Here is a 144,179-nt window from a genome sequence, read left to right as displayed (position 1 = left end):
TTTAAGATTCTGAGATAAATAAAACTAAAGCATTTCGTTCGGGGCCAAAATCGAATTTGGTGAAAACATTCGGGCTGTTGGGAAAAGTTAGTGATTTGTAGAATAAAACCTCCTAATAACCAGTAAGGAAAAAATATATCGGAGCTGAGTTCCACAAAATGAAAACATACGTCCAGAAATGCAATCCAATCGGGCTGATATTAGCCATTATTTGCATAATAAACCTGATTAAGAATATATATGGGAGCTATATCAAAATCTTAACAGATCTTCATGAAATTTGACAGAAGTATTTCTGGGTTGTATCTTATATCTGGTACCTAATATTATTTTTGTGGAGTGCCTATTACGCATTTGAGGGACTTTAACACCAAATGGGATCGAAATGGAAGCTATAGCTATATCTGAACCGATTTTCTCCGAATTCGATATACTTGCTTCTAGAATGGATTCAAATAACCCAAAATCCGTTTATAGATGTATATGGGAGCTATATTCAAATCTGAACCGATCTTGATACAATTTTGCAGAGGTATGTCTGGGCTATATCTGATACCAAGCATCATTCTTGTGAGGTGCATATTACGAATGTGGGGGATTTAAACACCAATTCGGATAACATCTATATATGGGAACTATAACTATAGCTGAACCGATTTTCTCCGAATTCGATGTACTAGCTTCCGCACTGAATTCGGTTGGATAGACTTAATTCAGGACTTTTGGACTGATATTGGCCATATAGTGCACAACTAACCCAAAATCGGTTGAATATATATATGGGAGCTATTCCAAACTTTATAAGATATCTTGTACCAAATATCATTGTTGTGTGGTGAATATTACGAACACCAAATCGGATAAAACTAGCTGGACCGGTCCGCGTTGCCGCCCCGTAATTTTAGTCTTTAATGCTTATTATATCCTCCACCTTGGAAAGGAGGGTATATTAACTTTTTCATTACGTTTGTAACATCCCTAAATGTTCGTCATAGACCCCCTAAAATATATATATTCATAATCAGCATAAAATTCTAAGTCGATTTGTCCGTCTGTATGTCTGTTTGTTTAAATTACGATACAGCCCACATTATTTGACGTATAGCATCAAAATTTAGCAGAACAATTTGTATTGTGTATAGGATGGTTGGTATTGAAAATGAGATCTATCGGTCCACGTTTTGGTATAGTGCCCATATAACGGGGAAATTCGAAATTCGGTATTTTGATGATTTTTGCCACATTTCTTCTCGGATTTGTCTAACACATATAACGATACCTACCAATTTTGGGTATATTGATAATCCTAGTCACATTTACGCACATAATTGTTTTAAATTTTGTATTTTAGAAGGTTTGATAGATTACAATCCTTGAAGTATAAAATTGTCCACAGAGGTTCCCGTTTTCGTATGGCCCATACAACGGCCTCATTCACTTTATGGTTTTTTGATAAGTTAACTGCATTATCCAAACAGTCTTACTGGTATATGAAGTTTAAAGTGAAACACGCTTGAATTCAGATACTTTTATATAAAAATATTTTCTTTGCCTTACCTGAACTTATTTTGTTTTCTTGTTTTTAAAGTAATATGTATTATTTGTCATTGAAATTGCGCATCGTTTATCATAGTATAATTCAAAGACGATTAAACAAATGTCCGGTTCCTTAAATAATATAAAGGTTATACAAAACGTGATCAGTTTTTGCAACGGTGGTTTCTTCCCAAATTACCAACATTTGCCGAAATTAGTAAGAAAATATGGTTAAAATGTAAGATTTACTTGAAATCGGGTTGAATCCTTATCCGGGGGTTACGACCCATATTTTGAACTGCAAAAGCGATTTAAGGTATCGAGAAAGTTTAGGAAGAATTTCTGAAAGAGTAGAAATCCTTTTCCCTCTCCTTTTTTGCGCTTTTATATTCGGCATTTCACCGATTGCAGTCCCAATGAATTTTGCATATTGAGTTCTCATTGGACGGATTATTGTCATGTGAAAGAAATAGGTATGTGCACGTTTTGAAATGAGCCCTATAACGTTTTGTCGTTTATTTTTGTATGTTTAAATGTGTTCGCATTATCCAGCTGAAGCACGATGTAGATCCTGGAGTTGAAAGCTAAATGCCAATTTCAGACATGAAAGATCGCCATTTAAAATCGTATTGCGTACTATTTCTTTTTCATCCTATTTATTCAGAATTCAAAACAATAAAAAATTTACACTTCTATGTAGTTTTTAAATTGAATAAATTTCACGCCAAAAGATTTTTTCTTTTTTATTTTTATTGGCATATTTTACACATTTTTTTTTTTGCCAAGATTCCATTCCAAAATTGTATGAATTGTAAAAATCCTTCAAAACATTCTTGAGTTATAAGCATAGTAACTAATAAACAAATTGGAAAAAAAAATCTTCAACTTGTTCGCTGGTTTTTTACAGCGAATGTTTAAAGGTCCTTACGAAGTTTGGTCTTTACTATTATTTTGAAAGGTTATTCCACTGAAAAAAATGTTCTCTATTTTTCCCCGATTTTAGAAATTTTGAAATGCTTGGAAAAATTAATTATCTTTTAACTTTAGTTTGACCACGTTAAATTATTTTGACATCATCTATTCATGTCCGCCACTCCATAATTGTCGTCGCTTTATACTACCCAAAAAGACTATACATCATATTAGAATTAAAAAAACACTACAAATGTACATTCCAAAATAGTAAGTCAAAATGGAAAAAATCATGCAGAATAAAACATTACTAATGTACACTTCAAAAGTCAAAATGAAAATTTTCAAAATTCACAATTTTACGCGATTTTTTTTATTTTGTCCTTTTCTGCCAAGAGACAAATTCGAATTTGTGTGAATCGTTAAAATCAGATCAGCGGTTCTTGAGTTATAAGCGTAGCAACTAACACAATCTTATTTTATATATATAGATAGATGAGAAGTATGCGTTGACAGTTCTTCAGACCCCAAATAAATCCCTAGGGTTGGAGGGAAAGTCAACAGTATCCCGTGTAATAAATTTCAAGCTATATCCTAATCTGAACCGATCTCGATAAAGTTTGAGAGAGGTATTTTCGAGCAGTATCTGATGTTCGGTACTAAATATCATTCTTGTGGAGTGCGTATTGCGCATGTGAGGGACTTAAAGCCCCAAATCGGATGAAACATGTATATGGAAACTATAGCTATATCTGAACCGATTTTCTCCAAATTTCAATAGGGTTCGTCCTTGGGCCAAAGAAATATTGTTTGCAAAATTTCATCTCAATCGGATAATAAATGCCACCTGCACTTTGTTCACAAGAATACATGGACAGATGGGCGGACTGACATGCATAAATCAACTCAGAAAGTGATTCAGTGGAGATCCTCAAAACTAACTATGGGCCTACCGCGCTTCCTTCTCCATGTTACAAACAAATGCACAAAGACATAATACCACTATGTGGTGTAGGGTATAAAATAAAGAATAAATAAAAATAAACGAAAAATTCACCCGCCGAATATGACGACAAATTGGCGTACTGTAAAGTGACTGCAAAATCAGGAGAAATTATGTTTTTGGTCCATTTCAGCCTCTAATTATCAGAAAAGGTGTCCGTTCCCGTTGGACCTCGACCATGAGCGCTGGACGGACGGACGGGCGGGCATAGCTAGATCGACTCAGCACATCAAAATATTGTAATCCGTAAACAAAATTCATAGGCTATATAATTTTGGGAAATTTCACTTGGAACTGGGGATATAGCATCAGAGTCGCAGGTATCTCCCAAAATTTAGTTTTTATATGCACATATATATTGATCGATTATAGATATAGTCTCCAAATTCGAAAGTTGTAAAGGAATTTGAACCAAAAATAAATTTGCCAAATTATATAGAAATCGGTTCAGATTAGGATACATCTCCAAAATATATTTTGGCCGAATTCACATATTTGATGCCCAAGTCACAATACGTATGTCCGATTCCAATGAAATTCGGCTTGAGTGACTAAATTTGGAACAAAAATACATTTTTTCAAATTTATTGAAATCGGTTGAGGTTTGGATAAAGCTCCTACATACATTTTCGGCCGATATAATCCAATTATATTTAAATCGATTCCGTATTTCATATTTATCTGAACCGATTTAAATAAAATTTGACAAAATCTACTTTTACAATTTCATATGTATATATATATATATATATATATATATATATACATTTTCGGCCGATATAATCCAATTATATTTAAATCGATTCCGTATTCCATATTTATCTGAACCGATTTAAATAAAATTTGACAATATCTACTTTTACAATTTCATATATATATATATATATATATATATATATATATACATCGCGCGTTGGTAGACCGAGCTATTTGTTTGTTTACATATTAAAGCATTACAATAATTACTTTTTCTTATGCCCTACAACACTATGTGTTGGGGGTACTATTAGTTTGATTGGGCCAAAAATTATGTAACACCTTGAAATATTGGTTTCCCACATAGAGTTACGTTTTATGCTTGTAAAACATTTATGTTATTTTTTTTAATTGAAAATTAAAACAAATGTTTTTCTAATTTTTACAAACAAATTTTTATTTAATTTATTATTCAAATGTATGGTTAGCGAAAAAAACAAAATGATTTGATCATATTAAGATCTCGGTGTCAACTCAACTCTTATTCTAAATTCATCTTCTTTTAAAAGTAATTAATATTTTGAATTTACAACAATAAATATAAAATAAACAAAAAACAAAATTGTAGTTAAAGTGGGAGTGAGTGGGAGAATATTGGAGAGCAACAGTTCTATTGATAGATGAGAGAGAGGAAGAGAAGGAGAGAGAATGAAAGTGAGAGAGTTTAATTTGATGAGAGATATTAAAATAAGAGAGTGATATTTATGAGTTAAAGAATTTGTGATTTTATGTTGGGTGAAATATGTGAAGAGAGAAAGGCATTAGGTAAAGTGTATTAGGGTGGGTAGACGAATGTGACTATAGGAAGCATGGATATATGGATCTTCCTATCTCGCCGAGCTGAGTCGATATAGCTATGTATGTCCGTCCGCCCGTCTCTCCGTCTGTCCATGCTAATTTGTAATCATTCTACAGGTCGCAATTATGGCCCGATCTTCACGAAATTTAGAATAAAGGTGGGGCTTGGGCCAGAATAGAACCCTATTGCTTTTGGAGATGATCGCATATTATGTAGGGGTTGAAATGGACCAAAAAACTGAATTTTCTAATTTTGCAGTTGCTCTAAAGGTCGCAATTATACAGCAATCGACGCGGAAGTTAGCATGGGGCTAGAGCTTAGGGATGGGCAGAATCTTCCAAGTTTTATGGTCTTCGGGTAATATTTAGTGGGTGAAATAGACCATAACATTTGTGTTAAATAAAAGTCAAAATTTTCCATCAAACAGCGAATATTTTTAATCCCGACGAAATCACAAATCGACGAACAGGACAATTCTGACCGTTAGGTAGATGCCAATAGTAAATATATCGGGTATATAAAAAAAATTACTTACAGGCGATATCTGAAATACACAAAAGGCAAAATTCTGGTTTTTTATGCTGATTTCGTTGGCGAATAAAACTAAATATCGTAGACAAGCATATCATACAGATGAGTCCAAATTTGGAGATAAAGGGGGAGTCTTGCTTTTGGAGATGATAGCAAAATATTTAGGGGTTCAAATAAACCAAATCAGAAAAAAAATCCTCATCACACAATTGAAGCCAATCGACACGTCAAGAGAGATAAGGACAGGGAAGAATTGTAGCATTCTGGGTGACCATTGGATTATATTTAGCTGTAAAAAGGAGCACACAACTAAAAGCACGACAGAGTGGGTAAATATTAGGCACTGGTGACATAATTTCAAAAGCGAAATCTTCCAAAAAGGATTTGGACATATGGGGGCTTCTAAAATATTGTAGTGTTGTAGGGAATCACATGATCGGCCACGGGCGACTATAGCCTTTGCTTACTTGTTTAATTTTTGAATTTGTTTTATTTTTTTTTTTTTTAACCAACATATATACTTTTTTAAAATTTTGAATGCATATAAAATCAAAGGGGCTCAACTACTAATATCATAAACAAGTCAATGGAAAGCAGCAAGAAAACAGCAAATAGTTTAGATAAATCTTTAATAGGAATGACGATAGAACACTCCATTCATTTAATGTAAGTTAAAGTAATAAAATGAATGAAATAGTTGTTTCTCCGGGTTCGCTCACCTGAAAAATAATTCCAATGCCTTTGTCGATTTAAATTTGACTTAAAAATCACTCGGGTGTGTTGGCTGTTGAGATTGGTGTGGGTTGACATTGAAGTTGTTGAAATAAGTTCTGGAATTCATTCGGTTCTGTAAATTCTGGACATAATGAAATGCATTGCGCTCATGTAGTTTATCTACAAGGGAGTGATGAGGGGGAAAATGTTTAATAAAAGAGAATGAAACATTAAAAAAATGTTGAACTAAGAATTGTTCTCATATATAAGGTGTGTGGTTGGGATGAAATTCCCATAGTTATTTGTAACGTCAAAGCATCTAAGGCAATATAGAATAAATACAATAAATTAACAAACATGAAGGTAAATCGAGGATAAAAGTAATAAAGTATTTCAAATGTTTTACTAAATATATAAAAATTAAATTTAACAATTTGCAGAAAAAAAAAAACAAATTGTGTGAATATAAATAAAATTTATATTAAAAATTTTATAGTAATGGAATCGAATAAATCCGTAAAAATATATCCTGGAATACCACACAAAATCAGTGGGTGCTTAAGAAAAATTATTTGTCTACTTAAAAAATTAAATACAACAAATAGAGAGAAATTTTCGCAACGTTCATCATGTATGAATAAACAATTTGTATCGAAATCGAAACGAAAAATTCTACCTATAAGAGTATAGAACAAAACCAAAGTCCGGAATGCTTAGCTAATATATAACAATAATATTCTAATTTTTAGTTATTTTATTCGAACTTTATTTTAAATTATTTCAAATGTTAGTTTACTAAAAAAAGACCTCGAGCTCAATTTTAGTAAAGTTACATTCGAAATAATATAACAATAATATATAATACTAGCTGAACCCGGTGCGCTTCGCTACCCCTTTTGATTTTATATGCATTCAAAATTTTATTTACGAATATATGTTGGATAAAGAAAAACAAATTTAAAAATTAAAAAAAATATTGCACTAATTTAATGCGTTAATAAACAAAATCATTACAAAAGCAGTAACATGACATGCATACACGAAGGGTTTGTCCTTTGGATTTATTTATTTCATTGCAAATACCAAGCGTGCAGGAAACTGCAATTTTTTAAGTAGAGTGGCATTTCTATTGCAAGTAGTGAATTCGAGATAGCAACATACTTCGCCGTAATAAGCGTATTTCAAATAAATTGTTGTGTTGTTTTTTAGTGTTAGCCTAAGGCGTTGTGGGTCAATGGTTCTTATTAAAATCATATCCCAATCTGATCCGATTTAAATATAATTTAAAAAAAAAATACTTTTACACCAAACTCCGCTACACCTTTCATATTTAATTGAAATTGGTGCGTCAAATATGTGAAATCGACCGAGAATATATATATGGGAGCTATATCCAAATCTTAACTAATTTCCAATTAATTTATCACATTTATTATTATAACAAAATTCCGCCACACATTCTGAATTTCATTGGAATCGGTCATATATATCGTGTTTGGTGCATAATATGTATGAAATCGGCCGAAATATATATGTTAGCTATATCCAAACCTCAACTTATTTCAATATAATTGTGCAATTTTTGCTGGTGCCAGATTTTGTCTCTCTCGCTTTGGGTGCTAAGTATATATATGGAGCTATAATCACATCTGAGCGTATTTGAATATAATTTGTCAAATGTGCATCAAATATGTGAAATCGGCGGATAATATATATGGGAGCTATATCCAAATCTGAACCGATTTTAATATAATTTGACTAATTTATTTTCTAATCAAAATCCCGTTACATATTCCAAAATTCTTGGAAATCGAACATACATATCGTGTATGGTGCATAAAATACTTGAAATCGGTCGAAAATATATATGGGAGCTATATCCAAATCTGAACCGATTTTAATATAATTTGACAAATGTATATTTGTTTTAATTTCCGCTACACATTTCAAATTTCATTGAAATTAGAGATACATAGCGTGTTTGGTGCATCAAATACATGAAATCGGTCGAAAATATATATGGGAGCTATATCCAAATCTGAACCGATTTCAATATAATTTGAAAAATTCATTTTTGCTCCCGATTCCGTTACTTATTTTAAATTTCATTAAATTTGGACATACATATCTTGTTTGGTCCACCAATCACATGAAATCGGCCGAAAATGTATATGGTAGCTATATCCAAATCTGAACCGATTTCAATATAATTTGGGAAATAAATTTTTTTAGATAAAATCTATCACACGTTTCAAATTTCATTGAAATTGGGGATACATAGCGTGTTTGGTGCATCAAATGCTTGAAATCGGCCGAAAATATATATGGGAGCTATATCCAAATCTGAACCGATTTCAATATAATTTGACAAATTTATTTTCGGATCAAATCCCGTCACATATTCCAAATTTCATTGGAATCGAACATTCATATTGTGTTTGAGGCATCAAATGAACGAAATCGGTCGAAAATATATATGGGAGCTATATCCAAATCTGAACCGATTACAATATAATTTAGCAAACTTATTTTTGTTCCAAATTCCGTTACACATTCCAAATTTGGAGACTGTATCTTTAACCGATCAATAGATATGTGCATATAAAATCTAAATTTTTGGGAGGTACCTCCGATTCTGATGCTATATCTCCAGTTCCAAGTGGAAATTCAAAAATTTATATAGCCTATGTTACTTTCAGGCGATGTTGCAGTATATATGGAAATTTTCAGAAAAATCTATTCAGCAGTTTTCGAGTCCATAAATTACAAACAAACAAACAAACAAACAAACAAACGTACAAACATTTTCCTCTTTTATAGATATATAGATACACTACTTGTGGGCATATTGTATAGATCTGGCAGATTAAAATGAGCTCCTGATTGGAGGGAAGGGGAGGTGAACATAATCCACTGCAACGGTATATTTTCATAAATCAAACAAAAGACTATTCAAATTGCAACTACATTATCTATTATCTTCCAGTTCGTCATTGCCGTAGTCCTGTTCGCTTTAGCTTTGGGTGCCAACTCCTCAGTTTTGCCCTGGGGACCAGTTGTTGTGGGTGGACCCCTACCCTGCACAGTAGTACTTGGTGCTCATCCCCATGCTGCTGTTACAGTTGCGGCCCATCCTCCCCATGTGGTTCCTGGACCTGGACCAGTTCAAGTGGTCTCTGGTCCCGTTCCTGCTGTTGTTGCTGCCCCACATGTCGTTGTCGTTCCTTCTGTAGTTCCAGCTCATAGCGGCACTCTTGTTGCCAAGACTCGCGGTGCTGTACATGTTGCTCCCTTGGCTGGCCACGCCCAATCAGTTGCCTCAGTTAATCTGCAACCCGCTCCAGGAACTGTTTAAATTCCATCCGAGAAGAATTTTCTCAACTGAAACTGGCTCAATTGAGCATTGAAGTATTTTAGATATCTTCGCGATCACTCATTCATCAGGACATCCTTTGCCATATTACTTGTATAATGTTAAACCGTTGTATCAAAATATGTACTTTTTATCTCATCACATTATTTCTTATCTTATTTTTTGCTTATCATTCGTTCGCCTTTCATTCTGCTACTTATTTCTATCAACATTTTAGTCTTTTACCACTTCCCTATCTATCATTCTTCAATACCACTTTCTTACGAAAACACTGTCGTATTTTTTCTGTTCTAAAATATCATATTAAGTGAAACAGTTTGTTATTGTGTAAATAAATTAAGAATTATGTGAATTTTTGTAATTTTGTTATTTGCTTTTTGAAGGGGGTAAAATTGTAAGCAGAAGTGTTTTTTCGAATTTAAACACATCATGTTTAGGAAAAGCTCGAATCAAAAGCCTCGAGTTAGTTTATACCATATCTGATTTTGAAAAACATAACTTTATTCATAATTAGTTAGGACACGACGAAAGACGGACGTGCATTATTTGCCATTATATATGTTTGTGTAAAGTAATCGTTCTAGATTTCTTTTTTGACATAGTACATTATATATACATTATAGTCAAACGCAACTCCACACAAATCAACAATTTGAACAGCCATACTTACGTGAGCAGTGTCGTCTTGTATTTTTTGTAAATGAAGTCATACAAAAACTAATCTGTTAACGTGTTATTTTTTAGAAGTTACGCGAAAACTGGATAACATTTTTAAAGATGATAAGGGAAAATAGGCAGTAGTACCCATTACCAACTTCAAATACGAAATTTTGAAACAATTCCGATGAATAATACCGCTAAAATCATAGAAATACCGAATTTAGGTAGGTACAGCTATATGAGGGCTATACTAACACCTGGATCTTCATAGGCAATTTTCCGTCACGAGCTGTAGTGTCCGTCATGAACTGCAAATACAAAATTTGAAAAAATGTTGGTGAATAATGCCGCTTAAATCATCAAAATACCGAATATCGGGAGGTACTATTATATGGGGGCTATACCCAAACGTGTCCTGCAGAACAAACACTCATATTAGTTAAATTTTATCAACCCAGTTCAATTTGCTGGGAAGATAGAGTGATTTCTACAGACCGACAGACGGACGGACATCGTTATCCTGCATATACGGCCTTAAAAAAATGTAACACGTATAATCACCACCCGGTCTGTCAGACCGATATTTTCAGAGCCTCTTAATTTATGCTAGTTTAAAAACAATTAAAAACGTTTGAATACCCTCCACCATTTGGAACGAATTTGGCAATTTAAAAAAATAAATAAATAAATAAATAAATAAATAAAATAAAATCCGTTAAAAATTCTTTTAAAATCTTAAAAATATCAAATGTAGCCCTCATATTATGGTATAAACGACGACATGGACCTGCAGAAGCAACTTCTGTCATAAGTCATTACAATATTCAAATGGGAAATTAAAAAAAAAAAAAATCGGTGAATGATGTAGCTAAAATCATCAATATAGGGAGGTACTATTATATGGGGGGTATACCAAAATGTGGAGATGCACAGACAAATTTCTGCCTTAGGCTGCCATATCCATTAAGAACTTCAAATACTAAATTTGAAACATTTCCGATGCTAAAATCATCAAAATACCGAATATCAGGAGGTACCGTAATATGGGGGCTATACGAAGACGTAGACCTGTACTGACAATTTTGTGTCTAAGACTGTAGTATTAATTACGAACTTCAAATACGAAATTTGAAACAATTCCGGTGAATAATATCGCTAAAATTATCAAAATACCGAATATCGGGAGGTACCGTTATATGGGGCTATACCAAAACATGGAACTACTTGGCCATTTTCAATACCAAAGGACCTGCAGCCATAACATTTGAGTAAAATTTTACTACTTCATTTTGAGAAGTATATATATATATACATTTGTTCCTTTGGACTTTGAATTATATTTATAATCGTAATTGGTATGATTTAATTCTCACAAATTCCCCATAATTTTTTTTATTTGTTATGTGAAGCTACACTAAATGTGCAAAGTGGTGTAGGGTATCATAAAGTCGGCCCCGCCCGACTTTAAGACTTTCTTTACTGATTATACCCTATAACACTATGTGTTGGGATATTATAAGTTTGATTGGGCCAAAAATTATGTAACACCTCGAAATATTGGTTTCCCACATAGGAATGTATATATGGATCTTCCTAGCTCGCCGAGCTGAGTCGATCTATCTATGTATGTCCGTCCGTCCGTCTGTCCATGTTAATTTGTAATCAACCTACCGGTCGCAATTTTGGCCCGATTCCCACAAAATTGAAAATGGAGGTGGGGTTAGTGTCAGAATAGAACCCTATTGTTTTTGGTTATGATCGCAAAATAATGAAATGGAACCAAAAAAAAGAAAAAAAAAAATACTTGACCATAACTTTTTTATACCCTCCACCGTGGAAAGGAGGGTATATTAACTTTGTCATTCCGTTTGTAACATCCTTAAATATTCGTCGTAGACCCCATAAAGTATATATATTCATAATCAGCATAAAATTCTAAGTCGATTTAACGATGTCCGTCTGTCTGTCTGTCCGTCTGTCTGTCTGTCTGTCTGTCTGTCTGTTGAAATCACGATACAGCCCACATTATTTGACGTAGAGCGCCAAAATTTAGCAGAGCAATTGGTATTGTGTCTAGGATGGTTGGTATTGAAAATGAGATATATCGGTCCACGTTCTGGCATAGTCCCCATATAACGGTACCTCCCGATATTCGGCATTTTAATGGTTTTTGCCACATTTCTTCTAATGTTTCCTTTACCCTAAGGTGGAGGGTATTAAAAGTTTGGCCCGGCCGAACTTAATGTTTTTTTACTTGTTTTGTAAAAATACGAAACTTTCCACTAAACCGCTAATATTTTTAATCCCGGCGAAATCACAAATACACGAAAATGTCATTTCTGACCGTTACATTGATGCTCATATCCAAAATCTCTCTATAGCAAAATATATATAATCTCATATATCAAAGAAGGGAATGTTAGTTAGATCGCTGATAAGTCTAGAACCGCTGGACTGATTTTCACAATTCTCGTCAATTCGGAGTGGTCTCTTGCCAGAAAAGGATAACATGAAGGAAAATCGCGTAAAAATATGCCAATAAAAAAGTGAATATTTTTTGTTAAATTCTTTTAAATTTTTGTCATATTTTTTATCGCATGCGATTTTTTTCAATTTGACTTACAATTTTGAATTGTAAATTATTATTTATTATATAATTATTTCTACACCCCCAGCACTATGTGTTGAAAGTATTATATACAGGTCGCAATTATCGTCCGTTCCTCACGAAATTTTCCATGGGGTAGCGTTAGGGTGAGAATTAAAGCCTACTGTTATGGAGATTTAAATACAGACGTCAAAATGGACCAAAAAAAAGGAAAGAAGTCGAGCATATTGGATGACCATTGGATTATACTTAGCTGTAAAATGGACCATGGCTTTTGTTAATTTTTTTCGAATACATAACAACACGGCGGAATGCGTAAATAAGGGTAACATCTGGGCAGGCCTCTATGACATTAGTTCAATATAAATGAATTTAGACATAAGAGGGGTTTCCAACATATTGTAGTGTTGTAGGGTATCATAAAGTCGGTCCCACCCGACTTTAAGACTTTCTTTACTGGTTTTTAATATAAACATGCACTACTTCAGATAAATTCCCAGTACAAACTATTTTTGTTACGGGAGCTCTACCAAATACACATAGTGGTGTGGGGTATTATATAGTTGGCGCCGCCCGACTTTTGACCTTTCATACTGGTTTAAAATAAGGGATTTTCAAAACAGAGTCATATTTTATTGTGATCATCATAAAAAAAAGAAAATAGAAAATCTATTTCGTTTCCTTATAAGTAAAGATATATGACAAATGAATTGAACTCCCTAACATCACATAAGGGGCGAAATGGACGTCCTCATTAATGACTTTTTGTAACATTCCGTATCCACGATTTTTGGCGGGGTAGACATGGCTAGCAATTTGCTCTACATTCACTTGTATAAATGTGTTAATTCTTTTTCTTAGAGATTGTTGGCTTTTCCTTTGAGACCGTTGGTTTTGTTTAATAGCCATTAACTTGTAACCATGTAAAAATAGCTCAGGTGTTAATGGAGATTAGTGTAGGTTGACATTGAAATTGTTGAAATAAATTCTGGAATTGTTTATTTAAATGAATGCTGGACATAATGAAATGCATTGCCGGTATTCTATATATGTGTGGGGAGTGTGAGGGAGGTAAAAGTTAGATAATTGAAAATAGAACAAAAGACGTTTATAGATAGATAAAAATACATATATGCTGGACACGGTATGGTTTTGCTATAAAAGGTCAGTTCCATGTTGAGATGTCAGTAGAGTTATTTCTAGCATTAAACCAATAACAATACAACAAAACGTAGCAATCATGAAGGTGAGGATTGGAGAAATAACAAAAACAGATTTTTTTATTAATATTTGTGAAAATGTCAAATTAAAAAAAAATAAAATAGATTTTCGAATGGAAATATGTCAAGGATATTAAGTTTCATAATGAAATTACCAAGTGACAATCATGACACTTTTACGATGAAAAGAACTTAAAACGGAATAGAGAAATGTGTCCGCCTTAAGAAACAAATCATATCAATGAATACAAACTGATTTAAAATCTAAGACTAAAATGTGAAAAATTTCAAATATTGATTGATACAAATTTCCCAAATTAAAACAAAATTTGTTAGAACATTTGAAAATAAATTAAAAACACGAATGAGTCCCTAAATGTATAATAGTTTTTTAAACACAAAAACCTTTATATCATAGGAAGATTGTTTCATAAATAAGCTGTATATTCATTCATCGAGTTTGAAATGAAAATTCTGTTTCGAAATAAATTACTGGCATCTGCAAATACTTATGTACTTAACTTGCAAATAACATTTAACTATCGATTTCCGTTTTGTTTTCCAGTTCGTTATTGTCGTAGTCCTGCTTGCTTTGGCTTTGGGTGCTAACTCCTCAGTTTTGCCCTGGGGACCAGTTGTTGTGGGTGGTCCTCTTCCTGGTACTGTGGTACTTGGAGCTCATCCCCCCGCCGCTGTTACAGTAGCTGCCCACCCTCCTCATGTTGTTGCTGGTCCTGGACCTGTTCAAGTGGTGTCCGGTCCCGTCCCCGCTGTAGTTGCTGCCCCTCATGTAGTTGCCGCTCCACATGTTGTTGCCGCTCCTGCTGTAGTTCCAGCTCATAGTGGCACTTTCGTTGCCAAGACTCGTGGTGCTGTACATGTTGCCCCATTGGCTGGTCATGCCCAATCGGTGGCCTCAGTTAATCTGCAACCTGCCCCAGGAACAGTTTAAACTTCCACTTTAGATAAATTATAAGAAATAGCTGATTTAGATTAATGTTGTTACAGCGAAGTTTGGAAATCTATACATACCACCAAGGACATCGTACACCATTATTAGTTTTATTAAAGCAACGAAGTTACGACAAAATTCTTTGTATTACTACTCCATTACTCTTCCATTTCACCTTCCTTACGTATTTCCAATAATATATATCATTTGAACATGTTCCCTGAATACAGTCTGCTAATTCTTTCTAAGTCACTACTCACTTTTCTATATTACACATTGATGCGCTATTCAGGATCTTAGAAATATGTCTGTAAATAAATATAAAAAAAAAACAGAAATGTGTATTTTCAATGAAAATATTCTTTTCGGTAGGTTATAACACAAAAATTACATGGGAATTTAAATTGAACAACTAAAAAAGCTAAAAGTTCGGCCGGGCTGAACTTTGAATACCCTCCACCATTTGGAACGAATTGGGCAATCTTCAAAAAAATAAGTAAAAATAATAAAAGAAATAAAATCCCTTAAAGATTCTCTTAAAATCATAAAATGCCGGAGGTAGCCGTTATATTAGGGTCTATAGGACGACATGGACCTGCATGGGGAACTTTTGTCATAAGCCATTACAAAATTTAAATGCAAAACTTGAAAAATAAAAAAAATCGATAAATAATGTAGCTAAAATCATACAAATACCGAATATAGGTAGGTACCATTATACGGGGGCTAAACGAAGACGTGGACCAGCACAGACAATGTCCTGCCATAGGCTGTACTTTTCTGTTTTAGGCTGTGATAACCATTACGAATTTCAAAAACCAAATTTGAAACAATTTCGGTAAAATGTCGTCTAAATCATCAAAATACCGAATATCAGGAGGTACTATTATATGGGGACTATACGAAGACATGGACGTGCACATACCATTTCCCTGGTAGGCTGTAATATCAACTACGAACTTCAAATACCAAATTTGATACTATACCAAAACGTGGACCTACATGACCCATTTTCAATACCAAAAGTCCTGCAGACATAATGTTCATTTGAGTAAAATTTTTATCAACCTACTTCATTTCGTTCGAAAGCTAGAATGATTTTCACAGACGGACCGATATCGCTAAATCGGCATAAAAATTTTACTGATCACGAATATGTATACTTTGTGGGGTGTAAAATGTACCATTTTGAAGGAACTTGACAAATTTCCCAACGATTGCGAACTTCAAATACGAAATTTGAAACAAAGAGAATAATGTGCCTAAAATAAAAAAAATACCGAATATAATTAGGTATCGTTATACGAGGGAAATATGAAGACGTGGACCTGCCTACGCAATTTTTTGTCATATGCTGTAGTACCCGTTATGAACTTTCAATGCAAAATTTGAAACAATTCCGGTGAAATGTCGTTTAAATCGTCAAAATACCGAATATCTGGGGTACCGTTGTATGGAGGCTAAATGAAGACGTGGATCTGTATAGATAATTCTCTTCCAAAGGGTAAGGTACTCAGAAGGAACTCCCTGTTTGGATTTTCGGACATTTCCATTAAAAAATCTGGCTACTATCGTCAAAATTCCGAATATCAGGAGGTACCGTTATATGGGCGATATACGATATCGTGGACCGATGTAGCCCATCTTCGAGTTTGACTTGCCTGCAGACAAAAGACTGATCTATGCCAGATTTTAGCTTCCTATTATAATTTGTATAATTTGATCAAGAATATATACACGTTGTTAGGTCTAACAAGTAAAAAAGCAGTAAGTTCGGCCGGGCCGAACTTTGAATACCCTCCGCCATTTGCAACGAATTAGAAAATTTTTAAAAAAATAAAATCCATTAAATTTTATTTTAAATCTTTACAATATGATATTGTGGACCTTTAAGACAAATCTATGTCTGGGTGTTAAGTATTCACAAGGAACTCCTTGTGTGGATTTTCAGATAATTCCATTGGAAAAAGTGGCTAAAATCATCAAACTACTGAATATCGGGGGTTTTCGTTATATGGGGGATATACGATATTACGGAACTATATAGAAAATTCCATTCAGAGGGTAAAGTGCTCACAAAGAACTCCTTGTGTGGATTTTCAGACAATACGATTTGAAAATGTGGCCAAAATCATCAAAATACCGAATATCGGGGGTACCGTTATATGGATGCAATACGATATCATTAGCCTATGTAAAGAATTCTCTGTCCGGGGGTAAAGTGCTCACAAAAAACCCCTTGTGTACAATTTCCGTTGGAAAATGTGGCTAAAATCATCAAAATACCGAATATCGAGGGTACTGGAACTCCTTGTGTAGATTTTCTGACAATTCCGTTGAAAAATGTGGGTAAAGTTATCAAAATACCGAATATTGGGGGTACCGTTATATGGGGGATATACGATATCGTGGACCTATATAGACAATTCTATTTCAGAGGGTAAAATACTCACAAGGGACTCCTTTTGTGGAATTTCAGACACTTCCATTGAAAAATCTGGCTACTATCGTCAAAATTCCGAATATCAGGAGATACCGTTATATGGGCGATATACGATATCGTGAACCGATATAGCCCATCTTCCAACTTGTCCTGCCTGCAGACAAAAGAGAGATCTGTGCAAACTTTTAGCTTCCTATCTTAATTCGTTTGGACTGTAGCGTGATTACAACAGACGGACAGACGGACGGACATTGATAAATCGACATAGAATTTTATACTGATCAAGAATATATATACTTTGTTGGGTCTAAAATGATTATTTCGATGAGTTACAAACCGAATGACGAACTTAATATACCCTCCATACTATGTATGGTATAAAAGAATGCCACAGATATGTTATTTTAGATGATAATTTAAGTACATTACAATGCGGAGTCTTTAGAAGGGTGTAAAATTAGGATTATTGAATTTTACTTTCGTAAGACCCCATGACATGAAAATAGCTGGAAGCCAATATTTAAGCTTAACTTAGAGTAATAAGTACAACAATTAAAATATAATAACAACTGAGAAAGCAATCACTTTTGATATCCTCTCTGCCGGGATTCTGAATACGGACATTATATCATCTTAATCTTTCACGCACACACACAATGGATTTAGTATCGTTTTTGGTCTCATAAGAAGTAATTAGAACCAAACACATGCCTAAAATTTTCTACCGGAGGCATTGGTTTCCGTAACATACTTCAAAAAAAAAAAAGTTCGGATAATTTGATAACAGTGATTAGAAACGTCAAATAACGAATATTTATATACGAAAACGTGGTCATATGCGGTCAATTTTCTGCCAGATAAATTGGTATCTGTTACTAAATCCACATACCGAGTACCAGACAATTCCATGCAGCCTTAGCGAGCTTACCATATGTCAAACACACCTGTTCAAAAAACGGGAAGTATTTGACATTCTGCATCGTTATTTTGTTTGGCCCAAGGACGAACCCTATTGAAAGTAGTGGTAATCGAACCATATTTGGATATAGCTCGATTTCACGCCTATTATGCACCAAATCCCTAATATATACCCAAATTATATTAGTTTTAGCATATGCAGGGTGAGATAAAGGGCGCAACAAAGTCAAACGCCAGAATATTTAAATTTTTCTTTTAAATTTTATTGAATGAAAGCAAAAAATGTCGGAAATAGCGTCAAATTTTAGAATAAGTTTAGATTTGTTCGAATTGGTCAGCTTTGGCACGAATTATGGACTTCAAATGGCCAATAAAACCGCCATACGTTGCCCGAATGTTTCTCTGCGGTGTTTTGGCCCATTCCCGGCGAAGCGCTTCCTTGAGGTGATCGACACTTTGGTATTTTTTAGTGCCAACCTTGCTTTCCAAAATACTCCAGATTGGTATCCGGAGGTTTTGGTGGCCATTGCGCGCTCGAAATGAAGTGAGGAACCTCATTTTGAAACCATTCTTGGGTGACGCGTGCTGAGTGCGATGGTGCTGAGTCCTGTTGGAATGTCCAAGTTCTGCGGCCAAAATGTTTGCGTGCCCAAGGCTTTAATACACCCTCCAGAATATTTTTGCGATAATATTCGGCATTTATTCTGATGCCACGGTCGATGAATACGAGCGGAGAGCGAACATCGGCTGTTATGGCGGCCCATACCATCACCATGGCCGGCGCTTGAGGTCTGGTAGCCAACCGAAAGCGCAGCTGACATCTTTGGCAAATAAACACAATCATTTTGTTTGAGAAAACCAACTTCGGCAGTTCACAACTTTCGGCCAAGCGAAGCAACTCTTTACCTCTTTTGAGTCTATTTTCTTTCTCTTGCGGTGTAAGTTCTTGCACTGTTTGGAATTTCAATGGCTTTACCCCGAGCTCATTTTTCAATATTTGCCGAATGGAATATTGTGGTATGTTCAGCTCACGAGCAATTTGTCGGCCACTGCGACGCGGGTTTCGGCCATGTCGCTTCTTTACTTTTCGAACTATTTCTGCTGATGTTGCTGTTTTCTTCCCTCCACTTTTCCTCCATTGACGTTACCAGTATCACGGTAACGAGCGATGGTACGATACACAAAATATTTATTCACATTTAAATGCTGGAGTGCTCTAACGATAGCCACTTGTGGTTTTCCAGCCAAATATATAGGAATCACGCCATCACACTTGAATTCCATCACGAATAACTTCTTTTCTGGAAAATTTTCACCAAACTGCTTTTGTACGCTTGTAATAAATATGATGAGCTGTCACTGGAATAATTTTAACAGATGTCGGACGAGTGGCTTAGAAATGACAGCAGTCTGAAGTTGGTAGCAGTTTTTTTATCTCACCCTGTTTATTCTTGATCAGCATAAAATGCTATGTCCATTTAACGATGTCCGTCCATATGTCTGTCCGTGGAAATCACTCTAGCTTCCGAACGAATTGAAGTAGGTTTATGTTATTTGGATGTGTGTTTGGTCTGCAAGACTTTTGGTATTGAAAATGAGCTATATAGATCTACGTTATTGCATAGCTGCCCATATAACAGTACCTCCATATTTCGTATTTGCACTTGGCAATAGGTGCTATAACCTGTGACAAAAAATTTTCTATGCAGGTCCTGGTCTTCGTATATCCCCCATATAACGGTACCTCCCTATATTCGGTATTTTGATAATTTTAGCCATATTATTCACCAGAATTGTTCAATATTTCGCATTTGAAGTTCATAATGGATACTACAGCCTGTGACAGAATATTGTCCATATACGTCCAGGTCTTCGTATAGACCTTAATATTACGGAAACTTCTTGTATTCGGTATTTTTACAATATTTTTCAACGTATTTCAATGACAGAAAATTGCAGGACTTCGTATTTGTTATACCCTACACCACAAGGTGGTCAGGGTATTATGTCTTTGTGCATTTGTTTGTAACATGGAGAAGAAAACGAGAAAGACCCATAGTTCCTTTTGATGATCTGCATAGAATCACATTCTGAGTCGATTTATGCATGTCCGTCCGTCCGTCTGTCCATGTATTTTTGTAAACAAGTTCGCAGTTATTGCCCTATCCAAATGAAATGTTGCACAAATCATTTGTTTAGCCCAAGGACGAACCCTATTGAAATTGGACATGATCTGTCAAAATTTAGATATAGCTCCCATATATATCTTCGCCTGATTTGCTTTTTATTGTGCACCAAACGTGTAATAACAGTCCGAATAGTATGGAATTTTGCACATACAACCAGATTAGGTTGTATAAGAGTAAGTAAAGAAAGTCTTCAAGTCGGACGGGGCCGACTTTATGATACCCTACACCACTTTGCTAATTAAGTAGAGCTTCACATAAGAATTAAAAGTTTTTATGGGAGAATTCAATCATACACGCTATGATTATAATTATAATTTAAAGTTTAAAGGACTTAATATGGCGAAGCATTTGTATCTTTTAAATTCGGAATTGTATTGCACATTTGGTGCACAATTAATTTGAAATCGGATAAAGATATATATGGGAGCTATATCCAAATCGGAACCGATCTCGATAAAATTTGGCAAAGAAATTTCTGAGCTGTATTTGATATATTTCCCCAAATATTGTTCTTACAGAGTGCATATTACGGCGGCGGTGGACAAAAATAACAAATCGGATGAAAAATATATATGGGAGCTATAGCTATATCTGAACCGATTTCGATCAAATTTGTCACACATATTTTCAAGCCTAATTTGGGTGTATATGCAAAATTCCATACAATTCGGGCTGATATTACAAGTTTAGTGCACAATAAAAGGCGAATCGGACGAAGATATATATGGGAGCTATATCTAAATTTTGACCGATTATCTCCAATTTCAATATGGTTCGTCCTTGGGCCAAACAAAAGATCTTTGCAAAATTTCATCTGGATCGGGCAATAAATGCGACCTGTACTTTGTTTACAAAAATACATGGACAGACGGACGGACGGACATGCATAAATCGACTCAGAATGTGATTCTATGCAGATCATCAAAAGTAACTATGGGTCTATCTCGTTTCCTTCTGCCTGTTACAAACAAACGCACAAAGACATAATACCCTGACCACCTTGTGGTGTAGGGTATAAATATTTATATAGCCCCAACTTTGCGTCCTTGGCAACATTTTTTAATTGATTTGGTCCATTTGCAGATAATGTTTAATGTATGCCTATGTTTCGGAGTAGGGTCCATATAAACTTTCTGTCTGATTGTACTATTTCGAGGGTCTTGACAAAAATGAATCGATTTGGCTAAAAAATTGTACTTATATTATTTTAGGGGTAGAGAACCATTTTATAGAAAAATTTCAACCTGGGTATATATTTTGGCATAGTCGCCACATAACTGGGCTATACCGAAAATCAATCAATATCAACAAATTTAGTTTCGTATCCAAAACTCTGTTATTTTAGAGTTGAAGTATTGACATTTAAGACTGTTTGTAGAAAATATGAGATGTGGAGGAATTTTTACAACTTCGTAATAAACGGCACTTAATATTGTTTTGTTAAAGCGTGAGAATTTTCCTATCTACACTGAGAGAAATTTCTGCATCAATATAATGAATTTCTGCATTGGCCCAATGAAATGTTTCATTAAAAAAAGACCAAAGAAACATTTCATTGGATGAATGATTCGAAAACATTTATTTAATGAAACGTTTCCATCATTGGATGGATGAAATATTGCATTAGATTAATGACAGCCATTCATAGATGTATTGAAACAAGTTCATAGAATATATGAAATATCTTCATATATTTAATGTATAGTTGCATTCGTCGAATGAATCATATTCACACATATATTGAAAAAGTTTCATTGGACTAACGACAAAGTCATTAACCCAATGAAACATGTTCATTGATGTAATGAAATAAATTCATTGATTTAATGAAGCTTTCATTTATTCTATGAAACATAATCGTTAATTCAATGCAACATCTTCATAGATATAATGAAATTTATTCATGAATAGAATAAAATGTCTTCATAAATCCAATGAAATGTGTTCATAGATTAAATGAAACATATTCATACAACAAATGAAACATTAATACAACAAATGAAACCCCTTCATATGCTAAATGAATGATGTACATTTAAATAATGAAAGGGTTTCTTTGATTTTATGAAATTGTTAATTTTTTATGAACGGGTTTCATTTGTTGTGTGAATATGTTCAGGCATTTTTTACCATTTAGACAAGAATATATTCACATACTTATTTTTTTATTTTTCTTTATTTTGTAAAAACGTATCTTTGTTAATTCATTTACAAACAAAAGAGGTCTTAGATATCTATGTTAAACTCAAAAATAATAAATTCATATTGTGACTTGTTTTGCAAGCGGTTTTTAAAAATTAATTTTCTAAATATTATTTAATCAGTGTTACAAAAGTTCATGTTTCTTCTTACATATCATATTTTGTAAACAATTCTACTTAGTTATAATTCATTTTTCAGTCCATTTTGATTTGTTTTTAACAGTAATATATTTAATATATTTTTAGCATACAAGTTCTTATAAAATACTATAACTTTTTTTACTTATATAGTCTATAAGCCTTTATTTGTAATTACTTGAGGTAATTCAAATACACAGTCAGTTTTTAATCTGCGGAATTTAGGAACGTTTGTTATTTGCATAAATCTAATTTTCGAACTTATTTTTAATTTATATGAAGATATCAATATAAAAATAGCTTAATTATTATTTAATTTAGTGTTTTAAATATCTGAGAATTTATAACTTATTAAATTGAAACCAATTACTCAGATTGTTTCTCTAAATCATCCAAGAGGATGCTTACCTTTGACTTTTTCTTTGAGCATGAACTTATTTCAAAAAAGTAGTTTTCCAAAAAGATCCAAAATGTTTCAGATGCTGTGGGATATTGTAAATTAAATAAATGGAACATTTTAAAACAAATATCCAAAGAGCGAAGAAAATTAGGAAACCGTATGAGGTCACCATCAAAATAAACAAAAATTTCATGTATATCGTCCAGACTTCCGATTCCCAATATAAAAGGCTGAATATGTTCTTTCATCTTTAACAAAAAATCAATATGGTCGTGTAATTCTTGCAAAGTCTTTCCCAAAAACAAAAACGTCTTCTGGGAGTCCTTTATTGTATAGCGAGATATTTCTTTCTTTCCGAGAATTGTTTTTCGAACTTGCCGCCCAGTCGGGAAAAGAACATAATGTAAAATCCACAGGGTTTTCACTGCAAATGTGCCTCGATCTGCAAATAATAACGTTAAATTAGGTTTGATCGATTTGTTGAGCTTGACTTGAAGACTCTTACCGTTTTCCAAATCTTCGTCCTGGAGAGTTTCTAACATTTTTGACTCACCATGACATTTAAGTTGCTTAGATTTTTTCAAAAAGTTAAACAACTTTAGGATTTTTTGGTCCCAGTTGAGCATTTTGTTGTGCGATTTATGCATTATTGAGAAGTCAATATCAATCTGAATTTAAAACAGTTTTTGTAGAATTACGCTAAAATTATCAAATGTTTACTATTTGATATATATACTCACCAACTTATAATGTGATTTATATTCAGGCCACTTTTTAAGAATCTCTCGTAGGCTACTGCATTCGTTAAGTACTTGATTAAGTCTATAGTTGGCGCAAGAAATCCACTTTGTTTCAAACTCTTCAGCTGAAAGCTTGTCATATTTAAGAACTTGCACCAAATCCTCTCCATTCTCCTCAGGCACTGAAAATACAAATTAATTAAAAACCATTACTAAACCACAAATTCCACATTTCCTACCAAAAGTAATTTTAGCCTTTTTTGACGCCGTAGGTGATTCGTTTTCCAGCATAAAAATCTGCTTGCTTTGTTTTTTAAGATTTTGGGATTTTACATAAATTTTTCCTCTACGTTCTGTTCGATAGAATTCAAGTTTTTCAGTCGGAAATAGAGACAATATTTGCGTTTCGAGTTTGTAGCTTGCTTGAAGAGTCATTGGTGCGTCTTTTCTTGCAAAATGCTGGGCAGCAATGTTTATAATGAAAACTCTTAATTCATCTGTGAGAAACTTGTTTTTTTCGTAAAACTGAAGCACACGTTCCCCATTTTATTACTTTGCAATATCTCCAACATATTGACGTTATCGACTTCTTCCGTATCAGATGAATTACACGAATCGGCTTTTTTGGGAAAAACTAGAGGACTTGAACATTCTGCCCAAAATGGATGGTTAATATCATGTCTCCACTTTGTGAAATGGTGAATGAACTGGGCCTTGTCTCCAATTCTCCAATTCTGTGTCAGCTCTTTAACATGTTCCTCAGTTAGTATTTTCAAAATATCAATAGAAATATGTTCACCTATAAGAAGTTAACGTTATTATAGCACAAAAAACTAATTATATAGGTTCAGCATATAAGTTAAATCTTACGTATGAGTATGTCCAATTTGTCTTCTATACCCCATGATATAAGTAAGTTTTTCAAGGCATCTTCTTCCCCACAGCTCAAAGTCTCCGAGTTTGTTTCAGACATTTTGAAACTAAAAATAAATTGTTTAGCATGGAAAAAGGTATTTTTAAATTGTTTCTTTGAAACGAAGCATAAATTTTCCCTTAGCGGTATTAATCAATGTGGCCGGTGGTCCAATTAATTCCTCAAGCTTCAAAACGGAATATTCTCCTTTATCATTTGGAATTATTTCAAATGCAGTGTAGTGTTTCAAATACGTACTGTTTAGAACTTGTTGACAAACCAAATAAACTGTGAGTTGTGAAACAACGATGTTGACAATTTTGTATACATCATCTTTTTTTGTTGCTACAAAATACGAACTTTTGTATGTGATATTTTTATAAACAACTTTTTCAAAAGTCTTTATAGTATTTTTTGCAACTTTTAATTTGAGGCTTATAACGTCCAGCAAATAATCTTGACACTCGCTGATATTCGAGCAAATAATGTCCGGAATCTCAGTTTTTTCTAACAAAAAATCTGCAAACACAAATTGATATTTTTTTGCCATGGAAACAGAAATATTTTTTCTAGACGTGATTGCGTGAGCATACAATTTAAAGCTCCTATGTTTTGCCTCATACGGAAAACACCAAAAATTTCGTACTGGGCCGCAAGCCCTTATAACTTCAGGATAATGCGTCAGTATATGAAACTTAGGTTTAAGTTTATCATTAAATAGCTTGAGATACATTTTATTATGCCTTTTTATATTACTTTCCAAAGAATTTATCATGAAGGCGTCCACCCGAAAAGACAATATAGTATCTACTATTTCAATTAATGTTAGTACGAGCTGCCAAACTTCATCGTCACGTGGCACGAAATCGCCTACCATAATGGGAAAATATATAACAAAAGTTAGCATTTCACGAGCAGACATTTTTAAATGCTTTTTTTCCAAATGTAGCTTAGTAATATCTGGTGAAAAATTACCAATTTCAAGCTCTCCATACTCAAAGCATCGTTTACGTTTATTTAATTCTTCAAGTGAAAAGTATTTTTTGGTTGTAACCAAATACAATATGACATTTGTCATGTCATAGTGGCATACGCCCTCCAAGACATCATGCATTGCGTCTACGCTTACATTGTCAATTACATGAAAGCTTGGAATTTTGTTGAATTCACATTTTTCAATGATTCCGGTTTTCTTTGAATCAGTAATTTCTAATGCGCTGTTATATTTACCGTAGTCCCGCCTGAGCTCCGGATTGGCCGAACATGATTTCTGACTAGATTGATAATCAATCTCACAAAAACGGCAAAACTTTCCGTTGAAATTTTTTATGAACCCAAGAATACTATTCAAACCCAAATTGTCGCCCAGAATTAAAAGAGGTATAAAATAAACATGAAATGTAGCACCGTCTGACATCTCTATATCCAAACCTTCGGTTTCTAAAAATGCCATTTGTTCAACTACTGATGCAAGACACTTTTTATTCCCGAATTTTTGTATGTCTTTGTTTTTAATGCTTCCTAGGAAAAAAATATTGTTCAATTTTGTGGCGTTAGGCAGTGTAGGAAAAGAAAAGTATAAATTGCAGATTGAATGGGTAGTGGCGTGGGAACCTAATGGGTTATTAATCTCGATATCGTCGGAGTAAAAGTTATAAGGAATTAATAGTTTACCGGGATACCGGCTAACCTTTTTTTGCCACAGTGGTCCCTGAATAATATTTTGAAATTCATTGGAGTTCTCAAGTTCATGACAAATCGACCGCATTTGGTAAAATTTTTATTTTTTTCTAGAATTTTTTTGAACATAAATGCCATAGGCATTGTTGTAATTTTTGTTGTCAAATTTGAGTGGACCAACTTACCTTTAGTATGAGCTAGTGTTTCTCTTTGATCAATCACCGTTTCTTTTAGATCTTGAAGAAGATTAATCTCTTTTAGTTTTCCGGAAAGCAAATACTCCGTTTTAAGCTTTTCTAAAATTGCAGAATATTTTGATAGTAATATTGATAATTTTGTGGACAAATTATTATCTAAGTCTTTTGCAAAGGCATTTATTACTTCCAAAAACGGGTTAACGACTGCATCAATGACATTACCATAAATAAAAGTAACATCTTTTCTTGAAAAATTATAGTTTGAATGCATACTTGTTAGGAATTTAATAACGTTCTCGCTAACCCTTTCAAATTTCTTTTCTTCCGATTCAGGCTGCAAATAGTTTGAAGGAGTTGGAGAAACGTCAATATTTTGTTCGCATTGATTGTCAAGAATAACCGGAATGTCTGCTTCTATTTCCTCAATTTGTTTCACACTTGCTAAAACCCGCGTCTCTTTTATTTGATTTTTTTGTTCTTGGGGAGAAAAACTGCTGTTATGCCGTTTTGCTATATGTCTTTGAAAAGACCTATATTCATAATTTTGACCACAACACTTGTATAAATCAGTAGTTTTCAGAAAATGATCACCCCGAAGGTGTTTGAAGAAATGTTTTTTGTCACAAAACTTTTTTTTACACATAAAGCAAATCATTTTATTTTGTGTTATTTACCACTGTTTTTTATTTTGTTTGAAGTATGTATTTCTTTTATTTTTATTTAATTCACAAACTCACTTTTAAATGTTCTCCGATTGAAAACCACAATGAAATGAATAAGCAATTTTCTATTTCACTTCGCTGAACCAAAAATATGTGACAAACCAAAATATACCGTTATAATTGATCGTTACTCTATTTTGTTAGTGGAGTTGTTCAGACGAAAGAGATATGTGTGTGTGTAGTTGTTGCTTCCATAGTTTGCCAACAAGTTCATGAGTACACATTAAATGTGATGCAAACTTTTCAGAATAAAAAACGCGTCAAAATATAAACTTTTTTTATATAGAACGAGTACTAATCCGCTTTTTCGAAACAAATATAGACGACATTTGTTATTATTAAAGTTTCGAGGTACGATTCCACAAATATAGTCTCAAACGGCTCAAACGGAAAATGTCAAATGATTTCAATTTATTGATAATTATTTGACATAAAATTGAAAGATTAATTGTTTGGTGAGAAAACCCTGTACGATTTGGCTTCAAAACGATAAAACATACGATAAACGATATATCGTTTCCCGTGAAAAAGCCTTAACGCAATATAAAATTCTTAAAATTTCTTTAAATTCTTTACATCAATGTCTCAGAAGTTTGATAAATACAGAGCAATACATAAATATTAAAAAAACATAAAAAATGGTTAAAGATGCAAACATGTTTATTACTTCGTCTGTAGCTGTCACAAGTTCCGGATCACTTTTCGATTTTATTGCGATTATATTTTTTCTTTTTCAAGTGTACACAAAATATATCAGAGCAACAATAAATATAATTGTATAAATCTTTCGTCTACTTAAATTAAATAAACGCGAAATATAGTTAGAATAAGGCTAAGTTATCAACACTGAATCAAACTCTATGTTGGTACGCTCCCATACACACACACACGCTTTACTGAATAACCAAACTACAGTTGACACTCGAGTATGCGATATTTACAAAATTATATTAAATATAAACGTCGCTTGTTTGTCTAATACATAAAACATACCCGCCAATATTATTTTGTAACTCAGAAATTAAATAAAATATATTTTTATAAATTGAACAATTTCATCCATGAAAGGCTTTCCATTATTCATTATAAATCAAACAGGAACTATTTCAGATAATCGAGGTTCAACTGTATTTTCTTCTTAGTGCAGCTTCAGTCACGTTCAGTCTTGTGTATTTTGTTTCTCGTAACAAGAGTGTTTTTGTATATTTAGGCTTCTAACGAACATTATTAAGGAAAAAGCTAGAACTAATGTTTAGAGAGATTTGACCAACCGTAAAAAGCAAAGCACAGCATGTCCATTTATTTATGAAGCCATCTCATTAACAATGTGAAACGGTTCATTCAGCCTATGAACATTATCTATAAACATTGTGGACGAAAAATTTCAATGCAGTTTCATAAGAAATAATGCAATTTAATGAAGCTATTTCAAAACAAGTATGCAACTTTTCATTCGACCAATGAACAGCTTTTATGAAAATGGGTTATGAAAACCTTCATTAAAGTTTCATAAAAATGAAAGCAATTTTATGAAGCAATTTCATTTAACCTATGAAATATTTCATTCAACCAATGAAATTATTTTTATGATTTTTTTTTATGAAGCCTTCATAACACCTTCATTGGATCAATGCAACTTTTGCATTGGATCTATGAAGTTTCATTCTATTAATGAAAATTTTCATTGGATGAATGAAAAAATTCTTATGAAAATGTTTCATTGATCCAATGAAGCATTTTTCTCTCAGTGTACAATCTTGAAATTTCGCATGCATATTGCTGTTCTAAAAGAGCTAAAATTATGAGTGAAATATGGGTGAAAGTGGAGTCCAAAATTTGGTAGTTTGAGAGTATTTGAATTTAGAATCAAATAATATCCGCTATTCTTTTCATATGGACTTTTTGTTCAAGAAGTGGTGGACATTTGCTAGTTATTTATGTATGTACACTTTGTCTCTTTAAATTTACATATGATTTGATCTGATCGACAACAATTATAAAATAGCTCAGGTGTTTGCTGGGGTTGGTGCAGGTTGACATTGAAGTTGTTGAAATAATTTCTGGAATTTATTATTCACAGAAATGCTGGACATAATGAAATGCATTGGCAGCATGTTAACCATGTGGAGGAGTGGTCGAGGGGTAAAAGTAAGATAATTAATAAAAGTATAGATAATACAACAACAGAGGTTTATAGATAAATTTACGATATTTTTCATATGCAGGGAATGGAAAGGTTTTGCTATAAAAGGTCGATTCGACGTTAAGATGTCAGTAGAGTTATTTGTAACATCAAACAAATAGCAATAGAACAAATTTTAACAAACATGAAGGTGAGGATTAAAGAAATAACAATAAAAGATTTTTTTATGGATATTGGTGAAAAAAAAAAAAAAAAAAAACAAATAACAGTGAATATTATATTTTCAAATTAAAATAAGAAAATCGATTTACGAATAGAAATATGTCAATGATAAATTATTACCAGGTGACATTTATGTCACGTTAAAGACGAAAAGGACCTTAAACGGAATTAAGAATTGTGTTCGCTTTAAAAAAAAATCATATGAATGAATACAAATTGAATTGAAAACTATGGAAAATGTGTAAATCTGTTGGGACACATCTAAAAAACGAATACGTCCCTAAATATGTAATGGTTTATGCAAAAAAAAAAACCGTAAGATCCAGGAGGCAGTGTTTCATAAAGAAGATGTAAATTAATCTTATTTTAAATATAAAATTATTGTTTCGAAATTGAAATAAATTACAGATATCTTGAAAATATTTATTTATTTAACATCCAAATATTATTTAACATCATTTATCCGTTATATTTCCAGTTCGTCATTGCCGTAGTCTTGCTTGCCTTGGCTTTGGGTGCCAACTCCTCAGTTTTGCCCTGGGGACCAGTCGTCGTGGGTGGTCCTCTTCCTGGTACTGTAGTACTTGGAGCTCATCCCCATGCTGCAGTCACAGTAGCTGCTCACCCACCTCATGTGGTTGCTGGCCCTGGACCTGTTCAAGTGGTCTCCGGACCCGTTCCTGCTGTAATTGCTGCACCCCATGTAGTTGCCGCTCCTGCTGTAGTTCCAGCCCATAGTGGTACTTTTGTTGCCAAGACCCGTGGTGCTGTACATGTTGCCCCATTGGCTGGCCATGCCCAATCTGTGGCCTCAGTTAACTTGCAACCTGCTCCAGGAACTGTTTAAAGACTCATTTTAGATAAATTTAAAGAAATTCCAGATAAATAGTTTTATTAAAGCTACAAACAAAAAAATTTAAATTAAATTATACATGCATTACTATCACCTTTTAAGCTGCTATTTCACCTTCATTGCAGTCTGTTAATCGTATCTAAGTCACAATTTCCTTTCCTTTTCTATTTTCATTATATTTCAGAAACTTTGAAAGAAGAATGTAAATAAAAAAGAAAAAATAAAATGAATCTTTTTAATGGAAATTTAATCTTTTGTAAATGGAAAAGTCCGAATTTAAGCAAAAGCTAAGTTCAGCCAACTTTACGTAAAGAATATATTTTTATTGTTGCAAAATATTATTGCAGACAAAACCAACTTATATGGTTATGCTATTTCGTTCATGTAAAACGAAAGCAAAACAAGTGGAGAGAGATGAAAATGTTTATAAGTGCGGTAGTAAGATTTAGAAGATTTTCCAGAAGAAGTTTAGTTTAATTTAATTCTTTATTTCTTTCTTTTTTATAGAGCTTACCATCTCGTCATTTGGGTAAAAAAATCTTTTTGTTGTAGTAGTCATTTTTAAAATAACTCCTGGGGAGAATATTCCAGACCAAAAAAAAAAAAAACAAGGGAACTGATGAGGATTGGTGGCTCTTTCCGAAAACTAGGTATTCCCTACCTACCCCCTGGTAAACATTACCATCATTCTTCACTATTACACAAACCTTGTTTTTATAAAAACAACAATAATGTGATTACGCTTAACTATTTTGCAACAACAAAATACTACGGTATCCTGAAAAAAAAAACATGCCAACACTGTTATGAAAATATTTTTATGCAAAAGTATCTGGATTCAAACGTTTCACTTTAAACTCCAATCTCCAGTCAGATCGGTGGGAGAATGCATTAAGAGTTTTCAAAAAAAAAAAAAAAACATTCATATCGTGTTTGAGGCATCAAATGAACGAAATCGGTCGAAAATATATATGAGAGCTATAACTAAATCTGAACCGATTTCAATATAATTTGTCAAAATTATTTTTTTTCTAAATTCCGTTCTGCATTCCAAATTTGGAGACAGTATCTGTAATCGATCAATAATATGTGCATACAAAATCTAAATTTTTGGGAGGGTTGCCGTTATATGGGGGATGCACGATATTGTTGACCTATATAGACAATTCTCTTTCAGGGGGTATAGTACTCACAATGAACTACATGTGTGGAATTACAGACAATTCCATTGGAAAGTGTGGCTAAAATCAAAATACCGAATAGTATGGGTGGGGGTGTACCGTTATATGGGGGATATACGACATTGTGGACCTATATGGTTAAATCTCTTTCAGGGAGTAAACTACTCATAATGAACTCCATGTGTGGAATTACAGAAAATTCCATTGAAAAATGTGGCTAAAATCATCAAAATACCGAATATCGGGGGTACCGTTATATGGGAGCTATACGATGTCGTGGACCGATATAGCCCATCTTCGAACTTGACCTGCTTGCAGACAAAAGACAGATCTGTACAAAATTTTAGCTTCCTATCTTAATTCGTTTTGATTGTAGCGTGATTACAACAGACAGACAAACTGGCCTAAATCGTTGGGTCTAAAATGATTATTTCGAGGAGTTACAAATGACGAACTTACTATGTATGGTGCAGGGTATAAAAAAATATATATAGTGGTTGGAAACGTTGTATGGGGCCATAACAAAACGTGAGTAATCCATTGCGAGTCTTATATACCAAATTTGACATAATTTCGTGGGTAAATGAAAAAAATTCCGTTAACCAATATGACAAATGTTTGAACTACAAATACACAATTTCACAAAAATCTATTAGAAAATTGGGGTTCAATCGTCAAAATATGTAATATCCGAAGGTACTGTTATATGTGCGCCATAGTATATTCAATGTTCTGCCACCGGAGCTAGAACTCATTACGAACTACAAATATCAATTTTAGACAAATCTGTGGAAAAATGTGGCTAAAATCATCAAAATACCCAATATCCGAAGGTACCGTTTTATGGGGGCAATCGAAAACCTGCACCTATATAACCAATGTTCTGTAACCAAAGCTGGAACCCATTACAAACAAAAATTGTCATTTTTAGACAAATTCGTGGAAAAATGTGGCTAAATTCATCAAAATACAGCATATCTTGAGGAACCGTTATATGGGGGATCACATTCCATATTCCAATAATATACTCCGCCACTAATATTAATTGCAATTTCAGGATTACAGCTCCATCCGTCCCACCAAATTCAAATTGTACTAAATTTAGTACCGTTTAGTACTTTTCCAAACTACCTCCTTACATCGACTCTATTACTAATTCCACATTTCAGGTTTTTAACTCTAACCACTCGCATAATACGAAATGGTACCAAATGTAGTACTTTTCGTACCGTTTTAGTACGAATTTCCAAAAACCCAGCAATATCTGACCCCTTCTGACCAAGAGTGACTCTCACTCATAATTTCAACATTCTGGCTTCAGCCGTTTCGTCTGGGCGTTGATGAATCGTTGAGTCAGTCAGCCAATTACATTACTCTTCTTCGTTCTACTATATCTATAATAGATGTTTTTACGTTTAATTGTTTGTTTGTAATTTAAACAGAAATTTAAGCTAAACAGATTTTCCTGAAAATTTCCATATATACTACAGCATCGTCTGAAAGTAACATATTCCATATTAATGTTTAAAATTCCAATTGGAACTGGAGATATGGCATCAGAATAGGATACCTCCAGAAGATTAATTTTTGAATGCACATATCTTTTGATCAGTCATAGATACAGTCTGCAGATTTGTGTAATGGAAATAAATGGAAATATTATATTGAAATCGGTTCAGATTTGGATATAGCTCCCACATATATTTTCGACCGATTTCGTTTATTTGATGCACCAAACATGATATGTAAGCTTTATTCCAATTAAATTTGGAATGATTGACGGGATTTGATCACAATATAGATTTCCCAATTTATATTGAAATCGGTTCAGATTTGCATGTAGCTCATATCTTTATTTTCGACCGATTTGGTTTATTTGATGCACCAAACACGATTTATATGTCCGATTCCAATGAAGCTTAGAATGAGTGACGGGATTTGATCAGAAAATATATTTACCAAATTATATTCAAATCAGTTCAAATTTAGATGAAGCTCCCATATGCATTTTCGGCTGATTTCAAATATTTGATGCACCAACTACGACATGTATGAAATTCGGAATAAGCGACGAAATTTGGTACAAAAATAAATTCGCCATATTATATTGAAATCGGTTCAGATTTGGATATAGCTCTCATATATATTTTTCGGCCGATTTCAAATATCTGATGCACCAAACAGCATATGTTCGTCCGATGCCAATGAAATACGAAACGAATAACGGAATTTGGTACAAAAGTAAATTTGGCAATATTGAAATCGGGAGAGGTTTGGATGTAGCTCTAAACATACATATTTTCTGTCGATTTTATATATTTGATGCACCAATATATATCTCAAATTTCGATTAAATGTGGAATTCGTAAAATTATATTGAAATCGGTTCAGATTTTGATATAGAACCTATACACATGTTTCGTGTATTTGATGTACCAAATTTCAGTGAAGTTTAGAATGTGTGGCAGAATTTGGCCCAAAATTATATGTTGTCTATTTATATGTTACTAGGCTAAAAGTAAACAAGTAAAAAAGCTTTAATTTCGGCCGGGTCGAACTTTGAATACCCTTCACCATTTGGAACAAATTTGGTAATACTCAAAACCAATAAAATCCGTTAAAAATTCTTTTAAAATCTTAAAAATGCCGAATGTAGCTGTTATATTAGGGTCTATACGATGACGTGGACCTGCATAGGTAACATTTGTCATAAGCCATAAAAATATTCAAATGCGAAACTTAAAAAAAATCGGTAACAATGTTGCTAAAATCATCAAATAATCGGGAGGTACCGTTATATGGGGCTATGCGAAGACGTGGACCTGCACAGACAATTTTCTGTCACCGACTGTAGTATCTATTATGAACTTCAAATACCAAACAACAACAATTCCGGTAAAAAATGTAGCTAGAATCATCAAAATACCGCATATTGGGAGGTACCGTTATATGGGGGCTATACGAAGACGTGGACCTATATGGCCCATTTTCAAATACCAAAAGTCCTGCAGACATAGTACACATTTGAGTAAAATTTTATATACCTACTTCATTTCGTTCGGAAGCTAGAGTGATTTCCACAGACGGACGGACATTGATAAATCGACATAGAATTGTATACTGATCTAGAATATATATACTTTGTGTGGTCTAAAATGTATATTTCGAGGTGTTACAAACGGAATGACAAACTTAATATACCCTCCATACTATGGTGGAGGGTATAACAACAATAAAGGGATAAAGCCTGACCATTTTGTAACAACAATATACTACGGTATCCCGAACAAACAAGCCAATACTGTTCTATGTTTCCACATATATTTTCGTCCGATTTCGTATATTTGATGCACCAAACACGCTATATATTTCAAATTTCAATGAAAATTGGAAACAAATTCGTAAAATCATATTGAAATCGGTTTAGATTTTGATATAGATCTTATACATATTTTTCGTCCGATTTCGTGTATTTGATGTACCAAACACGCTATGCACATAAAATTTCAATGAAGTTTGAAATGTGTGACAGAATTTGACCAAAAATTAAATGTTGTCTATTTATATGTTACTAGGCTAAAAGTAAAAAAGAAAATACACAAAAGTGTTATTGAGACTACTATCATTACCGTAAAATCTATAGGTTCATATGTATTGGTATCTAGAATCCCTACAATAGGTAGAAAAATGTCGTTTAACTTGAAAAGATTGCAGTTTTCTTTAAGGTTGGTATTTGACCGGGACTTCAATGTTATGTCTAACTCGTACTTAACAAGGATGTTTGCTACAAGTTAAAAATATAAACGTATATGCAAATGTAAATGTTGTTTCTTTGAGTGGACTGGCTTTGCTCACAAGTGCGAATTGGTTTGATCATTAAACTGCAGCTTGTAATGATGTAAAAATGTCTCAGGTGTTGTCATTGAGGTTGGTGTAGGTTGACATTGAAGTTGTTTAAATAGAATAAATTCTGGAATGGTTTATTTAAGTAAATGCTGGACATAATGAAATGCATTACCGGCATGTTATCTATGTGAAGGAGTGTCCGAGGGGTAAAAGTTAGATAATTGCAATAATTGAAAATAGAACAAAAAAAGTGTGAAGATACATATAAGATAATTTTTTTATATGCTGGGACAGAAATTGTTTTGCTATAAAAGGTTAGTGTTACACTGCGATGTCAGTAGTTATTTCTAACGTTTTACATAGAACAATAGAACAAAATCTAGCAAACATGAAGGTGAGCACTTCAGTGAGAAATTAAAAAAAGGATAAAAGGATTTTTTATGGATAAATTTATGTGAAAGGACATATATTAAAAAAATTAGAAATAGTGTTACATTGAATATGTGTAGAAAGTTCTTGTAAGATTTCAAAAAATTTACTTATTTGGTTAATAGCTTGGCTTAAGGTCATTAAAAAACTATGTTTTTATTTTTGAATTTTTCCTTTTTTATTCATCCAATATTTCGATTTCCTCCGGAAATCATCTTCAGGGATATTTTTAAAGTAAAAAGCTCGTCTATTGAGTTTAAATGTCACTATTTTGAAATTAATCGCTGACTTCTAACAAAGCAAAAAATCATATTCCCAAGAAATAATTATAAACTTTTTAATATAAAAAAGTGTTAAAAACAAAATTCAGCCATAAAAAACGTGAATTGAGGCAAATATACAAATCTATACGAAAAAGCGGGACACAAACTATGCTTTTTTTAAAAAATGATGATCGGTGGATTTGAAATCAGTAATTCAAATTAAAACAAAAAAGTTTAAAAAATCAATGCCAGATATTGCCTTCAAAGCTAGTTATGTATAAATATCATTTAATCATCGTTTTCCGTTTTGTTTTCCAGTTCGTCATTGCCGTAGTCCTGCTTGCCTTGGCTTTGGGTGCCAACTCCTCAGTTTTGCCCTGGGGACCAGTTGTTGTGGGTGGACCCCTACCCGGTACAGTAGTACTTGGAGCTCATCCCCATGCTGCCGTTACAGTAGCTGCCCATCCACATCATGTTGTTGCTGGCCCTGGACCTGTTCAAGTGGTCTCCGGTCCCGTTCCTGCTGTAGTTGCTGCCCCTCATGTAGTTGCCGCTCCACATGTTGTTGCCGCTCCTGCTGTAGTTCCAGCTCATAGTGGTACTTTCGTTGCCAAGACCCGTGGTGCTGTACATGTTGCCCCATTGGCTGGTCATGCTCAATCTGTGGCCTCAGTTAATCTGCAACCTGCTCCAGGAACGGTTTAAAGTGTCACTTTAGATAAATTTAAAGAAATGTCTGATTTAAATAAATTTTGTTAGATCGAAATTGAAAATCTCTACATACTTCTAAGGACATCCTACACCATTATTAGTTTTATCAACGCAACAAAGCTGCCACACACAAATTAGGAAAATTAGAATTCTTTATATAAATATTGTATCTATATATGCGTTTCTTACTCATCTAAGAGACGCGTCTCTTACTCTTACTTCACAAACTTAGGAACACATCTGTAAATAAAAAAAGAAAAAAATTAATACGAATTTTTTAAATGGAAATTTCATCTCTAGTTTAAATGATAAGTTAAACTTTAAGCTGGTTAATTTCCATGAAGATAGAAGTAATTAGTCGGTTTTGTCGGCAGCTGTATATCGCTTACTTAAAATTTCTTCAGGTTTTAAAATTCATCAAATGAGTCCGAAATGTTCAGTTATTTCTAAGGTGATCGAAAATGAAAAAGAAACGAGCGTCGAGTTAAATAGGATTCCCATAAATTTAAATGAAATAAATGGCAAAATATACAAAACTGATCGTAAAAAAGTAGAAAGCAGAGAACTTTAAATACCGTACACCATTTGAAAGAAATTTATAAATTAAAAAAAAAGCTTGGAAATTACTGTTAGAAATCATAAGAATACCAATATCGCGGTACAATATTGGTGGCTATAGGAAGACGTGGACCTGTAGACTGACTAAATTGAAAGTGTATTTTTGATGAATAAATTAAATAAATGGGAAAATATACAAAACTGAACGTAAAACAAGTAAAAAAGCAATAAGTTCGGACGGGCCGAACTTTTAATACTCTCCATCATTTTATTCATTTTACTTTCAAAATAAAAAAAAAATTAGAAAAATACTACTTAATTGAAAATCGTTGCATACGAAATTTTTTGTCATATGCTGTAATATCCGTTACGAACTTCAAATACGAAATTTCAAACAGTTCCAGAGAATAATGTCGCTAAAATCATTAAAATATCGAATATCGGGAGGTACTAATATATATGGGAAATCGCTGGATTCGAGGAGTTACAAACGGAATGACAAAACTAATATACCCTCCATAGAATGGTGGGGGGTATAAAAATCCCGAATATGGAGCGTTGCCGTAATATTTGGGTCTATACAAAGACGGGAACCTGCATAGGCAAGTTGTTTCATAGGCCGTAACAATATACCAATACCAAACTTGAACAAATTCCGTTAGATAATATCGCAAAAAAAAAAAAAAAAAACATAAAACTGTTTCATTTATTAAAGTACGGTGCTACATGAAGACCTGACCTTGACCTGCATTGTCAATTTTCTGTCACAGGCTGTAGTACCCATTACTAACTTCAAATACCAAATTTGAAATAATGTCGCAATAATGTACCGTTATATATGTTATGGTACATATTGAGAAGTGCAAATACAAAATTTAAAATAATTTCGGTGTCGCAAAAATCATCGAAATACCGAATTAAGGCAGGTATCGTTATATGGGGGCGATACAAAAACGTGGACCTATTTATATCATTTTCAATACCAAAAAATAAAACTTTATTAATCTCTTTTAGTTAAATACTCTACACACTGATCTACGGTTATGCTTATGCTTTAAGTCTTATCTTTGAATAGCTTATTCGGCTCATACGCCTCCGAAGTTGTTCCTTACGCTAGACGAGAAAGGGATAAATAATAATACACCAACTTTCTTTGTAACATTTCAGAAGCTTGTATGTTGAAATAAAAAATTGAAGAACGTTTTTAAAACATGATTTTCTAATGCGTTCCATAACCACTTTTTTGACACAGGTGCAAAATATCGTATACTACATAGAGCACATATACAAAAAATTCACCCTAAACAAAACTGTTTTACATTTAGTACAGATCACACACTAAGTACATATCCCATAAAACACCATTATATATCAAACATACTTTCCAATCTTGATTCTCACACCGAATTTCAAGTTCTTAGCTCTATCAGTTCACATAATAAACCAGTAAAGAAAGTCTTAAAGTCGGGCGGGGCCGACTTTATGATACCCTACACCACTTTGCTAATTTAGTAGAGCTGCGCATAACAATTAAACGTTTTTATGGGAGAATTCAATCATACACCCTATGATTATAATTAAAATTTAAAGTTCAAAGGACTAAATATGCCGAAGCATTTGTATCTTTTAAATTCGGACTTGTATTGCCCATTTGGTGCACAATTAATTTGAGATCGGATAAAAATAGATATGGGAGCTACATCCAAATCGGAACCTATCTTGATAAAATTTGGCAAAGATATTTCTGAGCTGTATTTGATATATTTCCCTGAATATCGTTGTTGCAGAGTGCATATTACGGCTGTGGATAACAAATATGACAAATCGGATGAACAGTATATATGGGAGCTACATCTATATCTGAACCGATCTTCACCAAATTTGACATACTAGCTTCTAGACTCAATTCGGTCGCAACTGCCAAATTTCATCCAATTTGGGCGAATATTAGACGTTTGGTGCACAATAAAAGGTAAATCGGACGAAGTTATATATGGGAGCTATATCCAAATCTGAACCGATCTCGATAAAATTTAGCAAATGTATTTCTGAGCTGTATCTGATATATTTCCCCAAATATTGTTGTTACAGAGTGCATATTATAGCTGCGGAAGACAAAAATAACAAATCGGATGATCAATACATATGGGAGATATAGCTATATCTGAACCGATTTCGATCAAATTTGGCATACTTATTTTGAGGTCCAATCTGATCGTACGTGCAAAATTTCGGACTGATATTACACGTTTGGTGCACAATCAAAAGCAAATCGGACGAAGATATATATGGAAGCTATATCTAAATTTTGACCGATTATCTCCAATTTCAATAGGGTTTGTCCTTGGGCCAAACAAATGATTTGTGCAAAATTTCATCTAGATAGGACAATAAATGCGAACTGTACTTTGTTTACAAAAATACATGGACAGACGGACGGACGGACATGCATAAATCGACTCAGAATGTGATTCTATGCAGATCATCAAAAGGAACTATGGGTCTATCTCGTTTCCTTTTGCCTGTTACAAACAAATGCACAAAGACATAATTCAGTATTCAAGTATTTAAGCCCTATCGGCTCACCCAAATCCAAATTGTAACAAATTTAGTACAATTTAGTAATTTTCATGTACATAATTAACAAGTAAGCAAAGGCTATAGTAGTGCGGGGCCGACCATGTGATACCCTACAATACTACAATATATTAGAAGCCCCCTTATGTCCAAATCCCTTGTGGAAGATTTCGCTTTTGAAATTATGTCATGGAGCATTGCCCAGATATTACCCAGGTATTTTGACCAGGGATATTTACCCAATACTTACACACTCCGTCGTGCTGTAAGTTGTTGTGGTCAATTTTACAGCTAAATATATTCCAATGGTCATCTTAAATGCTAGAATTCTTCCCTGTCCTTAACTCCTTCCTCAGGCGTGTCAATTGGCTTCATTTGTGTGATCTGGAATTTTTTTCTGTTTATGGTCCACTTCAACTCCTAAATATATTGCAGACATCTTTGAAAACAATAGACGTAGCCCTTATGAGCCGAACCCTACCCTTGTGAAAATTTTCATGAGGATCGGACGATAATTGCAATCTGTTTATATTAACCCAAACCTGTGTTGTAAGGGAAAAAAATTTTAAAAAGTATACACTTCAATATTATAAGTCAAATTGAAAAAAATCACATACGATGAAAAATATGAAAAAATAAAAAAATATCACAAAATACTACAAAATCTATATTAACATCATTATTCGCATCTTTTTATGCGATTTTTTTAGATTTTATACTCCTATGCCGAGAGGGCATTCTGAATTGACAAAATTTGTCAAAATCAGTCCAGCCATTCTAGAGAATGGCGAATTATTGGAAAATTTGACTTTTATTTAACACAAATTTTATGGTTTTTTTTCACCCACTAAATATTAGCCGATGACCATCAAAATTAGATGACTTCTGCTCAGCCCTAGGCTCTAGTCCCATGCTAGCTTCCGCGTCGATTGGTCTATAATTGCGACCTGTAGAGCAACTGCAAAATCAGAATTTTTTTCAGTTTTTGGTCCATTTCAACCCCATATGCGATCATCTCTAGGAGCAATAGGCTTCTATTCTCGCCCTAGCGAGACGTCCACCTACATTCTAAATTTCGTGAAGATAGGGCCGCAATTGCGACCTGTAGAGTGATTACAAACATGGACAGACGGACGGACGACTCAGCTCGGCGAGATAGTAAGATGTATGGATCTTTTCCTATGTGGGAAACCAATATTTCAAGGTGTTACATACTTTTTAGCCCAATCAAACTTATAATACCCGCAACACATAGCGTTGTAGTGTATAAAAACTTCGAAAACTACCCCCATAATCCCAATCCTGCCAGTAATGTTCATTTCAAATTTAATTCAATTTTCAACCGTTACTCCAAATTAAAATTGTACCAAAAATTAGTACCGTTTAGTCCTTCTCGTATAAATGAGCACACAGTTCCCAAACTACCTCCTTTCATCGACCCTACCAAATTTCAAGTTTTTAGTATAATAGTTTACATGACACGAAATGGTACTAAATGTACTACATTTTAGTACTTTTCGTACACTTGTAGTGCGAATTTTCAAAATCCCTTTGTTACATTCATCAGTGACCTTCATTCCAAATTTAAGAGCACTGGCTTTACTTGTTCGTCAAATACATGAATTTCTCAGAATCCAGCCTTATGTGACCCCTTCGGACCAAAAGTGACCCTCAGCAAAAAGTAAGAAGTCGAATTTGGAAATTCCTGCCGTAACGTGTACGAAAGGTATTTAATAAAAGGTACTATATTTTAAAATGAGCGTAATTGTGGGTTAGACAAGGGACATATTTTGGAAATACGTTCTATATGGTGTTCGAAATGTAGTTAATTCGGTAGGGAGTGTAATAACAAAACTGGAAATTTTAATTCGGGTACTCGGATCACTGTGAGTGTGTTGCTTTTAGATAATGAGGTTGGTTTGTATAAGTATAAGAGCTTCCTCAAATACAAAGGGTACCATATTTAGTACATTTTAATACTTTTCGTAGCGTTCTAGTAGGAATTTTCTGCCTTATCCGACCCCTTCGGACAAAAAATTTCAATATTTTAGCTTCAGCCGTTTCGTCTATCAGCCAGTCAATTGCTCTACTCTTTTATTATACCCTACAACACTATGTGTTGGAGGTATTATAAGTTTGATTGGGCCAAAAATTATGTAACACCTCGAAATATGCGTTTCCCACATAGGAAAGTATATATGGATCTTCCTAGCTCGCCGAGCTGAGTCGATCTAGCTATGTATGTCCGTCAGTCCATCTGTCCGTCTGTCCATGTTAATTTGTAATCACTCTACAGGTCGCAATTATGGCCCGATCTTCACAAAATTTAGAATGGAGGTGCGGGTAGGGCCAGAATAGAACCCTATTGCTTTTGGAGATGATCGCATAATATTTAGAGGTTGAAATGGACCAAATACTGAAAAAATGTCGGATTTTGCAGTAGCTATACAGGTCGCAATTGTAGACCAATCGACTCGGAATTTCGCATGTAGCTAGAGTTTAGGGCGGGGAAGAAGCCTACCAATTTGGGTGGTCATCGGATAATATTTAGCGGGTAAAATAGATCATATATTTTGTGTTGAAAAAAATCAAAATTTATCATTAAACCGCGAATATTTTAAATCCCGGCGTAATCACAAAGCCATGTCAAGGTTACTTCTGACCTTTACATTGATGTTAACATCCAACAAATCGGATATATGTGCGATATATATGTCTATCAAAGAAGATATGCTTGAAAGATCTCTTATATGTCGAGAACGGCTGAACTGATTTCGACAGTTCTCATTAATTCAGAATCGCCTCTTGGCAGGAAACAAAAAACGTCTAAAAAAATCGCATAAAAATATCTCTCTAAAGTTGAAAATATTGATTTTGTAACATTCTCTCATATTTTTTCAATTTTGTCATATTTTTGGCATATTTTCATTTTGAATTAAATATTTGGTAATATTTCTACTGCTAACAAAACTAAGTAGTTAGGATATCAGGATATCATATACAGATCTCATTTATTGCCCGATCTATACGAAATTTTGCATGGGGATAAGATGAGGGTCAGAATAGATGCCTAATCTTTTTGGAGATGATCGCCATATATTTAGGGGTTGAAATGGAGCAAAAATCTGCAAAATTGTCAGCAGATCGTAATTATCGCCCGATCCTCACGCACATTTGAGTGGGGGTTACCGAAAATATTCAATGTGGGAAATAGTTTGCCAACTTTTGTAGACAAAATAAGAAAATGTCAATTCCAGTGACTTTTTGGAGAATTCACAAATAGAGGAAAGACGCACTTCTGACTATTTCGTTAGCGCTGATTTCGTTGAAGAATATAGTCAAATGTCTGTATCTCATATAGATGCGTTTCAGTCAAAAACCAATAATAAATGTTAATCTTTTGCCACTTCTGAGAGATTATAGGTCTTGGGAAATATTGGTTCCAGATCTAGGAAGACCATTTACGTGCAACATCTACCAATAAATTGGAAATGAGCAAATTAGTTGAAAAAGTTGATATTATTCGAAAATTAGAGAACGAAACCTGATGGTTTTCTTTTATTATTTGTCACAATATCTTGTGAAATTCTTTCGAGTATCTCGCCTATATAAACTGTATCGTTTATTATAGTGTTATAGGGTATTCAACGGTCGGCACCGCTCGACTGTAGCCTTTGCTTACTTGTTAATATAAATTGTTGATGATGAAACGGCTGGGACTTCCAATGGTATGTCTAACTCGTACTTAACAAGGATGTTTGTTAGTAGTTAAAAATATATAGGTATGTAATATGCAAATGTAAATGTTGTTTCTTTGAGTTGACTGGCCTTCGCTTACAAGTGTGAATTGGTTTGATCATTAAACTGCAGCTTGTAACGATGTAAAAATGACTCAGGTGTTGTCATTGAGGTTGGTGTAGGTTGACACTGAAGTTGTTTAAATAAAATAAGTTCTGGAATGGTTTATTTAAGTAATCGCTGGACATAATGAAATGCATTACCGGTATGTTATCTATGTGAAGGAGTGTCCGAGGGGTAAATGTTAGATAATTACAATAATTGAAAATAGAACAAAAGAAGTGTAAATATACATATAAGATAATTTTTTTTTCTATGCTGGGACAGAAATTGTTTTGCTATAAAAGGTTAGTGTCACACTGCGATGTCAATAGTTATTTCTAACGTTTTACATAGAACAATAGAACAAAACCTAGCAAACATGAAGGTGAGCACTTCAGTGAGAAATTTAAAAAAGGATAAAAGGATTACTTATAGTTAAATTTGTGTGAAAGGACATATGCAAAAATAATTATAAATAGTGTTACATTGAATGTGCCGAATGTAAGATTTGTAAGATTTCAAAGAAAAAATGCAATTTTGAAATTCTTCGCTGACTCCATACAGAGTAAAAAATCATATTCCCAAGAAATAATTATGAACTTTTTAAAATGAAAAAGTAATAAAAACAAAATAAAAAATTCCGCCATAAAAAACGTGAATTAAGGAAAACATACAAATCTATTCGAAAAGCGGGACACAAACTACGATTTTTCTAAAAAACAAAACGATGATCGTTGGATTTGAAACCAGTAGTTCAAATTAAAACAAAAAAATTTATTGCCTTCAAAGCTAGTTATGTATAAATAGAATTTAATCATCGTTTTCCGTTTTGTTTTCCAGTTCGTCATTGCCGTAGTCCTGCTTGCCTTGGCTTTGGGTGCCAACTCCTCAGTTTTGCCCTGGGGACCAGTTGTTGTGGGTGGACCCCTACCCGGTACAGTAGTACTTGGAGCTCATCCCCATGCTGCCGTTACAGTAGCTGCCCACCCACCTCATGTTGTTGCTGGCCCTGGACCTGTTCAAGTGGTCTCCGGTCCCGTTCCAGCTGTAGTTGCTGCCCCTCATGTAGTTGCCGCTCCACATGTTGTTGCCGCTCCTGCTGTAGTTCCAGCTCATAGTGGTACTTTCGTTGCCAAGACCCGTGGTGCTGTACATGTTGCCCCATTGGCTGGTCATGCACAATCTGTGGCCTCAGTTAATCTGCAACCTGCTCCCGGAACCGTTTGAATTCATTCATTGATGAAATAAGAGAAACTAACCATGTCGCACGCTTTTTCTGCTATCTATCGCCTATGCTCCTTCCATTGCTACTTCGCCTTTCTTTCAGATTTCCTGTCTTATACATTCTAATCTTACTTGTCCTCACCACTGTCCTCTAAATCATTTATAATTTACTCTTAACTGTGACATTCTGAAAATTTGTGAAAAATAAATGTGCATTAAGTCAAATATGCCAAAATGTAAATAAATAAAATTATTAATAAAATAACAAAATAATTAAATCATTGTTTTTTAAATACAATAAAAGATACCAAGTGGAGGGGTCAATCTTATATTATCCTCCAAAATTGATATATTGAATTAATGTACAACAAATTAATTGACGATACTGCCCGAGTTTAGGTTTTTTAGGTTTTTTTTTTAGGTTCAGATTTCTATATGTGGAGATCCCTTGAAACATTTAGACACCACACAAAAGTGTTAATATAGGTTTATGTTCTCTAATAGCCCCAAAAACAGTACCGGCGATTTTAGGTATTTCGAAAGGTTTGCCATAATTTCTAAAGGAATAAGCAATAAGTTAGTATTTGGAATATCAACCCCATATAGATAGATAGGTTTGCCTTTGATATTGGCCCCAAATAATGGCTCCATGAAATTTTAAGGGTATCGCTTCAGTTAAAATCACTTTTCTTAACAATTTGCCATTTCAGCTTCTCAGTAGATCCAATTGAAAATGTGGACAGGGCTTTCACATACCCATGTTAGGGGATATTTTCCAATTGGGGATATTCCAAAATATGGTCCTTTATTGAACAATCGCAGCACAATGCAAATGTGAATATTCTTCTTTAATATTTATACCCTACAACACTATGTGTTGGGGGTATTATAAGTTTGATTGGGCCAGAATTTATGTAACACCTCGAAATATTGGTTTCCCATATAGGAAAGTATATATGGATCTTCCTAGCTCGCCGAGCTGAGTCGATCTAGCTATGTATGTATGTCCGTCCGTCCGTCCATGTTAATTTGTAATCACGCTACAGGTCGCAATTATGGCCCGATCCTAACGAAATTTTGCACGAAGGTGGGGTTAGGGTCAGAATAGAAGCCCATTTCTTTTGGAGATGATCGCCAAATGTTTAGGGGTTGAAATGGACCAAATACTGAAAAAATGTCGGATTTTGCAGTAGCTATACAGGTCGCAATTATAGACCAATCGGAATTTCGCATGTAGCTAGAGTTTAGGGCGGGGAAGAATCCTACCAATTCGGGTGGTCATCGGATAATATTTAGCGGGTAAAATAGACCATATATTTTGTGTTGAAAAAATTCAAAATTTTTCATTAAACCGCGAATATTTTAAATCCCGGCGAAATCACAAAGCCATGACAAGGTTACTTCTGATCTTTACATTGATGTTAACATCCAACAAATCGGATATATAGCAAAATATGTGCGATATATATGTCTATATATATGTCTATACATGCTTGAAAGATCTCTTATATGTCGAGAACGGCTGGACTGATTTCGACAGTTCTCATTAATTCAGAATGGCCTCTTGGCAGGAAAGAAAAAACGTCTAAAAAAATCGCCAAGCAGTTTCGGATGGCCATCCAAAAATATTCAATGTGTGAAATAGTTTGCCAACTTTTGTAGACAAAATACGAAAATGTCCATTCCAGTGACTTTTTGGAGAATTCACAAATACAGGAAAGACGCACTTCCGACTATTTCCTTAACGCTGATTTCGTTGAAGAATATAGTCAAATGTTTGTATCTCATATAGATGCATTTCAGTCAAAAGCAAATAATAAATCTTAATCTTTTGCCACTTCCGAGAGATTGTAGGTCTTTGGGAAATATTGGTTCCAGATCTAGGAAGACCATTTACGTGCAACATCTACCAATAAATTGGAAATGAGCAAATTAGTTTAAGTTGCTATTATTCGAAAGTTAGAGAACGAAAACGAAACGAACGAAAACCATCAGGTTTTCTTTTATTATTTGTCACAATATCTTGTGCAATTCTTTCGAGTATCTCGCCTATATAAACTGTATTGTTTATTATAGTGTTGTAGGGTATTCAACGGTCGGCCCCGCTCGACTGTAGCCTTTGCTTACTTGTTTTTGATATTTTTTTGTCATATTTTTATACCCTACATCACATAGTGGTAAGGGTATTATATCTTTGTGCATTTGTTTGTAATATGGAGAAGGAAGATAGATAGAGATAGAGGAAGAAGAGATAGAGGAAGAAGAGATAGATCCATAGTTACTTTTTTGAGGATCTTCGTAGAATCATTTTCTGAGTCGATTTATTCATGTCAGTACGTCCGTCCGTTTGTCTATGTATTCTTGTGAATAAAATGCAGGTCGCATTTATTATCCGCTTGAGATGATATTTCCCGAACAATATTTGCTTCGCCCAAGGACGAACCCTATTGAAATTGGTGATAATCAGATTTAGATATAGCTCCCATATACGAGTATCTTCAATAGATTTCGGGTTAATTGTGCAACAAATGGCCAATATCAGTCCAAATGACCGGAATTTTGGCACATCCGACCGAATGTAGCAAGTACGTCGAATTCGGTGCAAATCGGTTTAGATATAGCTATAACCCCAATATATATCATTCATTCGACTTGTTGTTTATCTGATTGTTGGTTTCGCATATTCTGCAACAATAGTACTAGATATCAGATACAGCCCAGAAATACCTATGCCAAATTTTATCAATATCGGTTCAGATTTGGATATAGGTCCCATACATATATTCAACCGATTTCGGGTTAATTGTGTATCATATGGCCAATATATGTCAAAAATTCCAGAATTTTGGTACATCCGACAGAACTCAGCCTAGAAGCAAGTACATATAATTCGGAGAAAATCTGTTCAGATATAGCTATAGCTCCCGTACATCCGATTTGGTATTTAAGTCTCCCACATTCGTAATATGCACCCCATATGAATGATGTTTCGTATTAGATATCAGATAGCTAAGAAATAAGTGTTTCAAATTTTGTAAAGATCGGCTAAGATTTGGGTTAATTGTACACCAAATGGCCAATCTCAGTCCAAATGACCTGAGTTTTGGCACATTCAACCGAATTCAGTCTAGCAGCATGTTAAGTTAAATTTGGTGAAAATCGGTTCAGATATAGCTATATATGATTCATCTGATTTGATGTTTAAGTCCCTCACATTCGTAATATGCATTCGAGTTCGGAAATACTTTTGCCAAATTTTATAGAGAATGGCTAAGATTTGGATATAGCTTCCATGTATATCCTTAATCTGATTTCAAGTTTATTGTTATGGGAGCTCTACTAAATATGCATAGTTGTGTAGGGTATCATATTGTCGGCCCCGCCTGTCTTTTGGCGTTTCCTTACAGGTTTGAACAGGAATTTCCAAAAAAAAAAAAAATCAGCATCAATTTTCCTCTTTGTGCCATAGATTGCTAATGACATGAAACATTTCAAATATCTGGAAATATTACATTTGTCTGAGTGTTGAGTTTTCAATGTTGGCATTTTGCAGTTAAAATAAATATTAAAGATACTGTCCTTTAATCTATTAGCTCTGCCGGCTGTGGAAATTAAAAGAACTGCAGACCATGCAATGACTGGACATTATAGGACCAACAACGAAAAAAATATACACTCTTATAAAAACATGAATATGTATTCGCAAACCGGATTCTTTAACATTCCACTTCACATGAGTTTTTAAAAAAAACGTCCTCTCACTGAAAATTCGCTTACCTTTGTTACTTAATCAAGATTTGTTACGGTTGTATTAACTGTATAAATCTCATAGCTCATACGTAACATTTTGTACAACTATCTTATTGGAGGTAACTAGCAAAAGCAAAAAAACCGATACAAATATGAAATTATATAAAATGCTGCAATTTCATAATAATTTATTTGCTCCACATTGAAATGGGAACTATCTCAACAATGAGTTCTTAACAAAATAAAAAAATATATTCGGTCAATGTTCTTCGAAGGCTTTAGGATATCATAAATCAAAAGATTTAATTTAAATAAATTCTAAAGTCACTGACTTAGATGACGGTCAGTTGGCTAAAAATAGATGACTTCACAGATATCAGAATTGCCAGACAATGTCTGTGATTGCCATTTGATTTGGTTTACGTCGACAAGCGATCAGTTTACAAAGTGTTTGAAAATGTTTCCCTTAATTTGCATCGTCGTCATCAAGCCAAGCCATGCATGGGGATCACGTTTTGCAATTTCATCCATTTAGTCATCATTTAAACGTCAAATAACATCAACTATTCCTACAAAAATGTCGAAAATTCTCTATAAAAATGTCAGTTAAAAAAAAAACAGTGAAATGAGTGTGCCGAGACTGCGGAACTGTGGGTCAAAATGGTAATGAAGTTGAGACTTAGCTCAAGCAATAAGAAATTTTGAATCTCAATAGAGAATGATGAGACGTATATTCAAGTCTGCATTTGATTCGAAGATGGGCTACATCTGTCCATATTACGGTACTCCCCGATATTCGGTATTTGATGAGTTTAGGCACACTTTTCAATGGAATGGTCTGATCTTCTACACAAGGAGTTCCTTCTAAGTACTTTACCATCTGAAAGAGAATTGTCCATGATATCGTATGGTCGTCATAAAACCGTACGCCCCGATATTCGCTATTTGGATGATTTTAGCGACATTATTCAACGGAATAGTTTCAACTTTCGTAGCTGGTCTGCATTCGCAAAGCATCATAACATATCTCCAACTATGCTATTACCTATAAACTGGTATCTGTCTAAGAATGCCACTACAGACTTCATCATATAGTCGTCTATCGATCAAGAGCCTAACATCGTGGGAAAGACCACCCCTCATCCTCAAGATTTGACTGCATTGGAAATTCAGACCTTAGGTTTTGACAGAATGTAGTCTATCTGACTGACAGGTAAAACCTCTCCTGAACTACTTATCTCATCTTATCCGAGATATGAACCTGATCCGAGATTATCTTTAGAACCGGCTGTAACCTCCTAAAATTAGGGTATTCTATTCCTAGCCGGCCAAGCAAGGCCGACGGTTCTTCCAATCCATGCCAGAATTCGAATAACTTTCCGAACGGTGATAGACAGGAAATAGGTCTGTAGTTGCCACACGGAGAGAGGTCAGAACCCCACTTCAGTATATGCTCGTTTGTCCACAGGAGCCTTTAACATGTGGTGTCCGTTGGAATTGCAATTTTCGAATTTCGAAAAAAGGAAAGTTGTGCTGAGTTGTGCTACGTTTGTGCTCAATTGTGTCGAATTTTTATACCCTACACCACAAGGTGGTCAGGGTATTATGCCTTTGTGCATTTGTTTGTAACAGACAATAGGAAACGAGATAGACCCATAGTTCCTTTTGATGATCTGCATAGAATCACTTTCTGAGTTGATTTATGCATGTCAGTCCGTCTGTCCGTCCGTCCGTCTGTCCATGTATTCTTGTGAACAAAATGAAGGTCGCATTTATTATCCGATTGAGATGAAATTTTGCAAACAACATTTGTTTGGCCCAAGGACGAACCCTATTGAACTTGGAGATAATCGGTAAAAATTTTGATATAGCTCCCATATATATCTTCGTCCGATTTGCATTTTATTGTGCACCAAACGTGTAATATCAGCCCGAATAGTATGGAATTTTGCACATACAACCAAATTAGGCCTGAAAATAAGTGTGCCAAATTTTATCGAAATCGGTTCAGATATAGCTATAGCTCCCATATATATTGTTCATCCGATTTGTTATTTTTGTCCTCCGCAGCCGTAATATGCACTCTGTAACAACAATATTTGGGGAAATATATCAAATGCAGCTCAGAAATACCTTTGCTAAATTTTATCGAGATCGGTTCAGATTTGGATATAGCTCCCATATATAACTTCGTCCGATTTACCATTTATTGTGCACCAAATGTCTAATATTTGTCCAAATGGAATGGAATTTGGCACATACGACCGAATTTAGTCTAGAAGGTAGTATGCCAAATTTGGTGAAGATCGGTTCAGATATAGTTATAGCTCCCATATATATTGTTCATCCGATTTATTGTATTTGTTACCCACAGCCGTAATATGCACTCCGTAACAACGATATTCAGGGAAATATATCAAATACAGCTCAGAAATATCTTTGCCAAATTTTATCGAGATCGGTTCAGATTTGGATATAGTTCCCATATATATTTTTATCTGATTTCAAATTAATTTCGCACCAAATGGGCAATACAAGTCCGAATTTAAAAGATACAAATGCTTCGGCATATTTAGTCCTTTGAATTTTAAATTATAATTATAATCATAGCGTGTATGATTGAACTCTCCCATAAAAACTTTTAATTATTAAGTGGAGCTCTACTAAATTAGCAAAGACTTTAGGACTTTCTTTACTGGTTTTTTTTTCGAAATTCGAAAAAATTTCTGAGATATTCGAATAAAGATTGTTTTTTCGAAAAAATCTGAGAGAATTGCAATTTTCGAATTCCGAAAAAATTAAAGTTGTGCTGAGTCGTACTCGGTTTGTGCACATTTGTGCCGTTAAAGTTTTTTGGATATATCTTACCAATTTCGAAAAAACGATAATTTCGAAAGTATGTCAGAATTGCAATTTTCGAATTTTGAAAAAATTAAAGTTGTGCTGGGTCGTGCTTGATTTGTCCTAACTTGTGCCGTTTATTTTTTCTCAATATTTTCAACCGTTTTCAAGATATGGCAATTTCGAAAAACCAGTATTTTTCAGAAAAATTGCTGTAATTTTTGTAAAAATTCAAATATCGAGATGTGGTAAATTGTGCTGAGTTGTGCTCACTTAGCACAATTTTTCGTCCATACATAACGAATTTCCACCTTTACTCGTTACTCGCTAAAAATTAAAAAAATTAATAACTTTTGTAATATATGGAATTTTTGAAATCTGCAAGTTGTCCTGAATTGTGCTCTCCTAGCACAATTTTTCGTCCATACATTGGAAATTTGTATCTCTACTCATTACTCGTTGTGCTAGGTGAGCACAATTCAGCACAACTTGCAGATTTCAAAAATTTCATATATTACAAAAGTTATTCATTTTTTTAATTTTTAGCGAGTAACGAGTAAAGTGATTTCCACCGACGGACGGACATCGCTAAAACGACATAGAATTTTGTGCTGATTCTTTGTGGGGTCTAAAATGTATATTTCGTGGTGTTACAAAAGGAATGACAAACTTAATATACCCTCCATACTATGGTGGATGGTAGAAAAATATACAGGGTTGATATCATTGTCATTAAAGCCTGGAATTCACTTCTATCACTCAGAAGTATCTTTTTTCGCTCCACTCTAAATTTACCTCCATTCCAGTAATCACTTATCCAACTTGCTAGTTTCATATTAACCAAAGAGAAAAACCTGAAAGAAAATCCACACACAAAAACCACAAGTATTGTAAATTAAAGTGACAGCCATCGGACAACACTTGAATGCCTCAGTGGACAGGCGAGAAGGCTTGAACACGATGTCGAACAAATCTAAGAGACAAGTCTACAGCAACACAAACAACAACTGCTAAACAAAAACAAAGAAAAATTGCATGATAAACAAACATCCATTCACAGCGATAGGGTGCAAAGTCTCCCAAAGAAAGAGATACACATGTACGCAGTAGCCAAGCCCATTGGCAAAGAAACGTTAATCTTGTTACCAATTTGCGCCTGCGTCACAGAATGTAATCAATGGCCAAGAGGCTAAAAGTTGTTTTGTTCTGTATTCTTGACATAGCGACATGAACCGGTTGGCAACATGTAACAACTCAGTAAACAAGGTAAACTTCATCGTTATAAATGCATGCGGCAACAGCAGCAGCCGTAACAACAGCATTCACTTTTGCTCTCAATTAGAGACACATGGCCGGATGGTAGACATTACGCATTGAATGTGTTTGGAAAAAAGTGCGGAAATTTATTAACGCAATATTTTACAGGTGGATCTCGGAATAAGTGTCATTGTGAGAATATACATTTAGGTGCTTGGATTTTCACTCTATGCCGACTAAAAAAAATGTAAAAATACTTTTTATCCAAATTTACCTTAATCAAGAAAACCTGAACGAAATAAATGTAAATCCATATAATAAATTTAAATTCAGCCACCAATTGGGAAAATAAACATTTTTTAATGTGTTATAAGTGCCGACATCTGTTATTCGTGTGATATGTGTTATTTCTGTGTTTAGGAACTTATGATTTTAAATTTCAAAAAAAAAAAAAACTTCAGTTGAAAACTAGTAAGGAAAAGTGAAAAGTCGCGAGGGGCCGACTATATGATACCCTACATCACTATGCATATTTAGTAGAGCTCACGTAACTAAAGAATTTATTTAAAGTAGAGCATACCACCTACAACATTTGGCTTTAGAGCAGTTAAAATTTGGTTTCAGAGGGAAAGAATATATTAGAGGCATATCCAATTCTGAATATTTTATACCAAATAACATTGCTATAGATTGTAGGATATCACCTCGAGAAGGATTATATTAAAAACAAGTAACTTTGAATACCCTCCACCATTTGGTACAAATTTAACAATTTAACAAGTAAAAAAGCAGTAAGTTCGGCCGGGCCGAACTTTGAATACCCTCCACCATTTGGAACGAATTAGAAAATTTTCAAAAAAATAAAATCCATTAAAAATTCTTTTAAAATCTTTAAAATATCTAATATAGGAAGGTGCCGATATATGGGGGGATATACGATATTGTGGACCTATAAAGACAAATCTATATCTGCGTGTAAAGTACTCACAAGGAACTCCGTGTGTGGATTTTCCGACAATACGATTGGAAAATGTGGCTAGAATCATCAAAATACCGAATATCGCTGGGTACCGTTATATGGGAGCTATACGTTATAGTTAACCTCACAAAGAACCCCTTGTGACCATTCCGTTGAAAAATATGGCTAAAACATCAAAATACCGAATATCGGGGGTACCGTTATATGAGGGCTATACAATATCGTGGATCTATATAGATAATTCTCTGCCGAGGTATAAAGTACCCACAAGGAACTCCTTGTGTGGATTTTCAGACAATTCCGATGAAAAATGTGGGTCAAATCATAAAATACCGAATATCGGGAGGTACCGTTATATGGGGGATATATATAATGTAGCTAAAATCATCAAAATACCGAATAAATGGAGGTACCATGGGGGTTATAAAACCTGGACCTGGATAGACAATTTTCTGTCATAGGCTGTAGTATCAACTACGAACTTCAAATGCGAAATTTGAAACAATTCTGGTAAATAATGTCGCTAAAATCATCAAAATACCGAATATCGGGGGTTCCGTCATATGGGGGCTATATGAAGACGTGGACCTGCTCAGACAATTTTCTGTCATAGGCTGTAGTATTCATTACGAACTTCAAATACTAAATTTGAAATAGTTCCGGTAAATAATGTCTCTAAAATCATCAAAATACCGAATACCGGAAGGTACCGTTATATGGGGGCTATACGAAGACGTGAACCTGCACGGACAATTTTCTGTCTTATGCTGTAGTATCCATTACGAACTTCAAATACCAAATTTGAAACAATTCCTTTGAATAATGTCCCTAAAATCATCAAAATACCGAATATCGGGAGGTACCGTTATATGGGGGCTATACGAAGATGTGGACCTACATGGGCCATTTTAAATACCAAAAGTCCTGCAGACATAATACACATTTGAGTAAAATTTTATCACCCTACTTCATTTCGTTCGGAAGCTAGAGTGATTTCCGCAGACGGAAGGAAAATGCTAAATCGACATAGAATTTAATGCTGATCAAGAATATATATTTGTGGGGTCTAAAATGTATATTTCGAGGTGCTACAAACGGAAAACGAACTTAATATGCCGTACATACTATGGTGGAGGGTATAAAAATATGATATTATTTGCGCAATAGACCTAAAATCGGATTAAGGATATATATGGAAGCTATATCCAAATCTTAGCCATTCTCGAAAAAATTTGGCAAGGGTATTTCCGAGCTTTATAAGATATCTGGTAGCAAATATCATTGTCATCGATTGCATATTACGAATATGAGGGACTTATACACCAAATCGGGTGAAAAATATATATATGAGATATAGCTATATCTGAACCGATTTTCTCCAAATTTACTTGCTTCTAGACTAAATTCGGTCGGATGTATCAAAATTTAAGAATTTTTGACAGATATTGGCCAAATGGTGCTCACTTAACAGGAAATCTTTTGAAGATATATATGGGTGCTATATCCAAATCTGAACGGAGCTTGAGAGGTATTTCTGAACTCTGTAAGATATCTGGTACCAAATATCATTGTTGTCGAATGCATATTACGCGAGTGAGGGACTTTAAACCCCAAATCTAATAAAACTATACTTACTTCTACACTAAATTCGGTCGGATGTGCCAAAATTCAGGTTAATTGGACTAATATTGGCCATTTGGAGCACATTTAACCCGAAATCGGTTGAAGATATACATGGATGCTATATCCAAATCTGAACCGAACTTGATAAAATATATCAGAGGTATTTCTGAACTCTATAAGATATCTGGTACCAAATATCATTGTTGTCGAATGCATATTACGTGAGTGAGAGACTTTAAACCCCAAATCGGATAAAACAAATAGATGGGAGCTTTAGCTATATCTAAACCGATTCACACCAAATTTGAAGTACTAATTTCTAGGGTGAATTAAATCGTAGTTTCCAAAATTCAGTCCATTTGGGTTGATATTATTCATTTGGCGCACAATAAACCAGATATTGGATAAGGATATATATGGGAGCTATATCCAAATCTGAACCGATCTTGATAAAATTTGACAGTGGTAATTCTGGGCTTAATCTGATGTGCGGTACCAAATATCATATCTGGAGTGCATATTACACGCTTGAGGGACTCTAATCCTCAAATCGGATGAAACGTATATATGGTAGCTATGGCTGTATCTGAACCGATTTTCTCCAAATTTGATGTACTTGCTTCTAGACTGAATTCGTTTGGATGTACCAACATTCAGGACTTTTGGACTGATATTGGTTATTTGGTGCACAGTTAACACGAAATCGGTGGAGGATATATAGGGGAGCTATATCCAAATCTGAACTGATCTTTACAAAATTTAATACACTTATTTCAGAGCTGTATCTTATATCTGGTACTACTGGATCATTGTTGTGTAATGCATATTACGCTTGTGACGGACTTTAAACCCCAAATTGGATAAAACATGTATATGGGAGCTATAGCTATATCTGCGCCAATTGATACCAAATTTGAAGTACTGGTTTATAGGATAAATTCAGTCGTATTTGTTAAAATTCTGTTCATTTGGGCTGATATTAATCATTTGGTGTACAATAAACCTGATAAAGGATACAAATATATATGGGAGTTATATCCTAATCTGAACAGTATCTGATGCCACGTACCAAATATCATTCTTCTGGAGTGCATATTACACGTTTGAGGGACTCTAAACCTCAAATCGGATGAAACACATATATGGTAGCTTTAGCTGTATCTGAACCGATTTTGATTTACTTGCTTCTAGACTGAATTCGGTGGGATATACCAAAATACAAGTCATTTGGAATTATATTAACCATTTGGTGGATAATTAACCCGAAATCGGTTGAAGATATATGGAAGCTATATTTACAACTAATCCGATTATCAGCAATGTCAATAGGGTTTGTCCTTGGGCAAAATTTCAACTCCAGCGAATAATAAATGCGACCTGCATTTTGTTCACAAGAATATTTGGACGGACGAACGGTCTGACATGCATAAATCGACTCAGAAAGTGATTCTATGGAGATCCTCAAAAGTAACTATGGGCCTTACTCGCTTCCTCCTCCATGCTACAAAAAAATGCACAAAGACATAATACCCTTACCACTTTATTGTGTAGGGTATAAAAATTCAAAATTTTATTGTATTTGCAGAGGCTGATCTGTGCGGCTTCGTTATTATGCTCAAGTTCAGTTCAATCATCTTTTCGCAACGCTTGATACTGAAATTCAAGTTCAAGTTTACGCACATGGGCTACGCATTGTATTCCTCGTCATTCCACGCTGGCACGCTCTCAATGGAAAAATAGAGTTCAATGTCCACAGCATCTGTTGCTGTCGCCATCAGTGTTAACGGTTTGCATTGACGTAAACTGGTTGGTCACAAGCCAAACAGCACGCACACAAGTTGACTAAATCGTTTTACGCAAGGCGCGTAAATAGGCTCGCACTCAACGTCACTGCAAGCGGAAGTTCTTGAAATATTTGACAGAGTTTTGGGGTGTTGCCCATAGTTGCTACACACTGCAGGCATGGGCATTTCATTGGCAGTGGTTTGGCGCGTGTTTTCCGCAAATGTTGCCCTAGTTTCGAATGCTTTTTCGAGTGTTTGCTGCAATGTTGTTGTTTTGGGTTAATTCGTGTTAATGCTCGAAATTGATACAGCCGCGACGTTGTTATTCTGTAATTTGTATTTCAAGTTGAATGCACTCCTCCTCGGACAGAATTGGGGTATAGATTTGTATCACTTTAGATTTTTGGCTTGCGTGCAGTAAAGTTGTTTTCAAGTTGTTTAGTTGAATATTAAACGTTTTGTTTGCTGTGAGGTTTTTTTGTCTTTGTTGTTGGCATATTCGAAATTTTGCCACGAGACTTGTTTGTCTGCCAACAAACTGATGATATTGACGAAGACGCTGTCGTTGGCATGGGTGTTCTCACAATACCCCTGTTGCCGTTGTTGTTGGTAATGGGCGTTTTAAAAAAATGCACATAGTTTGGTGTAGATTAAAAGTTTGAAATAGTTTTGGCGTTAATTAAATCGAATGGCATTCATTATCATGAAAACTATTAATTTGCCACTTTTAGTGAATTTCAATTGAATGCACATTTCAATGCAAACAAACAATCGCGCATTGCAAAGACCTTGAATCAGTTCAAATATTCATAGAATTATTACGAAATTATCGACATTTGAGTAATTGAGTTATTATCGAATGTGGAATGGCCCAATTGATCTCGTTTCTATTTATGTGCTGTGCAATTACAACATTGGAATTTCAAATCATTTGGATGGTGGTAATGGTATATTATTTTGAAAGAAATATTTTTACCCCACAACACTATGGGTTGGGGGTATTGTAAGTTTGATTGGGCCAAAAATTATGTAACACCTCGGAATATTGATACCCCCGATATTCGGTATTTTGATGATTTTAGCGACCTTATTTACCGGAATTGTTTCAAATTTGGTACTCGTAGTTCGTAATGGATACTACAGTCTAAGACAGAAAATGAACCATGTAGGTCCACGTCTTCGTATAGCCCCCATATATCAGTACCTACCTATATTCGGTATTTTTACGGCTATAGGTACAATACTCACCTAAATTGTTTGAGATGTCGTATTTGAAGTTCGTAATGAATGCTACAGCCTGTGACAGAAAATTGTCTATGCAGGTCAAGGTCTTCGTATAGCTCCGATATAACGATACCTCCCAATATTCGGTACTTTGATGATTTTAGCGTCATTATTTACCGGAGTAGTTTAAAATTACGTATTTAGAGTTCGTAATGGGAACTACAGTCTGTGACAGAAAATTGTATATGCAGGTCCTGGTCTTCGTATAGGCCCCATACATCAGTACCTCCCTATATTCGGTATTTTGACGATTTTAGGTACAATACCCACCGAAATGGTTTGAGATGTCGTATTTGAAGTTCGTAATGGATGCTACAGTCTGTGACAGAAAATTGTCTATGCTGATCCAGGTCTTCGCACAGCTCCAACATAACGGTACCTCCCAATATTCGGTACTTTGATGATTTTAGTGTCATTATTCACCGGAGTAGTTTAAAATTACGTATATAGAGTTCGTAATGGGAACTACAGTCTGTGACAGAAAATTGTATATGCAGGTCCTGGTCTTCGTATAGGCCCCATACATCAGTACCTCCCTATATTCGGTATTTTGACGATTTTAGGTACAATACCCACCGAAATGGTTTGAGATGTCGTATTTGAAGTTCGTAATGGATGCTACAGTCTGTGACAGAAAATTGTCTATGCTGATCCAGGTCTTCGCACAGCTCCAACATAACGGTACCTCCCAATATTCGGTACTTTGATGATTTTAGCGTCATTATTTACCGGAGTAGTTTAAAATTACGTATTTAGAGTTCGTAATGGGAACTACAGTCTGTGACAGAAAATTGTATATGCAGGTCCTGGTCTTCGTATAGGCCCCATACATCAGTACCTCCCTATATTCGGTATTTTGACGATTTTAGGTACAATACCCACCGAAATGGTTTGAGATGTCGTATTTGAAGTTCGTAATGGATGCTACAGTCTGTGACAGAAAATTGCCTATGCTGATCCAGGTCTTCGCACAGCTCCAACATAACGGTACCTCCCTATATACCGTATTTTGATGATTCTAGCTACATTATTCACCGTTTATTTCAAGTTTCGAATTTGAATATGGTAATGGCTTATGACAAACAAAGCCTATGTAGGTCTACCTCGTATAGACCCCAATATAGAGGCTATATTCGATAGTTTTAAGATTTTAACAGAATTTTTAACGGATTTTATTTTTTTAAAATTTCCGAATTAGTTCCATATGGTGGAGGGTATTCAAAGTTCGGCCCGGCCGAACTTACTGCTTTTTAACTTGTTTATGAAATAATTTAAGAAGAATTTGTAACAAAACACTTCATTAAGTGCAAAATGGGATTTTTTGGCCTCAACCATGGGAAAACGTACTAATGTCAACATTTATTCATAGACCGTATATCCTGCATTGTAAAGATATTTATTTGATTTTTAGTTAATTTAAGTAATTAATTTTTCACAAATTTTATTGAATAATGTAAATGACAATTGCATGTACATATGCTCAGAAATAAAAATTTGCTGAAATAAAAGAACTAAGAAGAGAATGGTTAGTGGAATACTTGCTGCTTTGATGTTGTTCGTTCTGATGTCAAAATAGAAGAAGAAATATGAAATCAATGCAAAATGATTGAACCTAAATAATGTAACACTCAAATTATCATTGAGTTAAAAGTATGGTTCGCTTAGCACACGATACCAGTTTTATGACACTCGTTTCAGTGAGTATGAGAGCGGCAGCAACAACAATCATTACACTTAGTAAAACAGCATAGGTAAAAACAGAATGATGAAACAAGTTCCACTGACCATTCTCGTCGTTCTCTTACCCTGCTGATAAATAGTTTATGTACAGTAAGCAAGTTAATTTAATGAGTTAAATGCTAATTCTAATTACTTATTAATAATTAATTTTGAGCATTCTTAATATTAAAATAATAATGAAATATTGATTTTTACAACATGCTCCCCCCTTATGAACGAAGTTCATACGTAAATTTGAATAAGACGGCCACACGGTGGGAGTGTTTTAGTCGAACTCGCAAGTTCCGCTATGCTCCGACTCACAGCGCTAATTCAAAGGCACCGTCTTACTCATTGAGCAAAATCTTTAGTAGGGGAACATGAATAGTGATTGTAGTAAGACATCTTTCGGGAATATGTGTTCAGAGATTGTATACAAGTTTGTTTTTATGAATAATTTTCAGCATTTCCAATGTTTTTCTGGGAATCGCATTCTGATTTTGCCATCAGTTCCTGGATGGACATCGGTTATTCGGCCAAGAAGCCATTGTCCAGGGCCGCATCTTTCATCTGCAATCAGCACAAGATCACCAATTTCAGCATTTCTGGTTCCATGCAACCATTTTGGGCGAGACTGTAGCCGATTGAGGTACTCGTTGCGCCAACGTTTCCAGAAATGTTGTTTCATTCGTTCTAATCTTTTCCATCGATCTAAATGGTTTTCATTAATGTCAAGTAGAGTTTCTTGCTGGATACAATTTGTTGGTTCACCAATTAAGAAGTGGGCTGGAGTCAGGGCTTCATGATCCGATGGATCAGATGACAAAGGGCACAAAGGTCGCGAGTTTAAACAGCTTTCAATTTGGCAAAGTAAAGTGGAAAGTTCCTCAAAACTAAGTAGCCTGTCACCAACAATACGTTTTAGATGGTACTTTACAGATTTTACACCTGCCTCCCATAGTCCTCCAAAGTTTGGTGATGCGGGAGGTATAAAGTGCCATGTAGTACCATTTGTATTTAGATTGTGGCGTAGTTCCGATGGCAAAGATTTAAGGGACCTTTTTTGAAGAACTTGTAGCTCTTTAGAAGCGCCTACGAAATTTGTTCCACAATCGGAATAAACGTCAGTACATATGCCTCTGCGGGATACAAAGCGTTTGAAAGCTGCTAGAAAGGCTGTTGTTGTGAGGTCTGTGACAGCTTCTAAGTGTAATGCCTTAGTCACCATACACACAAACAAACATATATAACCTTTGGAAGTCACAGCTGACCTTAGAGTGGAATTTTTAATCATAATTGGCCCAGCATAGTCTACACCGCTATGTTTGAATGGTCGGCTAATATGTAGTCGAACTGGGGGTAGATTTCCCATTATTTGTTGAGAGGTCTTTGCAGAATATCTAAAGCACTTCAAGCATTGTGAAATTATTGTCTTTGTTAATTGAGTTCCGGATAATATCCAATAGTGTCTATTAACGTAAGACATTGTGAGAGTAATACCGCCATGCAGAGTTCTTTCATGGGCATCTCTAATAATTAGTTTAGACAGTGGATTACCTTTTGATAAAACAATTGGATGCATTATACTGTACTCCAAATTTGAGTTTTGCAGACGGCCTCCCACTCGTATAACACCTTGTTCGTCGATAAAAGGCGTAAGTTTTAGCAATGGGCTATGTTTTAGTGGAGTATTGTTTAAAAGAAGTTTTATTTCTTGGGGAAAATCAATTGCCTGGACTTCTTTTATTAAAAAGTGCAGAGTATTAATTTTTTCTAGAGCTGTCAAACATCCTACCATTCTTGTTTTTGGATTTCTAATATTATGCACATACCGAAAACAGAGAGATATTACTCGCAATAATTTTTGAAAATTTGAATATTTGGTAAGCAATTCGTTGTAAACCTTTTTTACGAGATTATGTGTAGTCATCTTTGGTTTCCTGATTTCTTCACTTGTATTAAGGTGTGGAAGAGACTTAGGCCAAGAGGAAGGGGGCTCTTGCAAAAATTGAGGCCCAGACCACCACATCTTATAATGTAATAAATCACTCGCTGATATACCTCTGGAAGCGCAGTCAGCGGGATTTAGAGCTGATGGAACATAATTCCATTGAAGTGGACTACTAAGCCTTTGTATATCAGCTACTCTGTTAGCCACATAGACGGTCCACTGTGAAGGAGGTTTTCTAATCCAGCTTAAGACTGTTGTGCTATCGCTCCAGTAAAAAATATTGCGGATAGAATATCCTGATAATGACCTCTTTACATTTTCTGTTAGAAGCGCTAGTAATTTTGCTGCACAAAGCTCCAATCTGGGTATAGTCACCGATTTGATGGGAGAAACCTTCGATTTGGCTTGCAAAATTGAAACGACAATGCCTTTAGGAGTACTCACCCTAGAGTATACAACAGCAGCATAAGCTTCGGTAGAAGCATCACAGAAACAGTGAAGTTCAATTGGCGAATGTTGAGACCATTTTATCCATCTTGGGATCTTAACTTTGGTGAGTTCCCTCAAAGAGATCCTGTGTTTTGTCCAAGCCTTTTCTAACTCTGTTGGTAGTTTGTCATCCCAATCTAAAACATGCTCCCAGAGTTTTTTAAATATGGACTTTGAAATTAATGTGGTTGGAGTTAACCAGCCCAATGGATCATATAGCCTAGCCGACTCAGACAAGATCGATCTCTTTGAGATAGTTGGGTTCTCATCCAGTATTACATTAAAGCAAAAAGAATCACTATTAATATTCCATTGGACACCTAGCGTTTTAACCACATTGTCTTTGCTGAAGCATATAGTTGAAGAGGAATCTCGACAAGCTTCTGGAATTTTGCTTAGGAAATCTGCAGAATTCGAGTTCCATTTACGAAGATTGCAGCCACCTGACTTCAAAAGATCGCATAAATCAGTGTATAATAATTGGGCTTCATCTATCGTTTCAGCCCCAGATAAAATGTCATCGACATACGAATCTGCTACTAAAACTTTGGCTGCCTTTGGATATTCATTGTTGAAATCTTCTGCTAATTTATGTAGGACACGGATTGCTAAGTAGGGCGCACTTGTGGTGCCATAGGTGACAGTGTTAAGCTCATAAATATGCATAGGCTCTGAGGAATTCTGTCTCCACAAAATTTGTTGGAATTTGCGATGATCAGGATTAACGTCGATTTGACGGAACATTTTTTCGATATCCGCACTAAATGCAATTTTGTGGGTGCGCCATTTGGTAATAATAGACGGAAGGTCGTTTTGCAGGGCTGGACCAGGAGCTAAAATATCATTGAGGGAATTGAATTCTGGAAAGTGGCTACTGCCATCAAATACAACACGAAGTTTGGTTGTACTGCTGTCCTCTTTAAAGACTCCGTGATGGGGAAGGAAGTAGGAGTTTTGTCGTACATCGTCTGGATAGCTACCAATTTTGGTCATATGACCTAAAGTCTCATATTCATTCATGAACGTTTTATAGGCCTGGCCAAATTCAGGTCTCTTCGAAAATGATACTTCTAAATGCCGTAGTCTTCTAAGTGCATTCAGGGCGTTATTTTGCAAGTTTGGGGTTTTATTAGAGGATATTATTGATTTAAAAGGTAAACTTACTAAATAACGTCCATTTTCTTGACGCGTTGTTGAGGTTTTGAAATAATTCTCACATAATATTTCCTCTTGATTTGGAGACCTTTTTAAAGACACTTCTTCTTGTTCCCAGAATGATCTCAGTATTTTTTCTAAATTGGTATTGTGTATATGAATATTATGTGATAGCAAACTCTCACTTGTGCCTGAAAAGACCCAACCAAAGTGAGTATTCTGAAAGAAAAGTCCTTTGTGGACAAAAGATTCAGATGGAATTTTAATTTTTGCACAAACGTCCGACCCTAATATTAGATCAATTCTGTCTGTTTTATAGAAGAAAGGATCAGCAAGATCTTCTGTTTCAATATCTGGCAAAGAAATATTTTTGAATGAAATATCAGGAGTATACGATGACAAATTTGGTAGCACTAATGCCGTACATAAAAGCACAGACTGATTTTTGCGGTTAAGCAAATCAATATTAACAGAATATTTGGATATATTTCCATGACCACCACCTACGCCAATGACATTGCATTGATTTCTCATTTTTCTTAACCCTAAAAGTTGCACTGCAGCTTCAGTAATAAGACTCCCTTGCGAACCAGGATCTAACAATGCCCGTAACGAAATTGTATGGCCATTTTTAGAAACATTTAGGCGAATTGTGTACAAAAGTATAGATGGGTGCGTATTTGAACTATTAGATGATATTTGAGAATTCTGGTTTGAATCAGATTTTCCTGCATACATATGACCAGATGGTTCATTAGGATGCAAAATTGTGTGATGCATTTCCCTGCAAATTACACAACGAAAAGGTGAGTCGCAGTTATTTATGTTATGTCCAACAGTAAGGCAGTTGCGGCATATATTTTTGCTTAATATGAACTCGTTTTTCAAGTCCAAGGATAACGAAAGAAATTTATAACATTTTGGAAGAGAGTGATTACTTTTTTCACAATAGAGACAATTTCTTTGATTGGATTTTGATATCCTTCCAGTGTGACAAGATGTCTTCTTTGAAAACTTATTGGTTTTAGTAAATTTAGGTTTACCCGTTAAAGTAGGGTATTGGTCGCTTAGCGATTCCAAAGTTCGAAAAGTTCTTTCAAGAAATGAAAAAAGTTCAGAACGAGATGGCAAGTTTGAACTGGATTTGAGAGAATTTTCCCAATCTCTTCTAGTTTGTAAGTCAAGTTTTTGAATGATTAAATGGATAAGGATAGGATCCCAGCTAATTGTACTTAGTCCAAGGTTGCTTAGAGATGCGAGGCATTCTTGTGTAGAATCGAGAATGATCTTGATAGACTGAAAACCTCCATCTGACTTTGGTATGTTAAAAAGTTTAGAAATGAGATTTCCAACTAACATTCGTTTGTTATGGTATCTCGCCTCCAAAATTTGCCACGCTGAATCGTAATTTGCCTCAGTGGCTGAAAAAGTTTTTATCAAATTTGCAGCTTCCCCTGAAATACTACTTTTTAAATAAAAGAACTTTTGCACTTTGTTCAACGAATCATTGTTATGCACCAGCGATGAAAAAAGGTCTTGAAAAGGAACCCAATCGATATAATCGCCAGAAAATTTTGGTAAATTTATCTTTGGAAGGCGAGTGTCTGAAAATATTGTTTCTGAACGATTATTCGGCGCAGAAAACGTGCTAGTTAAGGGTGAATGTGTTGTTGAGTTATCTGGAAGGGAATCAATCAAATGTCCCTTAAAAGTTAAATATTTTTCAGAGAAATGGAAAAACACTTCGTCTGTTAAATATGGAACATCACTTTCAGACATTGATGATTCATGCACTAGTCTGACAATTGTTCCATGCTGGCTCTCAAATTTAGTGAAGATATCATCAAGAAGTTGTGCCAGGGAATTTAAATAACCATGAGTTTTTTCTTCTCTGGATTTTTTATTAAATCCAAGTTCATGCTTGTTAATCAAATCCAGCAGACCACGTTGTTCTTTGATTAAAATGTCAAGCGAACTCATGTTTAAGCACTTCTTAATACACAGACTTGCACCAACTATTTTATTTTACAAAATTTCGGAATTAACTTTCCCGGGTTTCGGCACCAAATTTATATGTAAAGATATTTATTTGATTTTTAGTTAATTTAAGTAATTAATTTTTCACAAATTTTATTGAATAATGTAAATGACAATTGCATGTACATATGCTCAGAAATAAAAATTTGCTGAAATAAAAGAACTAAGAAGAGAATGGTTAGTGGAATACTTGCTGCTTTGATGTTGTTCGTTCTGATGTCAAAATAGAAGAAGAAATATGAAATCAATGCAAAATGATTGAACCTAAATAATGTAACACTCAAATTATCATTGAGTTAAAAGTATGGTTCGCTTAGCACACGATACCAGTTTTATGACACTCGTTTCAGTGAGTATGAGAGCGGCAGCAACAACAATCATTACACTTAGTAAAACAGCATAGGTAAAAACAGAATGATGAAACAAGTTCCACTGACCATTCTCGTCGTTCTCTTACCCTGCTGATAAATAGTTTATGTACAGTAAGCAAGTTAATTTAATGAGTTAAATGCTAATTCTAATTACTTATTAATAATTAATTTTGAGCATTCTTAATATTAAAATAATAATGAAATATTGATTTTTACAACATGCCAATACCAAACATTCAGAACCATAAATTCAAAATCGATGTCAAAATTGTGATTAAAATTTATGACTAGTAAGTCATATCAAATAGGATTGTTATTGTATCATGGCTTTAGTCGGGTTTAAATTTGAAATCGTTTAAAACTGAAATATGGGAGCTATATTTTAATACTAGCAGGTGCTCGCTGCTTCGTCATCGAAAAGTCCATCAACATTATTTCCACGTCTGTTCATAATAAGAAGTGTCTACCACCATATCTATATCTTAGAAACCAACTGTGTCCTCAATATCAAATTTCAGGATTCAAGCTCAATCCATTCACTCAACCGTAAATTTAGTATAATTTAGTACTTTTTGAACAATCATAGTACGCATTCCCAAATGCACCTTCTTCTCTCAAAACTATTTACCAACAGCATCTTCCATATCAAATTCTAATTCTATCCTAAGACCCAATCCCATATTTATTGCCATACTTTTCGTACAGATATACTACACATGTCCAAAACCACCTTCTTTTCTTCATCCTTGACCGCAACAGTGACCTCGATACCAAATTTTAGAATGCCATCTCTATCCCATCACCCAACGGCACATTTTGTGGCATTTGCACTTTCCGTACGTCCATAGTACCCATATCCACAAGCACCTCTTTCTCTCAAATACGGACAACAACAGTTATATCCATATTAAATTTTAAGATTTAAGCTCTATTTCCTCAAACAATACCAAATTTATTACTATTTAGTATTTTACGTACAATTATTGTACACATTTCCGAAACCAACTCCATATGTCCAGAAATCCTCATGTCGGGCCCAAAAGGGAATATATATATTTGATCAGTGTATAATTCTAAGTCGATTTAGAGATATCCGACTGTTTGTCTGTTGTAATCACGCTATTGTCGGAACGCATATGTGTATTTTGCCAGTAGGAAGGTAAAAATGGGCCAGATCGGTCCACGTTTTCGTATATCCCCCACATAACTGTACAACCCTATATTCGGTATATTTATGATATTAGCGACATTATTTACCGGAAGTGTTGCAAATTTCGTATTTGAAGATTTTAATGAGTATTGCAGCCTATGACAAAAAAATCGCATACTCAGGTTTACGTTTTCGTAAAGTCCTCAAATAAGCGTATCTTCCAATTTTCGGTATTTTAATGATTGATAATGATAATGATTTTTCAAATTTCGTATTTGAAGTTCATACCCATTACGAACAGCCTATTACTGAAAATTGCCAATACAAGTCCACGTCTGAATAACCGGAATTGTTTCAAAATTCGTACTTGAAGTTTGGAATCGGTACTACAGCCTATGACAAAAAATTACTTATGAAGGACCACGTTTTCGTATAACCCCCATGTAAGGAGTTTCATTTTTTTACGTAATCGTTTTTAAAAATTTCAAGTTCCTTCAAAATGGTGGAGGGTATTAAAAGTTCGGCACGACCGAACTTAGCACCTTTTTTGCTTGTTTTTGACTTATTTGTTTTTCCTTCAGAAGCGTAAACAAAGAAATCGGTAGGTCTGCCAATGCGTGAACATGCCACGTTCAGCTTTAAAAACAAAATTTTCTGGAGGTACCCCCGATCTGATGAAATTATATAGCTTATGTTACTTTCAGGCGATGCTGTAGTATATATGGAAATTTTCAGGAAAATCTGATTAAGGTTTTTGATTCTATAAATTACAAACAAACAATCAAACGTACAAAAATATTCTTCTTGTATGGATATAGAAAATGGATTTCAGCTCCATTTCTTCACCCAATACCAAATGTAGTACCTTTTAGTATTTTTTGTACAAATATAGGACGCATTTCCAAAACACCATTAAATCTCAGACACAGATACCATTAGTAATCTAAATATCAAATATCAGAATCTAAAACTATAGCACACATTGCCGAAACCACCTCCATATATCTAGGATACATATGAACTGCGACCCTAATACCAATTTCAGATTTCAAGCACTATCTGGTCACCCAATATCAAATTGTAGCAAATGCAGTACTATTTAGTACTATTTTTACAATTATAGTACACACTTCCGAAACCACCTCTTTATCACCACCCACAAGGATCACAAAACACACTTAGTACACTCTTCCAAAACCAACTTTATATATCAAACTTGCTTCCCAACCTTGATTTTCATACAAAATTTCAAATTTTTAACTTCATCCGTTCACATAATACCGAATGGTACCATTTAGTTTAGTTAGCATCTACCATGCACTCCATCAGTGACTCTCATTTCAAATTTCAGAATTCCAGCTCCATCGGTTCATTACAATAGCAATTTGTACCAAATTTAGTATCATTTAGTACACATGAGTACGAATTTCAAAAGTTTCCTTCATTCCCCAATCCCACACTCCCACAGTAATCCCAATTCCAAATTTTAGGATTCTGAATTTTATTTAGTACATTTTAGTACATATAAGTACAAATTTGCAAAACTTCACACATATGCCAATTCTACAATCCGACAGTAATCTTATTTCCAACTTTCAGGATATCAACTGTATTGGTTCACTCAAATCAGAATTCTACCAAATTTAGTACCATATGGTGCACTTAATCACATATTTACATATCTAGCTAAATCTTACAGTCCAATAGAAATCTTAATTTCAAATTTCAAGATTCGAACTCTACCGGTTCTCCCAAGATTTAAATTGTACAAAATTTAGTATAATTTAATACACATAAGCATGAATTTCCAAAACTACCTACTTACCTCAGTCCTACAATGCAGTAGTAATTTCAGGATTCCAAATCTATTGCTTCTCCCAAAATTTAAATTGTACCAAATTTAGTGACACTTAGTACGCGAATTTCAAAAACTTTCAAACGCAATAGTAATCATATTTCTAAATTCTAACTCTATTGATTCACCAAAATCGAAATTGTACCAAATTTAGTACTTTTCGTGCACATAGGTACAAATTACGAAAACTTCCTGCATATTCCAATCCTACACTCCACCAGTACTTTTTAATATTTTTCGTACAGTTCTAGTACAAAGTCCCAAAAACCCATCCTTGACTTTGGAATTGTCTTCAACGTTTTGGTATTGTCCACTTAAAACAGTGCATATTTCATGTGGTCTTTTAGATGTTTCTTATTCAATATTTCAATTACCATGGCAACGTTTTATAATTTGGCATTTTAGTGGCTAAACATCCTTTCAGTCCAAATTCGGTTAATTTCAAGGAATTTACTACAATATTATTTGTAATTCGATATTTGGAGTTAAAGTTTTTAAGTTCTTAACGATTTTTCCAGCCCATTGCCTGTAAATTCATTCGGTGATGAAAACATATTTTTCACATTTCAATATATCGGAATAGACTGTCTTTTTGTTCTTAAATTGTTATACCCTACAACACTATATGTTGGGGGTATTATAAGTTTGATTGGGCCAAAAATTATGTAGCACCTCGAAATATTGACTTCCCACATAGGAAAGTATATATGGATCTTCCTATCTCGCCGAGTTGAGTCGATCTAGCTATGTATATCCGTCCGTCAGTCTGTCCGTCTGTCCATGTTAATTTGTAATCACTCTACAGGTCGCAATTATGGCCCGATCTTCAGGAAATTTAGATTGGAGGTGGGGCTAGGGTCAGAATAGAACCCTATTTCTTTTGGAGATGATCGCATAATATTTAGTGGTCGAAATGGACCAAAAACTGAAAAAATGTCGAATTTTGCAGTAGCTATACAGGTCGCAATTATAGACCAATCGCATGTAGCTAGAGTTTAGGGCGGGGAAGAAGCCTACCAATTTGGGTGGTCATCGGATAATATTTAGCGGGTAAAATAGACCATATCTTTTGTGTTGAAAAAATTCAAAATTTTTCATTAAACCGCGAATATTTTAAATCCCGGCGAAATCACAAAGCCATGACAAGGTTACTTCTGATGTTGACATCCAACTAATTGGATATATAGCAAAATATATGCGATATATATGTCTATCAAAGAAGATATGCTTGAAAGATCTCTTATATGTAGAGAACGGCTGAACTGATTTCGACAGTTCTCATTAATTCAGAATGGCCTCTTGGCAGGAAAGAAACAACGTCTAAAAAATCGCATAAAAATATCTCTCTAAAGATGAAGATATTGATTTTGTAAAATTATCTCATATTTTTTTCAATTTTGTCACATTTTTGGCATTATTTTCATTTTGAATTAAACATTTGGTAATATTTCTACAGCTAACAAAACTAAGTAGTTAGGATAACAGGATATCATATACAGATCGCATTTATGGTCCGATCCTAACGAAATTTTGCATGGGGATCAGATGAGGGTCAGAATAGAAGCCTACTCTTTTTGGAGATGATCGCTATATATTTAGGGGTTGAAATGGACCATAAAAATTGCAAAATTGTCAGCAGGTCGTAATTATTGCCCGATCCTCACGCACATTTGAATGGGGGTTACCGCAAATTGCAAAAGCCAAGCAGTTTCGGATGGCCATCCAAAAATATTCAATGTGTGAAATAGTTTGCCAACTTTTGTAGATAAAATACGAAAATGTCCATTCCAGTGACTTTTTGGAGAATTCACAAATACAGGAAAGACGTACTTCTGACTATTTCGTTGAAGAATATAGTCAAATGTCTGTGTCTCACATAGATGCGTTTCAGTCAAAAACTAATAATAAATGTTAATCTTTTGCCACTTCTGAGAGAGTATGGGTCTTTGGGAAATATTGGTTCCAGATCTAGGAAGACCATTTACGTGCAACATCTACCAATAAATTGGAAATGAGCAAATTAGTTTAAGTTGCTATTATTCGAAAATTAGAGAACGAAACCTGATGGTTTTCTTTTATTATTTGTCACAATATCTTGTGGAATTCTTTCGAGTATCTCGCCTATATAAACTGTATCGTTTATTATAGTGTTGTAGGGTATTCAACGGTCGGCCCCGCTCGACGGTAGCCTTTGCTTACTTGTTTTATTTAAATTTGATTATAAATTCATTTCTTACAGAAATTCTTCTGGATGTGTTTATTTGTATCCTAGTGCTTTATGGTGCCTAGGTGGAATTCGAGATGAAAAAATATATTGACAGTTAAAAGTTCCTGTCCTTTAAAATATCTGTGAATATCTAAACAGAAAAATATTTAATCTTTTTACCGCTCCCTAAATTTTTCTAACACACATCCACATGCACGTCCATGCCATAAATTGGCTGATGTAATATAACCAAAATATGTTTTCAGAAACTTGTTTCACTAATTGAAATCTTATCCAATTGGACAGCCCATTCAATGGTCAAAATAAACACCAACATTAAAACGTTGCCACAAATCTGTGGCGTTTTTCCATGGTGGCCAGTGCAACAAAGGTTTGTCCATATGTATGGGGACAACAAAGTAATAAACACTACTGGACACTGCTAATAAATATAACGCTTAACCTCAATTCTAAAACAACAAAGAATTAAGGAATTCAACATTGTGCTGCCAATAAAATTGATATTGCTTAAAAAATGAGAAAAAAAACTAACTTGGCGAGGTGAAGTATGTTTGGCAACTTAAGGGGCACTCAACTTAGCACATGAATGATTGGAACGGAAAGGTATATTTTTACCATATGGCTACGCTATCATTTTATACGACCAAAACGAGCTTAATCGAAATAACGGTGTTAGGCCCGGTATCTCTTTGGACCAAATACGTTTCAGGATATTTGGAGTCGATCTAGGAGTTTCCGTTCGTCCGGCTGGTGCGCATGATAATACTCGAAGGAAGTATCCAATTCAATTCAAAACTGATACATCGTTATATTATTAAAAAAAAAAAAACTTTGTTCGAGTTCGCAGATGGGCAATATTGGTCCACTCTTTCTGGTACCTCCCTCACAAAAGGTCAACATTTTCACAGAAAATTATTTAGCTTATAGAACTAGAAGGAATCATCCGACTTTGTGCAAATATCATTGTTTTTTCAGTGTCCGGGTGAAAAATGTAAATAATTAAATATCTAATAAATTTAAAATAACAGTCTGATTTTCTTAAAATTTTTAACATCTCAATATTTCTACCAACATAAGATCTGGGATGAAGAACATGTAGAATGGACCACTCCTTCTTGTATCTTCCACACATCGTTTCAAAATTTTGAATACCCTTAAAGTGTACTAAACGCGAAATGAGCATCCAAATACTTTCAAACTCGGCTTTTATCAACACAAGATATGATGTGAAGATGGAATATATCGGACCACTTCTTCTGGTACTTCCCCCACAAAGGGTCACAATACATCTGCAAGGGCTGAAGCTAAACTCGAAAAATTTTGCACGAGGCTCAGTCTTTGATAGGGCTGGATTTTGGGAAATTTGTATTAAAAGGGTATCAGAAGTACTAAAATTTAATAAAAAGTTAATGCGGTGTGTGGACAAAGGGAATGAGCTACAATTCTAAAATTGAGAATTAGAGTCGCTAATGGAGTGCAGGAAGGATGTACCAAAGGGTTTTTGGAAATTCCAACTTTAAGTTTACGAAAAGTTCTAAAATGTTAAAACGGATAGAGTTAACAGCTTGAAATTTGGTATTGAAATCAAGGTTTTAAACTATGTTTATACCCTGCAACACTATGTGATTGGGGGTATTATAAGTTTGATTGCACCAAACTTTATATAACACCTCGAAATATTGGTTTTCCACATAGGGAATTATATATGGATCTTCCTATCTCGCCAAGCTGAGTCGATCTAGCTATGTATGTCCATCCGTCCCTCTATCCATGTTAATTTGTAATCACTCTACAGGTCGCAACTATGGGCCCGATCTTTACGAAATTTGGATGGTGGTGGGAGTTGGGCCAGAATAGAAGCCTATTGCTTTTGGAGAATATCGCATAATATTTAGGGGTTGAAATGGACCGAAAACTGAAAAAATTCCTGATTTTGCAGTTGCTCTACAGGTCGCAATTATAGACCAATGGACGCGGAAGTTAGCATGGGGCTAGAGCTTAGGGCTGGGCAGAAGCCTTGCAATCGGGAAATATTTAGTGGGTGAAATAGACCATAACATTTGTGTTAAATAAAAGTCAAATTTTCCATTAAACCGCTAATATTTTTAATCCCGGCGAAATCACAAATAGACGAACAAGTCAATTCTGACCGTTACGTATATGCCGTAAGTAAATATGTCGGATATATATTGCGAAATATCTACAATCTATATCTATAAAAGAGGAAAATGTTTGTATGTTTGTTTGTTTGTTTGTTTGTAATTTATGGACTTGAAAACCGCTGAATAGATTTTCCTGAAAATTTCCATATATACTGCAACATCGCCTGAAAGTAACATAGGCTATATACATTTTTGAATTTTCACTTGGAACTGGAGATATAGCATCAGAATCGGAGGTACCTCCCAAAAATTTAGATTTTATATGCACATATCTATTGATTGGTTGAAGATACAGTCTCCAAATTTGGAATACGTAACGGAATTTGGAACAAAAATAAGTTTGCCAAATTATATTGTAATCGGTTCAGATTTGGATATAGCTCCCATATATATTTTCGACCGATTTCGTTCATTTGATGCCTCAAACACAATATGAATGTTCGATTCCAATGAAATTTGGAATGTGTGACGGGATTTAATCCGAAAATAAATTTGTCAAATTATATTGAAATCGGTTCAGTATTGGATATAGCTCCCATATATATTTTCGGCCGATTTCAAGCATTTGATGCACCAAACACGCTATGTATCCCCAATTTCAATGAAATTTGAAACGTGTGATAGATTTCATCTAAAAAATTGATTTCCCAAATTATATTGAAATCGGTTCAGATTTGGATGTAGCTCCCATATACATTTTCGGCCGATTTCATGTATTTGGTGGACCAAACACGACATGTATTTCCAATTGTAATGAAATTTAAAATAAGTAACGGAATTGGGAGCCAAAATGAATTTGTTAAATTAAATTGAAATCGGTTCAGATTTGGATATAGCTCCCATATATATTTTCGACCGATTTCATGTATTTGATGCACCAAACACGCTATGTATCTCTAATTTCAATGAAATTTGGAATGTGTAGCGGAAATTAAAACAAATATACATTTGTCAAATTATATTAAAATCGGTTCAGATTTGGATATAGCTCTCATATTTATTTTCGACCGATTTCATGTATTTTATGCACCATACACGATATGTATGTTCGATTCCAAAGAAATTTGGAATATGTAACGGGATTTTGATTAGAAAATAAATTAGTCAAATTATATTAAAATCGGTTCAGATTTGGATATAGCTCCCGATTCTAATGAAATTCAGAATGTGTGGTGGAATTTGGTTATAATAATAAATGTGATTAGTTAAGATTTGGATATAGTTCCCATATATATATTCTCGGCCGATTTCACATATTTGACTCACCAATTTCAATGAAAGGTGTGGCGGAGTTTTGTGTAAAAGTAATTTTTTTAAAATTATATTTAAATCGGATCAGATTGGGATATGATTTTAATAAGAACCATTGACCCACAACGCCTTAGGCTAACACTAAAAAACAACACAACAATTTATTTGAAATACGCTTATTACGGCGAAGTATGTTGCTATCTCGAATTCACTAATTGCGATAGCAAAACCACTCTACTTAAAAAATTACAGTTTCCTGCACGCTTGGTATTTGCTATGAAATAAATAAATCCGAAGGACAAACCCTTCGTGTATGTATGTCATTTTGGTTATTTACGCATTAAAGTAGTGCAATAATTTTTTTTTAATTTTTAAATTTGTTACATATATTCGTAAATAAAATTTTGAATGCATATGAAATCAAAAGGGGTAGCGAAGCGCACCAGGTTCAGCTAGTGTATATATACAAAGGAAGGGGATGTTAGCTAGAATGTTTATATCTCAAGAAGGACAGGACCGATTTTAACCATTCAAGTCAATTCAGAATGCCCTCTTGGCATAAAAGTATAAAATCTAAAAAAAATCGCATAAAAACATGCCAATAATTATGTTAATATGGATTTTGTTGTATTTTGTGACACGACTATAGCCTTTGCTTACTTACTTATATATGAAGATGGTAGAGCTGGCATTTTGAAATTTTTATTGGGGTCCCTGTTGGTTGTAGGTATGTGATAAAGAGGTGGTTTTTGGAAATGTGTACTACGAAAAGTCTAAATATTACTATATTTTGTACAATTTGGTATTGGATGAACAGATAGTGCTTGAAATCTGAAATTTGGTATTGAGATCGCTGTTCAAATGTTTCCCAGACATTTGTCCAATTTGATATGGAGGTCTTTTTAGTGTCTGGGAATTACATATTTAACATAACCTCCTTTCCTAGGTGGAGGATATAAAAATTAACAAGTTAAAAAGCAGTAAGTTCGGTCGGGCCGAACTTTTAATACCCTCCACCATTTACAACGAATTTGGAAATTTTCAAAAAATAAAATCCTTAAAAAATTCTGTTAAAATTTTAAAAATACCGAATATAGCCGTTATGTTGGGGTCTATACGACGTGGACATACATATGCATTGTTTGTCATAAGCCATTACCATATTCAAATTCGAAACTGGACCCGCACCGACAATTTTCTGTCACAGACTGTAGTTCCCATAACGAACTTCAAATATCAAATTTGAAACAATTCCGGTGAATAACGTCGCTAAAATCATCAAAATACCGAATATAGGGAGGTACCGTTATATTGGGGCTATACGAAGACGTGGACCTGCAAAGACAATTTTCTGTCTTAGGGTGTAGTATCCATTTGGAACTTAAAATACCAGATTTGAAACAATTCCCGTGAATAATGTCGCTAAAATCATCAAAATACCGAATATCGGGAGGTACCGTTATATGGGGGCTATACGAAGACATAGACTTGCACAGAAAATTTTCTATCTTAGGGTGTAGTATCCATTTGGAACTTCAAATACCAAATTTGAAACAATTCCGGTGAATAACGTCGCTAAAATCATCAAAATACCGAATATAGGGAGGTACCGTTATATTGGGGCTATACGAAGACGGGGACCTGCAAAGACAATTTTCTGTCTTAGGGTGTAGTATCCATTTGGAACTTCAAATACCAGATTTGAAACAATTCCCGTGAATAATGTCGCTAAAATCATCAAAATACCGAATATCGGGAGGTACCGTTATATGGGGGCTATACGAAGACATAGACTTGCACAGATAATTTTCTATCTTAGGGTGTAGTATCCATTTGGAACTTAAAATACCAAATTTGAATCAATTCCGGTGAATAACGTCGCTAAAATCATCAAAATACCGAAAATCCGGAGGTACCGTTATATAGGAGCTATATGAAAACGTGGACCTACATGGCCCATTTACGAACTTAACCTGCCTACTGGAAAAATAAACATGTGTGCAAAATTTTAGCCATATATCTCAATTTATTCGAAAGATAGCGTGATTACAACAGACAGACGGACAGACAGACAGACAGACAGACAGACGGACAGACAGACAGACAGACAGACAGACAGACAGACAGACGGACATCGCTAAATCGACTTAGAATTTTACGCTGATCAAGAATATATATACTTTGTTGGGTCTGACATGAGTATTTCGAGGAGTTACAAACGGAATGACAAAGTTAATATTCCCTCCATAGTATGGTGGAGGGTATAAAAAAAAACAACGCAAAGTAAGCAAAAATAGAGGATCAAGTCCATCCCTCTCCAACACTTTTTGAACTTTTTTTCCATGGAATCCGTGTATTTTGGGTATATCGTATCTTTGGCAATATTACTGATAGCAATACGAGGATTACTTTGGTCGAAATTGTTAAATTGAAAAATCCTTGTTTTAAAAATGGGTCATGTCGTACCACTTGTTATACCCTCCACCAAAAAAGGTATGGAGGGTATATTAAGTTCGTCATTCCATTTGTAACTCATCGAAATAATCATTTTAGACCCAACAAAGTATATATATTCTTGATCAGCGTAAAATTCTATTACGATTTAGCCCTGTCCGTCCGTCTGTTGTAATCACGCTACAGTCTAAACGAATTAAGATAGGAATCTAAAATTTTGCACAGATCTCTCTTTTGTCTGCAAGCAGGTCAAGTTCGAAGATGGGCTATATCGGTCCACGATATCGTATAGCCCCCATATAACGGTACCCCCGATATTCGGTATTTTGATGATTTTAGCCACATTTTTCAATGGAATTGTCTGAAATTCCACAAAAGGAGTCCCTTGTGGATATTTTACCACCTCAAAAAGAATGGTCTATATAGGTCCACGATATCGTATATCCCCCATATAACTGTACCGCCCGATATTCGGTATTTTGATGATGTTAGCCACATTTTTCAATGGAATTATCTTAAAATCCACACAAGTAGTTCATTGTGAGTACTTTACCCCCTGAGAGAGAATTGTCTATACAGGTGCACGATATCGTACATCCCCCACATAACGGTACCCCCGATATTCGGTATTTTGATGATTTTACCCACATTTTTCAATGGAATTGTCTGAAATTCCACAAAAGGAGTCCCTTGTGGGCATTTTACCCCCTCAAAAAGAATTGTCTATATATGTCCATGATATCGTATATCCCCCATATAACTGTACCCCCGATATTCGGTATTTTGATTATGTTAGCCACACTTTTCAATGGAATTGTTTTAAAATCCCCACAAGTAGTTCCTTGTGAGTACTTCACCCTCTGAGAGAGAATTGTCTATACAGGTGCACGATATCGTATATCCCCCATATAACGGTACCTCCGATATTCGGTATTTTGATGAATTTACCCACATTTTTCATCGGAATTGTCTGAAAATCCACACAAGGAGTTCCCTGTGGGTACTTTATACCTCGGCAGAGAATTATCTATATAGGTCCACGATATCGTATATCCCTCATATAAAGGTACCCCGATATTCGGTATTTTGATGTTTTTAGCCATATTTTTCATCGGAATGGTCACAAGGGGTTCTTTATGAGCACTTTACCCCCTGACAGAGAATTCTCTGCATAGTTTAACGATTCGGTATTTTGAAAATCCCCACAAGGAGTTCCTTGTGAGTACTTTACACGCAGACATAGATTTGTCTTTATAGGTCCACAATATCGTAAATCCCACCATATCGGCACCTTCCTATATTAGATATTTTAAAGATTTTAAAAGAATTTTTAATGGATTTTATTTTTTTGAAAATTTTCTTATTCGTTCCAAATGGTGGAGGGTATTCAAAGTTCGGCCCGGCCGAACTTACTGCTTACCAGTTCAAAGTATATTTTAAATTTTAGTCATATTCCCATTTAATTTCACTAAGTTCTGGTATTATGACTTTGATATAGGTTTATGTTTGGCACTATCTGCTTGAAAAGCAATTATATGCTATTTCCATGCATTATCTGGAAAATTCTAAGAAAATTTTGTTGTAAAATCAGTAATGAGAGGTCAGAAGTCGAGGGGCATCGACTATATGATATCCTTTGCAACTGTGCATATTTAGAAGAGCTACCCGTAACAAATAAATCTGAATCTATTTCAATAAAATTTACAGAGATTTATCTGAACTGCATCTGACGATATCTAGTGCCGAACATGAATGATAATGACTTAAACACCAAATCGTATAAAACTTATAATGGGAGCTATAGCTATATCTGAACCGATTTCTAACCTGGACATACTTGACGTCATAGATAAGTGTGTTCGGGGTTAGCTTAAAGCGAATCGTTGTAAACGAGCAGGATGAAAGGCTTCTGCATTTCTAAGTACGTCGATGATACAGACCAGTTGAAGGTTAAAGAGTGTGTCAATTTTATTAAATTCGTTAATTGAAATCTTCAATAGGATTTCAATTTAGTTATAGTTACTAAAATGATACTGGAAAATCAAACCCAAATTTAAATATTGAAACAACTATAAACACATGAAATTTCAAGAAATGAAAACGACCTTGAATAATTCATACCCCTTTATTTTTATACCCTACACCACATAGTGGTAAGGGTATTATGTCTTTGTGCATTTGTTTGTAACAGGGAGAAGGAAACGAGATAGACCCATACTTACTTTTGAGAACCTTCATAGAATCACTTTCTGAGTCGATTTATGCATGTCAGTCCGTCTGTCCGTCCGTCCGTCCAAATTACCTGAATTTTGGCACACCCAACCGAGATCGGCCAAGAAGCAAGTATATCAAATTTGGAAAATCGGTTCAGATATAGCTATAGCAACCATATATATGTTTCATCCGATTTAGTGTTTTAGTCCCTTACATTCGTAATATTCACGTCACAATCGTGATATTTGGTACCAGGTATTAGATGGGGCACAGGAATAGCTGTTTTAAATTTTATCGAAATCGGTTCAGATTTGGATATAGCACCCATATATATCTTCATCCGATTTCGGGTGATTGACCACCAAATGGCCGTAATAGCATCAATTTTGGCAAATCCGACCGAAACCAGCTTAGAAGCCAGTACACCAATTTTAGTAAAAATCGGTTCAGATATAGCTATAGCTCCCATATATATCTTTCATCCGATTTGGTCTTTAAGTCCCTCACATTCGTAATATGCACTCCACAGGAATGATATTTGGTACCAGATATCAGATAAAGACCAACAATGGTTGATTTCAGATTTGGATATAGCATTCACATTTCACATTATTCTATCGATTTCAGGTTAATTGTGCACTAAATGGTCAATATCAGCCCATATCACCTGAATTTTCGTACATAAGACCGAATTCAGTCTAGAAGCTAATACGTCAAATTTGGAGAAACCCGGTTCAGAGATAGCTATAGTTCGTAAAATGCACGATAGAATTAGATAGATTTTGATTTTGTACCAAATATCTCATAGAGCTCTGAAATGCCCTGTATAAACCTTTTTACGAGAGCTCTACTAAATATGCATAGTGGTGTAGGGTATCATATAGTCGGCCCCGCCCGGCTTTTGAGCTTTCCTTACTGGTTTATTATAGCTTTAAACGAATACAATTTTTTTATTTGCAACCAACATCTTCACCGTTTCTTGGCTATTTTATTAATTATTATTTTTTTTTTTTTTCAAATTTTCAACACTGTAACGGATCTCGTTGAACATTCAATACAATACCTCCTTCAGATTGTAGAATCAATGCCTTGGGATCCAGTTTTATGCGATGGGGATTTTTTGGGCTCAATGTGACACGATGATTGCGCAGAAACTGCAGTAGACCCACCTTAGTTTGCAGATATGCAAAACGTTCACCAATACATGCGTGAGGTCCCAGTCCAAATGGCATATAACTATATGGTGTTATATTTTTACGATTTTCGGATGAAAATCGTTCCGGATTAAAAGTGTGTGGATCGGGAAAGTACTGAAGGAAGAAAATAGGGTTTGAAATGGATAAATTTAAAAAAAAGTTATACATTAAAATAAATTAAAAACAGTATGGAAAAGTCGAAAGTCGGGCGGCGCCGACTATATGATACCCTACACCGGTATGCATATTTAGTAGAGCTCCGGTAACCAAAGAATTTACTTCAAGTAGATCATACCGCCTATCAATATTTGGCTTTAGAGCTGTAATATTAATATAATCACTTGGAGGAGGATTATACTAAAAAAATATACATCGGAACTGAGTTGCACAATATAAAAGCGCACGTCCAGAAATTCACTCTATTTGGGCTGATAATAGCCATTATTTACACAATAAACCTGAAATCGGATTAAGGATATATATGGAAACTATACATACATATTACGAATGTGAGGGACTTAAACCCCAAATCTGAACCGATTTTCTCCGAATTCGAGACTGAAATCGGTCGGATGTACAAAATTCAGGACTTTTGGACATATATTGGCCATTTGGTCCACAATTAACCCGAAATCGGTTGAATATATGAAACCTATATCCAAATCTGAACCGATCTTGATAAAATTTGGCAGATTTATTTCTGGGCAGTATCTGATAACTGGTACCAAATATCATTGATGTCGATTAATATGACGAATTTGAGGAACTTAAGCACCATGGGAGCTATAGCTGTATCTGAACCTTTTTTCCTGAATTTGATTTACTTGCTTTTAGACTGAATTCGGTGGGATGTACCAAAATGCAGGTCATTTGGACTTATATTAGCCATTTAGTGCAGAATTAACCTTAAGTCGGTTGAAGATATATAAAGGTCGGATAATAAATGCGACCTGCATTTTGTTCATAAGAATACATGGACGGCCGGACAGACATGCATAAATCGACTTAGAAAGTGATTCTATGAAGATCTTCAAAACTAACTCTGGGTCTATCTCACTTCCTTCTCCATGTTACAAACAAATGCACAAAGGCGTATACCATTACCGCTATGCGGTGTAGGGTATAAAAATTTAAATTCCTCTCACCTTTGGATCCATGTGCAAAGCATATGCCGGTATATAGATGGGCATGCCCTTTGGTATGCTAAAACTACTAAATGGTTCCAACAAATAACTTTCATCCTTTTCCACGGTACATTCTCGATCCAAAAATGGCAATGGCGGATACAGCCTCAGAGTTTCACTTATAACCATTTGCATGTACTCCAACGATTCGATATCGCGTAATGTCAGTTTTCCGCCACTGTTCATCAATACTGTGCGCACTTCTTCTCTAACTCGCTCTTGAATTTCAGGATTTCGTGCCAGTTCGTAAAGGGCAAACGACATAGTAGCCGAGGAAGATTCGAAGCCCGCCGTAAAGAAAATAGCTGCCTGAGCCACCAGAAGATCGCCATCGAATTTTATATTTCCATTTTTAGACGAAACACATTTGGAACTATTTTTAAATTCAATCAAAATATCGATTAGATCGTGACGTATTTTTCCCGATTTTTCTCTTTCGGCAACGACATAATTGAATGTAGAGCGCAAGAATTCAGTTTGTTCAACTGGCACAACTTTGGCCCCGAAATAGGGAACCAAATGTGGTAGGAAGAAGACAACACTAAAATTGATGGCTCGCCGTTTATTAAAACGAAATATTTCTCGGCCATTTCTCCTAAACTGGCCATTGGGATTTTCGAAAGAATTGGCCTGAACACCAAAGGCCACAGTGGCTATAACATCGGTGGTATACAGGGCACAGAATTCTTTCAATTCCAATTCAAACTCCAGACTGTCGGGCGAAGGAGATGACTTCAGTAAATATTTGTTGAGATTTTCACCAACCTGCAAAAAAGTATCACTTAATAAGATATCACCCAAAACCCCCCCTCACCACCATTTCTACTTACCTCAGCTATCAAGGGAAACATTTGTTTCAATTTCCCGCTGGTGAAAAATGGCGTCAACTTAAAGCGAATATCCTTCCATGCCGGATTTTTTAGCATAAACAGATTCTGTGAACCCAACGGATCGCCCTCAATGTCCGAACACGAGAAACGATTGCTAAATTTGGGAAAATCTCTAACCAAAATACGTTTAATAAGCTCCGGTTCTCGCAGTAATATGGCCGGTCGATAGAATACGTAAATTCCCACGAATGGTTTCCCCTTTGCATTTGGGTGGTGATAAAATTCTTCAATAACCTTAGCAGATGGTTCCGACATGCTAAGGATTTTACCCAAATTACCCACCAGCGGCAAGGGTTCGATTTGAGGAAGATTGTGGCGTTTCCAATAATTGTGTAAATAATTGAGATAAATCCAAAGCGATGCAGCCGTTAAACAAAGTAAAAGAACCCCAACCGGGAATGTTGTTTCCGACCACATTGTTGAGCAGTGTAATGTAGACTGAGCACTTTTTTTTGGAATATATAACAATTTCAGTTTCCAATAAAAAAACATTTAGAAATATTTGCATTTGCGTATTGAATGGAAGGGTCACCAGAGATTATGCTGCAGTATTTTTAGAATATTTTTCGGAATATGTCAATGTTTATGCTAATAGCGTATGAATATCAATTGAGAGATTTCAGGTTACTTCACAAAAAACATGTATCCCAATTATCCGACAGATTATTAATAGCCCTTGTTGGAGTCAGTAAAATGTGTAAGATTGACACTTAGGCAATTTCCTAAAAATAAGTAGCATATATTACTCGTAAATGTTGCGAATCTAGAATTTTGGAAGAGTGCACTCTACATTGATATTTATGTCATTAAATAGTAAGCTATGGTACGGGGAACTTCCCAAATTTCATAGTTGTAACATTGCAAAGGAGACGAAATCCAACCATTGTTGTTATGCCATACGACACAGTGTGGTATGTATATGCTTCTAACATGGGAAAGGTAGGGAGATAGACGTATATTTTTTGTAAGCATTGATTTATATAGAATTTTTCAAAGTTAAATTTTTTGGCCCAAGAATGAACCCTATTAAAATTGGTGATAATCGGATCAGTTTAACTCCCATGTTTATTTCTAATTTGTTGTAAATTATATACCCCTTTTTGTCCAGTTTTAATTTTGGATTATATTTCTAGGTTTCGACATGAGGATAATATGCGAATTCGTCTTTTGACCATTCGTTGATACTGTTCTTATACCCTACGCCACACTCTAGTACAGGGTATCAATTCTTTGTGCATTTGTTTCTAACATGGAGAAAGAAGCGATATAGACCCATAGTCACATTTGAGGATGTTCATAGGATCACTTTCTGAGTAGATTCATACATGTCCATATGTCCATGTTTTTGTGTAAACAAAGTACAGGTCGGATTTATTGTTCGCTTGAGATGATATATTCCACAATTCATTTGTTTGGCCCAAGGACGAACTCTTTTGAAATTGGTGGTAATCGGATCAGATTTGGATATAGTTCCCATAAATGGTGTCGTCCGATTTCATGAGTATTACGCACACAATTCCTAATATCAGCCCGAATCAAATGAACTTTGGCGGTCAAGTTTATTCCAGAAGTATGTCTGGCAATTTAGTGAACATCGGTTCAACTTTAACAACATATAGCTGCTCCCATATATATTTTTGTCTGATTTCAATTTTATTGTACGTCATGTGTGTAATATTCGTCCAAATGGAATGGATTTCGCCAGAAGCAATTACTTCAAATTTGGTGAAAATCGGTTCAAATATCGCTATAGCTCCCAAGATGAACCAGTAAGGAAAGCTCAAAAGTCGGGCGGGGCCGACTATATGATACCCTACACCACTATGCATATTTAGTAGAGCTCTCGTAAAAAGGTTTATACAGGGCATTTCAGAGCTCTATGAGATATTTGGTACAAAATCAAAATCTATCTAATTCTATCTAATTCTATAGCTATCTCTGAACCGGGTTTCTCCAAATTTTACGTATTAGCTTCTAGACTGAATTCGGTCTTATGTACGAAAATTCAGGTGATTTGGGCTGATATTGACCATTTAGTGCACATTTAACCCGAAATCGGATGAAGATATATATGGGAGCTATATCCAAATCTGAACCGATTTCGATAAAATTTAAAACAGCTGTTCCTGTGCTCCATCTAATACCTGGTACCAAATATCACGGTTGTGGAGTGAATATTACGAATGTATGGGACTAAAACACTAAATCGGATGAAACATATATATGGTTGCTATATCTATATCTGAACCGATTTTCACTAATTTGATATACTTGCTTCTAGGCTGAATTTTGTCCGATGTACTAAAATTCAGTCCATTTGGACTTATATCGGCCATTTGGTGCACAATTAACCCGAAATCGGATGAAGATATATATGGGAGCTATATCCAAATCTGAACCGATTTCGATAAAATCACAAACAGCTATTTCTGGGCTCCATCTAATACCTGGTACCAAATATCACGGTTGTGGAGTGCATATTACGAATGTGAGAGGCTTAAACACCAAATCGGATAAAACATATATATGGGAGCTATAGCTGTTTCTGAACCGATTTTCTCCAAATTTGTTGTATTTGCTTTAAGGCTAAATTTGGTCACATGTGCCAAAATTCGGGCCATTTGGGCTGATATTGGCCATTTGGTGGTCAATTAACCCGAAATCGGATGAAGATATATATGGGAGCTATATCCAAATCTGAACCGATTTCGATAAAATTTAAAACAGCTATTTCTGTGCTCCATCTAATACCTGGTACCAAATATCACGGTTGTGGAGTGCATAGTAGGAATGCTAGGGACTTAAAGATCAAATCGGATGAGAGATATATATGGGAGCTATAGCTATATCTGAACCGATTTTCTCCAAATTTGATATACTTGCTTCTAGGCCGAACTCGGTTGGGTGTGCCAAAATTCAGGTAATTTGGACTGATAGTGGACATTTGGTGCTCATTTAACCCGAAATCGGATGAAGATATATATGGGAGCTATATCTAAATTTGATCCGATTCTCACCAATTTCAATAGGGTTCGTCCTTGGGCCAAAAAAAGATTGTTTGGAAAATTTCATCTCAATCGGATAATAAATGCGACCTGCATTTTGTTCACAAGAATACATGGACAGACGGACGGACGGACGGACGGACGGACGGACAGACGGACGGACATGCATAAATCGACTCAGAAAGTGATTCTATGAAGGTTCTCAAAAGTAACTATGGGTCTATCTCGTTTCCTTCTCCATGTTACAAACAAATGCACAAAGACATAATACCCTTACCACTATGTGGTGTAGGGTATAAAAACGGCAACAAAGCAAAACGACATACATTTTACATTTTTATACCCTACACCACATAGTGGTAAGGGTATTATGTCTTTGTGCATTTGTTTGTAACATGGAGAAGGAAACGAGATAGACCCATGGTTACTTTTGAGAACCTTCATAGAATCACTTTCTGAGTCGATTTATGCATGTCAGTCCGTCTGTCCGTCCGTCCGTCCGTCTGTCCATGTATTCTTGTGAACAAAATGCAGGTCGCATTTATTATCCGATTGAGATGAAATTTTCCAAACAATATTTTTTTGGCCAAAGGACGAACCCTATTGAAATTGGTGAGAATCGGATCAAATTTAGATATAGCTCCCATATATATCTTCATCCGATTTCGGGTTAAATGACCACCAAATATCCACTATCAGTCCAAATTACCTGAATTTTGGCACACCCAACCGAGTTCGGCCTAGAAGCAAGTATATCAAATTTGGAGAAAATCGGTTCAGATATAGCTATAGCTCCCATATATATCTTTCATCCGATTTGGTGTTTAAGCCTCTCACATTCGTAATATGCACTCCACAAGAATGATATTTGGTACCAGATATAAGATACAGCCCAGAAACAGCTGTTTGTAATTTTATCGAAATCGGTTCAGATTTGGATATAGCTCCCATATATATCTTCATCCGATTTCGGGTTAATTGTGCACCAAATGGCCGATATAAGTCCAAATGGACTGAATTTTAGTACATCGCACCAAATTCAGCCTAGAAGCAAGTATATCAAATTTAGTGAAAATCGGTTCGGATATAGATATAGCAACCATATATATGTTTTATCCGATTTAGAGTTTTAGTCCCATACATTCGTAATATTCACTCCACACCCGTGATATTTGGTACCAGGTATTAGATGGAGCACAGGAATAGCTGTTTTAAATTTTATCGAAATCGGTTCAGATTTGGATATAGCTCCCATATATATCTTCATCCGATTTCGGGTTAAATGTGCACTAAATGGTCAATATCAGCCCAAATCACCAGTCTAGAAGCTAATACGTAAAATTTGGAGAAACCCGATTCAGAGATAGCTATAGTTCGTAAAATGCACAATAGAATTAGATAGATTTTGATTTTGTACCAAATATCTCATTGAGCTCTGAAATGCCCTGTATAAACCTTTTTACGAGAGCTCTACTAAATATGCATAGTGGTGTAGGGTATCATATAGTCGGCCCCGCCCGACTTTTGAGCTTTCCTTACTGTTTTTTTAAATTCTATTGAATGAAAGCAAAAAATGTCGGAAATTGGATCAAATTTTAGAATAAGTTTCAATTTCTTCGAATTGGTCACCTTTGGCAAGAATTATGGCCTTCAAACGGCCAATGAATGTTGCTCTTCGGTATTTTGGCCCATTGACGGCGAAGCGCTTGTTTGAGGTGATCGACACTATGGTATTTCTTACTACCAACTTTGCTTTCCAAAATACTCCAAACACAATAGTCCAACGGATTGGTATCCGGAGATTTTGGTGGCCATTGTGCGCTGGAAATGAAGCGAGGAACCTCATTTTGTAAACATTCTTGGGTGGCGCGTGCTGAGTGCGATGGTGCTGAGTCCTGTTGGAATGTACAAAGTCTGCGGCCAAAATGTTTGCGTGCCCAAGGCTTTAATAAACCTTCCAGAATATTTTCGCGATACTATTCGGCATTTATTCTGATGCCACGGTGGATTAATACGAGTGGCCAACCGAAGGTGCACATTTTTAGCTGACCCTTTTTGGCAAGTAAACACGATCAATGTTTTCTCATCGGAGAAAACCAAATTCGGCAGTTCACCAATTTCGGCCAAGCGAAGCAACTTTTTAGCTCTTTTGAGTCTATTTTCTTTCTGTTGCGGTGTAAGTTCTTGCACTTTTTGGAATTTCAATGGCTTTACCCTGAGCTTATTTTTCAATATTTGCCGAATGAAATATTGTGATATGTTCAGCTCACGAGCCATTTGTCGGCCACTGCGAAGCGGGTTTCGAGCAAGTCGCTTCTTTACTTTTCTAACCATTTGCTGTTGATGTTGCTGTTTTCTTCCGTCCAGTTCCTTGACGTCGGGCTACGCTACCAGTATCACGGTAACGAGCGATGGTATGAGACACATTATTCACATTTAAATGCTGTAGTGCTCTAACGTTTTCCAACCAAACATAAAGAAATCACGCTTGAATTCCATCACGAATAACTGTTTTTTTGACAGTAGTCTGAAGTTGGTTGCAGTTTTTTCATCTCACTCTGTATATACCTTCTCCAGTATATGGCTGAAGATATAACAAGTAAAAAAGCTGTAAGTTCGGCCCGGCCGAACTTTTAATACCCTCCACCATTTGGTACAAATTTGGCAATTTCCAAAAGAAAAAAACCGTTAAAAATTCTGTTAAAATCTTAAAAATACCGAATGCTTATACGACGACGTGGGCCTGCATAGGCAACTTTTGTCATAAATTATTACAATATTTAAATGCGAAACTTGAAGAAAAATCTGTTTATAATGTAGCTAAAATCGTCAAAATACCGAATATGGGGGGTACCGTTATATGGGGGCTATACGAAGACGTGGACCTGCACAGACAATTTTCTGGTATGGGCTGAAGTATCCATTACGAACTTCAAATGCGAAATTTGAAAGAATCCCTGTAAATAATGTCGCTAAAATCATTAAAATACCGAATATCGGGGGGTACCGTTATATGGGGGCCATATGAAGACGTGGACCTGCACAGATAATTTTCTGTCTTAGGCTGTAGTATCCATTACGAACTTCAAATACCAAATTTGAAATAATTCCGGTGAATAATGTCGCTAAAATCATCAAAATACCGAATATCGGGAGGTACCGTTATATGGGGGCTATATGATAACTTGGACCTACATGGCCCATTTACGAACTTAACCTGCCTACTTGGAAAATATACATGTGTGCAAAATTTTAGCCTTCTATCTCAATTTGTTCGAAAGATAGCGTGATTACAACAGACAGACAGACAGACAGACAGACAGACAGACGGACAGACGGACAGACGGACAGACAGACAGACAGACAGACAGACAGACACACAGACAGACAGACGGACATGGAATCGTCTTAGAATTTTACGCTGATCAAGAATATATATACTTTTTTGGGTCTGACATGAATATTTCGAGGAGTTACAAACGGAATGACAAAATTAATATACCCTCCATAGTATGGTGGAGGGTATAAAAAGGGGAAGGTAAAGTTGTTTTGGTGGCCAAAAATAAGGTCAAAGAATTTCTTCGACATAGAATTTTATGCTGATTAAGAATATATATTTATGGGGTATGATAAGTTTATTGTGAGATTTTACAAACGGAATATATACTTTATACAATGGTGGAGGATATAAAAATTTGTTTTGGAAGTGGTACCAAAAGAAGGGGACAAAAAACGTTGATCTTTTGGTCGGAGTTACAAGATATTGTTCTAATATGGGATGAATGTTGTGAAAGACTAAGTTTGATCAATATCGGACACATATTTCATTTTCTTACGAGAATTATGCCATGTTTACGTTAGAACTTTTTGCAGGGTTAACCTACTTCAAGAGGATTTTTTTGAAGCATAAGTAATGGATATGACAATTTTAATCCAAATCCAGTGGGTTAACCCATTTATATGTAAACGTACTGTTATTTTGACGTTTTGTGGGAGATACCAGAATGAGTGAATAGATATTGTTTACTCTCCCACCTAACTTAATGATAATCCAAGGTTGAACTGCATGTATAAAAACCGTGGATACATCCAATGTCAATTATCTACTCAATAATGTCATTCTCTTTGAAAACATGAATTGAACCCGAAACTTTACTTCCATTGTAATAAATACATTATTTAAGTTCAATTGTTCAAATAAAATGGAGGACAGTCTCTGATATATGATTATGCCTAATAAATTTTTTCTCGAATACCATATTTGTACATACTAAAGCCTGCAAATAAACTCACATGAACTGCAAAACAGCATGGCATGGAGATTACAGGGTTCGTACAGATCACTTCCACTTTTGAGCCAACAAAGCCAGCATGTTGCATACCACAAGTGGTCATTGCGAACAGAAAAAACATGTTTCATATCGCCATCGCTGGCATGGACGCAGTCTAAGTGGAATTCAGTGTAAAATACATGTAACTATGCACCGCAATGAAGTATGTTAAGGTAACGCCTTCCTGACTTGACGCAGCCGCTGTCCATGGCGGAATGTTTTAAAAGAAAAAACTATTGAAAGCAATTGCGGCGCATAAACTAAGGTTTGGCTCCGACGTCCACTGAAATATGAACAATATATTATTTTAACGATTTATGTATTATGGCTAAATAAATCAAAACGGCAATAGAGACAAGATCATTGCCATAACAATTAATCCATATTTGTAGAGGAAATGATATCAGAATTGAGCAAAGCATTAATCCAAAGTTGGGTTTTAGCTATGTGGTCAACTGCAGTCCATGATGAAGGACATGTCATTAATGGGCTTGGTTCAATGAAGATAAATACCTTTGTGTGAAAAGAATTCAGGTGTGGTAAACTGTACTTGTTCTAGGGAACTTTTGACATGATGTACATGTTACATGGGTGACATAACTAAGTAGCGTGGGAACTTTTTCCATATACGATTAAATTTAGAATGAGAGTCAATGATGAAGTACAGAATGGATGTACGAAAGGTTTTTTGGAAATTCCAACTTTAATATTACAAAAAGTTCGAAAATATTGTCAAACTCCTAAGACAATACCATTAGGTACTATGTGAACAGGTAGAGCTAAGCTAAAAATTTGAAATTTGGTATTAGAATCAAAGTGTGTTAAATGTGTACTAAGGGGTACTAAATTTGGAACATTTTTGCTTAGGGTGAACGGATGAAGCTGGAACTTTTATAACCTCTACCATAGTATGGAGTGCATATTAAGTTTGTCATTTCGTTTGTAACACCTCGAAATATTCGTGATAGATCCTTCAAAGTATATATACAGGGTGAGATAAAAAAAACTGCAACAAAGTCGAACGCCATAATTTTTACATTTTTGGCACGAATTATGGCTTTCAAACGGCCTATGAAACCGTCACACGCTGCTGTTCTGCTCCATTTTGGCCCATTCCCGGCGAAGCGCTTGCTTGAGGTGATCGACACTTTAGTATTTTTTAGTGTCAACCTTGCTTTCCAAAATACTCCAGACACAATAGTCCAACGGATTGGTATTGGTAAATTTTGGTGGAACCTTATTTTGTAACCAATCTAGGGTGGCGCGCGCTGAGTGCGATGGTGCTGAGTCCTGTTGGAATGTCCAAGGTCTGCGGCCAAAATATTTGCGTGTCCAAGGCTTTAATACACCCTCCATTATATTTTCGCGATAATATTAGACATTTATTTTAATGCCACGGTCGATTGATACGATCGAAGAGTGACCATCAGTTTTTTTTTTTTTTGAAAAATTTCACCAAAATGCTTTTATACGTTTATAAACAATATAATGAGCTATCACTGGAATAATTTTATAGGTGTCGGACGAGTGGCTTAGAAATGAGAGCAGTCTAAAGTTAGTGGCACTTTTTTAAGTGGCACCTGTATTCTGGATCAGCATTTAGCGACGATTTAGCGACGTCCGTTTGTCTGTCCGTCTATCCGTCTGTGGAAATCACTCTAGCTTCCGAACGAAATTAAGTGGGTTGATAAAATTTTACTCAAATGTGTATTATATCTGCAGGACTTTTGGTATGAAAAATTGGTATGGCACCTATATAATGATACCTCCCTTTTTCGGTATTTTGGTGATTTAAGCGACATTATCAAATTTGGCATTTGAAGTTCGTAATGGATACTATAGCTTATGACAGAAAATTGACTTTCCTCTATATTCGGTATTTTGATGATTTTAGCTACATTATTTACCGATTTTTTTTTCAAGTTTCGCACTTGAATATTGTAAGTGTTTATTGCAAAAGTTACCTATGCAGGTCCACGTCTCCTTATAGACCCTGAATAAATGGTATTTTTAAGATTTTAACAGAATTTTTAACGGATTTTTTTTTTTTTTTTTTGAAAATTGTCAAATTCGTTTCAAATGGTGGAGTGTATTAAAAGTTCGGTCCGGCCGAACTCACAGCTTTTTTACTTGTTAAATTTTGTATTGCGGTCTCCGTTGATGATGAATGTGTACTACAACTGCACAAAAAATAAATTACACTAAATAGTACTTTATTTGGTATAATTGGTATTGGGTGAACAGATAGTGCCTGAAATCTGAATTTTGTTATTAGGGTAGCTTTATATGTTTAGCCTGGATATTTGGAGATGGTTTCGAAAATGTGTACTATAATTTTCCGAAAAGTACGGGATGGTACTATATTTGGTATTGGATGAAGGAATAGAGATAACCTTCTAAAATTTGATATTTAGAATACTAATAATTTTTGTGTTTTGAGATTTGGCGTTTATTTGGAAATGCGTCCTATATTTGTACGAACAGTACTAAAAGGTACTACATTTGGTATTGGGTGAAGGAATAGGTCCCTCTTGGTATTTGGAATTAAGATATGGAGGTGCTTTAACCAATTTTATATGTATGTCACTGCTACTGTCTGTGGTCAAGATATGAAAGTGGTTTTTAAATGTGCGCTATAATTTAAAGAAAAGTGGTAAATAGTACTAAATTTGGGGTTGGTTGAAGGAATGAAGTTGAAATCCTGAAATTTGTTATAGATGACGCTGTTGTTGTCTGTGGTTAAGATATTCTACGAAAAGTACTAAATAGTACTGCATTTGGTTTTGGGCGAAGGGATAGAGCTGAAATCCTGAAATTTGATATAGATAACAAAGTTGATGACTGGGATTAAGACATGGAAGTGGGTTTGGAAATGTGTAATAAGTTGTACTGGGTGAAGGGATAGAGCTAGAAGCCATACATTTGATATGGATGTCATTGATGGAGTCTGGGATTGAGATATGGAGGTGGTTTTGGATATGCGTACTATAATTGAACTAAAAGATTCTAAATAACAAACTGAAATCCTGTAAGTATATATTATGGTCACTGTTGGCGTCTGTAGTTGAGAAAAAGAGGTGGTTTTGGAAATTCTTACTATGAACGTATGGAAAGTGCAAAGGACCGCAAAATGTGCTGTTATGTGTTGAGGTAGAGATGGAATTCTTAAATTTGGTATCGAGGTCACTGTGTGTGGGGTCATTGGTGGGAATCGGTTCAAGTTAAATATAGTTCTCATATATATTTTCAACCAATTTCGGGCTAATTGTACACCAAATGTCCAATATCAGTCCAAATGACATTCTTTGGCATACCTGACCGAATTCAGTCTAAAAGCAAGTACATCAAATTTGGAACAAATCAGTTCTGATATAGCTATAACTATAATATAGCTATAACTATAAGATGCACGCCACAAGAATAATATTTGTTATCAGATATCAGATACAGCTTAGAAATAAGAGCTTACATTTTGTCAAGATCGGTTCAGATTTGGATACAGCTCCCACATATATCTCTATCAGATTTCAGGTTTGTTGTGCCCTAAATGGCTAATACCATCCCAAATGGACTGAATTTTGGAACATCCGACATAATTCAGCCCAGAAGCATGTAGTTTTGGTGAAAATCGATATAGATGACAGAGTGATCGACACTTTGGTTTATTTTATTTTATCTTATTTTTTCTTTGCTTTTCGAACCATTTCTGCTGATGTTGCTGTTTTCTTCCGTCCACTACCTTCACGTCGGGCTACGCTACCAGTATCACGGTAACGAGACACAAAAGATTTATTCACATTGTGGTTTTCCAGCCAAATATAAAGAAATCACACTATCACGCTTGAATTCTATCACGAGTAACTTTTTTCTGGAAAATTCTCACCAAAATGCTTTTGTACGCTTGCAAACAATAATCGCTGAAATAATTTTAACAGCTGTCGGACGAGTGGCTTAGAAATGACAGCAGTCTGAAGTTAGGTGCAGATTTTTCTTCTCACCCTGAATATATGTTTCATCCGGTTTGTTGTTAAAGTCCCTCGCATGGGTCGAAAATACCTCTGCCAAATTTTATCGAGATCGGCCCCGCCCGGCTTTTGGCCTTTTCTTACTGGTTTTATTTGAAAATGCGACCTTTTGGGGGAGGTACCATAAATAGTGGGTTGATATTGCCCATCTCTGATATCTATCTAACTTTAGCAAAAATATTAAGATGTACCAAGTTTAGGCCAAATGAATACTCCCTTCATCATTTATCATCCACATAGATTAGATCAACTCCAAATGACCTGAGTTGTATTTCGTTCAAAGAGACCTAGAGCCTGAAACTTATATTTCGATGAGGTCCGGTAGCCATAAAATTAAGGGGGAAAATAACGTCGCCACCGAACTTAACTCCGTTTTACCTGTATTTATTTTAAGTGACTTTTTATCAGTCTGTTGAAATGAATATGGCCATGCTATATATAATTCCCAACCAAGTTTGAAAATTATTTATGGTTATTGTTGCAAATACATTTTTGGCCTTGATGGCCATTGTTGAATTATCCTCTGGTCCGAACTTTGGTTCATTATCACATTTTATGGCAATTTTCAGCATGACTTGTGCAAGACATGTGAACGAATTATGACATGTCATGAAAATATTATCTGCAATCGCTTATTATGATCGACGATATAAATGGCTATTAAACTGTTCACCTCCGTTGGAACTGTCTGCTGGCTAGAATTATTTTCATTGCAAAACAATTATTGACCGAACCAAATGATTGGCTAAGTGGCATGTAGAGAGCCGCGTCATGAATTATTATTCTCGCATTGAATTCGTTTTCGATTAAACCGAAACCGTAAAGGGTGGCCCGTTCAACTGTCCACCCACTCTCAATCGGTGGCCATTGCTGCCAACCTGTTGGCTATTTTCTTTCTTTTTCCACAATTAAATTTACATAATGTCCTCCTGTAAATATTAATTAAATGCCTTTCAATCATCGACACAATCGACAATCAATTAAAATTCTGCACAAATTTTCCGCGGTTTTTGTTGCTACCCCTCAGCTACGTAAAATTACGTGGGAGTTGGGAAGGTGCTTTGGCCTGCTGTGAAGTCTGACGTAAATGGCTAGAACGCAGAAAATTGTGATTTATTTTTAGACATGGCATGACAGCTTGAATCCGGGCAGCCAGACAATGCCAATGAGTTGCATATGCTACTGCCGTCCAGAAATGGTCATAACTTGAGCGTGCTACTCGTTGCAGCTTAAAATGTTTTTTTTTTTTCTTCTACAAATCCATTTAATCTCATGCCAATTAAGAGGTGATTCGTGTCCATAGACGAATGCAAGGTTGTTGAAATTTGGCAATTGATTTTGCCATTTTTTTTATTTGGCTTGGAAAATTGGGCAACTAGACAGTCGATTGTTTGGTGCTAACAAATTAAAAGTGTGCCATATTAACCGCTTATTTTCGGCCAAATTCTTCTATTGCTACAGTTATTGAAAACTATTTTAGTAGCCGTCAAACCAAACGACGAAAAAAAAACAAAAAGTTGTTGATTTGGAAATGTTGCATGCAGCAGCCAACCGCTCAGCCAACCAGTGAGCCCAGCTAAAGGCTAAACATGATTGCACAAAAATTCAATATAATTAAGTAATGTTGTTTGTTGTTACACCTTCCGCGTCCCCTCCCAGATGGCCAAAATAATAAAATATAATAACAACAGTAGCGACAATATCAACGCAAACAACCACAACTAACCACAGCATAGCGTTTAGTACCCGGTTAATAACTGTGTTTCCAAAATTAAATGACCAAACTTTGTATGGTCGGAGTTCAAAAGTTGTTTGATGTTGGTGTGGGTTCAATCCGTAAAGTTAACATGTCTTGATTTGCAGCGAGGGTGGATATGTAATTGGAAACATGTCTCAAAAACATAATTGTTAAATTGGAAACTTGATTAGACTTGGCATTGTTTTAAATAAATATAAAAAATATAACAAATTCTATTAAAAGTGGGATATTGTGCTCAGTTGTTCGCAGCAGGATGGAAGTTCTGTCACTGCTTAAATTTTCATTTAACTTTCAAATTTTAATTTTAATTTGTATTAAGACGGAGTATTTTACTTTGTGGCGCCCAATTATTCTCACTGACTAAGGCATCAGAAGAACACTATATATTTTGTGATTTCTAAATCAGGCCAAGTTAGAATTTTTTTAAATAGGACTACTCTCCTACATTAAATGCGAATCCTTCTCACTTCAGTCGACGTTGTCATAAAAATTATTTCATAAAATCTGAAAATGTCGGAAATAAAATATTTCCTCAATATTATTATTTACTCAATGTTATTTTTAACTAGTAAGGAAAGGTCAGAAGTCAAATAAATATTTGGCTTTAAAGCAGTTATAGTTTTCTATAAAGTGCATAATAAGTGCATTATATTTAAAAACAAGTATGCACAGGCTATGGTCGTGCGGGGCCGACCATGTGATACTCTACAACACTACAATATATTAGAAGCCCCTTTATGTCCAATATTATTTTGGAAGATTTTGCTTTTGAAATTATGTCCCGGATGCCCAGATATTACCCTTAGCATTTTGAACAGGGACATTATACATTTACGCACTCCGTCGTGCTGTTAGTTGTTGTGGTCCATTTTACAGCTAAAAATAAACATCCAAAAAGCTAGATTTCTTACCTGTCCTTAGCTCTCTTCTCATGGGTGTCGATTGGCTTCAATTGTGTGATCAGGAATTTTTTTCTGTTTTTGGTCCATTTCAACCCTAAATATATTGCGGACATCTTTGAAAACAATAGGCCTAGTCCTTCTGAGCCAAACCCTACCCTTTTCAGCATTTTCGTGAGGATCGGACGATAATTGCAATCTGTTTATAATAACCCCAACCCGTGTTGTAAAGTGAAAAAATGTTACAAAATGTACACTTCAATATTAAATCAAATTGAAAAAATCGCATGCGATAAAAAATATGAAAAATTTTAAAAAATGTCACAAAATACTACAAAATCTATGTTGACATCATTATTGGCATCCTTTTATGCCAATATTTTTTAGAGGTTATATCTTTATGCCAAGATGGCATTCTGAATTGACAAAATTGTTCAAAATCGGTCCAGCCATTCTTGAGATATAAGCTTTCTAGCTAGCATCCCCTTTCTTAGTATATACACATTGTATATATTTCGCTACATATATCCAATATATTTACTATCGGCATCTACGTAATGGTCAGAATTGACCTTTCCGTCTATTTGTGATTTCGCCGGTATTAAAAATATTCGCGGTTTAATGGAAAATTTGACTTTTGTTTAACACAAATGTTATGGTCCATTTCACCCACTAAATATTACCTGATGATCATCAAAATTAGAAGGCTTCTGCCCGTACGAATTTTTTTCAGTTTTTGGTCCATTTAAACCCCTAAATAAATATAGACGGACGGACAGACATACATAGCTAGATCGACTCAGCTCGTCTAGATAGGAAGATCCATATATACTTTCCTATATGGGAAACCAACATTTCGTGGTGTTTTATAATATTTGGCCCAATCAAACTTATAATACCCCAACACATAGGTTTGTAGGGTATAAAAAGGCCATTTGGGCTGATATTGGAAATAATTTGCACAATAAACTTGAAATCGGATTAAGGATATATATGGGAGCTATATCCAAATCTTTGCCATTCTCGATAAAATTTGGCAAAGGAATTTCCGAGCTTTATAAGATATCATTGATGTCGAATGCATATTACGACTTTGAGGGACTTAAACACCAAATCGGGTGATTTTCTCCGAATTCAGTGTACTTGCTTCTCGACTGAATTCGGTCGGATGTAATAAAATTCAGGACTTTTGGACTGATATTGGCCATTTGCTGCACAATTACCCGAAATGGTCGAAGATATTTGTGGGACCTATATCCAAATCTGAACCGATTTTGATCAAATTTGGCAGAGATATTTCTGGGCTGTATCTGATGGTACCAAATATCATTCTTGTGGAGTGCATATTACCGCAAATCGGATGAAATATATATATGGGATTCAAGTCATTTGGACAGAGATTGGCCATTTAGTGTACAATTAAGCCGAAATCGGTTGAAGATATATATGAGAGCTATATCTAAATTTGATCCGATTCTCACCAATTTCAAAATTTGCAAAATTTCATCTCAATCGTATAATAAATGCGACCTTCATTTTGTTCACAAGAATACATAGACAGACGGACATACATGGATAAATCGATTCAGAGAGTGACTCTATGAATATCCTCAAAAATAACTATGAGAATATCTCGTTTCCTTCTTCATGTTTTAAACAAATGCAGGGTATAAAAATCCGTGGAGAAATACTGCAAAAATAATAAAAATATCGAATGTAGTCAGGTACTGTTACATTGGGTCTATGCAAAGATGCAAACCTATATATGGAATTTTTGTTATTACTATATATGGCCATTGGGATATTCAAATACGAAACTTGAAACCATTCCGGTTAATAATGTCAACAAGAAGTTAGCGTTATATGGGGGCTATCCGAAATGCCATAGAATGTAGTACCCATTAGGAACATGAAATATAAAATTTAGTACAATTCCGGTGAATACTAATGATAAAATCATCAAAAGACCGAATATCTAGAGGTACAGTTATACAAGAGCTATGCAGGCTGTAGCAACCATTAGGAGCTTGATATACGAAATGCGAAACAATTCCGGTGTATAAAGCCGCTAAAATCATCAAAATACCTTATATTTGGAAGTAAACTTTATATGGGAGCTATAGAAAAACTTGAACCTATATGAGCAATTTTCTGTCATAGGATTTAGTACCCATTAGGAATTTCAAATTGCAAATTTGAAACATTTTCGGTGAAAAGTGCGACACAAATTATCAAAATACCGAATATTTGGAGATACAGTTATATGGGCACTATTTCAAAACATAGACCACAATTGACTGTTCTAATCAAGAATGTTTCTCACATCATGGAAAAACTTTCTCATATCATGGAAAAAATTTACAGCACATTTAGGTTAAAATCGTGACTAAAACATCCAAAAAAACCTGAAATCTGTCAAACAGTTATATGGGGACCTATATAGTAAATTTTCAATAACAAAAGTCCTGAAGAACAAACACACATCTGAGGAAATTTTTATCAACCTACTTTTATTACTTTTTGTACATGTTTCAATTTCAACTCCCTATCTAAATCAATATTCTAGCTCTTTTTTTAAACCCTTTATCAAATGAAGTACCATTTAGTACTTTCCGTATACGTTATAGTAGAAATTTCCAAATTCGACTCCTTATCTAAACCCATCGCATTCATAGTGATCCCAATACCAAAATTTCTTAATTTCAGTTCTATTCATATGCTATATGATAAATTTAATACTTTTTGTGCACTTATTGTACACATTTCCAGAAAGTATGAATAAAGGCATACCCCCAAAACCGAACTTAGGAGCACTTTGTATCGTTCTTATACATAGTACACATTTCAACTCTCTGAAGTTCTCACTATTTGACCTTTGTAAATTCACATTATTACTAACAATTCCAAATATTGAGAATATGTGTACTTATGGTAAACTTATTATTCGGTTTTTCCTACACAAGACCTTTCAGATTTCCCAGATACTTTCCCAAATACCAAATTCAATGCCATTTAGTAATTTTTGTACTTTCTTATAAATTTTTTCCAAAACCACCTTCAAAGCTCAATCCTACACGTTAACAGTAAATCGAATACCAACATTTCAAATTTCCAGATCCGTCCGTTCTACCAATACCAAATTGTAACAAATTTAGTACCACTTAATATAGCTCTTACACTAAGCACACATTTCGAAAGCCCCCTCCGGATGCTTACCGTACTTCCAAAAATTACATTTCTATACCAAATATCAAATTTGTAAATCCATTTAATTTAATTTTCACAAAAATTACATAAAGAGAATCTGAAGCAGCAAGTTATGCTGTTCAAAAATCAACAAACACAAATATATAGACATTAAGCTCTTATTCGAGCGACATCGAAAAAAATATTCATGTTTTTTTCACTTCCAGGAGCGCTCTTGTTCGAATTTTTCAGAGGCCTGGATGTAAGGCTTCAAACACTACCACTTTCTGGCTACATAATTTTTTCCATTTCAATGTTATTGATGCACTAAAGTGCTTCGTTCGTCAAATTGACATAAATTTTTGGATTCTATGATCAAAGGCTGTCCAGAATAAATTATATGTGGTTGAGAAAAGACATACAGCCTTAATGCCTGTGTCAAATTAGGCTTGTCAATTATTATGTAACTCATCGAAATAATCATTTAAGAGCTTATAAAGTATATTCTTCGGCAGGTGAATATTCTAAGGCGTCCTAAACACTACCCGTCTAACTTTTATAGGGATAGAACTCAATGATTCAAATTTTCCTCATGATATTTTATGTCTGGGAATTTTGTGGGATTGAAAACGGGTCATTTCGGTCCCCGTTTTGTCATTGATCCCATATAACGGTACTAACCGATTTAAAGCATTTTACAGGGTTTGACTGCATTTTCCATTTGAATTTGCTATGAATTGGTATTTATTTATTGATTTTTTTTTTTTTTTTTTTGAAATCGTGAACTCTGAACAACGTCACTTTCTTAGAGAACGATCGAACTCTTAGAGAACGTCAACTCTGTACAATATTTTCTATGCCAATCGTATTTTTAAACGACAACTATGGAAACATCCATGCATTAGTGGTGGTGATCGCAATTTAGGCCATATAATGGAAGAAAACCCAAAAATAATTAACCTCTACGTTTTAAGTCTAAATATGTTGACATAGAGTATCGCATACTCTGTAGCCTTTGCTAACATTAAACCAGTAAGGAAAGCTCAAAAGTCGGGCGGGGCCGACTATATGATACCCTACACCACTATGCATATTTAGTAGAACTCTCGTAAAAAGGTTTATACATGGCATTTCAGAGCTCTATGAGATATTTGGTACAAAATCAAAATCTATCTAATTCTATCGCGCATTTTACGAACTATAGCTATCTCTGAACCGGGTTTCTCCAAATTTTACGTATTAGCTTCTAGACTGGTGATTTGGGCTGATATTGACCATTTAGTGCATCCCGAAATCGGATGAAGATATATATGAGAGCTATATCCAAATCTGAACCGATTTCCATAAAATTTAAAACAGCTATTCCTGTGCTCCATCTAATACCTGGTACCAAATATCACGGTTATGAAGTGAATATTACGAATGTATGGGAAACTAAACTAAAACTCTAAATCGGATGAAACATATATATGGTTGATATATCTATATCTGAACCGATTTTCACTAAATTTGATATACTTGCTTCTAGGCTGAATTTGGTCCGATGTACTAAAATTCAGTCCATTTGGACTTATATCGGCCATTTGGTGCACAATTAACCCGAAATCGGATGAAGATATATATGGGAGCTATATCCAAATCTGAACCGATTTCGATAAAATTATAAACAGCTATTTCTGGGCTGTATCTTATATCTGGTACCAAATATCATTCTTGTGGAGTGCATATTACGAATGTGAGAGGCTTAAACACCAAATCGGATGAAAGATATATATTTGAGCTATAGCTATATCTGAACCGATTTTCTCCAAATTTTATATACTTGATTCTAGGGCGAACTCGGTTGGGTGCGCCAAAATTCAGGTAATTTGGACTGATAGTGGACATTTGGTGCACATTTAACCCGAAATCGGATGAAGATATATATGGGAGCTATAGCTGTTTCTGAACCGATTTTCTCCAAATTTGTTGTGTTTGCTTTAAGGCTAATCTCAGCCACATGTGCCAAAATTCGGGCCATTTGGGCTGATATTGGCCATTTGGTGGTCAATTAACCCGAAATCGGATGAAGATATATATGGGAGCTATATCCAAATCTGAACCGATTTCGATAAAATTTAAAACAGCTATTTCTGTGCTCCATCTAATACCTGGTACCAAATATCACGGTTGTTGAGTGCATAGTAGGAATGTGAGGGACTTAAAGATCAAATCGGATGAAAGATATATATGGGAGCTATAGCTATATCTGAACCGATTTTCTCCAAATTTGATATACTTGCTTCCAGGCCGAACTCGGTTGGGTGTGCCAAAATTCAGGTAATTTGGACTGATAGTGGATATTTGGTGCACATTTAACCCGAAATCGGATGAAGATATATATGGGAGCTATATCTAAATTTGATCCGATTCTCACCAATTTCAATAGGGTTCGTCCTTGGGCTAAAAAAATATTGTTTGGAAAATTTCACCTCAATCGGATAATAAATGCGACCTGCATTTTGTTCACAAGAATACATGGACAGACGGACGGACAGACGAACTGACATGCATAAATCGACTCAGAAAGTGATTCTATGAAGGTTCTCAAAAGTAACTATGGGTCTATCTCGTTTCCTTCTCCATGTTACAAACAATGTTATATATCTCATATATCTTATTTAAGAACCACAATTTCTTTAAACACTATTAACCATGCCATGGCTGGATATTGTTACAAATTTAATTTGTTTTTAATGTTTCATTCTTTCGTTTACAAATTTCCCACAATAATTACAAACGTATTACATGAAATTGCATTCATTAATCAAAATTTGCATTTTTGCTGAACATGCCTTGCAGCTATACAACCAATTGGCAGTAGGAGACACACGTATGTTGCTATGTATGGACGGCAGGTAAGCATATTTGCACTTATGTGGACTATATATAAACCCGGTCGTAATTTATACCATCGACATTTATGCGCTGTGCATGCCGAATCGTGTATATCATTAATTATTGAAACGTTTAACTGGGCGTTGACAATACCCTTAGCATTTTTGCACATTATTCAAGCGAATTGGAATGTTGAATCAATATTCTTCCGAGAGATGTTTGTTTTAGCTAGACGGCGGATATTACACCCAAAGCAAAAAAAAAAAGAAAAAAACGTTAATTTATGATGATAAGGTGCCAATAAATTGACACATACATAACGGGATTGCATTTTTAAGTAGAAAAGTTTGATGTGTTTCCATGCCAAAGCCACTGCCTGTTGTTGGTGTGGACTATTAGTAAAAAAGTAAGTCAATCAAAGTTTTTTATTTTTTTGCCTTCAAAGCCTACTATAAATACTACATGAATTCATTGTGAGATGATGTACACGTTCTAAGCTAGATTACTTTTTATGTTTTATATTTTCTTATACCCTCCACCATACTATGGAGGGTATATTAATTTTGTCATTCCGTTTGTAACTCCTCGAAATACTCATGTCATGTAATCACGCTATCTTTCGAACGAATTGAGATATAAGTCTAAAATTTTGCACACATGTTTATTTTGCCAGTAGGCAGGTTAAGTTCGTAGGTCCACGTTTTCATATAAACCCCATATAACGATACCTCCCGATATTCGGTATTTTGATGATTTTAGAGACATTATTCACCGGAATTATTTCAAATTTGGCATTTGAAGTTCGAAATAGATACTACAGCCTGAGACAGGAAATTGTCTGTGCGGGTCCAAGTCTTCGTATAGCCCCCATTTAACGGCACCTCCCTATATTCGGTATTTTGATGATTTTAGAAACGTTATTCACTGGAATTGTTTCAAATTTCGCATTTGTAGTTCGTTATGGATACTACAGCTTATGACAAAAAATTATCTGTGCAGGTCCACGTTGTCATATAGCTCCCATATAACGGTACCTCCTGATATTCGGTATTTTGATGATTTTAGCGTCATTATTCACCGCAGTAGTTTCAAATTACGTAGTTAGAGTTCGTAATGGAAGCTACAGCCTGTGACAGAAAATTGTCTATGCAGGTCCAGATCTTCGTATAGCTCCGATATAACGGTACCTCCCTATGTACCGCATTTTTACATTATTACCCGTTTATTTCGAGTTTCGAATTTGAATGACTATATAGGTGCACGTCATACAGACCCTAATATAACGGCTATATTCGGTATTTTTAAGATGTTAGCAGAATTTTTGGCGAATGTTATCTTTTTGGAAAATTTCCAAATTCGTTCTAAATGGTGGAGGGTATTTGAAGTTCGGCCCGGCCTAACTTACTGCTTTTTAACTTGTTTTTTTTTATCAAATATAATATCAAATATACATTATCCACATAAAACGCATTGTTTTTAAGATCAGCAGGATATTGCGGGTATTAATAAAAACGGGATTTTTGTTCAATGTTTAAATAGACAAATCAAACTGTAATTAAAATTATTTTTTTACCCTACAGCAATATATTTTGGGGGTAAAATTATGTAACACCTCGAAATATTGGTCCCCGACATAGGAAAATATATGTGGATCTTCCTATCTCGCCGAGCTGAGTCGTTCTACCTATGTATGTCCGTCCATCTGTCTATTTTAAATTGTAATCACGCTACAGGTCGCAATTATGCACCGATCCTCTCGAAATTGAGAATGGAGGTGGGGTTAGTGTCAGATAGGAACCCCGTTGTTTTTGGAGATGATCGCCAAATATACAGGTTGAAATGGACCAAAAACAGAAACATTTGCCCATTTTGCAGCTGCTCTACGGTTCGCAATTTTATATTAATCGACGCGAAACTTAGCATGTGGCTAGAGTTTATGGCTGGCCAGAAGTCTACCAATTTGGACGGCCATCGAACAAATAGACCATAACTTGAATGTAAACCAGTAAGGAAAGCTCAAAAGTCGGGCGGGGCCGACTATATGATACCCTACACCACTATGCATATTTAGTAGAGCTCTCGTAAAAAGGTTTATACAGTGCATTTCAGAGCTCTATGAGATATTTGGTACAAAATCAAAATCTATTTAATGATCTAATTCTATAGCTATCTCTGAACCGGGGTTCTCCAAATTTTACGTATTAGCTTCTAGACTGAATTCGGTCTTATGTACGAAAATTCAGGTGATTTGGGCTAATATTGACCATTTAGTGCACATTTAACCCTAAATCGGATGAAGATATATATGGGAGCTATATTCAAATCTGAACCGATTTCGATAAAATTTAAAACAGCTATTCCTGTGCTCCATCTAATACCTGGTACCAAATATCACGGTTGTGGAGTGAATATTACGAATGTATGGGACTAAAACACTAAATCGGATGAAACATATATATGGTTTCTATATCTATATCTGAACCGATTTTCACTAAATTTGATATACTTGCTTTTAGGCTGAATTTGGTCCGATGTAGTAAAATTCAGTCCATTTGGACTTATATCGGCCATTTGGTGCCCAATTAACCCGAAATCGGATGAAGATATATATGGGAGCTATATCCAAATCTGAACCGATTTCGATAAAATTACAAACAGCTATTTCTGGGCTGTATCTTATATCTGGTACCAAATATCATTCTTGTGGAGTGCATATTACGAATGTGAGAGGCTTAAACACCAAATCGGATAAAACATATATATGGAAGCTATAGCTGTTCCTGAACCGATTTTCTCCAAATTTGTGGTATTTGCTTTAAGGCTAATCTCGGTCACATGTGCCAAAATTCGGGCCATTTGGGCTGATATTGGCCATTTGGTGGTCAATTAACCCGAAATCGGATGAAGATATATATGGGAGCTATATCCAAATCTGAACCGATTTCGATAAAATTTAAAACAGCTATTTCTGTGCTCCATCTAATACCTGGTACCAAATATCACGGTTGTGGAGTGCATAGTAGGAATGTTAGGGACTTAAAGATCAAATCGGATGAAAGATATATATGGGAGCTATAGCTATATCTGAACCGATTTTCTCCAAATTTGATATACTTGCTTCTAGGCCGAACTCGGTTGGGTGTGCCAAAATTAAGGTAATTTGGACTGATAGTGGACATTTGGTGCACATTTAACCCGAAATCGGATGAAGATATATAGATATATAGATATATAGCTATATCTAAATTTGATCCGATTCTCACCAATTTCAATAGGGTTCGTCCTTGGGCCAAAAAAATATTGTTTGGAAAATTTCATCTCAATCGGATAATAAATGCGACCTGCATTTTGTTCACAAGAATACATGGACAGACGGACGGACGGACGGACAGACGGACGGACATGCATAAATCGACTCAGAAAGTGATTCTATGAAGGTTCTCAAAAGTAACTATGGGTCTAACTCGTTTCCTTCTCCATGTTACAAACAAATGCACAAAGACTTAGACCCTTACCACTATGTGGTGTAGGGTATAAAAATACGAAAATTTCCACTAACCCTCGAATATTTTTAATCCCGGTGAAATCGCAAGTACATTAAAATGTCACTAATGACAGTGATACTGATAGCCAATTTATCGGGTACATAGCAAAATACGTACATTATATATGTAGAAAAGTTTTATGTTAGCTATTCCGCTTACGAATCAAGAACCGCTGGTCCGCTTTGGAAAATTCTCACCAATTCGGAATGGTTTCTTGCCAGAAGAGAATAAAATCTCAGAAAATTCCGCAAAAATATGCCAATAAAAAGTGAATATTTTTTGTCAGTTTTTTTATCGCATACAATTTTTTTCATATTTGACTTACAACTTTGATTTGTACATTTTCTAATATTTTTTGTACCCTACAACACTATGTGTTGAGGATATAATTGCCTATTGTTTGAAGATGTATATTTTGGAGTTCAAATGGACCAAAACAATTAAAATGAAATGACAATCAGCCCGGCAATGTTCTCCATTCAATATTAGAATAGATAAGAATAATGGTGTGGATGCAATTAGGTTAAGTTAGATTAGTTTTAGTAGTACTCAAGGAATATATTTTTAAATAAAGACTAGAATTGATATTATTGTATATTTTATTATTGATCGTGTATCTTTTTTCGCCTTATTACATTTGGTCCTTTGAGCCATTCGGTTGTGTTTCTCTTCTCGTTTACACCATATGTAAAGCCTAGAAATCAAAAGTTACCTCAATATCTAATTTCAGCTCTATTTCATCACCCGATACTAAATTTAATAACATAAATCTACATATCTACATCTCCTACTCCTCGATACCATTTTCGAACAATTGAAGTGCGCATTAGCAAAACCAACAACAAATCTAAACACCAGATAGCAACAGAGACCTCAGTATCGAATTTTGGGATGCCAGCTCTACACATTCACTCAATACGAAATTTGCTAACATTCAGCACTTTTCGTACAATTTCAGTACTCATTTGGAAAACCGTTTCTCAATCCTAAATACCAAAATTTATCCCAATATAAAATTTCACGGTTTCAGCTCTATCCATTCACCAATTTTAGTACTTTTCGTACAATTATAGTACTTGTTTAAATATCACCTCCATTTCTCAATTCCAGATACCAACAGAGACCTTAATGTCAAATTTGAGGATTACAGTTCTATCCCACACCATATACCAAATTTCGTACAATTTAATAATTTTCGTACACATTTTCATACCTCACATACAGATACCATCAGCAATCAAAATATCAATTTTCATAATTTTATCTCCATCCCTTCACCCAATATCAAATATAATAGCATTCAGTACGTTTTGTACAATTATGGTAAACATTTTCTAAAACACTTCAACATGTCCACAAATTTCAAGCACTATCTTTTCACCCAATAACAAATTGTACCAAATATTGTACTATTTAGTAATTTTCGTGCAGTTGCAGTACACATTTCCAAAACCACCTCTTTATCACAGATCTACCACCAACAGGGACCCCAATACCTAATTTAGAAATTCCAATTCGAAATTCCTTTGAATTTAGTCCTTGTAGTTGTACAGAGAACCGGATACTTATTTCGGATTTTATAGTCGTTTCGGTTATTCAAAACGTTGGCCGTTTGTGGGGGAGGTACCAGAAGAAATGTTCCGATCTCTACCATCTTTATAGCAGATCTTGTGTTGATGGAAATATTGAGATGTGCGAAGTCTGATATTCAAAATTTTGAGAGGGAGATACCAGAAGGAGTGGACCGATGTATTCCATCTTCACCCCAGACCTTGGGTTAATACAAATATTTTGATCACATTTTATAAGAGTTATAATTATTGAAAATTTGGACCCTTAGTGGGGGAGGTACTTGATGGAGTGGACCGATACATTACATCTTTATAACATATCTTGTGTTAGTAGAAATAATAGGATGTGTAAAATATAAAGAGAATCTGATGCTTATTTCGCGTTTTTTGACCTTAAAGTATATTCAAAATGTTGACCCTTTATAGTGGAGGTACCAGATGGAATGGTATGATCTCTACCGTTTTTAAAACAAATTCTGCGTTGATGGAAATATTCAGATGTGCCAAGCCTAAGTGGAATCGGATGTTAATTTCGTGGTTTATGAGCTTAATGGGTATTCAAAATTTCGAACTTTACCAAAAGGAGGTACCAAAAGGATTTGACCAATGTATTCCGTTTTAACAACAGACCTTGGGTTAATAAAATTACTGGTATGTGTGAAATTTGCAGACTTAGACCCTTTGTGGGGGAGGTACTTGATGGAGTGGACCGATATTGTCGATTTTCGCACCTGGCCTAGCACTGATGCAAATACTAGGGTTTGCAAAGTTGGAGCAAAATTTGACTATCCTTTCTCTTTCTGTGCCGTAAAATATTCTTTGTGAAAATGTCGACCTTTTGTGGGGGAGGTACTAGAAGGAGTCGACCGATTTTGCCAATCTCCAAACTCAATTTTAGTTTGATAATAATATTACGATGTACCAAGTTTGGACAATATCGGATACTCTCTTCGAGAGTTATCGTGCGAACCAAGCACTCAGACAGACAGATGTACGGACGGACGAACATCGCTAGAACGACTCCAAATGTCCTATAAAGGATTTGGTTCAAAGGGACCTATGGTCTAAAACCGTTATTTCGATCAGGCACGTTTTTACCCTTTGTAGCCATATGGCTGAGGGAATAAATATATTTATTTCAGATTTGGAAAACCGGACTAACAAAGTAATGTTCGGAAAAATCCCTTAAGCCAAAATATTGTGAAAACACCTCAGATTTGTTAAACATTATACAAATCATTGAATATTACACTTTTTTACACTTTGTCTCCGTGGGCTATAATCTCAAAAAATGAGAGCGACATTTTCCTTTCATTGACTGTCCAAGAAATGTCCAAAACCAAATAAGCTAATCACTCAACCCAGCACGAATTCCGCGTCATGTCACTCATAAATATGGCCATACAAATGACACGCTATTACAACTATGTTTTACATTTGCAAATGGACCTGGACAGCTAACCCGCAACAATTCATACCAATTCTCCACGAAAACACATTCCACACCTGCCACTTTGCCATTAACATATTTGTCCGTCCATGCAATCCAGTTACTTTAATGATTCCGAGTAGATTTTAATCTCTATGAAAAATGTATTTAAAAAATTCCGATTTATTTTGGATGCCGTTTTTTGTGCATTGTTTATGTGCAAGCAACAGCAATAACAACAAGAACAAATTCTGCAACATTAAAACATGAAACATATCGAACAATATAACCCATTAACCGAAAGTGAGGGCGTTATGCTTTACCAAACCTAGCCAGTGAGGTTTCATGTTGCAGTGCTCTTTTTTCTGGCTTTCGGTCATTATTTTAAATATTTATTATGTTTTGCTACGAAATTGCAACATACATAAATATTTATTTACATTTATTACGATTTACCACTTAAGGAGGTCTTACCTCAAACTGGCAAATGTGGTTCGACCACAACAAATAACAATAACCCCCAATCGAATCGAACAGAACATAAATGAGCTGAACTGAACCACACAACAATTGTAGAAAAGAAAAGAATGAGAAGAAGGGAGAGGGAGAGGGAGAGGCAGCTCTCATTTGCCATGATAAGGCGACATAACAACAGAAAATCAAACACGTTTCCAATGACTTTGTCATAGTTCAGAGTCAGCTCGACAGTCGGACAGACGGGTGGTCGGTCGGCCGGTCGGACAGACAATGGCCATATTAACAACACTTCAAGTGACATTAATGACAGTTAATACAACGACCAGCACGACACAAAGGTTTGACTTGAGTTTAATTCCATGTCTGTCTTTGAAAAGCAACAAAAACACCACCGCCACAAAACAGGATTGATTTGCTGTGAACGAGTTCATAAGCGCCCAATCTATCAAATATTTAAATTACCTTTTTGAGTAAATCCATTTTGCAGGGGGTATTATAAAAATTGACCCAATTTTTTCAACGATTCGCCTAAATGCCAGTGGTATCCATGGCATATTTTCATTATTAGTTTTGGGCGGTGGTGTAAATAAAAAGTCTATTGTCCAGAGATTGTAGACCACCATTTGCAGCAATACAACTTTTTCTTGTAGCAACAGTTTTCTTGTGTTTGAATAACGATTTGAACTTTAAAGGAAAAATAATTAGTGGCGTTATGTTTAGTGCGACTGCGCAGTAGAATTGAGTTTTGACATATTTAAAAGCATTGCAGTTTTGTCAAATATTCTCAATGCGATTTACAAAATTAACTTAGTTTTAACTTGATAGATATTGTTACGTGCCGCTTAAGGCGTCTCCAGTGGTGGAGTTCCGATTTAGCTCATTTGGCGTGGCAATTTAATTCATTCAGGGGGCTCTCAACCCTTCCACCATCAAACCAAGTGGTCGAACAATTGATGTAAATGGAAAACAGTATTAGACAATGACAAGTAAAAAAGCTGTAAGTTCGGCTGGGGCGATCTTTGAATACCCCCCACCATTTGGAGCGAATTTGGCAATTTCCAAAAAAAAAAAAAAAATAAATAAAGTCGACCATTTGGAACGAATTAGGAAATTCTCATAAAAATAAAATCCATTAAAAATTCTGTTAAAATTTTAAAAATATCGAATATTGTAAGGTGCCGATATATGGGGGATGTAGCTCACAAAGAACTCCTTGTGTAGAATTTTAAGCAATTCCGTTGAAAATTGTGGCTAAAATTATCAAAATACCGAATATCTGGGGGTACCGTTATATGGGGGCTATATGATATCGTGGACTTATATAGATAATTATCTTTCAGGGGGTAAAGTGCTCACAAAGAACTCCTTGTATGGAATTTCATACAAATCCATGGAAAAATGTGACATAAATCATTAAAATACCGAATATAGGGGTGACCATTATATTGGGGCTATACGACATCGTGGACCGATATAACCCATCTTCGAACTTCACCTGCCAGCAGACATAAGACAGATCTGTACAAAATTTTAGCTTCCTATCTTAATTCGTTTTGGCCCATTTTTAATACCAAAAGTCCTGCAGATATAACATACACTTGAAAATTTATCATTCTACGACTAGAGTGATTTCCACAGACGGACAGACGGACGGACATCGCAGAATCGACGTAGAATTTTATGCTCATCAAGGACAAAATTAATATACCCTGCCTCTACTGACAAACTTAATATACCCCCCATACTATGGTGAGCGGTATAAAAATCGGTGAATAAAGTAACTAAAATCTTCAATATACCGAATATATGAAGGTACCGTTATATTGGGGCTATACGAATACGTGGACCTGCACAGACAGTTTTCTGTCATAGACTGTAGTATCCTTTACGAAAGTTCAAATACCAAATTTGAAACAATTCCGGAGAATTTCGCTAAAATCATCAAAGTATTGAATATCGAGAGGTACCGTTATATGGGGGCTATACGAAGACGTGGACCTGCACAGACAATTTTCTGTCCTAGGCTGTAGTATCCATAACGAACTTTAAATACCAAATTTGACACATTTCAGGTGAATAATGTAGCTTAAATCGAAAAAATACCGAAAGTAGGGAGGTACCATTATATGGGGGCTATACTAAAACGTGGACCTACATGAGCCATTTTCAATACCAAAAGTCCTGCGGACATAATATACATTTGAGTAAAATTTTATCAACGTTCTTCATTTCGTTCAGAAGCTAAAGTAATTTCCACAGACGGACGGACATCGCTAAATCGACATAGAATTTTATGCTGATCAAGAATATTTATACTTTGTAGGGTCTACAATGTATATTTCGAGGTGTTACAAACGGAATGTCAAACTTAATATGCCCTCCATACTATGGTGGACGGTATAACAAATAAAACGACACAAGGTAACCTGTAACAATGAGCTAGAAACTTCATCTACTTGTCCCCATACTTCGCCCACCCAACCTTCACCCTTTTGTGCGATTCTAAAAGTCATAATTTGAAGGGCCCCTAATTCCACATACTCTCCCTCTCTCACAATAAACCCTTAGGATTCCATTTTCAAACAACACATACAAATTAAGAAAATATTTGTGGTTCATTGTAACCTAGTTGACACAACAAATCGGGGATTCGAACACAAAAAAATTGAGTTGCCTTTTAAATTTCTGAATCCATATTCATATTAATTTGAGTCATTTCTCAGCCTGCCCTATTCCCATACAAAAAGGGGGCTTTGCTTGCAAAATATGGCCACTTTACGTTAAATTGTCACTTCTCTGTAAGAGCTCTCCTAGGACGGCAAGTTGGACCATATGGTCAAGTCAATACATGCAAATTTTATTAAACCTTTTACATTCGGGGTAACCCTACACCCACTATATCAGTTATATACTAATCTACAAATTACAGACAATACACAAATTAATATTAGTTTCTAAAATGCTAAACCTATTCCTTGAAATATATATAATTGCCAGGATTATCATGGCAGTATTTTCCTCTTTTGGCTGTTTTGATTTAATGCCGGCATAGAAACCTATGTCGGTCCACTTTTTCTTATAGCCCCCATAGAACGGTACCTCCCGATATTCGGAATTTTCATGATTTCAGCAGCATTATTCACCGGAATCGTTCCAAATTTCGTAGTGGAAGATCCCAAGGGTAACTACAACCTATGGCAAAAAATTCGGTGTGCAGGTCCACGTCTTTGTATTGCCCCCATATAATGGTTTTCAATGAAGTGATAGTTTTCGGATTTTTTTTTTTTTTTTTGAAATTTATTAAGTTCCTTGTGGTGGAGGGTATTAAAAGTTCGGCCCAGCCGAACTTAGCTGCTTTTTTACTTGTTCTAAACTAAAGTTATTTTTGTTTAAATGGTGATACTTGGTGATAGTGATACTGGAAGATCCCAAGGGAACTACAACCTATGGCAAAAAAATTAGTATGCAGGTCCACATCTTCGTATAGCCCCCATATAATGGTTTTCATTTATGTGGTGGTTTTCGGAATTTTTTTGAAATTTTTCAAGTTCCTTCGACATGGTGGAGGGTATAAAAGTACGGCCCAGCCGAACTTAGCTGCTTTTTTACTTGTTCTAAATTGAAGTTATTTATGTTTAAATGGTAATACTTTTAATAGCGTTTTTCCTCGTTATTGATTTTATAGCTGTGGCATTGATGTTAAAATTTCCATTTTTCCAATTTTGTGATTTCATAATTCCAGAGCTCAGAATTTTTGTTATGTGTGTTCCATATAATCTATATATATAAATGTAAGTTGTGTTAGTTACTACGCTTATAACTTAAGAACCGCTGGACTGATTTCAACAATTCACACAAATTAGGAGTTGTCTCCTCTCCGAAAAGGATAATATCCAAAAAAATCGCGTAAAAATATGATATATTAACATTTTCATTTTGACTTTTCAAATGTACAATAGTAATGTTTTATTTTGCATGATTTTTTTCTATTTTGACTGGCTTTTTTCTAATGTACATTTGTAATGTTTTCTTGAGAACTGAAATTGATGGCGGGTTAAATGGAAGTGTAATAACGAATTATATGGTGGCGAAACGGAATAGATGATATCGAAATAATTTAACGCGGTCACACCAAAAGAAAGATAATTATTAATTAAAAGATAATTACTTTTTCAAATTCGCTAAAAAAATAACGAAAAAGAGATCTCATTGCAAAAATTCTCAAATCGGGAAAAAATCGAAAAGATTTTCAGTGGAATCGAATTTTAAAAAAATAGTAAGGGTCTTTAAACATTTGCTGTAATAAATCAGCGAACAAGTTGAAGATTTTTTCAATTTGCTATTCTTCTTTTGTCATTTTTTTTTAATTTGTATTTGCAAACACATTTAAACAACCAAAAATGACAGAAAAAGCCTAATGGAGCTCATTTCAAAGCGTGGACCTACTTCTTTCATGTGACAATAATCCGTCCAATGAGAGCTCAAAATGCAAAATTCTTTGGAAGTACAATCAGTAAAATACCAAATTTAAAGGGTGCAAAATAATAGAGCAAATGGGACTTTTAGTAAGAAAAAGATTTCTATCCTTCCAGGAATTCTTCCCAAACATTCAAGATACCTTAAATCACTTTTGCAGGTCATGATATCGATCATAACTCACGGATAAGGGTACAACCCGATTTTATATTTATATAACCATCATATGATTTAAGCTATTTTTGGGGTCTTGGCCACTTTTTTCATATTTTGGCCCTTATTTGGCATCTTTGTCTCTAAGGGGTTAGGGAACCATCATACAGATAATTGCCACATAGGAATTTATTTAAGTAAAGTCCCCACATTGGAGTATCCCCAAGTCCACTTTCACATATAATGTGTGGTCAGAAAAGAAAATTTTGTATTCTATTGAATTTGTAACTCTCAAGAGAATATTGGTTGGAAACGTAGATTTGGGAAATACATCTATATGATAATATGGTGGATAAAACTATTTTTACTCATTTAAATCACGCGGAATGTTTTTCAGTTTGACATGCTATGTTGTTCTGTTAAATTTTTGATTTGGTCTCTATTTGTCATATTGGATTATAAGGGCTAGAAAAATGTTTTCAATGTAGGTCGATGTCTCGGAGTAGTGCCCATGTAAAAGTATCTCCTGATTTTACCATATTTCAAAGGATTTGGCTAAAAATGTGTATTTGGGGGGTGAAAACTTACACAAAAATATGAACATATCTACAAATTTTAGAATTTTTTCCATATAATAGTACCCCCTCAAGTCCACTTTTTGGCGGACAAACAGACCGACATGGTTAGGGGGACTTATAAGAACGTTAATGGACAATGTGAGGTGCTAATGGCTTAAAAAAGTAATTAACTTTGGCTATTCTTAATTCATTCAGCGCTCAATTATGAGGTGTACAAAATACAGCAAATTCCAAATTACTGCTCATTTCACTGGAAGATTTTGCTACGATTTTTACCATACTAAAAATTAATTTGATCCCTTACATGGGGATAAGATTGATATATACTTTTTAATAGATTTGTATAGCACATCCACACCTTTGAAGCCCATGGCTTAAATATGGGTACAGGTATTTTAAAACACTTATATCAGTCATATCTGTGAATAATTATGCTTTGACAAATATGCATAATAGACAAAAACTACGGGCCGGCAACGCGGACCGGGCCAGCTAGTAAACAATATATTCGAATTGTGCCAAAATCTCATTTTTATACCCTACACCACATAGTGGTAGAGGTATTACGTCTTTGTGTATTTGTTTGTAAAATGGAGAAGGAAGCCAGATAGAGCTATAGGTATTTTTGAGGATATTCATAGAATGAGGAGGATAGAATGTGCCCATGCACATGCGAACAAGGACGAACCCTATTAAAATTGGTGACAATCGGATCATATTTAGATATAGCTCCCATATACCTCACATTCGTAATATGCATTCGACAACAATATTTGGTACCAGATAACAGTTACAGCCTAGCCCACATACCTCTACCAAATTTCATCGAGATCGGTTCAGATTTGGATATAGCTCACCGATTTCGGGTAATTGTGCACCAAATGGCCAATAACGATCCAAATGACCTGAATTTGGCACATCCGACCGAATTAAATATAGAAGCAAGAACATCAAATTTAGAGAAAATCGGTTCAGATATAGCTATAGCTCCCCTATATATGTTTCATGCGTAATATATACTCCACAATAATTATATTTGGTACAATATAATTTATTTAGCTCAAAAATGCTTCTGGCAAATTTTATCGAGATCGGAACAGATTTGAATATATTTTTGTTATCCGACATAGTGGTGTAGGGTATAATATATTCGACCCAGCCCGCCTTTTGACCTTTCCTTACTGGTTAAAAGCTGTATAACTCTTTTATTTAAATACACACTCGTTTGTGCTTTTCAAGGCTGAGTCAATGTGTTACAGTTGTCAATTCCAGTCATAATTATCGACACAATTCATAGTCAACTCCAAACAATTCGAGATGCAAACTTTGAAAATTGTTCTTTTTTTTAAACGAGCAAATGGCGTATGGAACACTTAAGCATTACACCGACGATATATCAGCTGCTGGCATAATGCAACGAGTAAAGACGTATACTCCCTTCTAGAGAGATGGGCATTGTTAGATCGACATCAGATGTCCTGTAACAGACTTCTTCCAAAGAGACATAGGGTCTAAAACCGTTACTTTCAACATGTAGGAAACACTCTGCAGCCATGAGGCTGAGGGTGCAATAATTTTTTGAGAAAATACAAATTTCGTTTTGTTTTTAATTCTTTATCGTTTTCTGATCAAAAGTATATATGCACATGTGCTAATCACATACTAATAAGGCACGTACTTCTAATAAATACTGCAATGCAAAGTTCCTACAAAGCACGCGTTCATGACTGGCGGAATGGCAAAGAAAACAAAGTCGAAAAACAATGCAACCCGCATGGCAGACAACTATATTTCTCTTTTATTGTTTGTGTCGAATATCAACTGAAGGTAAACCAAATATAAGAAAAGGAAAACCACATATTGTATTATTATGATTATATTCTCCAAGTGATGGAGTGCACATAACAACCACAACGTCCATGATGGGTGAATAATAAAATAATAAAAGAAAAACAATATTGCAAAATTCTGGTACACACCCTGTAATTATCTTTGGAACTTGGTTTGGAAAGTGGCTGTTGTTGGTTCGGACGTTAACAGCAAAACAGTTCAATAGTCAATTCCTAATGTATTATTTCATAAGCGTATGTACAAATATATTTATAGAATTTACTATTTCAAAATGTTCGATACTCTGCAGTGGAAAAGAGGGCAGACGGAAATGTCCGTAGAATTTGTTGCATATTGAGGAAACCAATGGACAATATCAGTCCACTGCATCAAGTATCTCCTCCTACGCCTGAAAATCCACGCAAGGAGTTCCTCCTTGATATTTTACTCCTCGAAGGAGAATTATCTATATAGGTTCACTATATCGTATAGCTCCCATATATCGGTACTTCAAGATATTCGGTATTTTAATGATTGTAGCCAAATTTTTGTAACGGAATTGTCTGAAAATCCACACAAGGAGTTAACTCTTAGTGCCGTATCCCCTGGAAAAGAATTGTCGGCGATATCATATAGCCCCCATACAACGGTACTTCCGATATTCAGTATTTTGATGACTTTAGCGATATATTTAATCGGAATTATTTCCAATTTTGTATTTGAAGTTCCTAAAGGTACTACCATATATCACTGAAAATTTCTCATGCATATAATGGTACCTCTCGATATTCCGTATTTTGATTTGAATTTTTAACGGAATTGTCGGAAAATCCACACAAGAAGTTCTTTCTGAGTACTTTAACCCCTGTAATGGAATTGTCTATAAAGGTCCATGATATCGCATACCCCCATGCAACGGTACCCCCCGATATTCAGTATTTTTTGATTTTAGCAACAGTATTCACCGACATTTTTTCAAATTTCGCGTTTGCAGTTTGTAATAGGTTCTTCAATTTATGACAGAAAAATTTCTATGCATGTTTACGTCTATGTATATTCCACACATAGCGGTTTTCATTTGAGCGATATATTTCGACGGATTTTTTTTCCCTCCACCTTGGAAAGGAGAGTATATTAACTTTGTCCTTCCGTTTGTAACATCCCTAAATATTCGTTGTTGACCTCATAAAGTATATATATTCTTAATCAGCATAAAATTCTAAGTCGATTAAACGATGTCCGTCTTTTGAAATCGCGATACAGGCCATATTATTTGACGTAGAGCGTCAAAATTTAACAGAACAATTTGCATTGTGTCTAGGGTGGTTGGTATTAAAAATGAGATATATCGGTTCACGTTTTGGTAAAGCCCCCATATAACGGTACCTCCCGATAATCGGTATTTTGATGGCGTTTGCCACATTTTTTACGGATTTGTCAGAAAATTGGTATTTGTAGGTCATCATGGGTCCTAGTTCGATGTTCGCTATTTTGATGGTTGTTATCACATTTTTTCACGGATTTGTCTGAAAATTGGTATTTGTAGGTCATAATGGATCCTTGTTCGTGTGGCGAAACATTACATGTATAGGTCCACGATTTGGTATTTGGATGGTTTTTGTCACATTTTTTCACGGATTTGTCTAAACATTCGTATTTGTTGGTCATAATGGGTTCTAGCTTCGGTAGCTAAACATTATATGTATAGATCCATGTTTTTGTAAAGCCCCATATAGCGGTACCTCCTGTTATTCCCTATTTTGATGATTTTTGCCACATTTTCCACATGCCTAAAAATTGGTTTTGTGGGTTTCCTTTACTCTAAGGTGGCGGGTATTAAAGTTCGGCCCGGCCAAACTTAATTTTTTTTTACTTGTTTTTTTTTAATTTTTCAAGTTCCTTCAAAATGGTGGAGGATATAAAAAGTTCGGTCCGGCTAAACTTTGCTGCTTTTTAACGTGTTATAGTTTACATCACATAGTGGTAAGAGCATTATGTCTTTGTGAATTTGTTGGTAACATGAAGAAGGAAGCGAGATAGTCCCATAGTTACTTTTGAGGATATTAATAGATTCATTTTCTGAGTCGATTTATTCATGTCAGTCCGTTCGCCTGTGAATGTATTATTGGCAACAAAATGCAGTTCGCATTTATTATCCGATTGAGATGAAATTTTGAGATTTAGATATAGCTTCCATATATCTTCAACAGTTTTCGGGTTAATTATGCACCAAATGGCCAATATCAGCCCAAATTATCTGAATTGTAGCACACTCGACCAAACTCAATCTAAAAGCAAGTACATCGAATATGGAGAAAATCCTTTCAGATATAGCTTCATAGTGTTTAAGTCCCTCACATTCATAATATGCATTCGACAACTATGATGTTTGGTACCATATATCTTATAGAGCTCGGAAATGCGTTTGTCAAATTTTATAACGATCGGTTAAGATTTGGATATAGCTCCCATCCGATTTCAGGTTTATTGTGGAAGTAATGACTAACATCAGCTCAAATGGGGTGAATTTCAGGACATACATTTTGCAGAACTCGCCACCGATATATATTTTTATACCCTACACCACATAGTGGTAAGGGTATTATGTCTTTGTGTAACATGGAGAAGGAAACGAGATAGACCCATAGTTACTTTTGAGAACCTTCATAGAATCACTTTCTGAGTCGATTTATGCATGTCAGTCCGTCTGTCCGTCCGTCCGTCCGTCCGTCTGTCCATGTATTCTTGTGAACAAAATGCAGGTCGCATTTATTATCCGATTGAGATGAAATTTTCCAACCAATATTTTTTTGGCCCAATATTTTTGAAATTGTTGAGAATCGGATCAAATTTAGATATAGCTCCCATATATATCTTCATCCGATTTCGGGTTAAATGTGCACCAAATGTCCACTATCAGTCCAAATTACCTGAATTTTGGCACACCCAACCCAGTTCGGCCTAGAAGCAAGTATATCAAATGTGGAGAAAATCGGTTCAGATATTGCTATAGCTCCCATATATATCTTTCATCCGAGTTGATCTTTAAGTCCCTCACATTCCTACTATGCACTCCACAACCGTGATATTTGGTACCAGGTATTAGATGGAGCACAGAAATAGCTGTTTTAAATTTTATCGAAATCGGTTCAGATTTGGATATAGCTTCCATATATATCTTCATCCGATTTCGGGTTAATTGGCCACCAAATGGCCAATATCAGCCCAAATGGCCCGAATTTTGGCACATGTGACCGAGATTAACCTTAAAGCAAAAACAACAAATTTGGAGAAAATCGGTTCAGAAACAGCTATAGCTCCCATATATATTTTTTATCCGATTTGGTGTTTAAGCCTCTCACATTCGTAATATGCACTCCACAAGAATGATATTTGGTACCAGATAAAAGATACAGCCCAGAAATAGCTGTTTGTAATTTTATCGAAATCGGTTCAGATTTGGATATAGCTCCCATATATATCTTCATCCGATTTCGGGTTAAATGTGCACCAAATGGCCGATATAAGTCCAAATGGACTGAATTTTAGTACATCGGACCAAATTCAGCCTAGAAGCAAGTATATCAAATTTAGTGAAAATCGGTTCAGATATAGATATAGCAACCATATATATGTTTCATCCGATTTAGTGTTTTAGTCCCTTACATTCGTAATATTCACTCCACAACCGTGATATTTGGTACCAGGTATTAGATGGAGCACAGAAATAGCTGTTTTAAATTTTATCGAAATCGGTTCAGATTTGGATATAGCTTCCATATATATCTTCATCCGATTTCGGGTGATTGACCACCAAATGGCCGTAATAGCATCAATTTTGGCAAATCCGACCGAAACCAGCTTAGAAGCAAGTACACCAATTTTAGTAAAAATCGGTTCAGATATAGCTATAGCTCCCATATATATCTTCATCCGATTTCGTGTTAATTGTGCATCAAATGGCCAATATCAGCCCAAATGGCATGAATTTTCGTACATAAGACCGAATTCAGTCTAGAAGCTAATACGTCAAATTTGGAGAAACCCGTTTCAGAGATAGCTATAGTTCGTAAAATGCACGATAGAATTAGATAGATTTTGATTTTGTACCAAATATCTCATAGAGCTCTGAAATGCCCTGTATAAACCTTTTTACGAGAGCTCTACTAAATATGCATAGTGGTGTAGGGTATCATATAGTCGGCCCCGCCCGACTTTTGAGCTTTCCTTACTGTTTTTTTTTTTTTTTTTTGGCATTAATTTTTGCTATAGACAACCCCTTAAATTTGATCACTTCTCTTTACTCGCATTACTCCATTGAAAAAGAGGGCGGCTGTTTATATAACTTCCCTTGATATACACGGACTGTGCGATACGTTTCAAACAAGTGTGTCTATCATGCGACTTATTCCTCTTAAATTTCATTTTGACATGTTTGTTTTGAAATAACTAAGTCTTTGTTACAACCGCACTTCCAGCCACCACCTTCAACTTTTTTGTTTCTCGAAAAGGAAAATACATTCGATCAATCCACAAGCCAGATCAGACCATAGATTCAGTGTCGCCACTCAACACGAGTTATGACAATTGACCCACGTTACATTAGTTGTCGGTGTGCCTGTGGTCTCTGTAATGACTGGATTAGGTTTACCCATTCAGTGGCCTGCACACAGAAATATGCACCTACCTTAATTGTGCCACAAACAAAAACTTTTGTTTCCACTGCCTGAACTTTTTTCCATTTTGTTCAATTTAATGTAGATTTTTTTTAATTGTTTCTGCGATATGAATGCATTTGGTAATGTAGAAAAAAAGAAGAAAAAAACACAATCGACATTCTTGTGGCCATAACTATTTCTTTTAGGTGGTCGGAAGTATCCGATATGGAAAATCCAATATAAAATTAAGCAACTAATTAGGATATAACAAGTGAAGCAGGAAGCACGAACTTAATATTAATTTATAATGCCTCTCCCTTGGATTTAATTGCAGTTTACAATAAAATAATTTCTGTAATAATGTCTGCTAGTAAGGTTTATAAAAAAAAATACAATACTGATTTGTAAGCAGGAGACTATTTTAAGTTCAGTAATTAACACTCCGTCTAAGCCCAACACTACTACGAAAGTCCGCAACATTTTTTTCAGTTGTAAGAAACTATGAAAGTTAAGCAATACCTTATGATTTCAGGCTACACGATATACAGGGTTGCCCATATTCGACGGGCCCATGATTCTTTGGGCCCATTCCAATCGACGAGGCTTGTCCGCAGGCAACATTCTTTGCGTCAATTGAATTTTGTACGGGAACAAATGCAAATCAATGCGAATAATCCGTTGTAAAGTGGACCGAGCCATGCCCAACTGCTGAGAACGGCGTTTTTGGGATGTTCTTGGGGACCTCTCAACACTGGCTCGTACGGCAGCGATATTCTCGGCCGATCGCCTTGGTCGACTTTTATATGGCCTCTTCGGATTAGAAAGAGCCTTACCAACTTTAGAGCCTTTAACTTTAGTCGAAAATTTTTCGTATAAACGCTTAATGGTGTTCTTAGAAGGCGCACTTCTCACATTTTTTAATGTTTTAAAAGCACTTTGAGTTTTCACAATTGACTTCTTCTGTTGAATGTAAATTTCAGAGCGCTCGCGTGGCGTGTATTGGTTCATGGTAAAAATCTGCTTGGACTGACGCTTCAAACGCGGTGTGTCATTTAGCAATGTGACAACTCTGTCAAAAGTTATGGCGTTGCCAGATGGGTCCGTCGAATATGGACAACCCTGTATAAATCAGAAGATCCGCAAACCCCCGCCACGTCAGGTCTGTTTGTTTGTAACATGTAAACGGAAGCGAGATAGACACACAGTTCCTTTTGCTGATCTGCATAGCATTATATTCTGAGTCGATCGAGATAAAATTTTGCACAAATAGTAGTCTGGCTCAAGAACAAGCCCTACTCAAAATAGAGAAAATCTTTCAAAATTTAGATATAGCTCCCATATACATCTTATGCTTCATATTAGTCCAAATTGGATGGAATTTGGAGTATACGAACAAATTGAGCCTAGAAATAAGCATGCCAAATTTGGTGGAAATCGGATCAGGTATGGCTATAGCTCCCACATAAATTGTGCTCATCCGATATGTTTAATTTGTCCTCCACGGCCGTAATATGCACTCCGTAACAGCGATATTCGGGGAAATATATCAAATACATCTCAGAAATAATTTTGCCAAATTGTATCGAGATCGGTTCAGATTTGGATATAGCTCCTATGTACCTATCTTTATTTTATCTTTCAAGTTTATCGTGCACCAAATGGTTAATATAAGCCCAAATTGAATAGATTGTGGCACATACAAAAGAACTGAGACTGACAGAAAGTGTATCTAATTTGGTGAAAATCGGTTTATATATAACTTTAGGTCCCATATATATGTGTTACCGAATTTGTACTCAAGACCCTCAAACACGTAAAATGGCCTCAAAAAAAAAACGATATTTTGTGCCAGCTATCAGAACAGCATAGAAATGTCTGTGCTAAATTTAATAGAGGTCGGTTCAGATTTGGATATAGCTCCCATAGCTATATCTGAACCGATTTTTGATGTACTTGCTTCTAGACTGAATTCGGTCGGATGTACCAAAAATTAGGACTTTTGGACATATATTGCCATTTGGTGCACAATTAACCCGAAATCGGTTGAGAATATCTATGGGAGCTGTTTCCAAACCTGAACCGATGTTGACAGAATTTAATACACTTATTCCGGATCTGTATCTGATATTTGGTACCAAAGATCATTGTTGTGTAATGCATATTACGCTTGTGAGGGACTTTAAACCCCACATCAGATAAAACATATATGTGGGAGCTATAGCAATATCTGCACCGATTTACACTAAATTTGAAGTACTGGTTGACTGGATTAATTAAGTCATAATTGATATAGGTCATTTAGTACACAACCCGAAATCTGTTGAAGATATATATGGGGGCTATATCTAAATCTTAACCAATCTTGATACAATTTGGCAGAGGTACTTCTGGGCTGTATCTGATATTTGATACCAATCATCATTCTTTTGGGGTACATATTACGAATTTAAATATATGATTTATTTGCTTCTAGACTGAATTCGGTGGAATGTACCAGAATACTGGTCATGTGGACTTATATGAGCCATTTAGTGCACAATTAACCCGAAATGGGTTGAAGATATATGGGAGCTATACTATAAGTCTGATCCGATTATCACCAATTTCAATAGGGTTCGTCCAAACAAATATTGTTTGGAAAATTTCATATCATACGGACAATAAATTTTGTTCACAAGAAAATATGGACAGACGGACGGACTGACATACATAAATAGGGTATAAAAATGAAATACTTATCTCCATCTTAGACACAAACAGTGATCCAAAATTAGTGCAATTTAGTACATTTCGAACATATCTCCATGTCTCATTCACTTTACCCCACTACTAATTTTAGCGCAATTTAGTAATTTTTAGTACAATTATATTAGGCATTTGCAAAACCAACTCTATATCATTTTAAAACTTTTCGTGGCAATAAATCGAATTTGCAAAAATCCCTCTTGTATCCTGCACTCAATCAGTGACTCTCGTTCCAAATTTCAGATTTGTAGCTAATTCCATTTGTCCAATATGAAATAGTTAATTGTAGTTCTTTCGTACCCTTTCAGTACGTATTTGCAAAAACCCAGCCATTCCACATGCATACGCACCAAGATTGGTCCTCTTAAATATCAAGATTCCAACTTCAATCGTTTCGTCTGGGCGTTGATTCTAGTCAGTCAGTCCGTTATTTTACTACTATTTTATATATGTCAAAAGGATCTAATAAAAACCAGTAATAACCAGTAAAGAAAGTCTTAAAGTCGGGCGGGGCCTACTTTATGATACCCTACACCACTTTGCTAATTTAGTAGAGCTGCGCATAACAATTAAAAGTTTTTGTGGGAGAATTTAATCATACACGCTATGATTATAATTATAATTTAAAGTTCAAAGGCCTAAATATACCGAAGCATTTGTATCTTTTAAATTTGGACTTGTATTGCCCATTTGGTGTACAATTAATTTGAAATCGGATAAAAATATATATGGGGGCTATATCCAAATCGGAACCGATCTCGATAAAATTTGGCAGAGATATTTCTGAACTGTACTTGATATATTTCCCTGAATATCGTTGTTACGGAGTGCATATTACGGCTGTGGGTAACAAATATGACAAATCGAATGAATAGTATATATGGGAGCTATAGCTATATCTGAACCGATCTTCACCAAATTTGACATACTAGCTTCTAGACTCAATTCGGTCGTAAGTGCCAAATTCCATCCCATTTGGGCAAATATTAGACGTTTGGTGCACAATAAAAGGTAAATCGGACGAAGTTATATATGGGAGCTATATCCAAATCTGAACCGATCTCGATAAAATTTAGCAAAGGTATTTCTGAGCTGTATTTGATATATTTTCCCAAATATTGTTGTTACAGAGTGCATATTACGGCTGCGGAGGACAAAAATAACAAATCGGATGAAAAATATATATGGGAGCTATAGCTATATCTGAACCGATTTCGATAAAATTTGGCATACTTATTTTCAGGAATAATTTGGTTGTATATGCAAAATTCCATACTATTCGGACTAGTATTAGACGTTTGGTGAACAATAAAGGCAAATCGGAAGAAGATATATATAGGAGCTATATCTAAATTTTTACCGATTATCTCCAATTTCAATAAGGTTCGTCGTTGGGCCAAACAAATGTTGTTTGCAAAATTTCATCTGTATAGGGCAATAAATGCGAACTGTACTTTGTTTACAAAAATACATGGACAGACGGACGGACGGACAGACGGACGGACTGACATGCATAAATCGACTCAGAATGTGATTCTATGCAGATCATCAAAAGGAAGTATGGGTCTATCTCGTTTCCTTTTGCCTGTTACAAACAAATGCACAAAGACATAATACCCTGACCACCTTGTGGTGTAGGGTGTAAAAAGTCAAAAGTTGGGCGGGGTCGAAGTTCTCTCCATTTAGGCTGATATTAGCCAAAATTTGAACAATAAACCTAAAATCGGAATAGGGACATATGTGGGAGCTCTATTGGCAAAGGTATTTCCGAGCTCTATGAGATATCTGGTACCAAATATAATTGTTGTAGAATGCATATTACGAATGTGAGGGACTTTAACTCCAAATCGGATGAAATATATATATGGAAGCTATAGCTATATCTGAACCAATTTTCACCGAGTTTTATGTACTTGCTTCTAGACAGAATTTAGTCGGATATAACAAAATTCAGTTAATTTGGACTGATATTGGATATTAGATGCATAATTAATCCGAAATCGGTTGAAGATATACAGGGTGAGATAAAAAACTGCAACAAAGTCAAACGCCATAATTTTTACATTTTTTTTTTAAATTTTATTGAAAGAAAGCAAAAAATGTAGGAAATAGCATCAAATCTTGGCCAAACGGCCAATGAAACCGTCACACGCTACCCAAATGTTGCACTCCGGTATGTTGGACCATTTTCGGCGAAACGCTTGCTTGAGGTGATCGACACTTTGGTATTTTTTAGTACCAACCCGCGATAATATTCGGCATTTATTCTGATGCCACGGTCGATTAATACGAGCGGAGAGCGACCATCGGCTGTTATGGCGGCCCACATCATCGATATGGTCAGCTGACCTCTTTGGCAAGTAAACACGTTCATTTGGTTTGTTTACAAACTGTTGGACAACGAATGTTTTCTCATCGGAGAAAACCGAATTCGGCAGTTCACCACTATGGGACCTACAGCTATATCTGAACCAATTTTATCCGTATTTTATGTACTTGCTGCTACATTGAATTCGGTCGAATGGGCCAAAATTCAGGTTATTTGGACTTATATTGGCCATTTGGTGAACAACTAACCCGAAATCGGTTGAAGATATATATGGGAACTATATCTAAATTGTAACCAATTATCACCAATTTCAATAGGGTTCGTCCTGAAAGGCTAACCAAATTGCACCATCAACAATTTCCTGGAAGATCCCAATTGTTTGTCCTTCGGAGTGTAGACGTTAAAATGTTTAGAGACTAAGCTATGCTCAAGCAATACATTTTCCAACGAATGTTTAATGTAGCATTTTACGTCACTAGTTTACTTCCATATAAAAAAAAAAACGCCGTCCGCCACCTTTGTCATCTATGTAATAGTATTGGCGTGGGCTCACAAATATACATATTCTTACCACTCTTACCACTTGAAATGAACATCACCTTTACACACAAATGCATATCATATATGTACATGACTACGAGACAATTGTTCTAATGACAATTGTCGTTGTCAGACCATGTACAAAATGTCACTCTGAACAATTGGCGCTTTCATTGACGTTGACGTAGATTGTTTGCATATCTGTCGAGTTGATCGATTTGTGTTATTCATTCGCTCTGGGCACACTTTGAGCATTACCAATGGCGATATGCCAGAGAATTTTCATAAAATTTGCATTCAGAATTTTGTTTCCATTCATAAATCTTAACCTAGGCAATGTTCTGAGAATATTTAAATTGTCGCCTTCCTTTTGGTTTCACCATAAACGTAGACGCGATTGAAACTTTGTTTCCGCTATTGGAACATGTCGCAAAGTTGTAAATATTCTTAAGTGTCAATCAAGAGGCTCATAATTTACATTAATGTTCTTAGGTGATCGCTGACAGAATTTGTTTTTCTTTTTTTTTTAAGCCTATTTTTATTGCATTGTTAAGGGGTATTTTCTGTTTGATATATTTCTGAAACGAATGAATATTCAACTCTATTTTCTTTGAAGTAAAAAAATAAAATAGTAAAAAAATAGCAATAGTTATAAGTGTATTATGTCTAAGTGTATGGAGGAAGCGAGATAGACCCATAGTTACTTTTGAGGATTTTCGTAGAATCTATTTCTGAGTCGATCTATGTATGTCGGTCCGTCCAAGTATTTTTGTAAACAAAATGCATTTATTATCCGAATGAGAAGAAACTTTCCAAACAATATTTGTTTGGCCCAAGGACGAACCCTATTGAAATTGGTGATAATCGGAACAGATTTATATATAGCTCCCATATATCTTCAACCGATTTCGGGTCAATTGTACACCAAATGGCCAATATAAGTCCAAATGACCTGAATTTTGGCACATCCGAGGGAATTCAGTTTCGAATTCGGTGCAGATGTAGCTATATCTCCCATATATGTGTCTCATACGAATTGGTGTTTAAGTCCCTCACATTCGTAATATGCATTCCACAACAATGATATTTGGTACCAGATATCAGATATAGTCAAGAAATACCTCTGCCAAATTGTACCAAGATCAGTCCAGATTTGTATATATCTCCCATATATAACTTCAACCGATTTCGGGTAATATGTACACCAAATAGCCAATATCTGTCCAAAAGTCATGAATTTTGGTACACCCCACCTAGAAGCAAGTAAATCAAATTCGGAAAAAATCGGATTACATATAGCTATAGCTCCCATATATATGTTTCCACCGATTTGGGGTTTTAAAACCCTCACATGCGTAATATGCATTCGACAACAAGAATATTTGATACCAGTTATCAGATACAGACCAGAAATGCCTCTGCTAAATTTTGTCAAGATCGGTTCAGATTTGGATATATCTCCCACATATATGTTTAACTGATTTCGGGTTAATTGTGCACCAAGTGGCCAATATGAGTCCAAATTACCTGAATTTTGATACATCTGACCGAATTCAGTCTAGAAGTAAGTATATTAAATTAACGTCGGTTTTGATATATCTTAAGCTCCCATATATATGTTTCATCCGATTTTGTATTGAAGTCCCTCACATTCGCAATATGCATTCCAAAACAATTAGATTTGGTACCAGGCTCGGAAACGCCTTTGCCTAATTTTATCGCGATCGGCTAAGATTTCGATATAGCTCCCATAAATATCCTTAATCCGATCTCAGATTTATTGTACAAATAATGGCTAATATCAGCCCAAATAGAGTGCGTTTCGGGACGTTCGCTTTCATTTGGCGGAAATCGGCTGCGATACATATATTTTTCTTTATATAATCCTTCCCGAAGTGATATCATTTAATATTATTTGGTATAAAAGATAAAAATGTATGCGCCAAAATTTAGTGAAAATCAATTCAGAATTGGATATGTCTCCCAACATTAGTTCCATATGAAACCAAATTATAGCTGCTCTAAAGCCAAAAGTTGATAGGTGGTATGACCTATTTCAAATAAATTCTTTTGTTACGGGAGCCCCACTAAATAGTGGAATAAGGTATCATATAGTCGGCACCGTCCGACTTTTGACTTTTCCTTACTGGTTTTGTTTGGAGTCTGTTTCAATTGCATTGTTAAAGGATATTATTTGTTTGAGAACAATATATTTATGAAACGCAAGAATTTTCAATTTTTTTTTTTTTTTTGAAATAAGAGTTGCAAGAAATCAGTTTATTACGACCGATATAATGTTTTCCATTATTTTCCTTCGCTTTTCTTATGATTGTAATTTAAGATGCGAAGAATTATTTTTATACCCTTGAAAAAAAGTAAACAAGCCGGTGAAGAATGTCGCTGAAATCAACAAAGTGCCGAATGTCGGGAGGTACCGTTATATGGAGGCTATACGAAGACGTGGACCTGCACAGACAATTTTCTGTCTTAGGCTGAAGTATCCTTTACGAATTTCAAATACCAAATTTGAAACAATTCCGTTGACTAATGTCGCTTAAATCATCAAAATACCGAAAAAGTGAGGTACCATTATATGGGGGCTATACCAAAACGTGGACCTACATGACCCATTTTCAATACCAAAAGTCCTGCAGACATTATACACATTTGAGAAAAAAATGTTCAACCTACATCATTTCGTTCGGAAGTTAGAGTGATTTCCACTGACGGACAGATGAACAGACGGGTAGACACCTCTAAATCGACATAGAATTTTCTGCTGATCAAGAATATATATACTTTGTATATTTCGAAGTGTAACAAACGAAATGACAAACTTAATATACCCTCCATACTATGGTGGAGGGTATAACAACAACAAACACCTCAATCAACTCACATTCTTCTCTTAATTGTTTATTAACACCAATGTAACATAGACGTGATTATAATTTGTTGCCCCCTTGGATATTGTGATTCGTGCGTAAAATCAACAAGTAATGACTTTGCATTAAGCTTCCGAATGTTCCATTATAGCAAATAACGAAAAGTTTACAATTTGCTACAGGGATGACAAATAACACAATTCCCACAGATTCCGTCGCACAGCAGCAGAATAGAAGCATGTCGTATAAAGTAATAAAAACCCAGCAAGGCGTTTTGTTCAAACTTGTCTGTTGTGTTCCAAAATACAATGCCGAATAGTAATTGTGAACCAATTATACGCTAAATGTATGAAATGAGCAATTCGTAGTCAATGGTGCAGTAAAGGATTTCAAATCATTTGAATAGTTCGGCTAAGTCGAATTACTAGTTCATCTACCATAAACTGCATGCCAGTGATAATAATAAAATAATAAAAAAGCAATTGCATTTTTGGAACTCATTGCCTAACAAAAATTAAATATTTGGATACCCAAGTTCTTGGAATATCTAAATGCACACAGATACATTCGGAGATTATAAGAGATATAATTATTCCAAATGTTGTGGAGGTGGTACCAGAAAATATTGACTGTGTATCACATATTCACATTGATTTCAAAAATATCGCTAGCTTGATCCGCATGTTACAAGGATTATAATGTTTCAGATTTTTGATGTGCCAGAAGAATTGGTATACCAAATTTTGACACTTGTGGAGGAGGTACTTGACTGTGGCCCGATACTGTTCATTTTCGCAACTGACCTACCACTGATAAAAATATAAGGAGTATATACGGAACCCATAGCAATAACTTAACTGATTTTCATCAAATTTGATAAACTTTCTTCCGAGCTGAATTCTTTCGTATGTGCCAAATTCCAATTATTTCGGGCTTATATATACCATTTGCTGCACAATAAACTTGAAATCGGGTAAAGATATAGATGGGAGCTATATCCAAATCTGACTTCATCTAGATAAAATTTTGAAAACACATTTCTAAGCTGTTTTTAATATATTTCCCTGAATATCGTCGTTACGGAGGTCATATTACGGCTATGAAGGGCAAAAATTAAAAATCGGATGCAAAATATATATGGGAGTTAGAACTACATATTTGAACTGATTTTTAGGCGCATATTCTTTCTAGTATATTACGAATAACGAGATAGACCCATACTTACTTTTGAGGATCTTCATATAATCATTTTCTGAGTCGATTTATGCATGTCAGCCCGTCCGTCCGTTTGGCATATGGACCAACCCTATTGAAATTGGTGAGAATCGGTTCAAATTTAGTTATAGCTCCCATATATATATTCAACCGAGTATGAGTTAATTGCGCAAGAAATGGCCAATATCAGCCCATCCGACGGAATTCATATAACGGTACCTCCCGATATTCGGTACTTTGATGATTTTAGCGACATTTTCCAGTGGAATTGTTCAAATTTGGTATTTGAAGTTCGTAATAGATGCTACAGCCTATGACAGAAAATTGCCTGTTCAGGTCCACGTTTTGGAATAGGCCCCATATAACGGTACCCCGAAATACGGTATTTTGATTATTTAAGTAATATTATTCACCGGAATTGTTTCAAATTTGGTGTATGGAGTTCGTAAGTTCGTAATAGTACCGCCTAAGACAGAAAATTATTTGTGCAGGTCCACGTCTTCGCATAGCCCTCGTATAACGGTACCTCCCCATATTCGGTATTTTGATGATTTCAGTGACATTATTCGCCGCAATTGTTTCAAATTTGGTATTTGAGGTTGGTAATAGATACTACAGCCTATAACAGAAAATATTCTGTGCAGGTCCACGTGTTGGGACCTCCCTATATTCGGTATTTTGATGATTCTGCTAGACAAAATTTGACTATGCAGGTCCACGTCGTCGTGTAGACCCTAATATAATGGCTACATTTGGTATTTTTAAGTTTTTTTTTTATTTTTTGAAAATGTTCAAATTAGTTCCAAATGGTGAAGGCTATTTAAAGTTCGGCCCGGCCGAACTTACAGCTTTTTACTTGTTTTTTTTTTTTTTTTTGTGAATAAAATGTAGGTTCATAGTCCGAGAGGAAGATACATCGTATAAATCTACTTTATGCTGATCCAGAATCTGGGAATCTGCTTTGTTCTTCCTACGACAACATTTCCAAATCTTTAGAAACGAAATAACAAAATTAATATACCTCCTATATTATGGTGGCAGACTTAACAATGACACATCACTTGTGTTACAAGCTGAACAACAAATTGTATCTTCTTTCAATGCAATAATAGAGACAACCTAAATGACAATTATTAATTTTGAAAAAATAATGGTAACACAAAGGCCAAAGTGTTTTCGTTTCACAGCATTCCATTGCAGTGCAAAATATCAAACTGTTACCATTAAAAAACAGATTTATGAAATTATTCCACCCAAAACAAACAAATGATACTAATCACTTTTGAATTGTGAAAGGTAAAGAGTCAGAACCGGCAGAGTTTAATTGAGTTGCAAATGTTATGAAGTTATTCTCAAAGTACGCCGCTGCAGCTACAACCACCAAATTAGTCCTGGCAAAAACATGGTTTTCCACCTCAGGGTGTTATAATTTGCAAATGATTTTCCAATTGCCATAATTGATGGTGTGTTGTTTCAATATTTGTTTTATGGATTTTATGGGAATTTGGCATATTGTGGAACTAATAATATCAAAAAATGCTGAAGTGAAGCGAGGAGAAGTTTTAGTTCGATAACTACAACGGTACGTAAAATTCAACAGCAAAGGCTTCTCAAATAACTTAAAAAATACTTTGGAGAAATTGACTGTGGTTAAGAGATTAGTTTCCATTGAGAAAAAACCATGTCAACTTCATAAATCCTTTGGCATTTTCTTTCTCTCATACGTTCTTTTGCAAAAATTAACCTTAAAGTGGACACTTAATGCACAATACGTGAGCCGAATTTGTTTCCTTATGTATATCCTTATGACTAACTGATTCCAAGCCCAGGCGAAACGGTTAAAACTAGAATCGTGAAACTTGGCATGAGGGTCAATGTAGGGGTGTAGGAGTGAGACAAGGCTGGGTTTTTGAAAATTCGAACAATAAGTGTCCACCTATCAACATTTGGCTTTAGAGCAGTTATAGTTTGCTATAGAGTGCATGATATCATTAGAGACACACAACATGGAAACGTACGTCCCGAAATTCACACATTTAAGCGGATATTAGCCATTATTTGGACAATAAACCTGAAATCAAATTAAAGATATCTATGGGGGCTATCTACAAATCATAGCCGTTCTCGATAAAATTTAGCAAAGGTATTTCCGAGCTTTTTAAATATCTGGTACCAAATATCATTGTTGTCGAATGCATATTAAGAATGTGAGGGACTTAAACACCAAATCGGATGAAACATATATATGTGAGCTATAGCTATATTTAAACCGATTTTCTACAAATTTGATGTAGTTGCTTTTAGACTGAATTCGGTCGAATGTACCAAAATTCGGGACTCTTTTGACAGATATAGGCCATTTGGTGCACAATTCACCTGAAATCGGTTGAAGATAAATGAAGGACCTACATCCAAATCTAAACCGATCTTGATAAAATTTGGCAGAGACATTTCCGAGCTGTATAAAATATCTGGTACAAAATATCATTGTTGTCGAATGCATAAATCAGAAATATATATATATATATATATATATATATATATATATATATATATATATATATATATATATATATATATATATATATATATATATATATATATATATATATATATATGCTATGTATATATCTGAGCTATGTATAAGTTAACACCAGACATATTCAAATTCAACATTAGCAACCCAAAGAATTCATCAACCAAAGTATAAGCGTGTCATTTTGCTGACACTGCAGTTCCCACCGAAACACTGACAACAACATCCAACAGGCAGACAGCAACATTCCATCGCCAACACGAGCAGGTGTCCAGTATCATCTGGGTGCATGAATCCAAAGTATAAGTTAGGGTAGTTTTATTTCATTATTCACTTTGTAGTCCGGAACCTTAACCAATAAAGACGTGATTGCTTGCAGTAAGCAGCAATCACAAATTTTTAAAAAAATAAATAAATTAACATTGAATTAATTGGCGCCCGAGAGCAGGGACCTGTTTTTAAACAGGTACTCGAAACCCGAAGAAAGGATTTCCGACAAAAGTCAAGCCTTCAGGTGGCGCCCCAGTAACTTAATTGTGAAAAGGACGTAACGTTATGTTACAGCCCCTAAAGCCCGCGACGCGGATCACTAGATTACGGTAGTTTACAAATAAAAATTTTAAAAAAAGTGAAAGTAAAATAAAAACATTGATACAAGAATTGTGAAAAATGAAAAACTATTAAAGAAAATAAAAAAAACTCCTGAAAAATTAAAAAACAAAGTAAATTAAATTAAATAAAAAGTGAGAATTTAAAAAAAAAAAAATAAAAAAAAAGTATCAAAATAAAGGAAATTTTAAAAAAGTGAAAGTAAAATAAAAACATTGATACAAGAATTGTGAAAAATGAAAAACTATTAAAGAAAATAAAAAAAAACTCCTGAAAAATTAAAAAACAAAGTAAATTCAATTAAATAAAAAGTGAGAATTTAAAAAAAAAAAAAAAATAAAATAAAATAAAAAAAAAGTATCAAAATAAAGGAAATTTTAAAAAAGTGAAAGTAAAATAAAAACATTGATACAAGAATTGTGAAAAATGAAAAACTATTAAAGAAAATAAAAAAAACTCCTGAAAAATTAAAAAACAAAGTAAATTAAATTAAATAAAAGTGAGAATGTAAAAAAAAAAAAATAAAAAAAAAGTATCAAAATAAAGGAAATTAAAATGATAATTACAAAATGAAAACTTTAAAAAAAAAAAAAAAAAAAAAAAAAAAAAAACTTGTGAAAACTTAAATGCAAAGTAAATTAAATGAAGTGAGAAATAAAAGAGAAACAATTGTGAGAAATTATAAAAAAAAAAAAAGAGATAAAAAATAAAGCAATTTAAATAAGTTTGAATGAATATAAATAAAAATAAAGTTAAGACAGAAATAAAAATTAAAATAAAAAAAATTGTTTGAACAATATTAAATATTTTAACAATTTATAAATAAAAGTGAAAAAAAAATCGGACACAACAAAACTTTGAAAACTTTGAAAGGACTAAGAAAAACGATCATCTCATCTCATCTCATCTGTACTAGAAGGATGCTACTCCAGACTCTAATGATGCTGCTATTGTAAGAATAACTTTAAGAATTCAAATTAAGAACAAATTTAGTTCCTAACATTTTATAGTTATAGTTATTTGTTACCTATGAATTTTTTTTTTTTTTTTTTTGTTCCCAATACTGATAAATAACGTAACTTTGATAGCTCCACCTTTCCTTTTGATAAAGAGAAAAAATGTTAGAATCAGTGGATGATATTGCCGCAAAATTAAATAGAATTACGATAAATCCATCTTCAAATAACATGGAGACTCAAACAAGGGCAAACACCCTTACATCAGGTAGTTCAGCACTCACGGACAGACAAAGAAATGAAATCACACGAATGATTACAAACCTTTTGGCCGGACGAGACGAAACGTTTGACGATGGTAGTGACATACCGGTAGGAACAGTCTCCTCGAGACTGGAGGAACTGGACAAAGTTCCAGATATAGTGAAATCCTTGAGGGAATTTTCGGGAAAACCCGGAGAATTCAGCTCTTGGAGGAAATCAGTCGAAAGGGTGATTGATTTATACTCATCACTTCGTGGTACCGGGAAATACTACGCAATTTTGCATACAATTCGTACGAAAATTATAGGTGAGGCCGATACTGCTTTAGAATCCTATAGGACTCCATTGGATTGGGCCAAAATACGCAAATGTCTGATGGTGCACTACGCGGATAAACGAGATATAGGTACACTAGAGTACCAAATGAATGTTTTGTGTCAGGGGCACAGAGGTGTCACAGAGTTCTATCAGGACGTCTATCAAACACTATCTCTAATTTTGGATAAGGTTTCCTGCCTGGAATTGGACGACGGTAGTCTCAGAGCCATGACGAATACATATCGAGAGAAGGCACTTGATACCTTCATAAGAGGCCTGAACGGTGACCTTCCTAGGCTGCTCAGTGTCAAGGGTCCTACATCTCTACCAGAGGCTTTACATCTTTGTTTGAAGCTAGACAATATGGCATTTCGGAGAGATTATGCCCAGAAGGGAGGCCATAGACAGGAACCATTGAGGATGTCAACTGGTTCGAAATTTTACCCAGAATTGGCAAATATTCCGACTCATAGGCCTAGAGTATCCCCAGCTTTTCCATTTCCGAACAATTTGAATATGCAGAATCAGCGTCCTCAGTTTGGGGGACAACCATTTGTTCATCGTCCTCAGCAATTCTTTCAACGAAATCAGATGGGAGGACACCAAATCACTCGTCCTTATACGGGAACCCAGAATTTTCCTCAGAACCAATTTAGGCAATTTCCCTCACAATTTTACAATAATCAGAGTAAGCCAGAACCCATGGATATTGACAGGTCAATACAAGTAAGACCCCAACAGAACCAGAATTTTAAAAGACCTGCCCAGTTTTCGGTACAGACTCCTATGAATAAGATTCAGCGTAATTTTCATGTAAACGTGGATAATCAATACCCAGATATTGAGAACCAATCCCCAAATATCGACGATTACCGAGACAACAGTGACTATCAGCCAGTAGACGAAAATGACACAGGAAATTACGGACAACAGGATATAATACCGGACGATTACCAGGAACGTAACCCCGATGACATTCCAGCCAACTTCATAGATATGAATTTTTTAGATTAAACTGTTCCTCGTTGCCATACTTTCAAGTCAAAACGAGGGACGGGAAGACATTAGACTTTTTATTGGATACAGGAAGCAGTAAAAATTATATAAGACCAACTTTGGTCCTGAGACCCAAGTTGAATGACAATAGGTTTAGCGTAAAATCTGTAGGCGGCGATGTGGAAGTTTCACACCACACTCTTCTTAACATGTTCGGCGTCAATGACGTCCCACTAAAATTCTTCCTTCTACCTGGTTTGGTATCTTTCGACGGGATTTTGGGGAATGACAGCTTGAAGGAATTATCGGCAGTAATTCATACTTCCGAAGATTATTTCCAAGTAAGAGGTGGCAAGAAAATTGCCATTAGACAGAGAATATCCCAGAATGTTAATAGTCTGGAGCTGGAGGCTGATCATCTATCATTAAGTCAGAGGAGTTCTCTCAATAATATTGCAAGGCAGCACCGGAACCTGTTCTCAGATCCGGATGAGAGATTAACATACACCTCTGTTGTGGTTGGAGAAATCCGAACTGAAAACGAATCTCCAATCTATACGCGAAGTTATCCTTACCCAATGGCATTAAAAGATGTCGTGGAGGAAGAGATTCGTCGTCTCCTTCGGGATGGCATCATAAGACCATCCAGATCCCCGTACAACTCCCCTATTTGGGTAGTGCCCAAAAAGGAGGACAGTTCTGGTCGAAAAAATATCGTTTGGTCGTTGACTTTAGAAAGCTCAACGCCGTCACCATACCGGATAAATATCCGATTCCCGAGGTGACGGAAGTCCTATCTAACCTAGGGGGAATCAATATTTTACGGTCATTGATCTTAAAAGCGGTTTCCATCAAATACCCCTACGGGAGGAGGATAGACAGAAAACCGCATTCTCAATCAACAATGGCAAGTACGAGTTCACGAGACTGCCATTTGGCCTGAGGAACGCGCCAGCAATATTTCAGCGAACGCTGGACGATATACTCAGAGAATTGATTGGAAAAATCTGTTTTGTTTACATCGATGATATTATCATCTTAGGCAAGGACGAGAAGTCACACGCCGAGAACATAAAGAAAGTTTTCCAAACACTAGAGTCCGCTAATATGAAGATCCAGTTGGACAAGTGTTCATTCTTTAAACAAGAAGTGGAATTTTTGGGATTTATTGTGTCAAGGGATGGTATAAAAACCAACCCAAAGAAAGTGGAAGCCATTCTTAATTTCCCGATTCCTAAGACACTTAAGGAACTTCGTTCTTTCCTTGGCCTCTCGGGCTACTATCGAAGGTTCGTAAGGGGATATGCCGATGTAGCAAAGCCGCTAACATCGCTCCTCAGAGGGGAGGAAGGCAGAATTCCAAAGACAGCTTCCAGTCAAATTCCGGTGACATTAGATGTTTCCGCCGTAGAAGCTTTCAACGAGCTAAGAAATGCATTGGTTTCAAACGATGTGATACTTGCGTATCCAGATTTCAGAGAAGATTTTGACCTAACGACGGATGCCTCCAGTGTCGCTCTTGGAGCAGTGTTGAGTCAAAAGGGAAGACCAATTGCATTCATTTCAAGAACTCTGGATGAAACTGAGGAGCATTACGCCACAAATGAGAGGGAAATGTTGGCCATCATATGGGCCCTCACTACCTTGAGGAATTATCTATACGGATCGAAGAAAGTTATAATTTATACCGACCACCAACCCCTCACTTACGCCATTAGTAACAAAAATAGCAATGTGAAGATGAAACGCTGGAAATGTACTCTGGAGGAATATAATTACGAATTGCGGTACAAACCCGGAAGACAGAATATCGTAGCAGATGCTCTGTCTAGAACGGTACAGAAGGACAATAATGCTATTACTCCGATTAATTCACTGACTCCCACACAGCATAGTGCGGAGAGCTCACCAGAGACCCTTATACCCAGTGTTGAGTCACCCATTAATGTTTTCAAGAATCAGCTTCTCATAAGTGTGGATGACACATCAACGTACCAGTTCAATGTTGTTTTCCCAAGCATCCACCGACACACAATTACTGAACCACATTATGACGAACGAAAACTTCAAACAATCTTGAAGAGGTATTTGAACCCGTCTGTAATTAACGGAATCAAGGCACCCGAACAAATAATGGGAAAAATTCAGAACATTTATCCACTCCATTTTAGCCAGTACAAATGCAGGTTTACTCAGAAGGTAGTAGAAGATATATTATCAGAAAATGACCAGGAAAGAATAATTATTGATACCCACAATAGAGCCCATAGGAACGACAGAGAGAACAAAACACAGATTTTGGAAAATTATTATTTTCCGGGGATGTCGGGAAAAATAAAGCGAATTATAAAACTGTGCACGACGTGTAAGAAAAACAAATACGAGAGACATCCCAATGAACCTTACCTTTGTGAGACGCCTATTCCAAATTACCCAGGTCATACTATTCATATTGATATATTCTCTACAGATAGGAAATTAGTTCTGACCTCCATTGACAAATTCTCAAAGTACGTTAAAGTGAAAATACTAGACGGAAGATCTACTGAGGCTATTAGAAGACCACTGAGGGAATTATTATTCTCTTACGGAGTTCCGAAGAATGTGGTAATGGACAACGAACCGTCTTTAAATTCCAGTTCGATATTATTCATGATGAAGGACGAATTAGGAATAAATATTTTTACGACCCGATCCTACAGGAGCGAGGCTAACGGACAGATAGAACGCTTTCATTCTACCCTCGCTGAGATAATGAGATGTTTGAAAGGTGATGGAACATCCAGGAATTTTGAGGAATTACTGGAGAGGGCTGTTAATGAATACAATCACTCGATTCACTCCACGGTGAATAGAAGACCTGTTGATTTGTATTTTGGACGCACAATTGACTTTTCTCCACACGACATAGAGACTACCAGACGGAATATTGTTGACAAACTCAGACAGAAACAGGCCAACGACTTGACGTATCATAACAAAAAGAAACGACCAGTTAAGGATTATATTCCCGGACAATTAATTTATGTAAGCAACAACAAAAGGTTAGGAACGAAACTAAGCGACCGTTACAAAGAGGAAATAGTTAAGGAAAACCGGAATACCACCGTTTTGACCGAAAGCGGAAGGGTGATTCACAAAAGCCATATTAGAAATTAATAAAATCCTAAATTTTACAGATTGTTTCCTGGAAACACCCTGGCTGACTTCAGCATCCTCGACTACTCGAACGCAAGACTCATTTCAATTCATAATGGAATAGCAAGGAAACAGAACGGGACATTTAAAGTAATTCATTCAATAGATCTTGAACAGTATGAAAACCTCACTCGTGAAACCGAACACATTCTAGACAAATTCGTGAACCTAGACCATCCTCTCCGTCCATTTATGAAGCAACAATTAATTGACATCAATGGACTATTAGACCGTCTGATGCCACACAGAGAGAAAAGATCGATAGACTTCATAGGAAGTGCTTGGAAGTGGATTGCAGGCAGTCCAGATAGTCATGATTTTCAGATACTAGAACAGAAAATTGGCAATATTTTGGAAAATAACAATAGACAGCTGATAATAAACCAATTAATTTCGGAAAGAATAACCGAAATAACTAATAAGACGAATGAAATAATAAAAAGGGAAGGGTGGAACGATGAAGTAGTATTCAAAATCGAAAGAAAACTTAATTTTATTGAAAAAGAGTTACAAAACGTAGAGTTTGCAATACAGTGGGCTAAAGCTAATATCGTCAATTCATTTCTGCTTTCTAAAATCGAAATCGATCAAATAAACACTGTTTTTGGAAAATATAATATTCCTACTTATTCGATAGATGAACTATTAACTTTTGGATCCGTAAAAATTGTTACAAATAAACGAGAAATTTTGTACATCCTTAGTATCCCTGTAACTCAAGAAGAAGTTTGTAAAGTATATTTCATAAAACCTATAAAAACTGGAGATGTAATTGATAAAATTGAATACGAAAAAATTTTGGAATGTAATAAAGAATTATTTGGAATAAAAACAGAATGTAAAAGTAATTACGACATAACAATTTGTAATAGAGATAAGCTTATTTCATTAAGAAATGATAATTGTATAACTAATTTGTTCAAAAGTAGAGTAGGGAAATGCACCCAAATAAACAACGAACACATACCAACAATTGAAGAGATCGGATCGGACTTGCTCTTGCTGAACCAATATCAAGGCGCTATCAGTGTAGACAACGAGCAGATTTTTTTAAACGGGACTTATCTCATCAAACATTTCAACGTCACTATAAGAATCGATGGCCACAGTTACAGTTCAAGAGGAATAAGTGCCAATAAACCTCTTCCCGCCTTTTTGCAACCAAAAGGTCCAAAAGAGAAATTAGAAGAAGTAATATCATTGGAGCTGCTTAAACAGTTGAACGTAAAGAACATCGAACGAATACGATCTATGGAAACCAAAGGTACCTTAGCAGTCGGCATCGGTTGTGTTTCTGCAATAATCCTTACAACTATAACAATAATATCACTGAGAAGAAAATATGCAAAAAACTCCGAAAATAATAATCTGAAAATCGAAGATGCCCCAGGAGATGAAATAGAGATTGCGGAAGTAAATTTACCTACAACTTCGAAAGAAACTAAAACATCCAGCATTTACAATATTCATTCATTTTGAACAATCGGGACGATTGTATTTAAGAGGGGAGGAGTTAACACCAGACATATTCAAATTCAACATTAGCAACCCAAAGAATTCATCAACCAAAGTATAAGCGTGTCATTTTGCTGACACTGCAGTTCCCACCGAAACACTGACAACAACATCCAACAGGCAGACAGCAACATTCCATCGCCAACACGAGCAGGTGTCCAGTATCATCTGGGTGCATGAATCCAAAGTATAAGTTAGGGTAGTTTTATTTCATTATTCACTTTGTAGTCCGGAACCTTAACCAATAAAGACGTGATTGCTTGCAGTAAGCAGCAATCACAAATTTTTAAAAAAATAAATAAATTAACATTGAATTAATTTATATATCTGAACCGATTTTCACCGAATTCGATGTACTTGCTTCTAGACTAAATTCGGTCGGATGTACCAAAATTCAGGACTTTTGGACTGATATTGGGCATTTGGTGCACAATTAACCCGAAATCGGTTAAAGATATATACGGGAGCTATATCCAAATCTGAACCGATGTTGAAAAAATTAGATACACTTATTTCAGAGCTGTATCTGATATCTAGTAACAAAGATTATTGTTGTGGAATGAATAGTACACTTGTGAGGGACTTTTAACCTCAAATCGGATAAAACATGTATATGGGAGCTATAGCTATATCTGAACCGATTTACACCAAATTTGAAGAACTGATTTATAGGAGGAATTCAACCGTCATTGCCAAAAATCCATTTGGGCTGATATTAGTCATTTGATGCATAATAAACCGGACATCGGATGAAAATATATATGGGAACTATATCCGAATCTGAACCGATCTCGATAAAATTTTACAGATGTATTTTCGAGTAGTATCTGATGTCCGGCACTAAATATCATTCTTCTGGAGTGCATATTACGCATGTGAGGGACGTAAAACCCTAAATCGGATGAAACATATTTATGGGAGCTATAGTTATATCTGATCCGATTTTCTCCAAATTTGATTTACTTGTTTCTAAACTGAATTCGGCGAGATATACCACAATACTGGTTATTTGGACTTTTATTAGCCATTTGGTGCACAATTAGCCCGAAATCTGTTTGCAGTTATATGGGAGCTATATCTAAATCTGATCCGATTATAACCAATTCCAGTAGGGTTCGTCTTTGGGCCAAGCATATAGTGTTTGTAAGATTTCATCTCAATCGGATATATAGCAAAATATGTACAATATATACGTAAAAAAATAAATCTTTATTATTCCGATTATAAGTCACGAACGCTTGCACTGATTTTCACAATTCTCATCAATTCGGAATGGTCTCTTGCCAAAAATGGATAAAATCTAAGAAAATCGCGTAAAAATATTCCAATAATAAAGTGAATATTTTTTCAATTATAGTCATATTTTTTATCTCACGGGACTTATTCAATTTGACTTACAATTTTGAGTTGACCATTTTCTAAAGTTTTTCTGCACCCTGCAACATTATGTGTTGGGGGTATTATACAGGGTTAGATGAAAAAACTGCAACCAACTTCAGACTGCTGTCATTTCTAAGCCACTCGTGCGTCAGCTGTTAAATTATTCCATCACATTATATTGTTTACAAGCATAAAACAAAGCGTTTTGGCGAGAATTTTGCGTGATAGTGTGATTTCTTTATATTTGGTTAGAAAACCACAAGCGGCTATCGTTAGAGCACTCCAGCATTTAAATGTGAATAAATCTTTTGTGTCTCGTACCATCGCTCGTTACCGTGAATCTGGTAGCGTAGCCCGATGTTAAGGAAGTGGACGGAAGAAAACAGCAATATCAATAAAAATTGTTAGAAAAGTAAAGAAGCGACTTCATCGAAACCCGTGTTGGAGTTGCCGAAAAAGGCTCGTGAGCTGGACATATCGCAATATTCCATTCGGTAAGTATTGAAAAATGAGCTCGAGGAAAGCCATTGCAATTCCAAAAAGTGTAAGAACTTACACCGCAATAGAAAGAAAATAGACTCAAAAGAGTTTGGTTTTCTCCGATGCCGAATTTAGTTTT

At 35.2% G+C, this 144,179-nt stretch overlaps 8 protein-coding genes and 1 long non-coding RNA gene across 9 annotated transcripts; 5 read left to right on the top strand and 4 right to left on the bottom strand.

Moving 5' to 3' along the window:
* The first annotated feature begins 6,608 nt into the window (after window positions 1–6,608).
* On the top strand, window positions 6,609–9,965 carry LOC131806719 (adult cuticle protein 1-like). The gene is made up of 2 exons (XM_059131329.1): window positions 6,609–6,614; window positions 9,238–9,965. The coding sequence occupies exons 1-2, from the start codon at window positions 6,609–6,611 to the stop codon at window positions 9,604–9,606; spliced, it is 375 nt and encodes a 124-aa protein (XP_058987312.1). The 3' UTR covers window positions 9,607–9,965.
* Window positions 9,966–14,062: 4,097 nt separating this feature from the next.
* On the top strand, window positions 14,063–15,401 carry LOC131800502 (adult cuticle protein 1-like). The gene is made up of 2 exons (XM_059131356.1): window positions 14,063–14,138; window positions 14,678–15,401. The coding sequence occupies exons 1-2, from the start codon at window positions 14,133–14,135 to the stop codon at window positions 15,062–15,064; spliced, it is 393 nt and encodes a 130-aa protein (XP_058987339.1). The 5' UTR covers window positions 14,063–14,132; the 3' UTR covers window positions 15,065–15,401.
* Window positions 15,402–22,803: 7,402 nt separating this feature from the next.
* On the bottom strand, window positions 22,804–24,635 carry LOC131806737 (uncharacterized). The gene is made up of 4 exons (XM_059131384.1): window positions 24,333–24,635; window positions 24,094–24,275; window positions 23,859–24,021; window positions 22,804–23,795 (listed from the first exon to the last, which is right to left on the bottom strand). Exons 1-4 carry the CDS (start codon window positions 24,526–24,528, stop codon window positions 23,320–23,322), a joined length of 1,017 nt encoding a protein of 338 aa, XP_058987367.1. The 5' UTR covers window positions 24,529–24,635; the 3' UTR covers window positions 22,804–23,319.
* An 8-nt stretch (window positions 24,636–24,643) lies between these two features.
* Window positions 24,644–27,743, bottom strand: LOC131806738 (uncharacterized). Its single transcript, XR_009344156.1, has 4 exons — window positions 27,558–27,743; window positions 26,872–26,982; window positions 24,964–25,073; window positions 24,644–24,892 (listed from the first exon to the last, which is right to left on the bottom strand). It is a non-coding gene; the product is annotated as an uncharacterized LOC131806738 (long non-coding RNA).
* Window positions 27,744–29,856: 2,113 nt separating this feature from the next.
* LOC131800413 (adult cuticle protein 1-like) lies at window positions 29,857–31,049 on the top strand. Its single transcript, XM_005175763.4, has 2 exons — window positions 29,857–29,938; window positions 30,449–31,049. Exons 1-2 carry the CDS (start codon window positions 29,933–29,935, stop codon window positions 30,815–30,817), a joined length of 375 nt encoding a protein of 124 aa, XP_005175820.2. The 5' UTR covers window positions 29,857–29,932; the 3' UTR covers window positions 30,818–31,049.
* Window positions 31,050–36,158: 5,109 nt separating this feature from the next.
* LOC109611607 (adult cuticle protein 1-like) lies at window positions 36,159–37,524 on the top strand. Its single transcript, XM_005175764.4, has 2 exons — window positions 36,159–36,244; window positions 36,861–37,524. Exons 1-2 carry the CDS (start codon window positions 36,182–36,184, stop codon window positions 37,245–37,247), a joined length of 450 nt encoding a protein of 149 aa, XP_005175821.3. The 5' UTR covers window positions 36,159–36,181; the 3' UTR covers window positions 37,248–37,524.
* A 6,999-nt stretch (window positions 37,525–44,523) lies between these two features.
* Window positions 44,524–45,717, top strand: LOC101899430 (adult cuticle protein 1-like). Its single transcript, XM_005187878.4, has 2 exons — window positions 44,524–44,613; window positions 45,069–45,717. Exons 1-2 carry the CDS (start codon window positions 44,551–44,553, stop codon window positions 45,453–45,455), a joined length of 450 nt encoding a protein of 149 aa, XP_005187935.2. The 5' UTR covers window positions 44,524–44,550; the 3' UTR covers window positions 45,456–45,717.
* A 15,500-nt stretch (window positions 45,718–61,217) lies between these two features.
* Window positions 61,218–64,149, bottom strand: LOC131806718 (uncharacterized). The gene is made up of 2 exons (XM_059131328.1): window positions 63,085–64,149; window positions 61,218–61,259 (listed from the first exon to the last, which is right to left on the bottom strand). Exons 1-2 carry the CDS (start codon window positions 64,147–64,149, stop codon window positions 61,218–61,220), a joined length of 1,107 nt encoding a protein of 368 aa, XP_058987311.1.
* Window positions 64,150–81,012: 16,863 nt separating this feature from the next.
* Window positions 81,013–83,713, bottom strand: LOC101900444 (probable cytochrome P450 6g2). Its single transcript, XM_005187884.3, has 3 exons — window positions 83,216–83,713; window positions 82,347–83,150; window positions 81,013–81,315 (listed from the first exon to the last, which is right to left on the bottom strand). Exons 1-3 carry the CDS (start codon window positions 83,690–83,692, stop codon window positions 81,028–81,030), a joined length of 1,569 nt encoding a protein of 522 aa, XP_005187941.2. The 5' UTR covers window positions 83,693–83,713; the 3' UTR covers window positions 81,013–81,027.
* Between the last annotated feature and the right edge of the window lie 60,466 nt (window positions 83,714–144,179).

This window comes from Musca domestica, unplaced genomic scaffold (genome assembly GCF_030504385.1).
Source record: "Musca domestica strain aabys unplaced genomic scaffold, Musca_domestica.polishedcontigs.V.1.1 85, whole genome shotgun sequence".
Taxonomy (NCBI): domain Eukaryota; kingdom Metazoa; phylum Arthropoda; class Insecta; order Diptera; family Muscidae; genus Musca; species Musca domestica.
Note: the sequence above shows the minus strand (reverse complement) of the source record. Positions and strands in the feature narration are given on the sequence as shown.

Coding starts and splice junctions, on each gene's coding strand:
- LOC131806737 (XM_059131384.1), bottom strand. CDS start 24,528: ATGACTCTTCAAGCAAGCTACAAACTCGAAACGCAAATATTGTCTCTA. Junction 24,276..24,332: donor AAAGGCTAAAATTACTTTTG/GTAGGAAATGTG, acceptor TTGTATTTTCAG/TGCCTGAGGAGAATGGAGAG. Junction 23,796..23,858: donor GGACGAAGATTTGGAAAACG/GTAAGAGTCTTC, acceptor TATTATTTGCAG/ATCGAGGCACATTTGCAGTG.
- LOC109611607 (XM_005175764.4), top strand. CDS start 36,182: ATGTCAGTAGTTATTTCTAACGTTTTACATAGAACAATAGAACAAAAT. Junction 36,245..36,860: donor AAAATCTAGCAAACATGAAG/GTGAGCACTTCA, acceptor TTTGTTTTCCAG/TTCGTCATTGCCGTAGTCCT.
- LOC101899430 (XM_005187878.4), top strand. CDS start 44,551: ATGTCAATAGTTATTTCTAACGTTTTACATAGAACAATAGAACAAAAC. Junction 44,614..45,068: donor AAAACCTAGCAAACATGAAG/GTGAGCACTTCA, acceptor TTTGTTTTCCAG/TTCGTCATTGCCGTAGTCCT.
- LOC131806718 (XM_059131328.1), bottom strand. CDS start 64,149: ATGAATGAATATGAGACTTTAGGTCATATGACCAAAATTGGTAGCTAT. Junction 61,260..63,084: donor CTGCTGTTGTATACTCTAGG/GTGAGTACTCCT, acceptor TGCTGATTGCAG/ATGAAAGATGCGGCCCTGGA.
- LOC101900444 (XM_005187884.3), bottom strand. CDS start 83,692: ATGTGGTCGGAAACAACATTCCCGGTTGGGGTTCTTTTACTTTGTTTA. Junction 83,151..83,215: donor TGTTTCCCTTGATAGCTGAG/GTAAGTAGAAAT, acceptor ACTTTTTTGCAG/GTTGGTGAAAATCTCAACAA. Junction 81,316..82,346: donor CTTTGCACATGGATCCAAAG/GTGAGAGGAATT, acceptor TTCTTCCTTCAG/TACTTTCCCGATCCACACAC.